The 127,725-nt window shown below is 38.1% G+C and overlaps 2 protein-coding genes and 1 long non-coding RNA gene across 4 annotated transcripts; 2 read left to right on the top strand and 1 right to left on the bottom strand.

The window, feature by feature from the left end:
* The first annotated feature begins 18,218 nt into the window (after window positions 1-18,218).
* On the top strand, window positions 18,219-76,957 carry PDE8B (phosphodiesterase 8B). Its single transcript, XM_088129810.1, has 22 exons — window positions 18,219-18,901; window positions 41,869-41,928; window positions 43,555-43,745; window positions 46,266-46,325; window positions 47,626-47,683; window positions 54,813-54,901; window positions 56,044-56,122; window positions 56,478-56,618; window positions 57,009-57,097; window positions 58,332-58,392; window positions 58,684-58,735; window positions 60,427-60,504; window positions 61,277-61,353; window positions 61,771-61,935; window positions 62,598-62,643; window positions 66,107-66,242; window positions 67,693-67,891; window positions 68,110-68,327; window positions 70,058-70,193; window positions 72,513-72,680; window positions 73,385-73,514; window positions 74,531-76,957. Exons 1-22 carry the CDS (start codon window positions 18,596-18,598, stop codon window positions 74,650-74,652), a joined length of 2,661 nt encoding a protein of 886 aa, XP_087985936.1. The 5' UTR covers window positions 18,219-18,595; the 3' UTR covers window positions 74,653-76,957.
* A 239-nt stretch (window positions 76,958-77,196) lies between these two features.
* Window positions 77,197-105,021, bottom strand: WDR41 (WD repeat domain 41). Of its 2 annotated transcripts, XM_007434008.4 has the most exons (13): window positions 104,716-105,021; window positions 98,325-98,437; window positions 96,094-96,142; window positions 92,933-93,064; window positions 92,333-92,395; window positions 91,114-91,225; window positions 88,876-88,938; window positions 87,003-87,110; window positions 85,423-85,604; window positions 82,726-82,847; window positions 82,090-82,178; window positions 80,096-80,229; window positions 77,197-78,626 (listed from the first exon to the last, which is right to left on the bottom strand). In XM_007434008.4, exons 1-13 carry the CDS (start codon window positions 104,764-104,766, stop codon window positions 78,465-78,467), a joined length of 1,380 nt encoding a protein of 459 aa, XP_007434070.3. In that variant the 5' UTR covers window positions 104,767-105,021; the 3' UTR covers window positions 77,197-78,464. The 2 variants fall into 2 exon arrangements, with proteins under 2 accessions (XP_007434070.3, XP_087985935.1); XM_088129809.1 differs by lacking the exons at window positions 96,094-96,142; window positions 98,325-98,437.
* A 19-nt stretch (window positions 105,022-105,040) lies between these two features.
* Window positions 105,041-113,170, top strand: LOC148213751 (uncharacterized). Its single transcript, XR_015793680.1, has 3 exons — window positions 105,041-105,612; window positions 106,709-106,819; window positions 112,004-113,170. It is a non-coding gene; the product is annotated as an uncharacterized LOC148213751 (long non-coding RNA).
* The last annotated feature ends 14,555 nt before the right edge of the window (window positions 113,171-127,725 follow it).

The following is a 127,725-nucleotide window of genomic DNA, read 5'->3' as shown; positions in this document are numbered from 1 at the left end:
AGTTGAAAGGATCATCTGACAGGGTAGAATGGACAGACGGGGACACAGAGAAGTGGGGAGAATTACGAAGGAGCCTGGTGACGGCCCCGGCTCTGGCTCTACCGAACTTGGCCCCCCTTTCACCTATACGTTACAGCCCATGGGGGAACTGCCATTGGAGTGCTGACTCAGAGACGGGCTGGGAAATATCAACCAGTGGCCTTCCTGAGCAAAGCCCTAGAACCAGTGGTGAGGGGATGGCCGACTTGTGTGCAGGCAGTGGCTGCCGCTGCTGTGCTAGTGACAGAAGGGAAAAACTCACTTTTGGGAGCCCCGTGATTGTCCATTCAACCCATCAGATCTTAAGTGTGCTTAGTCAGCAGGCGGCTGCTTGGATGACAGAAGGAAGGATGTTGAAATATGAGACAGTTCTCCGGATAAGTCCTGATGTGGTGGTAGGAACAGACAGGAATTTGAACCCAGCGGAGTTTCTTGCGGGGAGCGGAAAGAATGGGAGCCGGCGGAGCACGAGTGCTCCACCCTGTTGCAGCTGCAAACAAAGACCCGGGAGGACCTGCAGGAGGTCCCGCTGAGGAGGGTGAGGTCTGGTTTGTGGATGGGTCTAGCAGTAGAGCAGGGACAAAGGAAGTCAGGATATGTGATAGTGACGGCGGAGGGAGAGACAATAGAGAAGGGGGCACTACCAGCGGACTGGTCGGCTCAGCTGTGTGAAGTGCACGCTTTGAAACGGGCACTAGAGTTGGGAAAGGGAGTGTCCCTCACTGTCTACACAGACTCGCGATACGCCTGGGGAGTAGTGCACACTTTCGGGAAAATTTGGCTGGAACGGGGTTTACTCACAGCTGCTGGAAAGGGAAGGTTGCAGGGAGGAAGCAGGTCATTGGGTTACAATTGAGGGGACCCCAGTAGTGAGCCGTGCTGACATGAGGGGGATGGTGGAGAAACTGCACGAAGGGTCTCACTGGGGGGTGCAGGCTTTGATAGACACTGTAAAGCCGTGGTACTGGAGCCTGGGGGTTCGATGGGAACTCCACACCCCTTGGCATCCTGACTCCAGTGGGAAAGTGGGAAGGGCCAACGGGGTGTTGAAGCAACATCTCACCAAACTGGGATTGGAAACAGGGCTACCTTGGACAAAGACACTTCCGGTTGCCCTGCTTCGAATGCGGACAGCCCCTCGCAAGGATGTGGGGGTCTCCCCATTCGAGCTGATGATGGGAAGACCTTTCCTGGCTCCAATGGGAGAGCCTATCCCCGAGCTAAAGGATGCCTTCCTGAGAAAGTATCTCTTGGTACTGTCACAATCTCTCTTGTCTCTAAGAAAACAGGGACTCCTCGCTCAACGGCCCCCTTGCTGAAAGACCAACACCCCCACAAGCCAGAGGATTGGGTCCTGATAAAGACGTGGAAGGATGAGAAGCTGAAGCCGTCTTGGGAGGGACCATACCAAGTTCTCCTGACAACTGAATCAGCGGTTCGGACCTGACAGGGGGGGTTGGACCCACTACCATCGGGTTAAGCGAGCTCCCGACCCCCGACCATGGACTGCCCAACCGGGAGACGGACTCAAAGTAAAACTTAAAAGGAACTGAACTAAGGCAGGGGAGGAGATGACCAACATAAAGGCGTAGAATTGGCACAGACAGCTTTGATCACTGGGGATGATCCCCCGTGGGGGGGGATGTTCTATCATTTTGGGTCTTCTCCCATACCAAGACCCTGGACTAATCAAAGGCAAATGGCTCTAAATCTCTTGGGGATAACCAATGCAACTCAATGTGTATATTTCAACAATACCCAGAACCGTACCCCCCCATTGCCCTCAAAAGGTCCTGCTTTCACTTGTGGAGGGGTCTATAATATCCCTTACGCCTCAACCCCTCTATACCTACCTAAAGGTTTCTTTTTGTTATGTGGACATGAAGCTTACACCTATGTTCCAGCCTATAGTTCAGGGGCCCTTGTGCCGTAGGGCGCCTGACCTCTCTATATGCCCTGCCTCCAATGCAAGCGCACCCATCAAAAGAAAAAAAGAAAAAGGGAGCTGCCATCTGATTGTGAGAGTGATGTGACACTCTTGTCCAAAACAGAAGCCATGGCTCTGGCCCTCTCCTTAGTAGGGGTTCCTGCACTAAGCGGAAGAGCTTACCTGGACCTAAGGAAGGTGGCCTGCCTCCTGGCTAAAAGTGTCAACCTTACATCCTCTCTCATTGCAGCCCTCACTGAAGAAGTCACTGAGATCAGGAGGGCGGTCATTCAAAATCGGATAGCTATAGACTATCTCCTATTAAGGGCAGGACAAGGCTGTGAATCTTTTCAAGGTCTTTGTTGCTTTAACCTAACCAACAATGAGAATTATACTGAAGCAAAACTAGCCAAGTTGAAGACCTTAGCCTCTCGCATATCCGAGGATCCAGAGGGATGGAATTGGTCGTGGCTCACTAGTTGGTTACCTAACTTTACTTGGTTAAAACAACTTTCTGTACTAGCCATTGGCTTCATTGCCTTACTGGTCCTAGTATGTTGCTTAATGCAATGCCTCCCTGCTTGTGGGAATTACCTGTCCCAGTGTGTGAAGCCCCGGGTCCGGGACGAGGGAGCAATCCTGTTAGCCAGGTTTGAGGCCCAACAGGCGTGAAAAGAAAAAGGGGATTGTGAGAAGGCAGGGAGAAGTGAGGGCCTCAAACGAACCATGTTTGCTAGGGGAGAGCGCTGTGCACCATGGGGCAGCCTTGGGGGGACGGCAGGAGGGAGGATGGGCAGAAGGCACACTCGCACCAGAGTGGAGAGGGACGGCAGGAGGGAGGAAAGACTGCAGGCAAGAGGCACGTTCGCTCCAGAGTGAAGAGAAACGGCAGGGGGCGGCTGTCGGGTCAAGTGGGGATTGGAATGTGTATTGCGCTGATTGGATTCGGAAAGTGGAATGTCTGCGGTTTTGCGGTTAATTAGCGGCGCTCCGGGGCGGTAAAAAAGGTGAGATTGTGAGCCAAGCCCTCGTAGGAGGGGGAGGACAGATAGGGGGTATAAAAACCTGTCAGACCTTGCTTCGGGGTTCCTCCATTGCTGCGGGAGGGACCCACCTTTGCAAACGTGCCCAATAAAAACTTCTGTCTACTGGATAACCGAACCCGTGTCTGTCGTTTTCTGACAGTATTGGTTCACCAAGACCAGTGTAAACAAGCCACTAATGTTTTTTTGATATATAGCAGTTATGTATGGCCCAGCAATACTGATGTTTCATTGAAAATGTAACATGTGGAAAACAGACTCAAGTCTCTAAATGGTGTTTCTCAACCTTGGCAACCTGAAGACGTGTGGACTTCAACTCCCAGAATTCCCCAGCCAGCATGAACAGTTGACATGCCAGGAGCTTATACTTAACCAGATCTCTCCAAAAATTGTTAACAAGCTTTGGGAGCCCACAGGCACATTTTGAAACCTGAGAAATAATTGGGTGTACTGTATCTCTGGAATGTTCTTTGCCTGGTAAATGTTATTGAAACCAATTAACTTGAATAGGCCCTGATTTTAATTAATACAGTATTGTAATGCAGAGAGTTTCATTGACATGTCTTTGCCACAAGAGGGAGTCTGTGCTGCAATAGTAGTAAAGTCGCCTTAAGTTGTCTTCATGTATGAGGGGAGGTGACTGTGGTCCTAATTCTGTTTCAGTTGTATTGCCCTTCCATCCTCACTGCGTTCTGCATTTTTTCACTTATATACAACTGCTACACCATGCATATTTATGAACAAAGAAGCCTTGCTGTCCTGTATAAATAATGATTGTCGTGGATTCAGCTAGCGCTGTTGTGCCTTGTTGCATTCTGTATTACTGTATACCTGTCTCTCCCCACCAGTAAAATGAAGAACAATAGGAGTAAGAACAGCAGTGAAAAGACAGTTCTTCATAAAGTACAGTGGCCTTAATTTCAGAGATCTGAAAGCACTCAAAGAAGTGTAAAGGCAAAGCTAAGTAGGTTTGACCTACAATATTTTGCTTTCCAGGATTGTCCTGAGGATGTGATTAAAAAAAAGTCAAGATGGCAGCTGTGACAGTGTGATCAAACTCCACCTGTTTTCCCTTCATTCCATGGACAAAAATTGGCAGGACTGGAAGTTTATACTCCACTGCATTTGAGGATACACCCAGCGGTATCCTCGGAAGCATCACTATTACTTCCTGCAGGTCCTAAGGAACCCATATGCTGATAGGCTGATTTGAGTTGACTCCAACTTTATCTTGCAATATTTGGACAGGAACTTGTGAGCACTCCAGTTGCACTGCTGTGGTTATTTTTTCCCATCAGGCACCAATCTTTTATTATTACAATACTCTGTGTGGGAAAAATATATTTTGAAATGCTCCACAGTTTCAAACTCAGATTATGATTTAATGGTTTGTTATTTGCAAAACCCTTAGCCCCTGTCCTTTGAGCATCTGGAAGCAACTGGGTGGTGCTTGGAACTTGGCTTCTGTTTTTGTTCTCGAAAGTTGCTCATTAATGTTTACATTAACTGTCATGCTATCCTGCCATCAGCTGGCATTTCTCAAATGATCTCATCTAGCTTGCTGAGCACCTGTATTGCTTCAGGGGCCAAGTATTGTTCTTCATCAGCTTCCATTGTTTTATTTTCTGGCTACTCATTCTTGTTTAGCTTTGTGTTCATGGAGATAATTTCAACAGCATTAAAGGTGATATGGCAAAGTTCCCCAATGAAATTTATTTTGAGAATGCCCTGTATATAGTTATATACAGGGGCTGATGGATCACGCATATTTAAGATGGAGAGGGGATTAAGTTTGCTATTCACTTTTGAGATTCAGTGGCTGGATAAAGACAGCCAAATTACAGGAATTCATGCTCTACTCTATTAACCTCCAAGCTGGAGGCCATTTGGGATTTACAACATGGAATAACTGTCCTTGAGAACCCTTTGAAAGCCCCAACTATTACATAGCTTGGCTGCTAAAATTCTGGGTGGTATGTCATAGCCACATCTGTAGGTCACTTTACAGATTCAATTTCCTCAGCTGAAATTTGGCAGCAAACCTTCAGAATTTGGCAGCACAATTTTCCTTTTAAATAGTGCAAGTAAAGTAAGTGTGTTAAATCTTCATCAAGTTTTGCTTTATTTAGCTCGTTTTAAAAAAAGATATCTACAACTCATAAAAGGAAAAAAGAAATGGAGCTGGAAATGTTGACCCTATCTCAAAGAAGTCAGTATCATGCCTCTAAAAGACTCAAAGAAGAAGAAAAAAAGGGAAAGTATGTCTCCAGATGAAAAACAATTGCCTACTTGTATGCTAGGGCTATATTGGCTGTTAATCTCCTCCAAAACCTAATACAAGTATTAAACAATTTAGACCAAGTTAAACCTGATTAAAATCCCAATTCCAAAGTCAAGGACAAAGTATATGAAACGTCTAGCTTGCTGACTATCCAGAGGATCCCATGGAAGGTTACAACACAAAACAAAGCAAGCATAGTTAATACTTCCTTCAAACCAAGCTTGAATTTTTCTTGGCAAAAATATACCAGTAGTTTGCCTTTGCCTTTTTCCAGGTTTAAGCTATAGCCCTGGGACTTCCAAGTGGTCTCCCATTAAAATATTCACTAGGACCACCCCTGCTTAGCTGTTTTGAAATAAGCCATGGTTGGCTAAGTACTGTTTTACTCAATGTCACCAATTCAGTATCCTTATCCAACCTGGTACCCTCTAGATGCTGGCTGGAAATTTTAAAGAGTACCAGGCTTGAGAAGGTGATATTGCCTGGTGCCACAAAATAATGCTCCCAGAGGGTTTTAAAAACCAACCTGTACTCCAGAAAGGCACACATTGAAATATTAAACTAATATTTTTTAAATACTTTGGAATATCAAAAGGTCTTTGCCTGACCAAGAACTTCAAAGTTGAACTATTTCCAACATACAATGAGGGACTTGAGTATTGGTCTCATAAAATTACAATAGTACCTAGATGTGAAGTGCCATCATTTAATGCATAGTTTTGATTTATTGACTTTTTTTTACCAGCATATAATATTTTGGTCGCTGACTTGGTTGACAGTAGTCCTTTTCAGGCTCAGGGTGTTCCCTTCCTTTCCCCTCCCCTGGGATCATTAAGTTTTATTCTGATACAGCTGTTATAGATGATTGCTGCCCTTTAATGACCCAGGAACAGGGTTTTTTAAATGCATGGCTACAAGGGAGCAAGATACTAATCTCATTTAACGGCATCAAAGGCAGATCAATAGTTTACACTTGAACTATCAGGGAAACTTTTCATGTGCCAGTGAAAGCTTCTCCCTCTGTGTGTATTTTTGTTTGTTTTGACACAGCACAAACTGGAAATCCAATTAAGTAAAAAAAAGAAAAGACCTGTGCTAGGTATAATTTGGCCAAGTAGTCCTCCAGAAAGTTTTTACGGATTGAAAGATCCGTTATCTGAAACAGCAGCTAGAATAGTAAATATGAGTGTTGCCCAACAAAATTAGGAGAGTGTCTAATTATCTCTTAAATGATAATAGGTTTATTATGGCATAAACTTCCTATGAACTAGAGTGGGATGGAAACTGTGTGGGCTTCCAGTTGTTGCTAAACTACATCTCTCAGGTTTCTTCATCATTGTCCATGCTAGTTGGAGCTGGAAGATTTTAGGTTTTCCATACTGATCATCAAACATATCTGATGAATTAAGCTTTAGTACACAAATACTTAGGCTACAGTAAATCTCCTCTTTCACAAAAATATTCCCATATAACAAAATATTATATGCGCAGTTCACAGAGTTAAAATTTTAAGAAATCAATAACACTATAATAAAATAAATCACAGGATTAACAGCAAAGAGTAATATCAAAGAATATGTTGAAGCAAAGAAAAAAGATCAACAAGCCTGTTAAAGACCACAGCATTGTATGAAAGACTTGGGAAAATGAAAAAGTCTTTGCTGCTTCAGGGTTAAATTGTCTATGATTTGATTTTGGATTGTTAATATTGAATTTTCTTTTTCTGACCAGGACTGTAAGATGATCATTTATACCTATAAAAGTGATTTATTTGGTTTAATTTAAAATGCATACGTTATTATTATTGGCCTTTTGTATGCTTAAGGGGAGAGATCTTTTAGGTTTTACTTTTTAGAAAAAATTTAGAAGTTAAAATGCAAAATAGACCTATTTGTTTAAGCTTAAAATATATAGTTTATTATCACTGGCACGCTTAATGTTTTTGCTGATTAGATTGATTGTTGAATATTTTTCATAATTTGATTATTGTTTAGGGATGAGAAAGAGGATGAAGAGGGCTTTTTTTTAGTAATATTAGAGAAGGTGTTAGGTTACTGTTAATGCATATACTTGTTTGGAGGGAGGGGGAAGTCACCTTTTATATTTCTTTCTTTTTCTTTCTCTCTTTTTTTCTTTTTGTTTGCAGGTCTTTTAGTTTTGTATTAGTTTTTATATATATAAAATTTAATAAAAATATTATTTAAAAAAAGGTCTTTGCTGCTGAAAAGACACATATGTAGGTTGCAGGGAAGTCCATTCTGCTAAGAATATTCTATAACCATCAAAAGTACTTCTTCACCTGTATTGACCAGCCATTCCTTAGCTGAGGACACTTAAAGAAGGATCTCTGTTAAAGATCTTGAGGTGGCACATATTAAAAGGAGGGTTTCCCCAAATATCAAAGTATCAATTGTGGAGGGCTCTCAGAGTCAAAGTGGGATGTGTATTTTATCTCACAGTGTGCTCAGTAGATCTACAAGACACACACATGTACAATGTGATAGGTCTATTGATAATAATTAGCTATCACATTAAATAAAATCTCTAGTATGGCCTGTTAGTTCCTGGGAGTAAACAACAAGATTGGTTATCTTCTGCTCTTCTTTGCTAGAAGCATTCAAATCACTGATCCTGGCCTAGAAGAACCGACCAGACTTTCACTGGGGATCTTATATTAATGCAAGAATGTCTGCAGAATACAACTGATTTCAGATGTGAAATAAATACCCAAAGAAGACTTGGTTAAAAAAAAAAATCAGAATATTGTCAGCAGGCAGTGTCTTTTCTTTTTATTAGATTTTGCAACCAGGGATCTGGGGTATTGAATCAGGTGCTTTTATTTCAATGATCTTCAGTTTTAAGAATAATGATCCAGGTGGTGATTATTGGATAGGTCAAATTACAAACCAATAATTGTTTTGCATTATCTGCTCTTCCCCTGCTATCTCATGGGTGCTTTGCGAAAAGGATTTTTATAGAAGCAACCTCATTCATTCATTTAACTGTGGAGGAATTGATGCTGGCTTCTCTTGTAAGCCTTCCATGTTTTGCCACCACTTTTTCCCCCACAGAAAATCCATTATAGAGGCTAAACCAAAAAGTGCATAATGCCTTTTCACGATTCTAGGTAGGGAGTTCTCCTTATGAAAGCACCCCACATTGGTAGTATGACATGGGATGCACTCAACCATGCCTTGATTGAACCTGCCTCAGTTATAATGCATATTCTTGTAAGTTTCTTATTTGGAGAGGTTGACTTGTGAGTCATAACATGATCCAGGATGGATTGCTTTTGCTGCTCCATTTTTAACTGATGCAGATAATAATCTGGAACTGCCCTGTACTATTGTGCGATAAGAGGTTGCTGGGTGCTGTTGGAGCGCTAGGAAACAGCAATTATACAAAAGGCAGCGGCTCTTCTTACAACAGCATAAGCAGGAGTCTTTAAGAATCAGAAATGCCAGGAAAGTGGGGGGAGAGAGATGGGGAAACTGATAAGAGGAACTGTAGCCATAACTGATCCTAGCTGGAAGCATATATAACCAACATTCATGTTGCACCATCTGAGATTTCAACCAAGCAGCCCAGTGAGATGCAACTGTGTTGCTGAAGCCAACCTGAAAATAAATGGATACTGAAAGAAAACCTAGAACCACCTTGGCTTGAACAGCCCTATTTCCAGCCTAAGAATGACTGCTTTAAAAATGAATGGAAGTAGCCACAAGAGGTTGAATGTACCACACAGGAAGGTAAAGAGTGAATGACAGAGAACATTAGAGATCTGTTAAGCAGGAAGGAAAACGGAAGGGACAGGGAATATTGGCAATTATTACAGTATTTTCTCATGATAAATATATTTTAATTCTGTTGCACTGTGTTCAGTGTTATATGATCAGTTTTCTCCCTAATCTCCCGCTAAATGGTACCCAATCTGTTACACAGGGTTTCTCTCCACCCATCTGGAAGAGATTTTGGGTGAGATATGGGCTACAGAAGGAAGAAGAAAATCCATTCCTCCTACAGCTTCTGTTCCACCAGGGGTCCATCAGCATCAAATACAATTTGATGCTTTTAATTTTGCTAAATAATATAGTAGAATGATTAAATTATGAATGGAATCAATGTGCTCTAAGTGCTGGAATCAGGATTGATTTTATGCTTTATATCCTGGAAATGACCAAACTGCTATTTGTGTATCTGTTCAGAATGTTAGAAATTGTCATCTGTCGGGAAATTTTGATTGCAGTTTCCTCATTCCCAATAAATTTATCATTATATTTATCATTTTGCTATGCAGTGATGATTTTGTGCTAGTAGCTAGAAAACAACTTCTATTTATGCAAAGGAGAGCACTCAATTTTAACCAATGTTTGTCTTGCTATACTTTTATCACGCCCTTAAATAACTATCGATGAGGGACAAAGAGCCCTTTTATAAGAGTATAGAATGACATTATAGTATTTTGTTTCTGTTTTTTAATATTTTCTGTGTTACACTTACAGCTTCTGGCTGTAAAAACAGCCATTCATGGAAGGGCTCGAAAACAACAAATATTCTGCTTAATGCTTATGTAGCAGTGTGCTTTGTTTATTGTGCAATCTCGGGCTATAGTCCATGATCCTTTAATTTATTGTCTCAGTTCAGGCCCATTTTTTAACTTTATACGGGAAATCTTCCAAAAATCAATTGTTATATGTTGTTCTTAGTAGTGGAAAGTTCTGTGAATATTGCTAACACGTTCTGTTTCCTAATAATAAAAGAGAAAAGGACACTTAAAGAATCTTTGAATTTTTTTGCTTTGTTTGAAAATATGAGGACATTTCCTAAGGTAGCAATGAGTTCCCCTTAACAGATCTAGAGAAAACAAGACAAAGAGATAGAAATATTATTTTCTAAGTGTTTTGCTTTCCATCAACAGTTCTCTTCGTGCTTTTCTTTTGTCTTTTCTTTTTGTCCTTCAAACTAAAAAAAAAAATAAATCTTCCTAAACCAACCATTCCCAGCTTGGTGTCCTCAACATGTGTTGGGATTATAGCTCTCAGAATTCACAAACATTATGGTCTTCAGGGAGTTATTCTTCCAATAGTGCTGGAGGAAATCAGCTTCTACAAAGCTGGCTAAAACTTTATTTCTCAGTTATGTGCCCCAGGATATATTACTATAAATAGATTTTTTCAATGTTGATTTTCCAGATGTTTTTAGACTAAGTTCCCATCATTCCAGCCAATAGCCAGGGATTATATGAGTTGTATACTATACAGAGAGACATAATATTAAAAACTCTGCTTACCCATGATAGTTAACGCCTACATTTCAAGAAGCACTTTACAAGGAGACTACCTTGTATTCTTCTTTGGTTATGCTCCCCCCCTTCCGTATTTTGTACATGTCACTTTGTCTCTTCAGCCTTTTAGATAGCAGTGAGCTTTCAGTATCTCACTGTGTAGAATTTCTCATCCTTCCTGGACATTTGAAGCCACTGGAACCAAGCTACCTTCCTTTGGAATTCATTAGAAGAGTATCTTCTAAAGTCCAGGATGCAGATTTGACTTTTTTCAGTTCATCCTCTTCTAGACATCACAAATTCAAGGATAACATGATCACTTTCCCCCAAGGTGCCAGGCATCTTCTCTTCTTCAACTAATTCCTTCTTGTTAGTGAAGATTAGGTCCAAGATAATAAACCCCCTTTCTTTCTTCTACCTTCTGACATATGAAGTTATCAGCAAGAGGGGACAAGAATGTGCTGGATTTCTAACTCTTGGCAGATTTAGTTACCCAGCAGATGTCAGGATGAGTGAAATCACCCTATTGCATACCTTTTTGAAAGACAGGTCATATCATACAGAAAGAAAACCGAAATAAAGGCTTGTCTAAGAGCACTTTAGCAGCGGCATCCTCTTCTGGTATCTCACAACATGTAAGATTAAAACACAGTCTTTAGTGAAATCTGATTTCAAGCCTCACAGACAATCTTCTGAAACTGCATGTATATGTAAAATAATTAAATGATTGCTTCTTGCAGTAGATTAGCTTTTAAACTCCCTTTCTATCAGTCAAATTTATTTCCTGCCTCAGATTCATCCTCAAAGCCCATTTCATATTAAAGATGTTCCAGGAGCACCTTGGCAACTTCTTGTTCATTCTTTCATTATTTCACAGTTAACCCCTTATCATGGCGAAGGGGCTTGCGTAACTCAATGAAGCCATGAGCTATGCAGCGCAGGGCCACCCAAGATGGACAGGTCATGGCGGAGAGTTCTGACAAAACGTGGTCCACCGGAGAAGGAAATGGCAACCCACTCCAGTATCCTTGCCAAGAAAACCCCATGGACAATATCAAAAGGCTAAAAGATATGACGCTGGAAGATGAGCCCCTTGGGTCAGAAGGTTTCCAATATGCTACTGGGGAAGAGTGGAGGGCAATCCCAAGTAGCTCCAGAAAGAGTGAAGTGGCTGAGCCAAAGTCGAAAAGACACTCAGTTGTGGATGTATCTGGAAGTGGAAAGAAGGTCTGATGCTGTAAAGAACAATATTACATAGGAACCTGGAATGTAAGTTCTATGAATCAAGGCAAGCTGGATGTGGTCAAACATGAGATGACAAGATTGAACATCAACATCTTGGGAATCAGAGAATTAAAATGGACAAGAATGGGTGAATTTAATTCAGGTGACCATTATATCGACTACTGTGAGCAAGAAACCCTTAGAAGAAACAGAGTAGCCCTCATAGTCAGTAAGAGAGTGGGAAAGGCAGTAATGGGGTACAACCTCAAAAACGACAGAATGATCTCAGTGCGAATCCAAGGCAAACCATTCAACATCACAGTAATCCAAGTCTATGCTCCAACCACTGATACCGAAGAAGCTGAAATTGACCGGTTCTATGAAGACCTACAACACCCTCTAGAACTAGCACCAAAAAAATATGTCCTTTCCATCATATGGGATTGGGATGCTAAAGTAGGAAGTCAAGGAATAATCGGAATAACAGCCATGTTTGACCTTCATTTTGGTACAAAATGAAGCAGGGCAAAGGCTAATAGAGTTTTGTCAAGAGAACAAGCTGGTCATAGCAAACATTCTTTTCCAACAACACAAGAGACAACTCTACACATGGACATCACCAGATGGTCAATACCGAAACCAGATTGATTATGTACTTTTCAGCCAAAGATGGAGAAGCTCTATACACTTAGTAAAAACAAGACCAGGAGCTGACTGTGGCTCAGATCATGAGTTTCTTATTGCAAAGTTTAGGCTTAAATTGAAGAACATAGGGAAAACCACTAGACCACTCAGGTATGACTTAGATCATATTCCTTGTGAGTACACGGTGAGGGTGATGAATAGATTTAGGGGATTAGATTTGGTAGACAGAGTGCCTGAAGAACTATGGACGGAGGTTCATAACATTGTACAGGAGGCAGCAACTAAAACCATCCCAAAGAAAAAGAAATGCAAGAAAGCAAAATGGCTGTCTGATGAGGCTTTACAAATAGCTGTGGAAAGAAAGAATGCGAAAAGCAAGGGTGAAAGGGAAAGATATAAGCAACTGAATGCAGATTTCCAGAGAATAGCAAGGAGAGATAAGAAGGCCTTCTTAAATGAACAATGCAAAGAAATCAAGGAAAACAATAGAATGGGGAAGACTAGAGATCTCTTCAAGAAAATTGGAGATATCAAGGGAACGTTTTGTGCAAGGATGGGCATGAAAAAGGACAAAAAAAGCAGGGTCCTAACAGAAGCAGAAGAGATTAACGAGAGGTGGCAAGAATACATAGAAGAACTATACAAGAAAGAGCTTAATGTCTCTGATGTCCACACTGGTGTGGTCACTGACCTTGAGCCGGACATCCTAGAGAGTGAAGTCAAGTGGGCCTTAGGAAGTATTACTAACAACAAAGCTAGCAGAAATGACATTATTCCAGCTGAGCTATTTAAAATACTAAAAGATGATGCTGTTAAAGGGCTGCACTCAATATGCCAAGTTTGGAAAAGTCAACAGTGGCCACAGGATTGGAAAAGGTCAGTTTATGTTCCAATTCCAAAGAAGGGCAATGCCAAAGAATGCTCAAACTACTGCACAATTACACTCATTTCACATGCTAGCAAGGTTATGCTCAAAATCCTACAAGCTAGGCTTCAGTAGTACGTGAACCATGAACTACCGGATGTACAAGCGGGGTTTCAAAGAGGCAGAGGAATTAGAGATCAAACTGCTAACATTCGCTGGATTATGGAGAAAGCACGAGAGTTCCAGAAAAACATCTACTTCTGCTTCATTGACTATGGAAAAGCCTTTGATTGTGTGGATCACAACAAACTGTGGCAAATTCTTAAAGAGATGGGGGTACCAGACCACCTTACCTGTCTCCTGAGAAATCTGTATGTGGGCCAAGAAGCAACAATTAGAACAGGTCATGGAACAACCGATTGGTTCAAAATAGGGAAAGGAGTTTAACAAGGTTGTATATTGTCACCCTGCTTATTTAACTTATATGCAGAGTACATCATAAGAAATGCCGGGCTGGAAGAATCACAAGCTGGAATTAAGATTGGAGAGAGAAATGTCAACAACCTCAGATATGCAGACGATACCACCCTAATGGCAGAAAGTGAAGAAGAACTAAAGAGCCTCTTGTGAGGGTGAAAGAGGAGAGTGCAAAAGCTGGCTTGAAACTCAACATTAAAAAAACTAGGATTATGACATCTGGACCCATCAGTTCCTGGCAAATAGAAGTGGTAGAAATGGAAACAGTAACAGACTTTATTTATTTGGGCTCTAAGATCACCGCAGACAGAGACTGCCGCCATGAAATTAAAAGACACTTGCTCCTTGGGAGGAAATCTATGGCAAACCTAGACAGCATATTAAAAAGCAGAGACATCACCTTGCCGACAAAGATCCACATAATCAAAGCTAAAGTTTTTCCAGTAGCGATGTATGACTGTGAGAGCTGGACCATAAAGAAGGCTGAGCACCGAAGAACTGAAGCCTTTGAACTGTGGTGCTGGAGAAGACTCTTAAGAGTCCCTTGGACTGTTAGGAGGTCAAACCAGTCAATCCTAAAGGAAATCAGCCCTGACTGCTCATTGAAAGGATTGATACTGAAGCTCAAGCTCAGATACTTTGGCCACCTAATGCAAAGACAGGACTCTTTGGAAAAGACCCTGATGCTGGGAAAGATGGAAGGCAAAAGGAGAAGGGGATGGCAGAGGATGAGATGGTTAGATAGCATCACTGAAGCAATGAACATGAAATTGAGCAAACTCCAGGAGGCAGTGAAGGACAGGAAGGCGTGGCGCAATATGGTTCATGGGGGTCAAGAAGACACAACTTAATGACTGAACAACAACAAGTTATACCACTGCGTGGCATATTTACCAAAGCTCCAAATAGTATAGGATTTAGATTTGTTTGGAAAAGACAGCACTAATTATTATTTTCCATTTCTGTATACACAAATTCAGCTTTGCTTCATATACATATACAAAAGCGGCACAAAAATGCAGAGAAAGAGATATTTACCCATAGAGAAAGATCCTGTACCCTTATCCAAATCCTATTTTCCAAACCATCAAACTGCTTCAATCTTTATTGTGGTATGTGTACCCAAATTCTCTGAGTGGTAATAATTTTCAAAAATGCAGTGCTTACCAGATCTGGTTTCCTTTGGAATCAGAGCTTTACCTGTAATTTTTGTAAATATAAACATTAAGCTTGGATGAAAAGGTGCACATCTTCAAAGTTTTACTGCTCTTGCATCAGATTATCCAAAACAGCTCATATGCTGTAGTGTTCCAGTTTAGTTCTTAATCCCTCTCTGATTCAAAACTGAAACCTTGTCCTTTTCTTTTGAAGTCTAGCTTCCCATACCCAGATAATGGGAGAAAGAGGATGAATTCCAATCTAGTATAAGAAACCAATCTTCTCCAAACTGGTGCCCTCTTGGATTATTGGATTACAACTCACATTATTCCTAGCCAGTTTAGGATGATAGGTGTTGCAATCTACCATTAGGAAAAGCTAGTCTGAGCCTTCCTGAGCTATTTTAGAACATCATCTGAATATTACTGGCTATTTCAGCTGCCTTCCAGATATATAGGGATGTCAGTTCCCATGATGGGTGGGAGTTCTGGGAGTTGCACAATTCTGGAGGGTATCAAGTTGAGAAAGGCTGCTTTTTAATAAAGATTTCCTGAACCCAAATGACACAGTTCACAAACTCTGCTCTGCTTGCCTTCGGCTTAGTATATTGCATGAATCCTGCCATTGTGGCTAGGGTGTGATTTTAGCTAGTTATGGTTTACTCAACAAATCAGACTGGACTAAGTTGTAGTTTAGTGTAAAATATGAACCCAAACAAAGATTCCTACTGGGTGCCTCCCTAATTTCTTATTTATTCATTTTTCTGTTATTGAATTTAAACTCTGCCTTTCTGTTTATTCTAGTACTCTTGAAAGGCAACTCAAAACCATGCTAGAAGTCAGGGCTGTTCACAGGATATAGTCAAAAAAGTCAATGTGGGAGCTGTGATAGTGCAGTTGAAGTTCCCCCTGTTTTTTATATGTATCACTAGATGTTATTATTCTTACATTTGTTTAATCAAAATTGACCTTCCTCTTATTTAATCTCTCAGTGGATAGGGTGAATGTGGATAATTACTTCCTTTCTTTAGAAAAAAAATGAAGCAATCTACATATGCTTTTCTTTTCTCGATTTTAAATTTGGTCAGTTATCTCAGCAGGTCTTGTTATGATTTATCTTTGTAGATGTATTACTATTCTTAAAGCTTCTATCTACATTATTTTCATCTTGTCCAAATACATATTAAACTGATGACAGTACTCCAAATTTGTTTTTCTTCCCTGAATTATTATCTTTTGAATTGTGGAAAACAATTGTATTAATCCTGTAAATGTAATCTAAAGTGGAGTCGGTTGCTTTTTATTTATTTGTTGCTCACTGTTGCATCTATATCTTTTTTTGAATGAGTGTTGACATGCTGTCATTATAGATGTATGTCAGGATTAGCTTCATTCATACATTTATTAGGATGTATACCTAAGTGCCTTTAAATTGTGCGTACAAAGCTAAGAGTAATTAATAATTAAAGAAGGTACTTGGAAGTTATGTTGCCAAATAGGCCTTGTCTGAATATAAAAGATGAGTTCAGGGACAGGATGCATAACTTTTTTTGGTCTGAGAACTGCATTTGGCCTTCGAGAGATATTCCAGAGGCCAAAGTAAAATTTTAATAAATTAAATGAAATTGATAAAAGCTCAAATATTGCTCCATGTATATGTAATTATTTCTCCTTTCATTTTTATAATTACAATTTAATGGCAACTTTTAGAGGGGCTCTGAAGGGCCCCACACAAAGCCATGGGGCTTTGAGGTCATAGCTGTACCCCTTTGGTTTAGTGAAGTGGTAGGGAATGGCAGCCTGCAATGCTATTGGAAGCAAATTGTTGTTGCTTCCATGACAGTGAGGCTTAATGCAATCTTCTTTACATGGTGCTACCCTTGAAGATAGTTCAGCATCTTCATCTGGTCTAAAATGTGACTGCAAAGGTTCTGGTGGGAATCTGTCCATTCAGATTATACTGTATAAGATCAGCTCTCTGTATTCTTACTAGTTACCAGTCTGAACTCAGTGCTGGCTTTAATTTTTAGAGCCCTAAAAAATAGGGGATCATAATATCTTACTAATTTTCCCTCTCTACTCCCACCCCCTATGACTCTGCCCAGGAGTTTTATTTCATAGTTAAACACACCTTTGCATTTTCCTGTCTTTTGAGCTTGCACAGGTTCAATTATTGCAGTGTTTCTCAACCTCAGCAACTTTTAAGATGTGTGGATTTCAGCTCCCAGAATTCCCTAGCCAGCATGCTCGCTGGGGAATTCTGGGAGTTGAAGTCCACACATCTTAAAGTTGCTGAGGTTGAGAAACTGAGTTATTGCACCCAAGACTTGGAAAGGCCTTGTACATAAATGCTACTCTTGTGCTCAACAAAGGTTTAGGTCACCTGGTTTAACATATTACATTTTATTTCTGAAGCCAGTTTTTGTAATAAGAAAACCCCATTATTTATCTGCCTATCTACTCAAACAAAGATGTTCCTGGATTTGAGGAAGTTCATAACCCAGAAACAATAGGATGGCTGGTATGCTTGAAGAGAAGGGGTCCCACTGCAGAGGCCCACTCAGTGCCCCAAGGCGCCCATTAAGGCCATTTGGAGAAAGCAAACCAGTTGCAGATTTGGAAGAGCACTCAAAGGAGAACACACTGGATTTGTCAGAGAGAAAGGGGGCAAATTTTGTCCAAGGGGAGTGAGAAGGCTCTTTTTCACATCTCCATATTGCAAGTGTGTGTTTTCCCCAGTGGGGTGAAGCCGGGACTGGGCAGCCAGCTGCTGTTCCAGTCCAATATTTTTGGCCCCCCACCATAACTTTGAGCGAAAATTCTTCCTCCCCCAGCAGCGGAGGCTAAGATAAGGCAATGCAGCTGAGCTGACCGTACCGGTTCTGGGCTGGGGGGTAGGAGTGTGGCCCGTTCTCCTTCCACAAACCCTCAGTTTGCCCGCCGTTTCCTTTGCTTTATTCCCAGCCGAAGCGGGCGGTGGCGGTGCCCTGGCGCGCTGCAATCCGTGGCTGAAGGCGACCCGTATAGGAGGGCGCGCGGCTGGGCGCCCGGGATTTGGGGGAAGGGGGTCGTGGAAGAGAGGAGGGGAAGCCGAAGCGGCAGCTCGAGAGTCCGCAGTCCGATTCCGGCAGGCAAGATGAGGGCAACGGTGAGCGGCGGCGGCGGCTGCCGGCTGGGCTGCGCAGCCCCGGGCGCCTGGCCGTCGTGCCTCAAGTTTCCCTCAGGAGGGCGGCCTTGCGGGCGCCGCCCCCGCCTCCTCCCTGACGCGGGCTGCGAAGGGATGCCCTGATGATGGAGCGCAGCGGAGTCGCGCTGCCCGTCTCGGCTTGGCGGCAGGGGAGGACAGGGCGCCCTCGCCGCAGGAAGACAGCACTGCGGGGACCGATGGGGCTCCCTGGAGAGCTGCTGCCTGCGCCCTAAGTTGGGCAGCGCGCGTAGCGTTTGCCAACGGAGAGGAGATGGCGAGTCGCCGCCGCCGCCGCCGCTGCCGCTGCCCAAGGCCGACGGCCGATGCTCCCGCCCTGGGCTGAGCTGCCCGCTCCGGTCCGGCTCGGCTCGGCGCCCCGCAGAGCTCGAGAGCTGCGTGGGCGGCTTCGCGTGGCCCCGCCGGCTTGTTCGGTGCGAGGGCGGCGAAGGGGCAGCGCGGCAGAGGGATGGGCTGCGCTCCCAGCATCCACGTCTCGCAGAGCGGCGTGATCTACTGCCGGGACTCGGACGAGTCCAATTCGCCGCATCAGACCACCACCATCTCGCAGGGAACGGCCGCCACCTTGCACGGGCTCTTCATCAAGACTGACGCGGCCGACTCCATCCCTTCGGTGCTCGCCTACCAGAGCCGCCAGCCGCCGCCGCCGCCGCCGAACTGCCCGGCCTATCCGCGCAGGGAGGTCGGCAGGAGCGGGGGGCACCACTGCTGTGGCGTCGAGGCAGAGACCCAGACCAGCCAGAGTAGCGTTAAGGTAAGGACTGAGCTGCAGGTCTCTTCCAGTGGCTGGAAGACTGGAGCAGCCTTCCTCAACCTGGTTCCTTCCAGATGTGTAGGACCAGACTCCCTACAACTATCATCATCCTTCCCTGATATAACTGGGTGTAGGTCTGTGACTATCATGGGGATAATGGAAGTTGTAGTCTCACACGTTAGGAGGCCACCAGGAGGGGAAGGTCAGAAGGTCATGAGATTGGGTTGAAGAGGAAGAACCTCATGATGAAGAAAAGGAAGAGCTTTTCTGGCCTTCCACCACCAAAGACCACCTTTTCAGGCAACAGTGACCCTTTGAAGAAGTTATGGCAATGGAGATTTCTAACTAAGACCTGGCCCTGTGGTCCAAATAGTAGTTATCTTAATGGGACTGTTATTCCACAGAAGAAAAACTGGTTGGGCAAACCTTTTCCCCACATTTCCTCTCCAGTACCCATTAGCTCCTAGTCAGGAGTTATCCATTTGGGATAACCAGCCAAGCCAGATGGTTTCACTAGAGGCTCACTCTGTGGGTACCTTTGCCAAGTTCACCACCATTCTCCCTTTCATAACTAAGACTAGTTTTCCCCCATCAAAGACTCTCCAGTTGTGTTCATCTGCAGCTTTTGTTTTCAACATGGACTCAAGATCCAACACATCTGGCTTCAGGTGGGGAAAGGCTGGTGTAAAAGCCACTTCAGTCCTAAAAAGGAACATGTTTTATAGGAAGTGAGGTTCAAATGAAGTGTGTTGAGCTGGTTGACTTGAAATTCTCTTTAGGCTGATTAGTGCAGCCTCTTCATCTGTTTCCCAGGAGATGCGCACTGAGAGCCACAAAGAGACAAGAGAACTAAAGAAAAGGTAGAGTCAGTAGCAGCTCTGTGTTTTGTCTCCTACATGATGCTGCTTTGACTATCAGGTGCAAAGCCTCCCATGCTCCATAGGAGGTGATAGGGAAGGAGCATGAAGTTGAAGAGCAGAAATGCTGCTGCAGATGCACATGGGATGCAGCAGTTGCCATGGCATCCAATGACTTACTTCTCCAGGTTTTTCCTCTCTGCTCAGGTACAAGCACATTGGCCAATGCACTCTTCTGTACACTGGCAGGTGGCAGTAATGTTGAAATTCAGAGTTAAAGTTCTGTGCATTCCGGGAACTTCACTGTATTTACCTTTATCAATCCATGTGCTTTATACACAAGAACGTATCCTAAATGTGTCTTTATCTTAACGTACATACGCTACTGTGGAATATGAGTTAAAACAGAACTGCCTTATGAAAGCACAAAGTAAATAAAATCTCCCTTGAGTCTCCCTCAACTCAGGGTGATCACATGGACAAGTCTATGTTATTTTCTTAACAACAATAGAGAATACATGAACTCATTTAAGTTTGTGCGGGGATAAAGGATGTGTGTCTAACTCCTCCCACCAATTAAATATTCTAGATAATCAACAGGCAGAGCATTCAGCATTCCTGAAAAACTGACAGGTGTGAGTAGTCAGTGCTCAGAGAATGCTTACAACACTGGGAATCCATGGGATTTGGCAGGATTGTTGCAGTGATTATAAAAGAAGTGGGGAATCTTGTGCCCTTAGCCATGCTGGCTGGCACCAATTGGAATTGCAGTTCAAAATATTTGGATTTTGTTGCCTTTCTCTTGGTTAGAGTATAGAACTTGCACACAGGGCCCCTGCCTGTTCATGAAGTTTTACTGCATAAACCTGGAGTGGTTATTGCCTCTAAGCCCATCTTTCTTCTATTCTGATGTTTAAATGGGGATAACCACTTGTTCATTTCTTAGAACTCTTTGGTGGAATGGTAAGATAGAATTTTAAGAAATAAGGGCAGAAGTCAGTCATTTATATGTCTCTTTGGAATTTCTAGCTATTGCATCTTCATGAAATGAAGGGTAATAGCATATTTTAAAATAGGTATTGGAATAGAACTGAAAGAAAGGGAAAAAAAGATGCCTAACAAAAGCCAGCATGGCAGATCACCATTCACTAGATGATCCTTAAAAGGTATACTGAGGACTGAAATAAGCTACCTGACCCACAGGCATACATACAGTATGGACCAAATACAAAATGAATATGGGGATAGAAATTTGGAGGTGCTCAGAACTACTTTTCTATAATATTTTGGTACTTTTTCTGAGTAGAATTACAGTGGTACCTCGGGTCACGAACGCTTCTGTTCACGACCAATTCGGTTCATGAACAGCACCGTTCGCAAACTTTTGCTTCCGTTCGCGAACTCCGCATTGGGTGATGAACACGACCCGTGGCCATTTTCTCTGCTGACACACGTGGTTGTGGCTTCCTGTAGGGAGGGGGACTCTCCCTCCAAACAATAACCGCCTCCCCACCCACCTTCCTGTCCTCCACGCCAGAAGTCGCCTCAAGCAAGGTTAGCGTTCTCTCTCTTCGTACTGTACTGTACTGTACTTTGTTTCATATTTTTGTGGTTTAAAAAGACAACAACATATGGTTCAGAACGGATTAACCGTATTTACACTGAACCTTATGGGAAAATTTGATTTGGGTTGCAACCAAAATAGGTCGGCGACCAAATTCGGAGGGGTCAGAACGGATTAACTGTATTTACATTGAACCTTATGGGAAAATTTGATTCAGGTCGCGACCAATTCGGGTCACGACCAGAGTCACGGAACGAATTAAGTTCGTGACCTGAGGTACCACTGTACTATATATTCTTAAACACTAATCCCAGTGTGCAGGAGTCGAGATTATATGCAACAAATCTAATTTCTATGGGGACAGTCCAAGACTATCATTAGTAAAGAGCGGGTTATGGCTGGGCTAGGGCAGCTTCTGATTGGGAGAGACAGCCTGTGAGCTCATAGTTTACATGTGATCTCCAGACCTTTCGCGGCCCTAAAATCCACTGGCTATGCAGCACTAAAATTTGGCAGTAAATGGTCAAATAATGGCAGCATGGATAAAGAGCTGGCTGATAGGTTTTGGATAAGCAGAAACATTAGATTCCCTTCTTCCTAGAAAAGAATACGCAAAAATAATTTTGACCACATAAAATAACAGCCTGCACTTAGCTACCCGGGGGGGGGGGGGGGGAATAAAGTGTGGTTCTCAGATACCATACCAAAAAGTTGCCTATTGGTATTGTAGACTTATGGGATTTCTTTGCACTGATTCCCTATAGAATTCTCTCCCAAGCAACAGAAGGTTGGTCCCATCTGTTCCTATTTTTTTTTTACAAGAGCTTAAAATATATATATATTTCTTTTAGCTATTAGCTGGCAGTTCTTGTTGCTATTAATATACAGTACATGCTATGTTATAATAGGCAGGTTCATTTATGTTCTGGATTTGGCTTATTTCAGCTAGTTTACTCTTAGGTTTGTTTGAACATTGATTTGCAGTTTGTATGGATATGTTGTTGATTTGTTTGGTAACAATTTCTTTTCTGTTTGGTAAGTTAAATAAGTTCTTTCAGAAGAAAGAATGGCCTATGTATGAATAAATAAATAAATACTGTAAATAAATGCCTTGGCAAGAATGGAGTTTCAATAGATGGCTAAGAAATACAATCAGTACGTAAATACATAGATGGAAACCATCTAAATCTAGTTAATAATGTTGCAACCTGATGCACGGAACTGTATCTGCGTATTTTCCCACTGTGCAAGTGAGTGGATAAAAGCATATGGCCCACCATTGGCAAGAACCCCTTGTATTCTACTACAAAGAAGTATGAGAGCGTATATTTCAGTACAGTACAACTAAGCATAAAAGTACTGATTACTGTAAGTGGATACAAACTCAGATGCATTGCAAAGTAGAAATTTGGGGGGAGATGGGCAGGGGACAAATTTAATAAATAAATAAAGTAGAAATGTCAAGTTGCAACTTTCTTTATTCTTCTGACATAATTTGTTAAGGTTTTTTTCCTCAACTACCACATTCTGCAGAAGTTCAAAGGAAAAGTGTTGCACCTCTTTTAAAAAGAATAACAAAATGCAAACACCCCCCTTCATATTCTGTTTTTCTCAACTCTGTCCATACTTAGAGATCGGTCACTTTGTAAAGAAACAGTAATTTCGTGGCTTATATTTGCAAGTTCAGTGCCATCTGTCTTCTGTGAGGTTCCTGCAAGTCAATCCATAATTATGTTAAAATGTGGTACTATCTGGGTACAGCCCTGTCAATCACGGAGGTATGCCAGTAGCCTTAGCCAGCACAGGCTCATTATAGTGTTTTATTATTCCTGTTTGATATACACCCATCTTTTACAGACAGGACAAATTAATGTTATGCTAAATGGGTGCATAACCCTCAAAAGTGAATGGGATTCTACTAGCCAGTTCCACAAACAGTATTAATATTTCTCCCGATTGTATCCACTGGATTAGTGAGTAATCTTTTGATGGCCAAGAGTACCACAGAATAAGAGGGCTGCGGTAGACAGGGCAATGAAGCCAATCCATACTGTGTATAAATGCACTTGTTGTGTTCTCTTCCTGGGATTTTGGAGAATCGTTTGTGGGGAGGTCATACTCCTGATTTCAAGCCATAGTTCTCAGAGGGAACTATGGAGGCCTCAAAAAAAAAGAAAGAGAGAGAGAGAGAGAGAAAGAGAGAGAGAGAGAGATTTGGGATACTGAAGATTACCAACCACTACTTTAGACGGTGCATTTTGCTTTCAAGATAATGCAGAAGACTTTCTGTGAAATTTCCATAAATAAGGCTTCTAGCAGAATTTAAGAGCTGTCAGTTATTTTCATTGTGAATATACCCAGCCATCAGTTATGTAACTTAAATTAGGAATGTACTCTTCTTGAGCGGAAAGGGGGACAGTTTTTTCCCTTCTGTTCTTATATTAAAGTCATTTATATAGCAATACAATTGGGTAAAGAGCAATCTGAAAATTGGCCCTGCTTTATTGTAATCTAAGATGAGCCAAGAAGAACATGCCATTTTATGCTAATGCATCCTCTTCTATAATAGCATCACAACTCAAATGAGATAATTTGATACAGCAAAAGATATTTCTTAAAGGATTTGTAAGTCTGGTTAATACTTCTTACTTGCAGAGTGAAGGGTTTTTTTTTGTTTTTGTTTTTCTTTTTAATATTGAAGAGGACTCAAAATGATACTTTGGAAATGACAGCTGAAAGGGAAAGAAAAATAAGTGAAACATGCAGCAGTCTGAATATGCTGGCTCAGTGCATTACAGCCATCTAAAAGCAGTGCGTGCAAGGCAGTATTTGATATCCAGGACTAAGATTTTTACAAAATTAAACTTACACATTGCATTCATGTTCAGAATGATGTGAAAAAATTTTAAGCCACTTCCAGAAGAACAGGCAAATAAGCCATCTTCCTCGCAAATTTAGGCTGGATTACTTAATACTGGCTACCAGGCACCCTCTCCCCATAATTATAATTAAGGTTTATGGAAGAACTAAGACTTTCTGTGCAATAGTGCTGCTCCTAGGATTGCACTGCTCTTTCACTGCAGCCACGTTTTTAAGTAGAAAGTTATTGTATGTTGGACAATGTCACCGTTCTCTAAAAGAGGGAAGGAATTATTGAGATTCTGTAGCCTTGAACTATGCAATACTTCCATTGACAATTGGAGACTCGCTTATGTGTCCTTGACTAACAGTTTTGTTGCTGCTACCATAATAATCTAATTGCAACCAATAATGTATTATGACTTTAGCTTGCTTTTTTATAGTGTTTATTTCATTGTACCATAGTATTGTATTGTGCTTACCTTTTTTGATAAACTAATTTTGTATTGTATATATGTGTGTTTATGTCTCTGTGTATGTGTGTATATCAGAAATGCCCAATGAGACTTTATAATAATACGGTTATAAAACTGTAGATGTATTGAATATTGTGGCATAATTTTTCAAGACCCAGAAGTATCCCCATTGGCAGCAAAAAATGGCATTCTGGATTATAATTTGGGGATTTTACTAGATATATAACTGGATGCAGAATATAATCCTGTGTAGTTACCTGGAACAAAGTTCTATTAAATGATTGATTGATTATGTACCATCAAGTTGGTGTCAACTCTTAGTGACCACATAGATAGACTTTCTCCAGGTTTCTTTGTTCCCAGCTTGACCCTTCAGGTCTCCCAATGGTACATTAATCACCGCTGTAATCAAATCCATCCATCTTGCTGCTGGTTATCCTCTTCTCTTTCCTTCCCCCTTTCCCAGCATTACAGATTTCTCTTGAGAGCTAAATCTTAGCATAATGTGTCCAAAATACAATAATCTGAACCTAGTGATTTGTGCCTCCAGTGAGAACTCTGGATTGATTTGTTCTATGATCCATTTATTTCTTGGCTATCCATGTATTCACAGGAATCTTCTCCAACCCAAAAGTTCAAAAGGGTCAATACTCTAACCCAACGTTTGCTTCCATAGAATGTCACAGGGAAAACCATTGCCTGCACAATTCTGCTCTTTGCAGGCATAGACACACCATGATATCCAAATACCTTTTCCAAGGCCTTCTTTAATACCACACCAAGTGCTAGTCTGTGGCATATTTCTGATGGTTCCTTTACTATTAATAGTCAATCCTAAAAGGCAAAAACTATCTACTACTTCCATATCTTCATTGTCAGTTCTAAGGTTGGTTGCTATGCCTGTTGTCATTACTGTAGTTTGGTTTTCTTTACATTTAATCTGAGTCCCATTTTTTCATAGCGCCCATTGATTTTCATTACTAGAACTTGCAGATCATTTACATTTTCAGCTATCAAAGTAGCATCATCAGCATAGTGCAGATATTATTGATATTTCATCCTCCAATTTTAAATCCACATGCATCATCTCCCAATCCAGTCTCCTTCAGTATATATTCAGCACGTAGATTGAATAAATAAGTAGTGAGTACTGTATACAACTTTGTCTTACTCCTTTGCTGACTGGAGCCTGTCCATTTCTCCATGTTCCATAAGGACTGTGGCTTCCTGTCCTGTGTTTAGGTTTTTCATGATCTGTTGAGCAAACTGAATTTTATTTCTAAGTAAATGTGCTAGCTTTAAAAAAAACCATATCCCGAAAAATTATGTTTGTTTTTAAGAGCTATGTGCATTTTTTGTTGGAATTATTCTTTAATGAATCAGTAGAGTGAAAAAAGATAGAGAAAAGCACTGAGATAATAGAGATCTAGTGCATCTGCTTTATGGTTTTCCTGATTTTAAAGAAAGAAAATCAATATTCCTTGTTCTGTTACAGAGAATATGTGGAAGAAAATCAAACATTTGACTGTTTGTAAAAATCAGAGGCTCATCTGCTTTCATGTCAGTTCTGTTCATGGTATGAAATAACTTAAAGCATCCATCACAAGTTGTTGCCCCTTCCACGGGTTGGATTACAGTTCCATTGGTGATGCTGATTTGGGGTAATGGGAGTAGTAATCCAGCAAATCTAAAATATACCAATTTGGGGTTGGGGATGGGCTCTAATGGAGAAAGTTTCTAGGTTTTCTTTCTCTAGAAACAGAATAATTATTTGGTCACCTGGTCCTCTGAGGAGACAAACACATAATTACTGCTTCATGTTGTGAAATAAACATATATGTTAAGACTTAAATAGCCATCCTTAAAGAGGTAGGAGGAGAAAATCTATCATCAAATCCAAAGACTTCTAATTTGCTACAGGCAGGTGTGTGTGTGTGGTGTGTGTGTTTGTGGGGGGACTTTTCTCTATACTCTGTTCCCCATCTTTTTTTCCTTTCTCCTACCATTATGATTAACGGAAGGGATTTAATTCTGCCAACTGCAGGGCTAAAATGGTTGAGGGCACCTGTTAGAGGTATGTCTGAGAATGAGAGGGATTCAGGATGCTTGATCAAAGGTTTTTTAGTATAATTCAGAAAAAGTAGGCTAGGATACCAGTCTTAATCATACCCATGTCACATGCAGCCTTCCCAATACTGTACTGTTTTTACTGGCACAAGTGCAGCCAAAGCCCATTTTCACTCCAGACACGCTTGGGCTATTTCATGTCAGCTAGGATCTCTAACTGGTATAAGCCAACATACTGTTGCCTGCATCCCACCAAGTAGGAGGTACATGCATTTACTGACACTCATGTTTAAATGTTAAAAAGGTAGAACAAAATGTCACATTGTTTTCATAGACAGTTTCCTGATACTCACCAACAGTTAATTTTACAACTTGTCCAGGAATAGATACAGGAGTTGTCCATATACAAAAATGGAAAAATCTAGTGTAGCCCCATATGTCATCTATCCCCCAGATGAAGCACTTTTTCCACTCATAAAAAAGCAAGGGAGGGAGAGAGTGGAGTCAGTAAGCAGAAACACTTAATTGAAGCTCTCTGCATTACAACATTTAGTTTAAGGGCCACTTTGTCTCCTATGTATCCACAATTTAGCAGTGAATATGGTTCATCATGAGGTACAAACCAGAAGCATCTACAGAGGCAGTTAAAAGGGGCAAATAATGACAGCAGCCCCTTCATGGGTCACTGCCTTGTCATGGCGAAAGGGCTTGTGTAACTCAGTTAAGCCATGAGCTATACCATGCAGGGCCACCCAAGACGGACAGGTCATGACAGAGAGTTCTGACAAAACATCCACCGGAGAAGGAAATGGCAACCCACTCCAGTATCCTTGCCAAGAAAACCCCATGGACAATGTCAAAAGGCTAAAAGATATGACACCGGAAGATGAGCCCCTCAGGTCAGAAGGTGTCCAGTATGCTACTGGGGAAGAGCGGAGGACAATTCCAAGTAGCTCCAGAAAGAGTGAAGCGGCTGGGCCAAAGCTGAAAGGACGTTCAGCTGTGGATGTATCTGGAAGCGAAAAGAAGGTCCGATGCTGTAAAGAACAATATTGTATAGGTACCTGGAATGTAAGATCTATGAACCAAGGCAAGCTGGATGTGGTCAAACATGAGATAACAAGATTGAACATCGACATCTTGGGAATCAGAGAATTAAAATGGACAAGAATGGGTGAATTTAATTCAGGTGACCATTATATCTACTACTGTGGGCAAGAAACCCTTAGAAGAAATAGAGTAGCACTCATAGTCAATAAGACAGTGGGAAAGGCAGTAATGGGGTACAACCTCAAAAACGACAGAATGATCTCAGTGCGAATCCAAGGCAAACCATTCAACATCACAGTAATCCAAGTCTATGCCCCAACCACTGATGCCGAAGAAGCTGAAGTTGACTGGTTCTACGAAGACCTACAACACCCTCTAGAACTAGCACCAAAAAAAGATGTCCTTTTTTAGCATCTGGAATGCTAAAGTAGGAAGTCAAGGAATAATCGGAATAACAGGCAAGTTTGGCCTTGGAGTACATAATGAAGCAGGGCAAAGGCTAATAGAGTTTTGTCAAGAGAACAAGCTGGTCATTGCAAACACTCTTTTCCAACAACACAAGAGACGACTCTACAGATGGACATCACCAGATGGTCAATACCAAAACCAGATTGATTATATACTTTGCAGCCAAAGATGGAGAAACTCTATACAGACAGCAAAAACAAGACCAGGAGCTGACTGTGGCTCAGATCATGAGCTGCTTACTGCAAAATTTAGGCTTAAATTGAAGAATGTAGGGAAAACCACTAGACCACTCAGGTATGACTTAGATCATTGGTTCTCAACGGGGGCGGTACTGCCCCCTGGGGGGCGGTGGGAGGATGCTGAGGGGCGGTGAACTTGTTTTGGGCAGTAGGGGGGCGGTGGGCATGTTTTGGGTGGTAGAGGGGTGATGAGCATGTTTTGGCATTCAAACTTAATTTTAAAACTCCCAAAAAAATTTATTAAATCGATTATCCAGTTTACACCATTTGTACCAGCAATAAAATGAACTTACATGATGGCTGCCCTCACGCACTTCTAAGAATGGTGAGACGAATTTGTATTCTAGGTAGGCTGACCTCAAAGAACTCGACACTATGATTCTTCTCCGATCCCAACCAGCACAGCGCATGCATCAGCTGTTTTCCTGCGCGATTAATTGCAGCGCGTGCGTCAGCTGTCTTCCCGCGCGATTAATCGCAGTGCGTGCGTTGAGCGTCCTTTCAATATGAATGTTTGATTTGACCCGTGTTTCTTGAGTTGCTTTTCATTCACTTAATTTCTGTTTTTTCCCCTCAGTTTCGATTTACTTTCATTGTTTATTTGGCCAGTCGGCTAGGTAAGTGTGCTTATTAGTTCTTTATTGTGGTCGTGAATTATTAATTTTGAGAAATAGTTATCTTTCCCTCATCATATTTTGCAGCCGCCAACGATGTCGATTAATAAAAAGAAGTGTCGTCAATACAGTCCACGTACTTGAAGTTCGGATTTGTTCGAATTAAATTACTTAAAATTTTTGCCTTTTATAATTCAGTAACTCCCCCCGCCCATACCCTAAATTACAGGATTTTCACAAAGGGTTGCGTTGAAAAATTTTCTGCTCCTTAGGGGGGGCGGCAGCTTCAAAAAGGTTGCGAATCACTGACTTAGATCATATTCCATGTGAGTACACAGTGAAGGTGATGAATAGATTTCAGGGATTAGATTTGGTAGACAGAGTGCCTGAAGAACTATGGACGGAGGTCCATAACATTGTACAGGAGGCAGCAACTAAAACCATCCCAAAGAAAAAGAAATGCAAGAAAGCAAAATGGCTGCCTGATGAGGCTTTACAAATAGCTGTGGAAAGAAGGAATGTGAAAAGCAAGGGTGAAAGGGAAAGATATAGGCAACTGAATGCAGATTTCCAGAGAATAGCAAGGAGAGATAAAAAGGCCTTCTTAAATGAACAATGCAAAGAAATCGAGGAAAACAATAGAATGGGGAAGACTAGAGATCTCCAGAAAAGACTAGAGTTCCAGAAAAAATCTACTTCTGTTTCATTGACTGTACAAAAGCGTTTGATTGTGTGGATCACAACAAACTGTGGCAAATTCTTAAAGAGATGGGGGTACCAGACTACCTTACCTGTCTCCTGAGAAATCTGTATGTGGGCCAAGAAGCAACAGTTAGAACCAGTCACGGAACAACTGATTGGTTCAAAATAGGGAAAGGAGTACGACAAGGCTGTATACTGTCACCCTGCTTATTTAACTTATATGCAGAGTGCATCATGAGAAATGCCGGGCTGGAAGAATCACAAGCCGGAATTAAGATTGCAGGGAGAAACATCAACAACTTCAGATATGCAGACGATACCACCCTAATGGCAGAAAGTGAAGAAGAACTAAAGAGCCTCTTGTGAGGGTAAAAGAGGAGAGTGCAAAAGCTGGTTTGAAACTCAACATTAAAAAAACTAAGATCATGGCATCTGAACCCATCAATTCCTGGCAAATAGAAGGGGTAGAAATGGAAGCAGTAACAGACTTCATTTATTTGGGCTCCAAGATCACTGCAGACAGAGACTGCAGCCATGAAATTAAGAGACGCTTGCTCCTTGGAAGGAAAGCTATGGCAAACCTAGACAGCATATTAAAAAGCAGAGACATCACCTTGCCGACAAAGATCCGCATAATCAAAGCTATGGTTTTCCCAGTAGTAATGTATGGCTGTGAGAGCTGGACCATAAAGAAGGCTGAGCGCCGAAGAATTGATGCCTTTGAACTGTGGTGCTGGAGAAGACTCTTAAAAGTCCCCTGGACTGTTAGGAGGTCAAACCAGTTAATCTTAAAGGAAATCAACCCTGACTGCTCATTGGAAGGATTGATACTGAAGCTCAAGCTCAAATACTTTGGTCACCTAATGTGAAGAGAGGACTCTTTGGAAAAGACCCTGATGCTGGGAAAGATTGGAGGCAAAAGGAGAAGAGGACGGCAGAGGATGAGATGGTTAGATAGCATTACTGAAGCAATAAGCATGAAACTGAGCCAACTCAGGGAGGCAGTGAAGGACAGGAATGCCTGGCGCGATATGGTTCATGGGGTCACGAAGAGTCGGACACGACTTAACGACTGAACAACAATGACAGCAGCATTGTATCATTGCAATGCAAGCTCTGCCCTTTCTTAAGTGCATTGTGACATTGCATGGCTGTATGAAAGGGGCAGAAGTTGCATTGGGAAAGCACAATGCTGTATGATCAAGCAGTGAGTGTGCACTCTGGGACCTGTCCATCAAACAGTGTCATCTTATGGGACCAAGGAGGTGCTCCTTTTCATTTGCAGCATCGCCTTCTGGAATGATATCCCCCCAGAGATTTGTGTGGGTTCCACCCTTTTAACATTCTAAAAATTACTAATAACCTCACTTTTCTCCCAGGCCTTGGAATAGGATAGTTGTGGAGCCCCTTTTAGTTTAGCTTAGTTTAGTACTTTTGATTGACCATGTTCTCTTTTAATGCAGTGTTTCTTTTCTTTTATTTGTAAGCCAGCCAGTTAGTTGGCCTCAGAATTGGAATAAATAAGTGCTGCTTTCATCGTTTTGATGGGAGCCTCACATTCTGTGGTTACCTCTCACCAAAGCAGTATCATTTACACATAAAGAGGGAAGCTTCCAATTTTGCAGAACCAGAAAAGCTTAAAGGGGAGGATCCCAAAATAGCCAGTGAGGGCAGAATGTATTCAGTGGCTGTGGAGGTAGAATTTTGAGCATTGTGAAATGGAAAATTGGATGGGAATCGAGAATGGGATGGAGGGTTATGGAGGAAGGCATGACTAACTGATCAAAACAGTGAAAGGTACAATTCCAACGATAGTGGATTGGGAACTTAAACTTAGAAAATGCACAGCAATGGCAAAATTTTCAGCGAATATTCACAAGAGAAGTTTAACCAAACTCAAGCAAGAATGGTTCCCATATAGACAATAGATTACACAGCACAGCAAATACACTTACCATACAGTATGGCTTCTAAGGGGATCTAAATGCTTATAAACAATGCAAATCGGTAGAAGCACAAAAAGGGGGATGTTGGAAACCAAATAACCTTTTAAAAAACTTTTTATTTTTCTTTTTGTTGTCGTTTATTTGTTTTTGTTTCCTTCTCCTTTTTACTTTTAATATGCAGAAACAGTAATAAGTAACAATTCAATGGAAACCTTAGTATTAAGTATTAAGCTTAAGAGAGAACCCTTTATTATATAACAAATAATTTAAAGTATTTTGCAATTGTCTATTAATGCCACATTTAGCTTTAGAGGTAAAATTTAAACAACCTTAGGCTTATCGATATTAACATTTTAGAAATCATAGTTAATACTTCTGATATACACTTCTTTTTCTTTTTATCCTTAAAGGTTTAAGTTATCTAAACATTAGAGTGCTAATAATCTCCAGTCAACATTGTATGAATGCCACTGTACCCAAATAAAAAACAAAACAAAACAGTGAATAGGAATATTCCATACAGTAACATTTTGCAGTAGGAACTACAGATAGGGGAGACTAGTAAATAAAGAAAATAAATTTGAGCACGTGTTTGCCACTCAGCTCAAGTCAGTTCTGTATGAATTATTCCACTTACGTTTACACCTTAATCACAGCAAACAGGTCTGTGAGATACAGTGCCGTACAGAGTGTGACATCCTTCTCAGCCACAGAACCTTTTCTCACCAGCTACATTGAAATGCCTGCATTTCTTGCTTCTTTCTGCAGGGCAATGACCCTCCACTTGCCTCAGAATTCTTACAGCATGGCCAAAGGGAGTTGTGGTCCCAACTAGAGAACCCATTTCAAGAAGTGGGATTGTTGTTCTCATCAATGTGCTAGTTATATAATGAATAATATGAAAAAAGGAAGAATGTTGGGAATGGGAAGGCCTGGACAAGAAGTTTTAGGAATCATCCATTCTCTTACATCAGGTTGCTGTAAAACAGATCACAAGAAGCCAGAATGCAAGAACTTCAACTGCTGTATCTCCAGTCTAATATATGCAAGTAGAATATGGTTTTTGCTTCTTTGGACCATAACAGGCTTAATGTACTCACAAATCTAAATTCCAGAAGTATTTTAAACAATTACTGTATCACAAAGACAATTGTATCTTAGTTTCTGGCTCCAAAACAGCCATAGGAATTGGTTTTAGAAAAGTATTTTGAGAGAAAGTATGAAAAGTAGAATAGCCTCATTTCTAATGAGAAAAAGATACATTTTAGCTATGGATGACTGATGCAACTGGAAGGTGTTAAAGTGGCTAGATGAAGGAATACAAATATAGTAAAATGTGTGGTTGTGGAATAAAATAATGTTGCATAGAGTTCAAGGTAAACTATCTGATTATCCAGTTAGGAATCCAGCTATACTCAGACCAGACTTACAACATAAGGACTGATGATTATTCTCTCCCCTCTTTCCAAATTATAGAATCATAGAAGTGGAGAGCTGGAAGGGACCAAGAGGTTATCTAAGCCAATGTGCAGAAAAACCAATTAAACCATTCTCAATAGATGGCTGCCTAGGCTCTTCTTAAAACCTCCAGAATGAGGAGCCCGCAATCTGTTTAGGCAGACTGTTCCATTCTTACCATCAGGAAGTTTTTCTTTACATTTTACTGAAATTTAGATAGCTGCAACTTGTACCCTTTATTTCTGGTCTTCGTTTCTCTGGCCATGGAAAATAGTCCTTGACCATCTTCCATGTGGCTTCCCTTTATCTATGTGGACACAGCTATCATTTCTCCCCTTAGTCTTCTTTTCTCCAGACTGAACATCCCAAGTTCCTTAAGTCTGGGTTCACAAGACATGTCAAGTCTCTGTATCATCTTTGTTGCTTTCCTCTGAACCCTCTCTAACTTGGCATACTAAAATCCATTTTGCACTGTAGCCAGGACAGATTTATGCTTCTTTATAGCATGGGAAATCATGGACGTAGATTTCTAAACCGTTTAAAACTATAATTTTACTAAATGGTTTTAGATGCCTTTATTTTTATTTTTATTTTATTTATTTAACTTGTCCCCGCCCATCTCCCCACAATGGGGGACTCTGGGCGGCTTACAACACACTAAAAACATAAATACAATTAAAAGTTATAAAAACCAAGCATTAAAAAATAAAAAAAATAAAAAATCCAAGAGGCCGATGGGGGCCACACCAAGCCACTAAGGGGCCAGCCAACCCCATTTCTGATATCCTCCCTCCCTGCCCCAGCCATATGGCAGAGCCAGGTCTTCAAATCCCTCCGAAAGGCTGGAGTGAGGGGGCCTGTCTCACCTCCGGGGGCAAGATGTTCCAGAGGGCGGGGGCCACAGCAGAGAAGGCCTGCCTTCTGGATCCCGCTAAATGAAGTTCTTTTACCCCGGGGATCCGAAGCATGCCCTCTCTGTGAGATCGGGTGGGACGGGTTGAGATCGTGGGGGCGAGGCGGTCCTTCAGGTAGCCTGGCCCCATGCCATGTAGGGCTTTAAAGGTGATAACCAACACCTTGAATTGGACCCAGAAGCAAACCGGTACCCAATGCAGCTCACGGAGCAAAGGTGTTATATGGGTCCTTCTTCGGGCCCCCAAAAATTGCTCGCGCGGCCGCATTCTGGACCAGCTGGAGCTTCCGGATATTCTTCAAGGGTAGTCCCATGTAGAGCGCATTGCAGTAGTCTATCTGGGAGATAACGAGGGCATGAGTGACTGTTCGTAGGGCCTTTGCTCTAACAAAGGATTACAATCATTGCACAGAATTATAATGCAATAATGAAAAAAATAGCTGAAAGGATACTTTGTTAACATTCTACTACACATATTTAAATGTGTTCCTCATATTACTCTGCTAATTATTACACTTGTACTACACTTGTACTACAGAAAGATAATTTTCCATATTTCTTTCCTAATGCATGTGCTATTGTATGGACTGCTCATTTTATCATATTCTGACATGATGTATAAAATATGAAGATTTTGTTTAGTCGTTGTGTCCGACTCTTCTGACCCCATGAACCATATTGCGCCAGGCCTTCCTGTCCTTCACTGCCTCCCTGAGTTTGCTCAGTTTCATGCTCGATATGAAGATTAGAATTGTAGGAATACAGCCCTGGCATTAATACAAATTAATGGAAAATGCACAACTGCAGCAAACTAGTAGTAACGAACTGATAATTATTAAAGATTAGAGGTCTATGAGTGAAAACAAATTATATCTGTAGGGTATAAATTAAGCAAAGTTAAGCACTTTAAACTCCCTTTTATTTCACTAGGCAAACTCAGCATATAAAAAGACAATTCAGCATATAAAATTCAACATATAATAAGTCACCCTCTGGGGGAGATGGGTGGCATATAAATTTAATAAATAAAATAAATATAGCTGAAGTTTCTGGTTGAAAATAAAAGGAAATTAAACTTACTTAATTTTGATTGCATCTGGCTATTAATATTTGTACTTGATGTGGTTCTATAATATTGTCTCATGGAAAAGAAACTGTTCTTATTTACCAGTTGTATGTGGTAGGATACCTGAATGATAAGGAAATGACTTCTAGATCTTAACATTAACTTATTTTATCATATAAATATTAATTGACTATTAAAATTGCTTAATTCTCATTTTGGACATAGAGAAAATGTTCGGCAGAACTGGAAATGTAATTTACTTTCTTAGGACAATTTTTAATATGGGAATAAGCTAAATGCAAATAAAAGACTAGAAACTATAGCCATGGAAGAATTCCAGAAAAAATTGCTTTCCATAGAAACATCAACAGGAAAAAAAAAAATCTTTGATTTGCAGTCTCTTAACTTGCTCCCATCCAGACAGGATGGATATTTTGCTAGAGCAGTAAGATAATTGTTTCAGCACTTATCCAACCACATCTGGATCTGGAAGATGTAGCAACAGGGCCCAGCTCAGCAGCTTAAAAGAATCTCCATAGAAAACTCTAAGGGGCAGACTCTGGCAGACATAAGGGGAGGTTGATCTGTCCCTACGTTAGAGGAGTTCTGCTATAGAAACAGTCCAAGTTATATAAAAAAAACTGAGCAGGTACACAGGACATAAATACCAGAGACAATAAAGCTTAAAGAGCAACTCAAATAGGTGAAAGATCAAACATAGTACTTAGTTAACATTATTTTTCTAGAGAATAGACTAGTTGGAGTGGAATCTTGACCTTCTTACCTACCTGCCCTTCCCCCACTGTCACTTTCTTGGTCCTTTCCTACCCATTTACTACAGTAGATAAGAAGCGTTGGATTAATTTAGTACTTGGATAGGAGACCATCAGGAGATTTCCTGTACTGTAAACTACAGTAGATTGGGAAATAATTTAAAAAATCTTCCCTTCCAAAAGGAAAAGGCAAACTGCTTCTATAATTTTGCCAGGAAAATCACACAGATGTCTCCCTTTGCCACCAGGAGCTGAACTGAACTCAAGGGTGTTGTTATCTTTACCTTTAGTAAGATAATCAGATAAAGGTTTAGGAGACACAATTAAAAGACCAAATCAGAAATGTCAGATGAAATGAGCAGTAAATTCAGCAATAAGTTTATTTTTTCCAAGTTTATTTATGCCCAATTTGGATTTGTATGCATTTAGATTTGACATATATAAATCAGTAATGATGGATTTTTTTTTCTTTCACAGGAGATGATAGCATGTGTTCATAATGGCCTACTGTTTTACCCAAGGGAAATACACAAATCCTGTTCAGAATACGTTTTTTTAGTCCCTATAGTAAAAAATACAAATTCAGTCATATTAGTAACTTATTTCACCATAATAAGTCTAGGGATTATTATAATAATGCATTTCTAGTAAGTCTTGTTTTAGTTCAATGGTACAGCCCTATCATTATGTTATTTCTTTCTGTCATTTCATTCCACATATCAAAAAAAGCATATTAGTTCCATTAAAACTGTCTTACTGAGAAAGCCTGCTATTTCAGGGTTTGGCTTAAATTGCTAACAATTTTGTTCCAGTGTTCTTTGCCTGATTCTAAGGAGGCTTTGGAAATGCGGACAGAGGCTTTAGCACAAAGAAATGGGGGTAACATATAGTGCTACAAATAATAGAAAGAAAAAGAAAATGAAATGTTCATTAAATGCTGGGACATTATGGGTGGCTTCTTCTCTGTTGTACTCCCTCCTCCCCCGAAAATTAGGGTGGATTAGTAATCAAGCAATGAGCCAAAAGCTCTTTATGTAATTAGCCACATTGTGGTGAAAATACTCCCATGAACTGGTTCCATTTTAGTCATGTGAAGATTAGAATGTGTGGCTGGGAACATTGGAAGCCATCTTATGCTGATTGCCTGTCTAGATTAATGGCACATACTATGGCTATGCAGAGCCTTGGAAAAACATCAACGCAATGTGTAGGAATGGGTATGAAGCACCTCTTTTTGAATAATGAAAGCGCTTATTTCACTGGAAGTTGTAAGCCTGCAGATGTATCTTGGGCTGAATTCTCTGCTTTTCTCTCAGAAGAGGAATCCCCCAAGGAGAGTGTGACATGAGAGGATAGTGCCAAAAATAGAATACTCAACTCAAGGATAATCATTCTGCAGGCATGCAGTACGTGGTCCCAGAAGCTGTCAGCTGAAATGATACCTCAGTACCCCAGAGGTTAACTGAGCCTTTAATCCTTGCTGACGTCATCCAATGTCCTTTTGTTCCTGTCAGGGTAGCCATTAGGGAGAATAAAAGAGCTTCCTCAGGCAGCAAATATCAGAAAAGTGTCTTTAACACCATCATTGCTCTCAGCTTTGGAGGAGAATGGTCTTGTATTGTCAGTGATGAAGTAAAGCTGCTCTTTAACAACATACCTCTTTGACTATTAAAACTGGAATGTCATCTCTTCATTACACAGCATCCACTGTCACATCTAGTTTGGCTCTTAGAAATTTGCACAATGGCATGGCAATGAAGGAGAAATATTGGTGAACCTCATTACGAGTACTGTCACGAATAATATAGGCTATGTACTCCTGACGAGTCATGCAACATTATTCAATACCGCAATCACATTAGAGCAAGATGTCTAGTTTCCCTGGTACTGTAGAAAAGTGGAGTGTTTCCCGTGTCCAGCAGATTGTAGCCTTGAAGAAAAATACATGTTGCTTCCAACAAATCAGTAAGAACTATGCCGCTATTGCTATGAAAATGATTCTGCCAGTCATAAGACAGCTATATTCCATAAGCTAGTCCTGTAATGTTTTAAAGTCCCTGCATAGAAAAGACAAAAACTCTTAACCAGTTAGGAAAATGAAGAAATGCTTTGCTATTCACTGTGTGTCATTAGCTTCTAAATGCTTTCACATTTCTTTGTTCTAAGTTCTTTAAGCAGGAATGGATGAATCAGTAGCATGGATTGGTGCTCACGCACGGGGAAGAAGGGAAGTCATGATACCGTTCAGCTAGGTATTAGGAGCAGATCATTGGATAGCTAAACAGAAACTTTAGAATTGCCTTAGCCTGAGGTCAGATAATTGATCTTCTATTCCACTACTATCAACAGTGATGAGCAGCATCTTTCTAGGATGCCAGGCAGGAGTTTTTCCTCTTTCTGGAAGATGGCAGGGACTTGGGACTTTGTGCTCGGTAACATGTACCCTGCCACAGTTGTTTGCAGGGGTGGGCAGGAGGAGGCAGATGACAAAACAAGTATCATGACATTACAATGCAAGTTCTGCTCTTTTTGTATGTGCGTGGTAGTGTTGCACAAGGGTGTGCAAGGGATGGTGCTTGCACCACAACATTCTGATCCTTGTTTTGTCATTCTGAGATGCGTGAAAGAAACAAAAAAGATTAGAGTACAAATCTAAGAAATAAAGCAAGACTTCTTTAAAGGGTAACTAGATTAGGGCTACCAGATCTGAGTGGTAGAAATCCAGGCAACCACTAAATGGCAGGAAAGAATGAGAGACTTCTGTTTCTTTGCCATCTAGTGTTTGTCCAGATTTTACCACCCAGATCTGCTAGCCTTAAATAAGATAGTAAGGAGCCAGTTTGGTGTAATGGTTAAGGCATTGGACTAGGATCCAGAAGACTATGAACTCTAGTCCTGCCTTAGGCACAAAGCCAGCTGGGTGACCCTCTCTCTCACCCTAGGAAGGAGGCAATGCCAAACCACTTCCAAAAAACCTTGCCAAGAAAACTGCAGGGACTAGTCCAGGCAGCTGCCAGAAGCCAAAAGCTGACTTGAAGGCACCAAAAAAACACAAAAAAACAAAAACCCCATAAGGGAGTAGTTGGAACTAGGTGTTGAAATGTGGGCTTTTTAAAAAGGAAGAAGTATTTAACTGGTGTGCTTACATATGCAGACTTTATTTCTTGTTCATAGGAATCATATTCTGCTGTACAGAGATAGAAAGTATCTCAAGAAGGAGAACTCCTGCTGGGCTACCTTATACAGCACAAATTATTATGAAATAATGTCTGTTTAGCTACAGCCTTTTCCACATTGATATGCTTGGATACCACTCCCGTCACCCCAACCAGCATAAAAACTATAAAGTTGCATTTAAAATAACTACCTTAAAAGGCATGCAACATATTGAGAATAGATGTTTGGAGTACTTTTTCTGAAGCTTTACCTGTTTTTTAAAATCTCAGATAAGTCAGTAAAGTCTGTCTTTAAAGGAAAAGCTGGCACAGGAATCTTCCAATAATACTGATTTAACTGGCTGGGCAAAAATTAGCATGAATTTGGCACCATGACAACTTTATATCACTCCTCTATGCAGTGCAGTCACAGCTTTCGTGAGCTGCAGTTAATGTTAATGCTTAGCTACACATTACTGACAGTGTTAATGAAATGTATGTAAGTTCTGCATTGTGCTTATGGTGTAACTCAGTGTGAGAGCTTGAGTTGGGCTAATTGAGTAGCCTATTAATATTGGAATAAACAAGCAATTTAGTTTATGTTGGATTCCACTAAGGAAGCTGAAATGAGGCAGATCATAGATCAGGAAAACATGGAATTTCATGTTAAGCATTAATTCTTGATGTGTCTTTCTGAGGAGCTGTTTTTGGAAGTGTTCTAAACAATGGAACACTTATCCCGATAAAAAGTGGAAAGGTGTCTGCATAATAAGACCAATTATAATATTCACAAGCATTTTTCAAATTTTCTTCACTAAAATTTCATTTTTTCTTGACAAGCAGAATTTGCTCAGGTGAGCTATGCTGAAGGAGTGGATCGGGTGAATGTGGGCTTTTTAAAAAGGAGGAAATATTTAATCTTGCAACAGGGATTTATGCCCTTATCACAGTGCCGTGACTAATGCAGCATGCTTTACTTGGGGCTGCCTTTGAAGAACGCCTGGAAGCTAAGGTTGGTCCAGTAATGCACCCACTCAGTTTCTGGCCAGTGACAGCTGCTACAGTCATATCATACCTCTTTAGTAGATGTTGCACCAGTTACTAGTAGGTTTCTGATTGCAATTAAAAGTGCTGGTTAACCTATAAAGCCCTACATGGTTTGACTCCTGGATACTTTAGGGACTGTCTTCTTCAGGTAGAATCTACCTATCTGGCGTGATGTATATGGGAGGGCAAGCTTTGGGCTTCTTGCCTAAGAGAGGCAGTGCCTGGTGATGAACCCTCTCAATTGTTCCTTCTTTAGCCGTGGAAGAGTCCCCTGCCCCCAAGGCTAGACAATGTTTTAAGAGGATGTTAAAAACGAATACGTTCTGTCAAATATTTGAGGGTGATGGGCCCATCAGAATTTGGGCTGTGGATTAGCTGCATTGTTTTCTAGAGATTTTATGCTGTTTAATTTTACCATGGCTTTTATTGGTGATGTTTATTCTGTTGTTGGTCATTTTTGTCAACTATCCAGAGTCTAGTAATGGAATAGAAATTTGCAAAATAAATAAATAAATAAGCTAACTAAAATTAGGGCTGTGCAAAATTTTTGAAGGATGCTTTACAAAGCTTGTGAAAGCAACCAAAAACCTCTCCTCAAATAATTAAAGCAACCTCATCTTTCGTTAAGGCTCATATGTCTGTTCCGGACTGGCTGCAAACATGTGCGTGCCCAGTAACCTCACTTCATTAGCAGTCATAGCAATGTCTATCCACATCCACAAATGTGCAAATAACTGGAAGCAGCTTTTGAAGCAGCTATATGAACTTTCCAAAGGATGTGGCTACTTCAACCATCTGAAGAGAGGTGCTTTGTTTTGCACTAAAGCACTTTGTGGAGCACTTGTTTTGAACACTTTGCACAGCCCTAACTAAATTGATAAAATATAAACACAAGAGTAGTCCATGGGAAGGCTACAAAATTAAATGAAGCTTCTGAGGTCCAAAGAAGTCCCAGCTGTGTTGGTCTGGAGTTGATATACAGTCTGACACACACATTCTTTCTTTAATAAGTTCCACTCAGTTCTGTTGGACTTATTCCACATATGATTTCAGCCTGGGGTTATGGAATTTGTCTTTAAACCTTGATTCACTTCAAGGAGCATTTAGAGTCAAAATGAAATATAGTGGGGCTTCATGTCTTATAGAAAAAAATAAGCTCTTTGAACACTGAAAGGTAGTCTTCTATATGGATAAGGGGCATGTTCGGCTACATTTGTCCTGTTGTATCTGACACTGAAACTGTTGGAATGGAACATAAGCAAGACTGTTCTGACAGTGAGAATTATGATTATGGAATCGCAAACCCCAATCATTTCCATAGTCTCCTCCTGCCAGGAGAATAGTTAATCTGATTTGTTACAAGAGCAAAATGTGATTTTGACTAAGTTATTCTAAGAACAACAGGAAGAGTTCCTGCTTCAGAACTCTCAATAAATAAGCCATTGATAAATTTCTCTAGGCTGATAGCTGTGCTCCCTAGCAAGAGAAGCCAGAATTGTGAAGTCTGTACAAATGGAGAAGAATATTCTTCTGGTGTAACACACAAATAATGTATATAACTGTGCTCTGTGGGAACCCAGGCCTAATACTGAAAGTTGTCATATGATAAATTATTTTTTTTCCAAATTAGTTTAATCACTGCAGTGAAATCCCATTAATATAGTCTTACAATGGGACCAAAAAAAAAAAGTCTTACACACTACTTTCATTTAGCAGGCTTCAACTACTGAGACAGAAATTGGACCTATGAGACTGACACAAGATCCTATTCAGGTAGGACTTGTCTTATTTGACCAATAAATTATCTATCTATCTTACTTTACCAGTAAGTATTAGTGGTACAGTTCCAAAAACTCATGTAATCTTTTTGTGCAAGGGAAACGCATAAGTCAGTACAAATCTTGAGTACCTAAAAAAAAAAAAAAAGGAGTAAGACCCTAATTTTAAATGTTTCTTTTTCCTGATAGCTGAATTAATAGAATTGTATCAGTTGATATTTATGTTTACAAAGATTCAAGCAATACTGTAATGTCAAATATTTTGGGAGATTATGCTCTTGTACTGTCTTAGTTTAGAACTATAAAGAACATCGATTTTGTACAGACAAATGTACCTAGTAATTTAACTATATTAGTCATATGCTGACATATGTGATGCTGCAATTGTTTTAATTATCATAACGCTTATTTCAGATAGTTTCTGATAATAAAAAATCATGGTCACCTTGCCAACCTCTCATACTAAATGTGTTGATTTCCACATAGTGACATCATGGCTATGGACAGTGACACAGACATTACCTGACTTAGAACAATTGTTTATTTGCTTTGCTTATCCAGGATGATCTAAGAAAATCAACATGACAATTTATTTTTGTGAAATAAATAGGGTTCAAAACTTATAGGAGAGATGGTTGGGTAGTCTCATCAATTCTTGGCAGATCTTATAAAAGTTGAGTCTGTCCTTCATTTGATTATATCATTAATATTATAATATTATAATTAATATTATATTTACTATAAAGCAAGCTTTCTTTTTTATTCATCTGTGACTGTAACATATAAAGGAATTGCTATGATTAATTTATGTACATTGCAGAACTCATTATTTTGATGACCTCTGTTATGAAATTTGAAAACTGCTCATAAATATCGTAAACTTGACAAATACTCTCCTTTCTTAAAGATCTCTCATTAAAAACTTGAATTAATAGCATCACCTGATAACTTGGTGCATCAGAAAGCACTGCTCAGTTTTTTCATTGCTTTGAGAAAGAGAGAGATTAAAGGAAAAGATAGATGCAGGGAGCTTCTTTAGCTTGAACCAAACAGAATCCTTTAAAGATACTTGGGAGGTATCTCTTGGAAGTAGAAGGTCCACAGACATATAAAATGGCAGTCTAGACATAATATAGTTTCCTTCACTGAACCGAAAGGGGGAAGTGATGGCATCATTATCTTTTGGACCAATAATGACATTAATAGAAGTATAATGGACATTGTAGTTTATGTCCCATAGTGTATTGCCACTAGACTGATTGTTCACTTGTACAAGTTTCATCCCAACTCTGGGAATGTTAAGAATGTACTTTATAAACACATTCACAAGCACACGTATATCCCTTCAACAATATAAAGCTCATGTTCTTAAAAGCAAAAATAACATTCAAATATGTATACATATTTAAAACATTGTTTTTACTTCTTGCTTTTGGAAAGTGAATGTGTTCATGGAGGGTGTGAGGTTATTTTAAAAATATTATTAATACTAAACATTACTGGATCAACTATACAGTGAAAGAAGTTAGTTTAAATTTATTTTTATTTTATTTTATGGTCATAGACCGAAGTTATTGTTTTAAATGTACAATCATCTTAAACTATCTTCTGTATTTTATAGGTATTGTTAATCTTTGCAAAAGAAGACAAACAGAGCGATGGATTCTGGTGGGCTTGTGATAGAGCTGGGTATAGATGTAACATTGCTCAGACGCCAGAATCAGCACTTGAATGCTTTCTTGATAAACATCATGAAATAATTGTCATAGATTATCGAAACTCCAGACACTTTGATGCAGAAGCCATCTGTAGGTAATTACTTGTTCTTGTATTTTATATGACCCTGGCAGTATAGCAAAATACTATTATGCAATTTCTATGTTCACTTCCTAACTACAGTGGCAAAATTTCTCATTTCTAGGCTATTGAGCAGGGCTATCATGTGATGAAATGTTCTTCCACATGGAATCAGTACATGAAATCTCTGGAATATAGAAAGTTAGATTTCAAGGAGAAGGATTCATCAATTCTCTGCATGAGGTGTTTGTGGGAAAGAGGTAAAAAAAAATCAAGATGATAGCTGTGACTACACCATTAAAAGGATGCCCCTTTTTTTACATGTGTCACATGTGAAACACATGAAAAAGGGGCAGGGCTTTGATCATGGAGTCATGGCAATCTCCCTCCCTGTTGAGGCCCTAGGAAGGTGTTTTCATGTGGAAGAACCCTGTGGAACCATGGCATCTCTGCCTGGGAAACACCTGTTCTGTGTTCTAATGACAGGAATAAAGTGGAATAAATTCTCCACAAATTAAAAGTAAGACCAGGGGTATTGCTGGGAATGTAAAGATTATGATGACTAAACTGAGTCGGTCTGGCCATCTTTAGTGATGCTTGGGTCAGATACATCTATATAGCAGTGCATTCAATGATCTGATCCTCCAAAGTCCATCCATTAAGGCATTTATAAAATTAAATTCATGTGTAAGCAGTAGGAGTTCCTTTTATTGATGATCACTGACCAGTCAGACGAAGCATATGCAAATACAACAAAAATAACATATAAAATTAAAAATGAGAGTAAAATCAAAACCAGAAGTAATGGAATCACTTAAGGGGGAAAGAAACATTACAGTAACCTGTTGATATAATATAAAAGGATTCATTTGGGCTGTACAAGTAGTTGTCTCTGGTTCCTAGACCTCAAATCTTGTTATTTATAGCAGTAGCATCATTAGCAATCTGAATAGTTTTAAATATTTGGTACTTACTCTGCTATGCCATGAGAATCTGAGGGTGTATTTTCATGGCTGCTAAACAAAATTTGGCTATGGAACATATAATATTGATCTGACAGTAGGACAGGAGGAGTGAGATCTATATCTCATCTTCTATGCCAGGCAAGTCTTTTAGAAGGAGCATGTTTAAAATGGCTCATAAATCTCTATAAAATTTGCAGCATAGTAAGACATGGACTACATCCTCTGTTGCATGAGAACCACAGTGGCAAAAAAGTTCAGAACAGCGGATCTTATAATATCTAACAGCTGAAGGTAATATGTCAAGCCTGGCTAGGAAAAATGCTCTGGGATGTCTGATTTTTGGAAAAAACTGGCAACAATCAGCTGAACTGGCATATATAAGTATAAATGTAAACTTTTCAAGATTCTGATTTATAAGGCAGGTTCTGAAGAAATCACAAACATGTAATTTGCTGTTCCACTGCAGTTCTTACTGCAAAAGAAACAATAGATGTTTTGCTTTAAAACTGACTTGTGTCTTCAGCATTAAGTACATGTGTAAAAACTCTTGACCCTCAGACTTTTCAGGGTACAGCAGAAGACTGATGAAAATGAGGCTTATATTGCTTTTCTGGGGAAAGGACACTTGGTCCCATATTCAGGATCCATCACAAAAAAGATACTATTTTGCTGTTATAAGCTGAGTGGGATAAATGAATAATCTATCAGGATGGGCTGTGGTAGAACCTTGTTCTCTTCAGCTTTGTTGAGGTCAGAAACTACTACATTAGGCAAGAACCTTTGAGTAATACATATTCCTTCTCTGACTGCTAACCACCATCCATAGGGTCCATGTAATGTTTCAGTTGAAGTTAAAGTTACATTACTTCTGAGACAATATCCTTCTAAAGTTCTCATTGGGGAGAGTTTTAGCCAATAAAATTTATTTAGAGTTCAAAGTGTAAATTCAAAAGTGACTCTGTTCTTATTAGCCTGCCGTAACTGCAGACATACTGTCAGCCTTACCAGGTAGACCAGACAGGAAACTCAACCAGATAAACTAATTCTACTTTATTATGTATAAAACTACATTAACAGAATCTTGCAAGTCTGAAAGTACAATTCTTCCACTGTCACCTTTACAGCCTGAGAACTTAGATAGGGCCCCTTGTGAGCCTCTTACTCCACCCACTATGCAGCTGCAGGCTATGCTGTCTCTTATCTGACTGTTCCCTAGGCAGCATCTTTTTGCCTATCTCTCAAGGTCATTCCCACATACCATTACACATACCTTCAGTATGTTGGTTCTACTTGATGCAGTCTTGCTTGCCAAGAATTGTTTCATCTGGATTTTAGCAGAGAATTTATTGTTTCATCTTGGATTTTAGCAGCCTAGATCTGGCCTTTCAGAAAACATAGAAAAAGAGCAATGAGGCAGGTAAAATAACCACCTGATTTGCTTGCAATTTACATACACAGAGAGAGAAGTACAAAAAATTGTGCAACTCATGTTAATATGTATTGTTTGGATGATAAATTTTTGTTAATAAAATTGTTTTATCAAATATGGCCTGCACTTTCTTAATTCCAGGTCAATTCGTGCTACAAAACCTGCTGAACATACTGTGATACTAGCTGTTATTTCACAAATGTAAGTATTTTGAGGAAGTATGTTTATTTAATAATACTTTTTTCAATAGGTATGGTTATTCAGCGAATAAAGTACCTTAGCATCCAACTTCATGACTACTGTGGAATAAGAGACCATAATGGTATAGCATTTTGTGACTGATTCAAGCTCCAATTTTCACAGTAGACAATTTTAATAGAGCATTATAATAAAAGGTTATATTGAAAGGAATAAATAGCAGTTTCTCGTGAACAACTTAGTCCATGTCAGAGGATAAGTGAGGCCCCACAGCTGCATGTGCCTCTTTAAAGCCTGTGGTATCCATTGAAGACTCCAAATATTACAATTATTAATGTGAAAGAAGGAGAAATATGTACTGTACCTCTCAACTATAACTACATTTGATTTTAATTAAATGTTAATGGAATAAAAACTAGCTTTTGTTCTGGCCAAATGAACTACTTTTTGGACTGCAGCTCCCAAAGTGTCACTTAAAGTCAAATTTTTCTCGGCGTAGAAAATGTTTGCACCACCAGAAGATTCTTTTAACACATAAGTCATTACAAAGTTGAAATTTCACCCAGGAGCAAGTAGGACATAGCATTATTGTTCCCAAAAGGAGACTTGCACATGAACTGAGATCAAGCCAAATGAAGTTCAAGCCCACTCTGCAGCACAGTTTCTGACAGTGGTTACAAGAAACGCGTTCAAACCTTTTACCATTTAACACCATGCAAACGAAAACTTTTTTGAATTTTTCTCTGCCCATCTCAGCAATGCATAAAAAAAGACTAATCTCTAGAAAACTGATAATAGTTGAATACTAGAATACTCATAATAGTTGAAAAGCTGAAAGAACAACAGTAAATATATTCTTCATGACTTATTATTTGTGAATTCAACATGAATAAGCTGCCCACAGGCCACACGCATCTCTCTGCCTCCATTTTATCTGTGGCCTCCAGAGCCTCTCAGAATGATCCTTGCAAAATTTGGCAGCAAATTTATGATTTTTCATGTGACTTTTATTTTTTAAAAAAAACCCAAAGGTCTGACACACCTATTTTGATTAAACAAATTCAAGAAAAGAAAGGTCAAGCATTTCAGCTTTGCTCCCTCTGAAGACGTTGCTACATTTCTGCCATTCCTTCTGTAGTCCATGGAGGCCTTAACCCAAAAAAGAACAGCCACAAAAAGAGAATTTTCAAGTCTCTTGAACGACTGATTCTATACCATCACGTTGGTGTCAACTCTTAGCGACCACATAGATTTTCTCCATAATTAAGTCTATTGAGTGAAAATATATTTTGCATTTCTGTAGATCTGCTGGTCAAGAAGAAGCGTCTGTTCTCCCACTTCTCCATGCAGGATTTAATAGGGTATGTTAAAGTTATTCTAACTTTTTTAGGCTATGAACAATTATCTATCAATCTTCATGTCTTATTTTTTCTGTTTAATTGTTCATGCTGTCATCCATGTTATATATATCACATAATAGTTGTGACTCCTTCAGCTCCTCCACATTTTAATTCATAAATAAACAGCAAGTTATAGACATACTATTGCTGGCTAGGTCTAAGGAATTAAAAGATACTGACAAATGCATTTCTACAAGCCTGGACATGATTTCCTGTGACAGATGCCAAGAAAACTCTTTTCAGTTTGAAAATAGGGTTCTCTAATAGTATCACATAAAACATCTATAACCGCCTGAAGCTTGTACTTGCTGGTGCAGTGTAGCCAATGCTGATTGGAAAAGAACCAAGGAATTGGTTGGCATTTTGCCTTCAGAATCACTATGAAAACAGAAAATAGGGCTGGGTGGAGAAGGCTTAGGGAGGAAGCTCAGTGCCTTTTCTAACAGCTTGCTGGATAAGAGAAGCAGGTTTCAGAAAGATGAAAGAAAGAGAAAGAAAGAATGAGAGAGAGAGAGAGAGAAAGGAGGGAGGGAGGGAAGGAAGGAAATATGTAAAAATATGTGTGCTATAAATGGTTTAAACCTCAGATTTCTTGCCAGATTTCTTTCCTGAAGATGTACTCTTTTAGTTAGTTCTGTGTTTTTGGAACATCTTGATAGGTGAGGTTTGTTCCATTAAGCCTATATTCTGCTGGTTTTTTTTAAAATGTTTTAGATAGTCTTTACTTAATGGATGTTAATTTTTTAAAAATCAGTCTCCCTTCTCATTTTAGTCCCATTTTCTTCTGTTTCTTACATTTTATGATATATTAAATTGTGACCCTGTGATATTTGTTGATTTTTCTTTTTATCATACCCCCTTGCTATATGTGTCTTCTTGTTATTGTAACATAACATATGGTCCTGCAAAAATATTGGATTTATTGGGCTTATTATGATGTAATCTAAAACTATAGTCACTGATACATCTGTTGATCTCTCTCCTCACACACCTATGCATGCAAACTACTCTGATGAGACTTATGTCTCATTATAGACACCTCTGTTTCTGTCTCTAAATTGTTTTTTCTGGAATACTTCAGCAGGAAGCATTTTCTCCAGCTACCAGCCATATTTGTTCACCAGAGATATTTATATAACATAACAGTAGATGTTATAAAGGCCTATAGGACAACCCAAGAGAGAGAGAGAAGAAAAACAATTGTGATGGTAGCATGTATATATATTGAGGGGCTTTGATCGTGAATGGGAGCATTATAAATACTAAAACTCTGTAACCACAATGCTGTGTTATAGATCTAGGCTCATATGAAGCAGGGCTAGACAACACGGTGCCTACCAGAACCTCAATTGACTTTAAAAATATTATTTTGTTAAATAAAAAAGGAAGTTGGCCTGCTGTAAAAGAAAACCCCCAATCTCTAGCATCAATGTTTTTGGATCATAGATATCCCATAGGCAGGGGTAAAAGGGGTCAGACAACTAAGATGAAGAAACAATTGCATGTAGCAAAGTGATATTTTGTGGCTGGCCATCCCACCTAAACATTTTGTGAAAATGTGTATATGCTCCCAACATCCCAAGTGTGTCCACTGAACCCAAAAGGTTGCCTACCACTGCTAGGAACCATCTCTAATTTATATCTTCATCCTCCACTGGCATGAGTCATATAACCTGTCCAACTCAGATTTTTTTCTTATCTTTCTTACATATTTGCACACTTGCCATCTGAGCCTGAACGACAATAACTAACTTGTTCAGACAAAGTCCCCTGCCATCATTAGCCTGTGCATTATATTTCATAAGCTACAGAAAAAAGATGAGCATAACAAAGAATAGACTTTAACATAATTATTAAGTAGGTAGCAGAGGCACTTTCTATGCTTCAGTGGTTAACCTGAACTGTTGTTTGTTCAAGGGGGGAAAAACTGAGAGACTGAGCTTTTGATCCCGCTCCCTCCTTCCCTCTCTATCTGATAAATATCCTTCTTTCCTTCCAAACATAATTCTTTATAGTAATGTTCATAACTACATAATAAATAGAAAAGTAAATTAAAAGTATCACATTTAGTGACTAATGAAAATACATATGTAAATATTATCCTTTCAAAACAGTATTTTTGTTATCTAATCCTACAATGTGCATCAATATGGATACTTCTGATGTCCTTTTTTACATGTGCACAATAAATTAATATTGCTTTGGTAAGACAACTTGCAACTTGCAAACAGATAAAACTGTAAAGTAATACCAAGCTGGCCTAAAGAAAACATCCATAGGGGACCTTTACTAGGTCAGCTGATGTTGTACTAATTTCTACAGGCTTTCAAATTTCAAGAACTTTGATCAGGCAAGAAAGCTAGAAGAAAATATGGGAGAAGGACAGAAAATGTGCCTGAATGTGGAGGTGTGTCTGTACTGGCTTCCATGGTTAGATCAAGGAATAGAAAGTCTTCAAACATGCAAATTATCAGGGCCAGAGTTGTATTAAGATGCAAACCTAGACTTTCAGTGTTTCTACCCAAGAAGATATTTGAAAAGGGCAGATGGAGAAGGTACATAATGGTATGTTTCCAGCCTGATAAGGATTCAAGAGATAGTTGGGAAAGACATTCTTCAGCTGTCTGAGAAACAGGAAAGTAGCTTCTCACTCCTACCCCTGGTTCAGAGAAGGGGCAATAGAAAGAAATTGAAGTGTCTACCCTAATGAACTGAAAGATAAATTTGGTTCTAAAATGAAAGCAATCCAGTTTTGAACTTTCTGTAAACATCATCTCTCACATTTTCAATAAACCTTGTTAAAAAAGGACTCACTGGACATCTTGCTTTCAGCTACCAAGAGCCTATCAAGGTACATATTTTTTCTTAACAATCAAGAAACCCAGCATTATATGGTCACTTTTCCTCTATGTATCTAGTACTTCCATTTTCTTAACTAAGTCTTCCCTATTGGTTGGTATAAAATAAGTATTGCTGATTCTTTTGTACCTTCCTCTTCTCTCTGAAGGAGAAAGATGTCCACAAGATAAGTCAGAAACTTCCTTGGAAGGACCATGTTTGGCAAAGTTGCTCTCCCAAGATATATCAGTATGATTCATGTCCACCATCATTAAAACTTCATCCATTTTCCCTGGGTGCTTGGGTCAGAATAAGCAGAGTTCCCAATTATAGTATATTTTAGTTCTGATTACCATTTTATTGTCTTAGTTGATTTTTAACACTATGGGGGGTGTTTTGTTTTGTTTTTTGTATTTTTAGTTTGTTGATTTCTTCTGTACATATTAGAGTCATGTTGCCTGAGTTGGGCAATCATATAAATGCTTTAAATAAATAAATAAATATTGAAAATGCAGTTTGCTTTTGGAAAATATCTACATCTTTCCTTGGATGAGTGAGGTATAGTAGACACTAAAGACCGTATTGTTTTTATTTGTTCCTCCACTTATATTAACCCGGCTGATCTCTACAACATTGCCAAGTTCATTCATTTGGATTTCTAAGCAGGCATAGATATTTTTAACATACAATACAACTTCATGTTTTCTAATTATTTTACTTTTGAACATACTGTATCCTTTGGTTGCTGTATTTCAACAATGGTAATCATCCCACTAGATCTCCATTACACCTAATAAATCATATTGTGTTTCTGTATGGAGAATTCAAGCTCATCTTGTTTATTTCCCATACTCTGAATTTCAGTTTAGTTTAGTATGGGAAATAAACAAAATGAGCTCAAGCTCATAAAAGCTATGTACTGTATGGGCCAATGAACTTTATAGGTCAACATCCTTTTTATTTTTTTCCACCAAATGGTTTTAAAAGCTCAATTTCACAAACACTCCCACGTTCTACAGTATACAAATATTTATCAGAAGTCCTTATTTCAAGGTTTTGTTTCAATCCTAATCAAGCTTACCTTGTTTTGGCAAACACAATTTTATTTGTTCTTATGAAGTACAACCCATTTCATGCCAGCAGCAGATCACCTAGCTAACTCCAACCATAGTCCCAGAAATGAAATCTCTTCCATTGATACACTTTGCATACCCAAACTTTCACTTGCCGTATTTTTATTTCTATTTCCTGTCCTCTTCCAGAGAGCAGAAGAATGGATGAGAATCTCGCCTGACCTACGGGGTCTTGAGATTCCTTCTGATTATCATTTATCTCCTTATATTTTAATAGGAAGGGAAATTGCCAGTGGACTTGTTAAACGGTTACACTGTATATAGACGGCATTCTGCTCTGTGTTTTTGTTGCTGTATTTTTTAAATGTAGCTTTTAATTGTTTTTAATTAATTTTAATGGTGGAAGGTTATGATTGTTAGTTGTGTTTTAAGTTTGTCTGCCACCCAAAGTTGCATGCAAGTGAGATGGGCAGCCATATAAATTTAACGAATAAATAAATAAGTCTTATAAGTTCTGTGATCCTTGTTCTTGGGAGACAATACATTTCATGAGCCATGGGTTGGGTCAGCTTGGAGCCATTTGTTTTGATTACTCGTAGTACATGAGTCACCAACTACCACAGCCCTTCTCTTTTTATTCTTAGAGAGCACACTTGCATTCTCTGCATTTTAGGGATCCACCATCCTGCTCCCATTTGGCATTATCTCTTTTTCTTCCTCTAAACGCTCATAGGCTGTTTCATTTGCACAGGCCTGAAAACTGTTTCTGAGTTCCAAAGGTGGTTACCTTCCATGCCTCTTACTTCAGGTTGTTGGGCTTCCTTTTCTTTTTGATTATTTTTCTTGTGGAAAGTTGTTTCCAGTTCCAGTTTCTGCTGCAATGTCTCCTTTCTTTGACCTAATAAAACCTTGCCCGTTCTCATCAGCTGAAGTATAACCTTTCAAGTGTACTTGACAATTAGGCCACTGAAAGCATTACCTTATTTTAAAATGCACCTCCTGAAGATTTTAGCATCCAGGCTATGAGAAATAGTCCTTCAGATAATTACATTGCGAGCTGTACTGGACATTCAAGGTTAACACAAATCCTGAAATTGTGCTTGGAAAACAACTTGCAGCCAGTGCAGAGTTTTCATCATGGGCATGGCCCAGAATTAGACATAGTTAGTAGCCTAACTGCCATATTTTTCAGCTGCCAACCTTCCAGACATATTTTAAGAGTGTCTTTACCAAGAGCACATTACAGTAGTCCAGTTGTGATGTTTTGGTGTTTTTGTTTTGTTTTAGATTATTTATCCTGCCTTTATTATATTCATAAATAACTCACGGTGGCGAACATACCTAATACTCCTTCCTCCTCCTATTTTCCCCACAACAACTCTGTGAGGTGAACTGGGCTGAGAGAGAGGGACTGGCCCAAAGTCACCCAGCTGGCTTTCATGCCTAAGGTGGGACTAGGACTCACAGTCTCCTGGTTTCTAGCCTGGAGCCTTAACCACTAGACCAAACTGTGATGTAACAAAGGCATGAGTACTTGTTGCCAGTCCAACAGGTTCAAAGCATATCCACATAAAAGTGATTTCTATTAATGATGATGTTGCTTACTTTCAAACAATACTGTTCCTGAGGTGCAACTGTCATTTGTACGTGCGTATTATATAGAGTAGTTTGGAGGAGGCTACAGTTATGACATGAACATTGATATTTTTCCAAGACAAAAAAGAAAGAAGAACATGTGGCATGCTTTTAATGTTATATTTCTTTCACAGTATGCCTTTGAAATTTCTTCAAAGGTTTGTAGGTTGACCTCGGGACTGTTTGTTCTTATTTAGGGTAAGTAACATCAAAAAGAGGCATCCATTGAGATTGCCATCAAAGTCGCGTGTCCTCTTAAAAGAGGCCTTCTTTTTTCAGTTGTATATTACTACAACTAGCAGTTCCACTGGCAAAAATCCATTATCATCAATGGGCACAAAATGGAATCTTGGAAACCATAATTATTTTGGCTATGATTTATTTATTTATTTGTTTTGTCTTTATTCCCTGTTGCTACTCAGGAATGTCAATGATGTTTGAAGTCTCTTAAAACTGTAGTTTTCATGCATTACTCTACGCCTGAGATTTGCAACACAGCTTTTTTTATTATTTCATGTGTTAATCAAAAGAGTGCTTATTTGAAGTTTCCTATCAATTGAGTTGTTGGACAGATATTCTGTATTAGTAAACATCCTTGTTATGTGCAAATTACTAATTTCTGTTAGGAAATGCCTCACTGGGTTTTTCCTAATTAAACTGTTATACACTTACTGTACCTTACAACCAGGTTGGTGTAGTGGTTAAGGCACCAGGCTAGAAGCCAGGAGAGCATGAGTTCTAGTCCTGCCTTAGGCACAAAGCCAGTTGGGTGACTTTGGGCCAGTCACTCTCTCTCAGCCCTAGGAAGCAAGCAATGGCAAACCACTTCCAAAATCTTGCCAAGAAAACTGCAGGGACTAGCCCAGGAAGTCACCAGGAATCAGCACTGACTTGGAGGCACACATACATACACATATACATACACCTTACACTGGCAGCTTATTATTTTATAAATAAAGAAGATGGGTACATGCAATAACTTATAGTTATTCAAGTTTCTAATATAGCAAAGACAGTTTGTTCTCCCTTGGTAATTATTATTTCCTTGAAGATGTTTATTAGTATTTTGTACTATACTGAGAGAAGTCTAGCTTTCCCAATCTGGTAACCATCTTACCTAAATGGAAACATTACTTCCAGAATTGCAAGCCAGTGTGACAGATTGTAATTCTAAGAGTTGTAAAATCAATAAAATTAGATAGTATCAGGTTCCTGGCCTCCCTTATTAGAGCACAGGATAGACAACATGATGCTTCCACACTTCTTGCTCCACCGTTTTAAAAAATACTTTAAATTAAAAGATTAAAAATGCTGGCTGGGGAATTCTGGGAGCTGAAGTCCACACATCTTCAAGCTGCCAAGGTTGAGAAACACTGCTCTACACGCTTTCTCTATCTTGTTTGTATTCCAGAGTTGTATTCCCTCCAATTTGGGGTTTTGCAAGCTAAAAGTATTCATTGGTTAACCCATCAGTAGATTAATTATTGTAGAAGTAAATTAATATAACCAGTAACATCTACTTTCTGGGTTTTTTCCCCTGCCAGAGATTTTTGGAGAATAGCAGCATCATTGCTTGTTACAATGAACTGATTCAAATAGAACATGGGGAGGTGCGATCACAGTTCAAACTACGGTATGTAAGCATATCTGTTACCATTTATCTCCTGGGTTAGTGCAAGGAGCAGACTCCTAGTATTATACTGAGATAACTCTGTTCAGGTGTTTGTATCACTGATGCTGGCTATTTATGTATCAAAAATAGCTTTTCTGATCTTGAATTATAGGTTTCTCATCACCCAAGTAAACATAGTTGAAAAAATTTTAAGCTCACGTATCTAATTCATTGTCTTTCAGGAATAACATATGAGATAGATTTTGCATTAAGAATTTTCTCTGCATCCAAGAGTCTCTCAGACTCATCTATATTATGGTACTTCCATGCCAATGCACTCTTTATCTCCAGATCAGCCAATTCCTTAATGGCCAGAACTACCTTTTAAAAATGACCAACAACTCCAAAGACACTACATTAATGTTGCAGAGAATGGTTGGGAAAGCTTTTTTTATGCCCTTAGATGGCTTGAGTTTTGTTATGGCTTTATCTTTTTGTTTTTGGTGTGTTAAGCCTATCCAGAAGTTTGCATATCTTTTTAAATCTGTTTTGTTTGGAAAGTAATAGAAAGATTTGCCTCTGTGATCAACACCAAATGTTGGTAGAACAACTTCAGGAGGACACATAAAGAGGCTTAGGTTACCTGCAACTTGTGGGTTGTGGGCTGCTTCCTCCTGCTTTACTATGTGGAACCCTAAACTTTCCTAGTCAGAACATTTTCCCCACAAAGTGCTACTTTGTGTTGAGTTGCATCTGTTGGGGAAGGTAGACTGGATCTCCATCCTCATGCAAGATGCAAACAGTGACATAAATAAATAGATCCATGCATATTTAACATGTCTGAGGAAACATCCTGAAAAATTGTGTTGAGTCCATGTCCTTCAGATTTCTTTCCTCCCCTCAAATACGTAGCAGTTGTAATTTTATTTTGGAAGTAGGATCTCTCTATATTACTACAATAGTAATGTATAGTATATCATTCATACGTTGACATTAATGTTGCATAGTTTAATAATAAACTAATATCTTCTAAAAAGAAGTATATTTTTACAGGAAGGTGACATACAGTATTTCCATGAATCTGCCTAGGAACCAAGCAGTTATAGCATTCTGAATTGTTCAGTCATAGATTATAACAGTCTCTACTTATTGATTACTTACAGGGCTTGTAATTCAGTATTCACTGCACTAGAACACTGTCATGAAGCTATAGAAATAACTAGTGAAGATCATGTCATTCAGGTATGGAAAAAAAGCAGAACTTTCCTTGGAAAATGTATTTATCAATGTCCCTTTAAACTATTAAAGGAAAGAATCACCACTTGTGCCTGTAGTATATACATATAGGTATGTATTCGGTGTATTTATTATTTGTATGGGGAGGTAGCATATGGAGCTTTTGTATCTTATTTTTGAACCATTTTCTATTGGTGCATTTGCACCGAACGAATACATAGAGTAGGTAGCCTTCCTACTTAAGTAGTTGCTGGGAATGTGCAAACAGGATATGAAATTTATCAAAATTTGCTTTGTAAGTTTTACAAAAGTTGCTTTGTAACTACAGTACTTGCTCATTTTTATTTTTATTTTTTTACAGTATGTTAACCCAGCCTTTGAACAGATGATGGGCTATCAGAAAGGAGAGTTAATAGGGAAGGAGCTTACAGAGCTTCCAAAAAGTGACAAAAACCATGCAGACCTGTTGGATACAATCAACACATGCATCAAAAGGGGAAAAGTAGGTGATAAGTACTCTTTGCTTTTTGCATTCTTTAATGGGATTAATTGATTACAATAGGAATAGGAAAAATCACTGTGATATGGATTCGTCTTTACTGGAGAGGGTTAGGCAGAGCTTGGACAGTGATTTGCCATGGATGCTTTAACTTGGATTCCTACTCAGATCACAAGGTTGGACTCAGTGTGGTCAATGGCCCCTTATATCTCTATGGTTCTCTGTACGGTACAATATGTGAGTATGGCATGCTGCATGAAAGCATCAGAAAGCTACCTGACTGGATGGCAACTTGGAGGATCCCACATAGGGAAAGACTGCAGCAGTCTTTATTATTTTTAATAAGGCAGATTGGGTATGTCCTTGACTGTTGGTTTCACCTGAATTGTTTAGGAATGGCAAGGAGTTTATTACGCAAGAAGGAAATCAGGTGATAGTATCCAACAGCATGTGAAGATAACACCTGTGACAGGCCAAGGAGGGTAAGTGTGTTAATGAAAAAGTGCATTAACAAGTGACGTGTACCAGGTTTATTTCTTTATCACATTTATAGGTGATAAGGTTGCCCCTAGAATCTGGCTCAGTTGACACGCTTTCTCATTTTTTAAACCCAGCTCAGGGATAGGTAACACATGTCCTGTAAGTTGTATTTGGAACCCCAGGATGTCCTTTCTGCCTCCTAGCATTCTTAAGTTGACAAAAATAACTAAATCTGGGTAATATTCATTCATTCATTCATTCATTCATTCATTCATTCATTCATTCACTCACTCACTCATTCACTCACTCATTTAAAGTGGAAATCAGAACAGTTTACTTATAGGGGGCTCCTACCACCCTCTCCACCCTTATAACCCATCTCCCAAAGGGGCTGAAACTATTTAACCCTGCTCCTTCTGCTTCACCTCTTGCTAGGTGGCCTCCTGTGGCTCTTCAAAAGGCTGACAGACTAAGTTGCAAGAGAACCCAGCTAACAAATATTGCCATCCATGATGTAGCTTGTTAATTTTGTCTTCTTATTTCCTGTAGAAAACAATTAAATGTTGCTCTTTCTTTACCTCAAAATCCATTAACTGCAAAATTAAATCTCAAGCCTCACTCATTTCCATCCAGTTTTGGCAAATAGCATTGAATATATAGGAGGATGTAGTTAGTATATAAGAACAAAAATTTCTGAGAAAAAAAAGCAAAAAGAATGACAAGAATACTGGCCTGAAAATACTTAAAATTCCCAGTACTATGGTGAAATGTGATCACTGTGAATTCTAGTCTCTGCTCATCTGTGAATTTACAAAAGATTAAACTTGACAATGCAAAGGAATTCCATGACTGGAATGTCCAATGCCTTTTGTTAAAATAGCAGTTGGGTGGAAGTTAAGGATTTGATTATCTCAGGCATGTTACAAACTTTACACAAATTAAATATCATTTATCTCATACACTGAGATGTTGGAAGTCTCAGTTGCACAGAGTTACACAGTTGCACAGAGTTACACAGAGTTTTGTTAAAATCATTTATCCCACACCAATATTAACCTGTGCCAATTATAATTTATGAGTATTTTATAGGATGACCTCAATAACTGCCATTAGTAATAGATATAGCATTGAAATAAACTAATTGGATCTAGATTTTTTTGCTTTATAAAAGAAGGCAACTAATTAATCACCAATAAATATTGCATTTAATAATAGTGGATTTTTTTATATTCATAGAAAAATTCGACATTTTGTGTCTATCAAAAAACTGTGTTGCAGCAATGATAGCAACAAACAGGTATGATTTTTGCTTTGTACAATTGTTTGCCATCTTCTTATTAACAACTAGCTGTTTCCAAAGTCTTAAATTACATCAATTGGCTGAGTTCATACAGTACATTTAAACTGGTTACTAAATTAACCTTATGATACACTGTGGGCAAGGATGGAGATGTCTTGCTAAGCCATTAAAAAAAACTAAACAAAGTTAATACTAACCAAGCTTGGTATGTTATGGCAGGTCTTTATCTGGCCATTAGGTCAGAAGTTTTTATGTCTCTTTTGTGTTTCTTTTTTCATATAACACAAGACCTACAGGACACATCATGATGAAAAGTGTGCAGGAAACCAGTTTCAGTCAGGTTAGAAAATGATCTTTCTATTATTTGAAGAATCAGAACTAGTCTTACTATCAGGCTGAAGGATGCTTCATATATTATGGCACTCACGCGGATGCAGTTGATCCTGGAGTGGAAATTCTGTCTGTGAAATCTGGAAGCAGTTTAAACTCTTCACATAGCAAATTATGAGCTATTACTCTTGATGTATGAAAAGACCCTCAAGCTAATCAGTCTTTTCAGTCCATCCATGTTTGAAAAATTGAAAAATATAATTATCATAATATGCAATAAAGTGGAAGAATATGGTGTTAAAAATAATTTGGGATATACCGTATTTTTCCAACAATAAGATGCCCCCATGTACAAGACGACCCCCACTTTTCCAACCCAAAATTAAGAAATCGATATTTTAAAGATAGTGCAGAACACATTTTTATTTAGTAATTAGTTAACATTTACCTGATGCACTCGGTGGGAGGAGGTCCAAACCATCTCTCTGCAGCTCTATTTCCATGCTCTTTCTTTTGCATAACTGATTACATTCAAGCACGAGTGAAACTGCAGATAGCTTGTCCCTGCAAACAGACTTCCTCTAATTGGTTTGTTCAGCATTAGCTGACGTCAGTTACATCAGGCTCATGATTGGAGGAAGTCTGTTTGGGAGACAAGCTATTTCACTCATGATTGGAGGCTAGCAATAGGAGGAAGCCTCTCTGCAGAAACAAAGTATGGGCAGTTTTGCAACCGCGCGATTCTCGGCTGACTTCCTTGAATAAGACACCCTTCAATTTTTAGGGTAAGGATTTTAGAAAAAAGTATCGTCTTATAGTCGGAAAAATACAGTAATATTGAAAGAAGATTGAAGAATATGGCATTAAGAGATTGACATTAAGAGAAGGGCATAGATTATGGTTGTATGGCATAGGGCCAGACTACTTGCAGGACCGCCTTTCCCCTATTGTTTCTGCCTGCCCCACCAGTTCTAGTACAGAGGGCATGCTCTGGGTCCCTCCTATTAAACAATGTCATCTCATTGGACCCTGGAGTCATGCCTTCTCAGTGGCTGCACCTGCTCTGTGGAACACCATCCCTCGGAGATTTGGATGGCCCGAATCTTTTAGCCTTTCGCAAGACATTGAAACCTGGCTGATCCCCCAGGCATTTGGGCCAGGGTAGAGATGAGCTCTGCTCGTGTGGATGTTTAATAATTAATTGTTTATTGGAGTCAAGGAGGTTATGTTTGGGGGGGGGTTGTTTTTAATCCTGTAAGATGCTCAGTCACTTGTGTGAAATGGGGTGGCTATATAAATGGTATGAATAAATACATACATACATGCATATTGTGGCTAAATGCCATTCCTTTGGAGAAGATACTTATAAAATAATACATGTACAAACTCATGGGCTTAATGCATTCCCAGTTACTCCTCTTGTAGTTTTTTTTAGTTTTAGCAGCACATGATCTTTAAATCAAATCAAGTTTAGCATATAGTAAGGCAATAGTAAAAATTGGCTTTGAAACTGGGAAATTAAAGAAGTTGGTTTCTTTGTTTTGTGTTATCCTTTCTCATCTAGTTGTGGAAGTGTTCATTTTTAATTTCTGTTCTGTATTTGAGAGACAAGTTAAAAGTCAGTCTTTTAATACGGGAGCAAAATTTGGCTGTGAAAATAAATTCTACCCCTTTTGAAATACCTTCCTTTAATATTTATAGACTCTCACTCCTTCAGATGCAAGAACAGAAGGAAAGAATCCATTGATGTTAAATCAATAACTTCTCGAAGCAGTGATGGTAAGAAATGAAATATGCAGAAGACATTATTCACAGCTCTGTGTTAAAAGGAATAGCAACTGATGATTTAAGTAAATGGCATTTGATCTAATATTTTATTATAACCTGTTTCCAACCCTCTGGGCTATTGAATAGCAAGAAGAGACAGGATGAGTTTGAACAAATGGAAAAATAGGTAATTTCTTACTCTTTAATCATATAGGTAGTTCTCATTTACTGACTGCAATTGGGACCGGCAACTCTGTTGCTAAGCAACACAGTTATAAAATGAAATGTCATGTGACTGTGCCCAACGTATGATGTCAGTTTGTCAGTTCTGGCTGTGGTTGTTAAGTGAATCACCCCTGGTCATTGACTGAGACATCACATGACCATGACTTGTGACTTCCTGCCAGCTTCCCCATTGACTCTGCTTGTTGGAAGCTGGCAGTGAAGGTCGCAAATGGTGATCACATGACCATGGGACGCTGTGACCGTCGTAAATGTGTGCCAGTTGCCAAGCAACCAAATTGTGATCACATGACCACAGGAATGCTGCAACAGCCACAACTTCAAGGACTGGTCCTAAATCTCCTTTTTCAGCACTGTCGTAACTTTGAATGGTTACTGAACGAGCAGTCAGTAAGTGAGGACTACCTGTATATGTAATATAAACATTAGAACATATCTTAGTATTTGGACCCACCTAATTTAAAATAATGTAATGTATAAGAAAGTAGCTTTTTTAAAATTATCTTTTTTAAAGAGCCCAATTTTTTTCTGTTTAATACAGCACCAAGTTTACAGAATCATCGATATTCATCTATAGCAAGAATCCATTCCATGACAATAGAAGCTCCAATTACAAAGGTATGAGACAAAGACTTTCTGATGTCATTTTATACATCAACAATCCTTTTCAAAAAATGAGCACATCTATTCTTATACATGCCTATTGAAATATCAGTTTATGTCACATACAGATGGTGTATCCGAATAGCAAGGATGGTATTTACTATAAATAAGAGTTTCTATTGTATGTATTGTTGGTTGTTTTGCACTTTTTTCAAATATCTCCCAAAGTCAGTTACAGTGAATTTTCATAATATGCAATTATATTTTAATTTAATTGATTGAATAATTAGTTAACCATTTTAAAAGCCAACTCCTTTATTCAGTTGACAACTGTTTTACATGATCACTCAATATTTCATACAGATTTTAAAAATACAATGGATGGAAAGCAACAATGGCTTTGCTATTTCTTTTTTATTTATAATCTTACAGGTTATTAATATAATCAATTCAGCTCAAGAGAATAGCCCTGTGACTGTAGCAGAGGCCTTGGATAGAGTGTTGGAAATCTTACGAACAACAGAACTTTATTCTCCACAATTAGGAACCAAAGATGATGACCCTCATACTAGTGATCTTGTTGGAGGTCTGATGACTGTGAGTAAAGAGACATAAATTACATCATTAGTTTCACTAGTACAATTGGTGGCTGGAATCCAGGGTCACATGAACAGGTCACACAAAGGGTCCTTTTGCTGTTCTCCTCCACTGAAGACATAATAAGAAGTAGTTACAAGTGGCCATAGTAATTGCAGGAGGAAACAGTGTTAGATTATCAGCCCTAAGGAGAATAGAATGTCATGAGAGATGTCTTCTGATTACTCATAAGAATAGCCTTTCATGAAATCCATGAGCTGAGATTTGTGATGAAAATTTGGTAAACCCACATCTTACTTTTATGAATGCTGGAAAGTGTGCTAGAAGAAATTAGTTGTTACTTTGTCATTTTTTAATTGAAAAATCAGTACCTTCTGTGCCAGCTCTTGAAGAAATAAAATAATGCTCACTAAATATTGGATAGGATTCAGGTTGCACTGCATTTTCAGTTACCACTTTTTGCAGGTTATGTTGAAAATTTATATAGACATATAGACAGTTTTCTGATCATTTTAAAAATAACATTTATATTGCATAGAGTATCTATTAGCAATATCCTTATCTTGCTGTTTAACTATAATATTTATTGGACTGTAATTTCCTCTTTTTTCCCTTGGTATGTGGAATGCTGTGTTGTAGCTTTTCTTTTTTCCTTATTTCAGGATGGCTTGAAAAAACTGTCAGGAAATGAGTATGTATTTTCTAAAAGTAAGTTTCCATGTTAAACTCTTTTTGTCTGTTCATTCACTGCCAATATTACAGAAAAGTTGCTTTTACTGAAAAATCAGGAATACAAAACCCTTCCTATCTAACTATCTATTGAATTTGGTGTGTGAAGAGTTTAGATGTAATAGGTTTTCACACAGCATTTGGAAAGATATGTTTATCCCTTCCTATCTCCCAAAACGTCTTGTAGTACAGTAGACAGAAAATATTCATTAAGCTTTTATGAAAACATAAAGAATGTTTTTGCTGTAATACAAGAAATAATCCTTGGACCATTTAATCAGAAGCCATAGACAAGACAATTCAAACTTCTGGATTTATTTGTAAGGCTCGTCAAATCAGTATAAATTCATCTAGTTTTACTGTCTGTTTTAGCAGTGCAAGAACTTTTCTTATAGAAGAATTCATTAAAAAGATGGCAGTATTATTAGCAATGTGAAGAGCATGTGCAGGTAGGGGTGAAAAAAATCAAATTGATGGTTGTGACTGTGCATTCAGACCTCTGCCACTTTTTTACATGTGTTGGGTGTTTTACATAATGCACATAAAAAAGGAGTGGGTCTTTTTTTAAAAAGAAAAACTATTAAAATTTTAACAAAAATAAAAGGTAATACAAAATAAGATTAAGAGAAAAAAGAAAAATAAAGAGAAGAAAAATAGAAAGAAAAAATAGAAAGTGCAGAAAGTAGAAAAAAGAAAAAAGAAAAAGAAAAAAAAAGAAAGAAAAAGATATTTAAAGAAGTGACTTCCAATCTTTTTTACAGCAGTTACAGACTTAATATCACCCCTCCCCCTTTGAAACTACATTACATACATCACTTCTTTCCATATCCAACCCGTTTCAATCAGTAAATCCAAAAATCATTAACTCAGTTCTATCCATTTTCAGCAAAAAGTTCATAAAGTTTTTCCAGCATTTTGCAAATAGACTTACTGTCTTATCCTTGATCAGACAAGTCAATTTTGTATTCCTTTCTCTAATGTAGTATTCTGGCATTATTAATCCTTAACTTGACATTAATAGGTTGTTGTAGAACCTGATCTCCATCCATAACTTCTTCCTCCCATCTTAAAAAAATGTTTAAGGCTTCAACAGCCCTCTCATTATTTTCACCAAGTTGTTCTTTAAGTACTCTTGATCTCAAACAGGATTCTTTCTCTTGTAAATCCAGTAGTAATCCATTATCTGCATCAGTTTTCATCTCTTGACTTAATATTTGTACTTCCTCTCTGTTTATTGTTTCTATTTTATTTTCAAAAATTTCCACCTTGACTTTAATTTGTTTCGCCTCTCCACTCAGTTGTCCTGAAGATTCTTCTTTCATCTTTTCTTTTATCTCTTCTTTCAGATCTCTTTTAAATGATGCATTCACATAGGCAGTTATTGATGCCATAATTGTAGCTATAACATTCTTTCCCAATTCCTCAAAGATCCTTTGGAATGTCTCAAGTGATTATAATACCTTTTCCTGTCATTTCTGTAAGTTTCACTACTTTTCTAATAACAGCCATTTCAATCCAGAAAGGGGAAATAAAAATAAAAGAGGGACTTCCCCCCCCTTTCTCTAAATCATTCTTTAGTCCCATTCAGAACACTGTAGCTCTGTAGTCAGATGGTCTTTAGCAACTTTGCCTTATCTTTTGTTTTGCAAAGCTGTCCAATCGTTGTCCACAATTAGTCCAAATAAAACTCAGATAGATAGATAGATAGATAGATAGATAGATAGATAGATAGATAGATATTGTTTACTTGTTTTAAAAATACTTTAAAATCAGTAAATCCAAATTCAACTGTCCCCTTAGTCCATTTTAAACTTTCATAATTTAAACTTTAAGCAAGCTTTTTGCCTTTAATTAATTTTAAATCCTTTAAATTGTTAAAGATTATCTTTAATCTGGGATGAAGGAGCACTCACTGGGGTGGCCTGATTGCTCTGCTACATCAAAGATCTCTCTTTAACTTTGAAATAATTGTCTTCCAAATGTGTTTAAGAAAGTGGGGGCTTTTGCAAACCCAATGTCCTTTTGCAGGCTCCACTGCAGCTGTGAACTTGCTGTCTTTTCCGCAGCCTCTGATGCTCAGACTCATGAGAAGCCTGCAGAACCTCTTCAGATCTTGTGAGTCTCCTCATGAGGAGCAGCCTTTCTGAGCAGAAGTGGGAAATCTCCCAGCCTCTCCTTATCTGGAGAGGTGCTGTTGACTGGGGCTTAAAGCCCAGCCGCCGGTCTTTGCCACAGTGTTGTCTTCACTGTTTACAGAGGCGCGTCAGTCTGCCATTTTTCCCCCACCCGCCAAAAAAAAGAAAAAGGAGTGGGGCTTTGATTGTGTGTGTGTGGCTGCTATCTTGACTTTTTTGCCCTCCCACTCCTGACACTCCTGTTAACATGCATAGAAAGCAGGAAAAAATGATGGGCAGGAATAAAGACTGAAATGCAGATTGCGTAGAGAGGAGAAACCAAATTCCTGGTACATGCATTAAAGATCAAAATTATCCACTGAGAAAGGACAGAGAATAATGCTCTTGCTTGGGGGCAGGAAGGAGCAGAAAGGCAGAAGAGAAAGAGAACTGGGGAGGGCATATAAAACTAGGAAGGGGAAGAATAAAACATCCAGGAATGTAGAAGACACTGAAGGCACCTGTCTCAGAGCCCTGAACCTTAGCAGCAGATTCTCTATTACATATATTTCCATGAAGTAGAATCTACTGCCGGCTTCAATCCAGTAAGGGAGCAGTGTATATACTGAAGTCACTACCTGTGTGTACAAAGCTGACTGAATATTCCTCTAGATACTATATCTGTTTGCATCGTGAGGTGCACATGGGCTTCATTAAACAGACTCTTTGCATCTTCTGATGGCCTTAGACCCCCTCTTCCAGAATTATGAGTTACCTGCACCTTGTCGACCTTTGCTAAAGTAGCACTGGGACCAGAATCATCAGCACTGAAAATGCATCAGACAGGGCACGGATTTTATATACCCACATGTTGAAAAGTTCTCAGGCATCCAAGTTCACAATCTAACTTTTGAGATTACCTCTAGATGTGATAGCATTAATGTGTTCAACACAGATGGGCCTCAACCACTTTGTAAGTAGGAGTAGAAAGGAGGGCAAACAGGGTTAGGTAAGGTCAGTGCAGAAGTCTCTCCAAGCCTAGAACATATGTCGCCTCAGCCTCTTTTTCAGAGTACCTTCCTTTCAGCTGATCAAACATCAGCAAGTGGCTCAGACAATACAACATTGAGCATACAAAATATAAGAAGGTAAGGCACTCCTTTCCAGCAGCCCCATTTTATATCTATGTCTTGCATGTCTTTCCACAGGAGCGGGGCTGCTCCATGCTGGCATCTCTCTTTCAGCCTTGAGACTCTCTTTTTATTAAGGGTTCTTCAAGTGAATCCATGTTTACAGAATCATAGCCTGTCTGTTCCCCATTTGTACAGATATGAACCAGAGCCACAATCACCTTTCAGTGCCAATTACCATCAGTGATGCTCCACCCTGCATTGCACACTTACTGGATAATGAAGAGAGCTGGGACTTCAACATTTTTGAATTGGAAGCTGTTACAAATAAAAGGCAAGCCTTATGTCTGTGTTCATTAGATGGATAAAAATAAAAGTTGCACGCAATCGATGAACAAGCTTTGCCATAAATGAAGTTTGTATGGCTTATTTATGATTGGCTTGGCGGTGTTACCTAGCACTGGCAGGATTATGAATATCCACAGAGTAAGACCTGTCAAAGATGTTTCTTCTTTCTGTGCTTCTGGGTGAAGATGCAAGTGGTTTGTAAATTCTAAATATGCTAAAATATCCTTTTTAATTCCATCTGATCATTTTGTTGTTGTTTTCTGGAAATGTATGTATCAGTCTTAATCAAATATGTTTTACTGTCTGGCTAACAGCATGGTATTCGGGGCTGACAGTACTTTATGGTGGTACAGAATAGTATTTATTGTCATTCACAGCTTTCCTAAATACAGAGGGTTTTTTTAAATGAAACTTTCCCTAAAATACTGTGCTGATATTGTATATTTCCACATAAATAATTTGCTTAAAAGTAAATTTCATTAATGCTGTCTTTGTTAGTTTCCCAGATCCAGACTTTTTAATATAAATTTTTATAGTGTAAAGTTTTTTTTAATATGACTACTCCATTTCATATGTAAGTTTCAAGAAGATTCATAATAAACATTTCATATTCGTCATAAACACTTTTAAAGGGATTTTTGATAAAAAAAGGATAGACTAACTGCTAAGCAGACTGTTAAATGTTGCTGTGATGAATTTGTTTTGGTGGATTCTTTAAATCTATTCCCATAAAAATTCACGGTTTCTTTGAAATCTATAGATTAAACCTAGATATGATATCACATTTCTATCACTTGTGACTTTTGTGGATGGAACTTCCTACAAGGACTTCTATACAGAATTACATCTTTTTTTTCTGCTAGATTTTACCTCAAAATCTTCTCATTCCATGAAGATGTTGTTGTATTTCCTCACTCCCAACTGAGACTAAGCTACAGAGTATTTAAGAGTTTCATTATTACCCTTCCCTCTTTAAGCCACATTTAATTAAACATGAATTTTGGGTACCCTCAGTTGCAATAATGTATGTTGCTAATATGGCACCTGTTTTTCTAATCCTTTCATCTGACATTGCAAAGACTCCTTTCCTGCCAGATGTTAACTAACAGAATGAAAACTGTTACTGGTGCCTGCAGCTGGGGTGATAACTTCTGTGCATGTGAAAAAGAATTGGACAACATCAAAGATACATTTCAGATAATGTGTAGTTTGGACCTTCATTTCCTTCCTTTAGTCCCCCTTTTCTAATTTCTTTCAGCTAACATTTAATTGGTAATCTTTGGGGAGATGGGACTTGTACCTTTGCTTATGATAAAGCAAGAGCAGTGATATAATTTATCTAATAAAGTTAAACTATGAGTAACCAAAGCCTATAAACATAGGAAGTTCGATAGTGCATCATCTTGTTTCTTGGTTCCTCTCTTGTTATGTTCCAGGCCATTGGTTTACTTGGGTTTGAAAATTTTTTCCCGTTTTGGCATCTGTGAATTCTTAAACTGTTCAGAAGCCACACTGCGAGCATGGTTCCAAGTGATTGAAGCCAACTACCACTCTTCCAATTCCTACCATAACTCCACTCACGCAGCAGATGTCTTGCACGCTACAGCATTTTTTCTGGTGAAAGAAAGAGTTAAGGTATGGCCTGTGCTGATAATTATGTATCCACGTTCAAGTGTTATTTACACAATCATTTTACAAGAAAGAAGGAAGATCAGTCAAGAAGCAGTGATTTCAAAACTACAGGAAGCTAGGTTTAGGTTAAATGTATATTGCCTAAATTCATCCAAATATGGATGCAGATCTATTGATGACTGACAGGTGTTAACTGATAAAGACTTAATTTTTCCTTCTAGGGAAGCCTTGATCATTTAGACCAAGTGGCTGCATTAATAGCGGCAACAGTTCATGATGTAGATCACCCAGGACGGACCAACTCTTTTTTGTGCAATGCAAGCAGCGAACTGGCTGTTCTCTACAATGACACTGCTGTCTTAGAAAGCCATCACACAGCTCTGGCCTTCCAGCTGACAGCAAAAGACAACAAGTGCAACATTTTTAAAAATCTCAACAGGTTAGGTTCTTCTAACTTCTCTTTGATCCGAGCCTGGGAATAGTTATCTATCTGGGTGTAGTGTGTGAAATTAGTCTTCTCTAATGTTTTGGTATATATAATATAGCAAAGTGCTGAAATTCATGAATATCAATTCACAAGAATATCGAAATCTGAAATATTTGATTGCACGTGATTCCAAAAGAAATTCACGTTTATATCTCATGTGAATGTCAGAATTCTTTTCATTTTGGAGATATGTGTTTGCAGATGCACTAAATATGTTGCAAATTGATCTGTTAGTATGAAAATATATTTCTTTCTACTGTGGAAAGATATATAATTTATTATTTTAACATAGGGAACATAATAGTGTGGGTTCCAGAAAACTAATGTGGGGAATTTATTTTTGCTTCGTTAAGCAACTTAAATAAGACCAAATACCAACATCATAATAGCCAAAGAAATACAAATACTGAATCCAGTATTGTATAAATTAACAATATGTAATGTAAATTAACAGAATAGTGATGTAAACAACATTTATAATCCAATGGGATATAAACTTTATTAAAAATAAAATTATGAAGTACACAGAACATAAATAAATGGGCAACTGGTATTTTACAAGACAGATTTAGGATAAAATCAAATAGTGACCGCAACTAAGTACTAAGTACCACAACTAAGAAAGGAGCCTACTTGCCCATAAAAGGAAGACAAAGATAAACTGGGAAAAGGAATGGAATGAAACAGCCATACCTCTATACCTTTTAATAATTACAGTATTTATCGGCCTATAACACGCACAGGTGTATAACACGCACCTTAATTTTAAGAAGGAAGTTTGAGTAAAAAAACTTTAAAATAAATGACTTGGAAGCAAAATAAAGGGAGCTCTGAACTTTTTGTTTATTAATATTTATACCACTTATAAGGTAAATATGTAATATGAAAGAAAAAGCACCTCTTTGAAGGAAGAAAACTGGTGCTCCCCATCGCTCGCGCGAGCCCCTGACCTCCACAGGAGGTGAACGGTGGGTGAGCAAGCAAAAACTGGCGCTCCCCAGTGCTTGCCCACGCAACAGAAAACCGGTGCTCCCCAGCGCTTGCAGGAGTGAAAACTGGCGCTCCCCATCTCGCACGAGCGAAAACCACGCTCCCGTGAGCACTGGAGAGCGCCGGTTTTTGCTCACTCGCCCGCCGCTCACCTCCAGAGCTGCCCCAGTTACAGCCCTGGCTCAAATGAAGGCTCCACTCTCCCAGCCCCGCTGCTTGAGTATCGGCGTATAACACGCAGCTAGGATTTCAGCCCCAAATTTTGAGGAAAAAAGTGCATGTCATACACCGATAAATATGGTAGATGTTTTGTGATTGGTCACATTCACCAAAGTAGTAATTTTGTCACTGAACAGGCTTTACTCTTACAGCAGCAGCCATTTTATGAGCGCACGCCAAAATATGCTCTCAGAATTAACTCCCAGCCCAAAGGATGACTACTCTTGAGTCTCTGACCACTTCAAATGCCTGCTGACTTTGGCCACACCTGCTTGCATGGGCCTCAAAAGCTAAAGCCCAGTTGTGGTGCAGTCAAAATGGGTGGATGTATTAGTAACACATAATTTGCTGCACTGCAAGGAAGTACCTGTGTAGTCAAAAATGCATTCGCCAATGTTGTCCGCAGTAAATGGGAAATCAGGAAAGAAATCAATCCTGCCAATATATATTCAGATTGCTCTTTCCCTTTCCAGAAATCATTATCGAACTCTTCGCCAAGCAATCATTGACATGGTCTTGGCAACAGAAATGACAAAGCACTTTGAGCACGTGAACAAGTTTGTGAACAGCATCATCAAGCCGATGTCCTCAGATGAAAGCAACTCCAACGTAAGCAGCAGGGCTTGTGGATAAGCCAAAGCGTTTCAGTCAGATGGCTTTTCTCAGCTTTGGCTATCTTTCATTCGTATGATAGCAGTATTCTAATGGGAACAAGGGAGATTTGCATTTCATTTTAAACTATAAGTGCCCATAATTTTGTCAGGGTATATCCTTCTTTATTTTTATGCTGTTTTAATGTTTGTATTTTGAATTATTAATGTAATACATTCTTCTTCGTAATTTGAAGATTTTATCAAAATGGAAAGACTGGGTAATTTGGAAATTATTAGCAATAGTGTTTCAAGGCTTTTTGAATGCTACATGAGATCATACAAAATGGCCTTAATCAGTGTAAATCAGGATAAATCAGAAGATTGGTTTACCCAACTAGTTCTTATCTCTTTCTGACTGGCCATGGGTCTTACAGTTTTCAGTGAGGTCTTGCTGCATAAGGAGTTTACATTTTGGTCTAGCAAATGAGCTGTTGCAAGAAAATGTTGCAATGTGCAGTGGTTCTAAATTGGTCTACAACCATTTCACCCCATTCCATTCCCCCCCCCAAAGAAAAATCCAGACAAAACCTGAGCCTTTGGTTTTTTATTTTAAATTCAGTCAGGTAGCATTCATTGAATACTGAAAATGCTCACTCTAACGTTTGTTAGTTTTGGAAACCTTAGTGTTCTCTGATTCTGCTGATCCTCTTTCTCTTCTATGAATGGTGCCATCACTGAATATGTAAATATAAGCACCCTAAATTGAAGATTGGTACTTGTTTGTATTTAGCAGTGAGTATATGTCTTATGTTGCATTTAGAATAACCCAAACACTGTATTCTTTCAAATATGCACCCTTTCTCACATAGTAACAAAGGCATAAATAGACCTTAGATTTCCAGGTAAAACAATAGTTTTATATCCCTACAGACTTAGGAGACTTACTTACTTAACTGTATTGATATAAATATCCTATGTGGAAAGATTCCTAGAAATATATGAAGAGTCAGAGAAACCTTTGCAATAAATACTTTTTACAATAAGTATATTTTTCATATTGGGGTCACTTATAGCTACACTAATGGTTAGAAACAACTAGCAGGATTCTTATTTTTGCCTGTGGACAGTACGAGTGGAACCTCTTTTTTGCATGCAAAACATCTGATTGCACTAAAACCTCTTAATATAAATTTAACATAACTTTACACTGCCCTTTTCTCTACACAATTTATTCTTCTTCATTAAGAATGCCTGAACAAAGTCAGTCTAACTGGCACAAAGTGATCCTTGTACCAAAGCTCAACTGATATTTAGTTCAACACTTTGCCTCCTAATACCTTATGTGTTATACCATAGACTCATAAATGACTTGGCAACCATATTAAAGGGCAATCTAACATACTGGTTTCTTTTGAAAAAGAGAATAGCTTTCAATCCTAGAAAAAATACTTTGCATTTTATATAATTGAAGCCTTGGTCACCAGTTTCAACAGTGGAAGAATTTTTTTCAGCATATAGGAACTGCCAGTCCAAGCCTTAAAAGTAAGGTGAAGCGAAGCTACTTGCACTCTTTACTTCACAGTTACTAGTATGGGGGCCACATTGTCTCACAGTGAAGCTCTGAAGGGATGCTGTGCTCAGGTATCACCAAAGCAAAGTGCAGTATATTTTGAAGCTTTGCACAGCCTAGTTTCAAGTGGGATTTCTATTTTTCTAGAGTTGCTCGGGTATTTGACACTTGTGAGCCAATGCATGCATAAAATCAATTGGTTCACTCAGATAATAAACGTAGTGTCTGCAGCTAATATTCTATTATTAAAAGTACTTTAAGATGTGGGGAGCAACACACACTGGACCCAAATGTGTTTGTATAGTGGACTTAAATAAATCATTGACCAAAGATAGACACATCTAAAAAGGAACCCCTCATCAACCCTGTTTTGGTTGATTCATTGTCACTATTACTAAAAATTGAGGTTTACAATATTTTTCTAACAACCTTGAATTCATCAGAATGAATTCTTAGGCCACCCAATAATCAGTTTTCTGAGGACTGTACAATAACAAACCAACCACCAACCTACACCCCAAAGCAATGAAAAACCATAGATGTAGCACATTATTTCAGTTAAAAAATTATTGTACCTTCTGATAAGTCTAAGTAAGGAAGTAACTTCTTCACTCGCTCAAATCTAACTCCTGAATTCCCACCAAAACCACCAAGCACTGCGTAGTTTTTCTTAATTATAATGCATATTTACAGAGTGTTATGATAACGTTATGTACTAACTATGAGCAGTAATGCCAACCCACACTATGAATATCCATTTTCCAGAATGAGAGTGGTGATTGTGAATATACAAACAGTCTCAAGAACTTTCCAGATAACCAGACACTGATCAAGCGCATGATGATAAAATGTGCAGATGTTGCAAATCCATGTCGTCCCCTAGAATTGTGTATTGAATGGGCTGGGAGAATTTCTGAAGAATATTTTGCCCAGGTATGAATTTACTGTTGTTAGACAATGGATAGAGAAACATTTCAGTTTATCATTCTAAAAGCTAATGTTTCTGAAGTAATCAAATTAACATGAAAAGTTTAATGTAATCATTTTTACTTTGGTGAACAACTATTTCCCATTCCCCAATTTAAAAAAAAATTATTCCATTTGTGTAGTTGCCCTACTTACATATTTGACTCTGTGTGATTAACATCATATTAAAATGGACAATCTGCTTCTCAATCATCTTGTAAGAGACAGTGTCTAATGCCAGAGCCATAACATCAGCTTCCCACCATATTAAATGGCTGAGAAGAGGAATTCTGGTCTTATTCCTGAGATCTAAATTGTGTATGAGAAAAGCAGCAGCAAAATAATCCTAAATAAGAAGTGAAATGCTACTTCTCTTGCACATGATCTGTAAAACTTCTGTTTATCTTAGGATACTTTGGTTAAAGCAGAAAATTATTTACCAATCCCAAATTATTTCCCCTTATAAAAAGTGGGGTAGCAGATAATTCCTTCTGATCCACTTTCATTTAGGATCACATTTTCAATTGCCAGCAAAAGTTTCTGTTTTTTCACTGATACATTTAAGCTTTCTTTGCTAGATCAGCTTTAACCCAATAATTGATTATACAATGGACTTAATTTACTTTTGTAATTTTCATCCTGGTTGTAAAGTTGAAAAATTCCCCCTGCAGACTGATGAAGAAAAGAAACAGGGCCTACCGGTTGTGATGCCCGTATTTGATCGAAACACCTGCAGCATCCCTAAGTCTCAGATATCCTTCATTGATTACTTTATAATGGACATGTTTGATGCTTGGGATGGTAAGAATTTCCATTTTTCCTTTTCACTTTTGAAGAATGCATTTTTTACTATTTTGAGAAATAGCCCCACAGGGATTATGCATTTAAGAATATCCTTGATCCTTGCATTATTGTACACTCTGCGGGATGTTTCCTAGCCAGGCACCATCATTTTGGCAAGAGGATACTGGGGAAAGGGGGGGGGGTACCTGTTCCCACTGATTATGTGGCCTTCCTAATTGAAAGTACTAGTGCTAAAGTATTTTTAACACTATTTTAAAAGGCTAGCCTGGAGGGAGAGAGATTATTTTTAAATGACAGCTGTATGGGATTTAACCAAAACCCTAATTTTACAGCTGTTTGTTTTTAAATCTGGCAGAAACACTGATTTATTTATTGTATAGGCAAAATGAAATCATCCACCTACAAAAGGAAGAGATATCAGTAGGAAAAATTGCATGGTATCCCAGACAATATAGGGGTATGATGAAAACCAGTTCCATGAGGACTGGCCATGCTCAGTGCCCACAGAATGACTATGATTGTTAGTGGGGAAAATGTTAAAAGCTGGGATGTACAGCAAGGTTTCATTACTGGAGGACTCTGAAATTAACTCAGTGGATTTGCACCTTCCGTAAATAAATTGGAATGTAATTATATGAATCAGAATGTAATTACCTACTTATCCAAATTTCACAAATATTTAAATATACATTTTCATGTACTTTTAAAAATGACTAAGTCAGATGCATGATGGAGCAAATCTGTTAATGAACATGTGCAAAACGTTATTCAGTTTTAAACTGGAAATGACATCCCACATTCTGTTGCAGGCTGTACTTGGGGAAAAAAAATTTGAATAAGAGGGTAAGTTACATAGTTGTGCTGCTGGCTAAGCATATTAAACGATTCTTTGCATAAAGTGAACAGTTGGTCATTCTAATACAAAGGCTGAAAGACTGCAGAAATTGTTCATGCTTTTTTAAAATAAGTATGGCATTGCTTCCCCCCAATCCCCCCTCCCCGTTATCTCTCAGCATTTGCACATCTACCTGATCTGATGCAACATCTAGCAAATAACTACAAACACTGGAAAAAATTAGATGAATCAAAGTGTCGGAGCCTTCGTCTTCCTTCAGAGAATAATCTTGGAAGCTGAAGAGAACAAGAGAAAGATCATAGCCTACCACTTACACTGTGAACCATATACTGGTATGGACCCAAGAAGGGTAGAATTTCCTTCACAATGAAGTAACCAACTGGGAAATGAGGAGAAAAGTATTGTTTCTCAATTTTAAATAGTTCAAAATTCTATAAAACTATGGGCTTTTTTTTTTTTTTTATAAAGGAGATAATTTAGAGACAAATGCTTTATAAAAGCTATCCTGTTTTTTGTGGAACAACAGATCCTTTTAAGGGTAGTTTTCTAAAATTGTTGTAATTTGTCAAATGATATATAGTTTATTAAGTGAGCCAAAATCACTTATACACATAAAAGAATATCAAGCAATGAAAAAGTAGCTTCTTTGAAAAAAAATTATGTACGATATTTAATTTAAAGTTTATTTTAGAAAAGCTTTGTTCGTAGCAAGTATCTTTTACATTATACACAGGTCACTTTTTTTGACCCCAAGAACAACTCAAGTTGTTGTGCACACTTGAATCCTTCACCCACAGACACCCTAGTGTCTCACCCAAACACTCATTTCCCATTGTATCTAATCCCAGGATCCACCACAGATCTCTGGTTTCCTCCTGCAATAGCAGTGGGAGCCAGAGATCTAACCCCTTTAGACAGCTGGTCAGTCTTATAAGAACCCATCTGCTTGCTTTCTTTCAATTAGTACAGCAAAAAACTCATGTCTTGACTCATTGAATGGCAAATATTTTCTTAATATAATTGCTGATCTGTCAGACTTTTCTCATTTATACACTTATGACTACTATGATCCAAGCCTGTCTGTGCATAGAGCTCTCCTCCCTATGCAGGCTTCCGAGCAGATTTCATTATCAGGGGCAAGTTTGTATGCACAGAGATAGCTCCATCACTGGCCCTTTGTTACAGTGAGGACTTGCTGCACACTGTGATTTCTATACACAAAAAATCCTTATATGTGTCTTGCTTGTTAAACTAATCTTTTAGAAAATTATAGTTAATGATACGAATTAAACAAATCCATACTTTTCTCTGCCTTTTTATAGGTAACATCAGCCATATATGAAAATCTAGACAAGTAGTCAAATGAACAACTAGCACCCCATCCTAAAACATTCCTTTGCATCTGCAACAGTATGTCATGCTCTATGATGTTGTACAGTTCCAGATTACATCTACATGCTTAGAATAGGGATGGCTGGTACAGATCTTATGAGCAGAAAGTGACAGATGCTTTATACACATAAGCCGTAAATAAAAGAAATCCTGTTTATATATTATGTAATATATGAGCCATATTAATAGAAAATCTCCAGAACCTACACCCATACAAAGGCCTCCAACCCTCTTTCTTGGAGAAGGGAAATGGATGCTCATCCCTCTATGAGGGGTAAGAAACCCCAGTGCCTTGATGTCCTGGATTGCAGCCATAGCAATTACGCTGAAGATCTTACTGTTAAGAACATAAACCACATATATGCTGAATAGAAAAACCTCTAACGTTAAAAAGATGTACTTAAAAAAAAAACTAAAACAAAATAAATAATATAGCCCTAATGAAATTGTGTTTCATATACTGAATGTAATTTTCTCATTCAAGTATGAAGTTTTTACCTTAGACGCCAAAGCACAAATATTTTTACGTTTACTTTAATCATAAGGGAAGACTGTGAGGGGGCTTGCACTGGACAATGAATGAAAACTGTGCTTTTAAACAACTGCCATTGATTTAAATTGAGATCACATAGGAGCTATTCCTAACAAACTGAAGTTGTTGTTTTTCAATACCATGACTTCTGGTTTTCATTAAAATAGAAGTATTCTTTAAATAAGCTAATGAGCTTAGACAATCTTCAACTTACTTGGCTATTACTCAAACATTATTCTACTTAACTAATATTTTATATTGTGCTTTATAAGAGGCTCTTGAAAAATTGACATATAATGTAAAGTAGTATATTGCCCATCAAAAAGGACTCTGGTTCTCTTTTGTACAGAGTCAGAGAAAATAAAACAGGTGAAGTAACTGAAAAATGACAATGATTGTAGCTTACAGAACGTGCCAACATTTTTCAATGTTTTGTATCAAGTTACGTAAAATAGTATTATACCCTCATAATTCCCATGCTGAGAAATGTACAAAAGCTATATTTTTGTTAAAATTGTAATAGGACCTAACTTTGGTTGCTGTGTATTAAAGTGCTACATTGTGTTTAAAAATGTTGTGTTCACTGCAGAATTCATCATTGCCATTACAGTATGTTTCTATCAAAGCCTATATCTGATTAAATTTTAATTAACTTTTATTCATATAGCCTTAGCTGCCATTTTATTTAGATCAGATTTGATCCAGCAGGAGAATCCTCCTTCCCTTCTCCAACTGCTTCAAAAAAATTTGGCAGGGATATTGTCCAAAACAATGGAAGTGATAAGGCCCTGTGTATCCAAAAGGGAAAAAGAAACATTCTGCTTTCACTGGAAGTGTTCTGCATTAACTCTGCTCAAGAGCTGTTTTCACTTGTGAAATAAAACGTGAATTCAAATCTTTATATATATGCCCATATTTTATTTTTCTGCATTCATGCTATTCAGCTTATCAGGCACAAAATAATAAACAATGAAGACTAGAATAATGCAAATATGCCACAGGAGCCCTGAGTTTCAGGAATCCTGCAGTCCTGTGTTTTACTTGTAGTGCTTTGTTAGCAAAGAATTTTGGCCTGCAGAATTCCTCATCAAAGCCAGCTTTGCACTGATAAGTTTCAGCTTACTTCTACTGACTTGCACAATAACGTTTTTTGTTCAAACCGTCCTATGTAACAGAGACTTTGAAAAACAAATATAGACTACACTACTTTGTCAAAATACTGCAGCTGGCAAATTATTCAGTGAGATCCTTTACCTCAAAAGTTTATTTTGTACAATGTCTAATAGGGCTGTACAGTGATTTGGATTCAAAGTCAAAAAGGCGCTTTGGAGCATGTGAGTACTCATGCAGTATCTGTCTGCCATTCCTTGAACCCAATTCAGCTTTTCCTGGGATCTGGCAAAGGGCAGCCATGCAGTCCTGGGAATTCAATCAGCCGCTCTAAGTAACTGTCGGCAGATGTTATGTGAGTGCCTCCACAGTCTCTGAAATACCTATGCCTTTCAATCCAAAGTGCTACACAGCCCTAGTATCTAATGTCATTATGTCATAGAATTGGCAAAAACATTCTTCTGCTAACACGTGCTACTCTGATTTCAAAAGCTTTCTTGCTTCAGTAGTACAGGAAGGAAAAAGATTTAGCCCAAGGGAGAGGGCCAAATGACAGCAGCCAGGAATTAAGTCCTAGCCACAGGCATCACCCGACTCTCAAAGAGGAGCAGCCAGAACTTTTAAACTCATTTTGGAAAAAAGGAAGAGGTGAGCAAAAATCCGGAGAGCTAGTGACTGAATTCAAATTCTTTGTACACTGGATCCTTGGTTTCATTTGCCCTTCATCTTTTCCGTTAGTGAAAGATAAGGAATAAACAAAGCGCTGCTCTCAGGCACCATCAGAACCTTGGTATATTTATCTGGTGAAGAATCCAAAATTTGGAAATGTCCTTGATAAAGGCATTGCGGGCTAAATAGGAAGGCCAGTGGACCAAATTTGGTTTCTACGTGGAAACTAACAGCACTGGTTCCTCATTCATCTAAATTCATGACAAATTCAGTAAGAAAAAAACCCTCAATTACATATTTTAAAACATTCAAGCACAAAATTGTATCCACAGTTGTTTTAAATATTTAATATAAACAGCTTATTTAAAATTATTTAATATATTATACATTACTTCATCTCAGACCTTAAGTGAAAGTCTTCAGTCTGTTCTAACTTATGAAATAATATTAAGCTGCGCAGTCTAGACTCTCGTTCTCCATCTTTCCACAAAATAATAAGGTGATCAGCAGAGCATGTTGCTAGGCCATGCTCACCAAAGTAAAGGAACATCTGCAATAAAAAAAAATAATCAAAATAATGTACTCAACTATCAGATGTCAGAAACATTCCTAATAAATAAAACTAGTCAAATAAGTACTTTCCCAAAATTGTAAATGTTCATTATAACATTAATGGAAAACTTTCAAGATTCATCTTCAGGACATCAAAGCAAACTAACAATGGTAAAAAAAAGTTTAGAACAGCAATAAATAATGAAATAATTGATTCCAAAAGGGATCATAAAGGTCAAGATCTAAGAAGTGTTTTGAGATACATTAAAAGTCTTGATTACACTGAATGAGGTTTTTGGCCTCTTTGTACAAGAAAATATCCCCATATCACAATACACATTTTTTAAGGAAATGAATCCAAAATGTCATATGGAACAAGCTACAAAGTTACCAAAATGCAACCAAATTAGAATGGTATGCCTACATGTTTAGGTGAAAAAGACAATGATATATACTTATTCTATCTGTAGTATATAAATGCTATGTAAATAATATTGTGTGAAATTATTAATCTATTTTAATTTTGATTAAATCTGTATTTAATTTTTAGTTTAAACATACTACCAAGTCTACATGATAAAAGCTTCATTTAACAATAAACACTAGCTAATAAATGCAATGAAGGGTAATAGTTTAGTATCTGAGAATTCTGTGCAAGCAGCATATCAAATGAATAAACATATAGCAAAATTCTGTACAACTCTAGATATAGACAGATGGCTGAAGACAGATTGGTATCAATTGCACAAAGTGAAACTGTGGGGATAAATAGGTGGTTTTTGTTAGAATGATATATTAACAGTAAATAAAAGAAATTCTTGAGAGTCCATTTCTAAAAAGTCACTTTATAAATAAATCTCTATAGACAGAGATGACTGTGCAAAACATATTGTATGTTGCATCATGTGTGATAACCACAGTTTTTAGAGAACCTTTTAAACATGATCATGGCAAAACAAATATGTGATTTCATATATAGCTGATCAAACATTTACTACATTTTTGTCCTACACCAATGCAGGTATAGGGTCACATATAAAATGGTCCTAGGAAGACAAAAAAAAAAACAAGGATGAGGGGTCAAGGTAAAGCCAAGGTAACAGTTGTCTTAAAAGATAGCCACCACAGTTACAAAAGCAACTTGGAAGTATTATAAAGCAGGATTCCTCAACCTTGGCAGCTTTTAGACGGGTGGACTTCAACTCCCAGGCTGGCTGGGGAATTCTGGGAGTTGAAATCCACCCGTCTTAAAGTTGCCAAGGTTGAGGAACCCTGTTATAAAGGAAGTTTGTTTTTAGCATATTTTAATTAATTAATATTTACCTATTTTAATTAATGTTTATTCTATTTTTACTGTAACCTGCCCAGAGTCACTCCGCAGTGAGAGGGGCGGTGACAAATTTGAAATATAAATAAATTAAAATAAATTAAAAACTTCTGTTATGTGCCATTCTAGATCCAACAAACCTGCACAGCTGCAGAGTGTCCTATCAGATCCCCAGTAAGGTCAAGGGAAAAAATAGTAGTGCTCTCTGGTGCCTTTTTAGCTGTGTGATTTCCTTGTTTGCTTGTCCTACCAAATCCCCAGATACTGAAAAAGCCTGGAATATAAACAAAGGTAAAATTTTTGAAAAAGGAGCTGTATGTCTAGCCACAAAACTCTGGAAACATTGTTCTGTTCTCACCCTAAATGTGATAATCAGAAACTCTGCTGAATGCCTTAGCATTTATTTTATTCGCATCCATTCTTGCTATCACCTATGCATGCAGAGTAAGTTGTCAGGCACAGTGACTAAAGACTAAATTTCACTTCAAAATATTATGCTATTTTGTAATCATGTTATATGTAAGAACAAAAATGTCTATCAGGTCACATGGTCTGGAATAAGCTAAATAATTAAATACTAAAATTTATCATGGACAATAGACCCAACATTGAATAAGGTAAGTTATAAATGATACCACCTAATTACATTAAGCGATATACATGTTTTAGCCATAAAATATTCAGCCACAATAAATGGATAAAAATGTAGCGAAGATATTTCAGCCATTCTACTTTAATTTACTGACTGTGTCCTTAGTTCAACAGCTACTCCCAGAACTTTCCAAAGAGTCATGTTGCAAATTCCAGGCAAGAGCCTGGGGTAATCATAATTAGATCTGCCTGACCTGGCTTTTGGTAAAGGCCACATGAATTTTTACTAGCTCCACCTCTTTGCTGTTACACTGGCAAAGTCCTCGAGCAAAAGGTATCCCCCTCAAATCTACGTTCAGCAGGTGAGGGAAAAGCATGTAATCTAGCTTCAGTGGAAGCAATCTAGTATTTGCTATTTCTGAGTTTATTTAAATAAGGGGCCAAATGAAAGGCATAGTTAATGCACAAGTTCCATGGCAAGCAAGATAATTTAGCTATAAGCTCCTGCACAGATGTCCTATAATCTATGTGTAGTTGGAAGTGAGGCAGATTTATGGTCCCTCTGGAACTAATAATCCAGTGCCACACTAATGTGGGAGATTTTTGAAACTAAAGCTTTAATCAAAGAGCTAGTGAAGCCATTGCTTGAAAGTTCCAGTAGTAACCTAACTGGCACTTTAAACACATTTATTTTGACTACTTTTACTGTGGCTAACCCAGCTTTTGTTTCAGAGGAGGCTCTCAAGCAAAATAGCAGCATTTGCAATGCAGCTTGGGCCATTTAACAGGGTCCTTAATATTCTACCTGAAAATGATTTAAATATTTGAAAGATGTCTTTGCATTAATAACGTCCAGGATAGACTTCCCCCTATGTATAAAGATAAGCTTTCTACCATGCAGGACTATCAAGCAGTAGAACAAAACTCCTAAGTAAGTAAGCTTCTTATATGTTCCACAGGCTGCTTATAAACAGGACTGCATCTTCTCCATATAGTGACACACAAATGTTCCTTCTCCCCAAAATTGGTAAATGCCCTTTTGGCTGAAAGGCTAAATCATTTAGCTACTCATTAAACAGAATGGAGATGAGAATGCATTCTTGCCATTCCAAGATTATTTGTGAGGAAACCCACACCACCACATCTGACCTGTAACCTATTTTTATACAAGGCTATAATAAGGGCAATAAATATCCTATTCAGAAGGAATATTTCTAGTTTTACCCACAAATTGGCTCTAGGAATATAATTGAATGCAGTTCTTAAACTGAGAAATGCTGCTCCCTTTAGAGAGCCTGTGTACTTTTCTGCTAAAGGGGAATATATTTATGTTTTACTTATTCCCTAATATGAAAACAAAATATTGGCTAGATTCAAATTAAAAAGGATCTCCTTTGCTTCTTGAATTTTCACATATGCTAGTAATAATAAAAAAAGGACTGAAGAATATTTTTACTATTATGCATAGGAATCTGAATGATGTAATCTATGGCTAATCACACTCAATTTTGTATGCAATTAACCTTATTTTTTGTACACAGACCTGATGGAACAGGTTCAGCTGTAAGATGTTGTTTTTCATGTAATTCCCACATACGAACACTACCATCTTCTGAACAGGATATTAATTTCCTATAAGAATAAATCAAATAGTTGTGAAGAAGCATATTTGCACAATGGTACAAAATCAGTTGCTATCAATTTTTAAGAATTAGCATTATCACTAGAATTGATTTTCTAACACAATTTGCTGCTTCATCAACAACTCTAGGCAGCTTATATCCATAAAAATAAAACACATACAATTAAAGCCACAAGTGATTTCATCACAAATGGGATAATCCAACTTAAACCAGAATGGAGGGGAAAAAAAAAAACATGCCCGTGGAAGACTCTGTCAGGTTGTGCTTGTCCTTTGTGGAGCTATGCTGTCACAAAGGATAAAATCTAGGGATTCTCATGGATCCGAGGGTTTTGTATTTTTCTTAATACTTAAAAAACAATTATCTCAATTTTAAAAAGAGGTAGTTTGGGCTAAAGATTAGGTTGCCTGCACGCAAACTATGACAGAATATGATGTAAGGAAAGTTTTAGAGAGAAAATGCATAAAAATTAAGCATGTCCTTCATCAACTTTCTGAATGTTAAAGAATGTATGAAATATGTAATGTAAACTGCACCTGTTTGGAACTTTTGTAATGTGCAGGACAGTGGAATCATGAGCAGTCTTCTGGAAGGCAATCACACGTTTCATCTGAAGGTTATATACATATATGCCCTTGCCAACAGCAGCAAACACACACTAGAAAAAATAATCAGTAAAACATCTTAACAAAAGATACATATTTTATGTAAGAGGTTTCCAATTATTTCTAATTAAATCAAATACATAAGAAGGGAAGAACTATGCACCACCCTGATTTATGATTATCACTATATTTATTAAAATATGTTTATATCAGCCTTCAGTTTATATCAGTTGTATAAGCTAACTATTAATGACATCTAATATGAAACATGGATGTTATTTGCATTCTTTCAGATTTTACTATTATTATTATTATTATTATTATTATTATTATTAAAATTTATTGGCTGCCCAACTCCAGTGGATTCAAAATAACAAAACCTGTTTTATTAGGCTTTGCCGGCAACTTAGTTATTTTTCTTCTTGATTATTGTTAATCAAGACTCTGTTTTAATAGATGTATTACTTACTGTGATTTGATGAGTTTTCTCTCACACACACAAATCTACATAATTTTATGGCTAAGCATCTTTGAGGGTTCTTGTGGCAGAAATACATCTACAAATAAAAATATCTCTAAAAATGCTAGACCATTATGAGGAGCTGAAGCATGCATGGAAATCATTGCAGAGTTTTTCAGGTTTTCAACTACACAAGTGGGATCTGCAAGAAAATGTTACTATTTCAGCTATCTCTTGCACAAGGCGGTATGCTGGTATTAGAGGCTCTACTGACCTGGAGAAGAGGCCGAACCCTTTCGCTCAAGACATCACAGAAGAGGGGAAAGAGTCTGTGAGTGAACGAAGGGCATTTTGTTTACTTTCCACCCACCAAGGCTTTTTATATGCTAAAAAGGTCAAGCAGAGGCTACAGAACCATGCCAGATATAAGTCAACTATACTGGGCTGGAAGGTTAAATTGTATGTTTTAATATAGGGTCATTTCCTATATTATATGGCTTTATCAGTAAACCCTAACCCTAACCCTTTTGACAACAGGAGCCATTTCTAAAACAAGCCCAATAACCCTTTGCCCACACAATTTGATTGAGGCTCCTTCTTCCTATGTTCTCGCTTTCATGGTGACACTATGTAATATACTAACACCCACAAACTTATCAGCAGAGCCAAAATGAGACTGGGACTGGTGGTGGAAAAGAGGTGCTTACAAGGCAAAAGACAAGAAGAAAATATTGCATATGCAAAATATTGACAAAAATAGAAGTTAATAATAAGTAACTACTATTTGAATATGAATGATTTGCAAGACTAAATGAATAACAGACGAGGACTAAACAAATTAGAATTGAACAATTATTCTTTAAACAATATTTTTGGAATCTGTTCCAGTGGGAAGTAATGAGAGGAGAAAAGAGGGATTGGAAAGTTAGATTAAATATTAACTGGAGGAGAATCACACAAGAATGTGAAAATGATGATAAAAAATAGATTCAGTTGTTTGTAAGAGAGAGCTCCATTCATATACACCTCATGAAAAGAAAGCTTAATTGAAAATAAGGTTTTACTGCAGCATCCCTGAATATACAACCATGTCTCTTCACCCTCTATGATCTCCTGATCTATCCAACTGGCTGCACTTTGACAATCAGCTGCAAATGTCACTCTGATTTAAGAACAGAATTGACCGTCTCTGAATCCAACTTTCTTCCTCCCTACTAAGAGCCAAACGGAACTATTTCTTTTTAAAAAGCTCCTTTTGGCATGTGGGCAAAACTCCTGGCATCTCCAGCATACTATGTTCTATATATTAGAAGCAGACCTCCATAAACATGTAAATTGGAGATGGGGCAAATTTAACTACCTCAAATTCCATATTCAGCATCAGATTCAGGGTTTGTACCAAGTCACAATATAGTTGATTTCCTGAGTGTTATGGCACTTGAGGCTTTTAAGTTTTTTAAAAAAAGTAATTTACCAATATCTTTCTTACATCTGTACCTCAATTATACAAAAACTAACTTAATTGGGAGGGACGCTGTCACTATTTTATGTCTTTGGTACATGTACATTTCTCCTTCTTTCCTGGAATTTAAAATGACATACATAGGATTCTGAGATGTATCATATAAACTCTGACTCATATACCAGGATCAACTTGAAGTACTCAGCCTGCTAAGTACACTGCAGTAAATTATGGTAAGTCATTACAGTAAGCCTGAATTTAAGATTACTACTAAATATAGGAAAAATAGGAAAACAAGAGGAATATTACAGAAGTTATCTAACTTTTCCTGAATGAGAACAGATTTCAGTAATGAGGAAATTCAGTAATTTGTCATATTCCTATCTACCTCCTACTACTATTGTACCAAATACCCTTTTCATTAGGCATTAAAGTATATTCTATTTCAGTTTTGAAATGAATTCTGCAACCTGTGTTTAATGGCCTTATATATGAATGATTTCCATCTGCAATGGCTTACTGAAATTTTCAAGCTTAAGACTACTTTAGCCATAGGCCCTTTGCTCAGGACTCATTAACAGTATTTCTAGTTGGGTTGGAAATAATACAAAACTGCAAAATAATCTAATTATGTAATAACTAATCATTTACTAACACGAAAGAAAACAATATAATTTACATAACTTTTATACTATTTTGTTTTTACCTCCTCATCAGAAGTTAAATCCTGAATTGACGTTTCACTTTGATTTTGTGATAATTTTATTTCTTGCTGTGGGTTCACATGAAGGGATGCATCCCAACTGCATTCATATGCTTGCATTGTCCAGTCCAATGAATCCCAGACAATCATTTCACCCACATGGGAGCCAGTTGCAAAAACAAAATCTAGATACCAAAATAGTAAAGATCTTGATAAATAACAATCTATTGTTTATTCAAACACTTGGAGAAAATAAAAAACATTGGGCAATATAGTATGTTTGATAAAGAGAAGTAAATGTTTGTAAAGGATATAATCCTTTCAAAAGAGGGATATTTAGTAAAGTCACAAAGAACATAGTAAAATATTCTACTAATGCAGGTTAGTGACCGGCAACTGATGACATTTGAACTAACCATGGCTTGCTGAAACTAACCATGGCTTGCTGAGAGTAACCATGGCTTCCTGAAACCAACCATTAAACATTTCTCAGAAGCACAATTTTACTTTGGTGTTGTCTTCTTCTCATCTCTCTAAAATAGGACTTTCCACTAGACAATGGATCTATGTTGTCTCTTAGTGTACCACAAAGGCCACATCTTTATAAGACATAAAGATCTTATATCTTTCCCAAATCAGCCTACAAGAATGTGCCATCATATTTCTCCCTGCCCCTCTCCCCATATTTCTAGAATAGTCATTTGGAATATTTTTTAAAAACCTCTAACTTTATTAGGGAAGGGTTTATAGAGGAATCTAAACTCCAGTTGGCAAAGGTTGAAGACAGTTATGAAAATAGAGACTATAGTAAAAATCAGGCAAAAATCAAAACAAATAAGATGTAACAAAAAATTGATTCAGATTTTTAAAATGAAGATTCAAAGCTCTAAGTGGCCATGAAAGTTCATTCTCAGCCCAACTTATCTCACACAGTTACTGTGAAAATAAAATGGTTAGGGCAGAACCATGTAACATCCACCCACTTGAAGGAATGGAAAGATAAAATGTAAAATATATAAGAAGTCCTATAAAAACAAAGAGTCTGCAAGTTACATTTAAAAATGTCACTATACTATACTATACTATGCTAGCTATGCTATACGTTGTACAATCTAATGAGAGTTTTAATGATGGCTATTATGGTAAATTTATCACATGCAAATAATTTCACATTAAAATATTTTCATGCAGGGATATTCAATGCTGCCTATCTAGATTGGAGCACCTAGCTATCTGGCTTGATCTCAAAAAGCCTAACAAGGTTGTGCCTAGTTAGTACTTGTATGGTAGTTTCCCCCAAAATATGATTGTCAGCTATTACATATAAAGGGCAAACTACTTCTTTATTGCTTCCAAGAGAACTACATGGATATGTTCATAAGGCCACCATGACTAAGCTTAACTCAAAGGAGACTTTACCTGATATCTGATTTGAGGTTATGGCAGAAATTTTTAATACAAATCAATTCCATATTTTTCCTTTAAAACAAAATCAAAACCAAAAATTGCAAGATTCATTTGGAGGCAATGTGTAATAAGCAATGTACCAATTATTACAAAAATAAAACTGGAAACAGTCTTACCACTGACACTGACCAATGACACAATATTATCTTGATGATCAATAAGCCGTTTTATTTCAGAGACATCCCATTCAGTTCCATCTCTGGAAGCTTTCAATCTTAGAATTACTTAGAAGACAAAGTTGAAGATAATGTTAAAAAAGCTTTAATTTATTAAAGTATAGCAAACTATATTATCTAAAATATTGTTTCCTTACATCCTATCAGCGACATGCCTGCTGAGGTTTCAGCCCGCAGTGCTCTTTCCAGGATATACCATTCCATTCCCACTCCTTCTTTTTCTTCCAATTGATGCACACATTCTGTGCCTATTCAAATTGATTGTTGGGAAGTATTTTGAGATGATAATGGGGTGAAAACTCCCTTTTAATGTTTGAAGTTACAATATTTTCTGTTATCATATATGATAGAGATGCTAGAAAATGATCTATCTACCAGGACAGTAAGCTGTAGATCTGATTCAAAGGTCCTTGGGGATGAATATAAACGCACTACATACATACGAACTATAATAAAAAATACAAAACAGGCAGCCAGTTATCTGAAAGGCCAAACTGATGTAGATAGCCATTCAAAACTGTTACTGTAATTACTATCAAAGAACGTATCTCCAGAATTTGCTTAAATTTGCCTAAAACTGAAAATAAAGAGAAAATGTTTTGAAATCTCAAATCTAAGCTATTGGCACATTGCAGAGATAGTTTCTTAATAAAATATTTATCCTTATAATTACCACAATGTGCTATACTTGTGGGGAATGCAACTCACTACTCATAAAAAACCAAAAATCACCTTGGCTCTTTTCCTTGGTTTCAGTGAAAGAATTAGGTATCCAAACTTTTGTATTACAATCCATAACTATAGTTAGATACAAGGAAAGATTAACATCATTCTAATATTGATAGAACACACTTCAACATATAAAATGTTGAATAAGATTTTCGCTATCATAGAGAGTAAAGAAGATAACCTTGATGAAGATATACAAGCTCCATTGCTAAGATGACAAGGGTAAAACACTGTCTAAGTCGAGAACATCCAGATAACATTTGGAAGTGGCTTGCAAGGTTGATGTAACTCCAACTAATTAGACTAGACTAGGAAAACAACTCCACAGGAAGGCTAAACTACTTTTATTGAGATTGGCTATAATAACAGAATCTTGCAAGTCTGACTGTGTTGTACTTCCTACTGTGATAGAAGGCATGAGCGAGGAGGATTCTGGAATGGAGCTTCAAGGTTACAGGGAGGGGGGAGAGACATTCCAAGGAGAGCATCTCCTCAACCCCCAGCTGGACTGTGTGAAGGTCAAGAGAAAGAGACTGGCCCCTCCCTAAGGGCATGATGGTTATAGTTGCTGTCGTTGGGGGATTAGAGTTAGTCTGGCAAGATTCTGTCTACTAGGTGCAAGCTAATAAAAAAGCTGAGCTGATTTCTGGACTGTCTCGTGTGATTCTTGGGTCAAACCTGACACCTACTCCTCTTATAGGGAGGTGTCTGTCTGAGCTGCTTCTAAATATTATCTGGACATTCTGGACTTAGACAATGTTCTACCCCTCGTTGCCTTGGCAATGGATCTTGCACATCTCCATCAAGGTCATCTTCCTTACTACACCTATTTATAGCAGGAGTGCACAACCACCTGTACATTTTAATGGGACAGAAGAAAAAAATTATTCAATTCCCAGTGAATAATCAATGTACCTATATTTAACTAAGTTTAATTATATTAAACTTTAATTAAGTTAAACTCCATTTCTTATCCTAGCTCTATCAACTTTTTGAAATGTGGATTCCAGCTCACCATTCAAAGACCAAGTGCAGCTCTCAGCCCACAAGAGTTTGCACTCCTCTAATTTACAGTAATACTTACTCAGTTCTTTGCCAACAGCTGCTGCCACACAATTTTTTGGCAATTCAATCATAGCAGTGATATCTTTATTAAGAAGAAAAAAGTAGAACAAATAAGTAATTAATATCTAGCTTACATATTATTATTTCAAAAAAGTATGCAGTACTCTCCGACTATTCTCAGAGGGCTACTTAAATCATCTGATATGATTTCCAGGTATTTTGCTCTTCTTAAGAACACTTACAAAGCCATGAAAAAAATGTTATACAAAACACTTTTTGTTTGCGTAGGAGATAAAACACAAACACAGCCCATGAAAGATGTCCCAATTCTTTTATCAACAGATTTTGAGGCAATGGCTACTGTTGGAAGGGCTTACTGGATACAACTAGAGGTGAAGCAGAAAATGCATTCAAACCTGAAACAAATACTGTGTTCAGAAGTTCTGCCAAATTGTGCTGGATGTACTGTGGTTCAGCAGAACCAAAATTCCCCAAAACTGGTAGTTCTGGATTTCAGTTGAAAGAAAATCCAGTGTGATCTCACAAGGATAGTAGGACACGACTGGTGCACCTTGTCCAACTCTCCTATCTTCCCCTGCATGGCCTGTGTGCTGGCCCTTCTACTAATCATCCAAGAGCCTTCCATTCCCTATTTTCTCTTATACTGCACTTGAAGCCAAGGACACCAGCATAAAGGGAGATACAGAAAGGCAAAACATACATGTCTCAATCCAGACACATATGTCAGGCTTCACCCAGCTGAAGCCTCTAGGAATCTTTTGCATGTTTGGATCTGGCATGGTCAAAATGTCTAGTTTCCCAATTCAAACTGTGTTTGAACTTGTCAGCGTATTGTGAAATTAAGGAGTTTTCATCATGTCTTCTGACTGTCAATTGATTTTTATGGATGCATCCTGCCAATCTTTTACCTGCTTCTTCTACATAGTGACAATTTTAGATCAAGCCAGATCCAAACACGCAAAAGAATTCCTAGAGGCTTGGCACTTCAACAAATCAGTCATTAGCAGATGCACTGAGATAACCTCCATCTACAAACTATTGAAAAAAGAAAGCAACCAAAGGTCATGGAAAGAGGCCAACTGCTCTAAACACATCAGTTCCCATCATATACCTATTAACCAATCAGATAAGTAGGAATCAGTGTCGGATAAACAGGAACAATAAAGGAACAAACAATAGGCCATTCAAAGAGTAATCAAAGAAGAAATAATGTCCCAATCAAGGATGTTAGACAAAATAGAGTAGGATATGAAAACAAACAAACAAAAAAGATGAAGGGAAATGCTAATAAGATTTTGTTGTTGTTGTTGTTTTATTTGAAAGTCCTAAATATGTTCAGTAAAAAAAAAAATCACAGGTACTGACACGCTGTATTCCCTTTTTACCTCCATTTTAAAAACAGAAGTCAATACTTTTGAAACCAATAAATTTAATATGGGCATGTCCACTTGTAGTTCCTTATTATTATTATATATTATTACACTGGTAAACCAGTTCTTTGGAGGACAGCTAGGGGTCAAATATGTAAATTGTTTGTCAAATGTGTAAACTGTTGGTCAATCTCCAAAATCTGGAATTTCTCAATTTATGAAAAACTTTGGATATATTGAATATAAACTGTCAATTAAAACCTTTCGAATTAACTTGTACTGAAGGAGAAGCAAGACCAGACAATATGATCCATGTTTAATTCATTAAAAATTGAATCATAATGAGGAAATTCAAAAATATAACTTCAAAACTTGAATAGCCCAACATTTTAATTACGTTTTTTTCCTCTCTCTCTCTCTCTCTCTCTTTTCTTAGTTTCCTTTGCTTAGTGGTTCAGTTTTGTACTTATATTTTTATTCAATGTTTTTTCATCTCTATCTCTCCCCCCTTCTTTTTTTAATATTTTATTTTAAATAAAATACTAAAGCTTAATATTTATTTTAGTAAAGTGTAAATTCTTTTTTGTATTTTTAAGCATACAGTATATTATTTAATTAGGGTTTTTTTCTTCTAAAATATGTTTTTATACAGTAGTATACTTAATATAGTTTATATATAATATTACATATCAACAAGTAATGCCTTTTCAGAAATGTTAATAGTAACCGTTTTATACTTCATTAATTAAAAAATAGAAGTCAGCTTTAATATATGTTACCTTTAGAATCAGAGACTTTGCCAAATTAATTTCATATCATTATATAGGTTCATTCTACTTTTTAATAAGCTATTTAAATTTGTTTACCTGCATCAATTAGATGACTTGTCTTACACAAGAGATCTAATTTTTGATTCCAAACACACAAATCACTTCCTCCAGAAAGCCATACATCCAGCCTTTGAAGAACAGTCAAACACTACAGAAGCAAATTACATAATCAGATACATAATACATAACATTCTTGAAGGATGTTCTCAAATACAATTATCAGCTTTATTTATTAAGACTTTAAATACTATGACATTCAATTTCCTAGCAACATTTATAATCAATAGAGTGCTTTATGTATCTTATGAAGCAGAAAGGAAAAAAGATGACTAGAGACGCTATTACTTCAAGATCATGTTGAATTAAAAATGCAGTTGAATATCTGTCTTCTCAAAGGTAAGTCCAACTATATTCAATAACACTTACTCCCAACTTAAATAGGATTGCAATCTATACTTTTCAAAACTTTGAAATAATTATTTTTGTCAAGACAATATCACATTAAAAATGTTTTCATACCCTACCTCTGATTTTGTTTAAAAGAAAGCAAATCAAGGATGAGATTATAAATACCACAAAAAGCATTATTTCTTGAAATTCTCCAGTTTTTTCAAATATGTCAACATTAAATATACAACACTGAAATTACGATTTTACATTACAGAGAAATAAGTTATCACACAGTGATCATGATACTTCAGTACTGCCCTCTGGAGCTTAAAACTATTGCACTCAACTGTGCAACAAATGGTAAGGTAGAAACACATTTGTGCATGCAAAGGACTTCATACTGGCCTCTTCCATCATAATCTCAGAGATACAATTTCAGAAGTAATCAAAGATACGTTGGTTAAGATTTGTAAGCTTCCAAGATCACACACAGTTATTTATGTTAGCGATTAATATTCTTATAAATGGACAAAGTGATGGAATACATTCTATTGTAATGTACAATACCTCTAACTAAGATGATTGAAAATGTATGGTTGACTGATCTTTCAAGGTGCCTAGGCTAGGCTGTTTGAGTCTACCTAGGCTGTCTGAGCCTAAAAATTTACCAAAAGTACCTCAGGTTAAACAACACAAACACCAAAAACCTGCAAATCCGTTAGTTGCAACTGGGTTCTACAGTATGTAACTATTATGTAGCTGATATAACTGCAAACGTAAGACTGACAGTGTAGGATTTAAATCTTCATAAATAAACTTCATAAATCTTCATAAACAAACACAAAACCACATTCATTTTACTTACCTTTACGGTCGAATGAAAACAGGATACTTTGTGAATTTGCCTGCCATTGTCACAATCCCAAACCTGGTTTCAATCATTAAGGATTTTAAGCAGCTAAAATATCTTATCTATAACAAAAGTCTGAACCATAAAACAGAGGTGTGATTTCTACTTCCCACAGACCCTTCCTGAGCAAAAGTGTTTCTCTGAGTCTTTTACTACCACACAAATGATGGGAGAAGACATTTGCAGAACTTATTTCTTTACCAGCAGAGAAGAAAGAGCACACAATGCACCAGGAATGCAAATACAACATCTTTTCCTGAGAGTTTCCACTGTTCAACCTGAAAGAGATTATTAATTATCAACTACAGCCATTTTTTTTGGTCCATGCAATGAAGATTTGTGCAGACAAAATCATATTTCCACAACTATATTTTATCACTGTCATCTTTAGTCACACATCAATTTGACGTGGAAATGATAAAAGTCTATCTGCTTTTATAACAGTTTGCTCATTGAAGCCCCAAACTTGGGTGTGATACAGTATGATCAGTAAGCACCATTTATTGTGCAACACAGACCAATTCTGCATTTCTCTAATCAAGTAGTAAAGGATACAACTACAGTTCTATCAGCGCTTGCTGTCAAAATCATACGGCATTTTGCTTCACAACTATCTGACAAAGGAAAAGCTGCAAGAGCTGTAATTTTTTGTGTATGTCCATGTAGCTCAAATAACTTTTCTCCGGTCTGCAAAACAAAAACAAATCTGGTGTCATAATAAAAGTGCTAAATGAAAACAAAAACTTGTGCTATGAAGGAACAACACAAGCAATCAGAATCAATCAATTAAAATATTATTTAAGTTATTAAAAACATAGGAACTCACCATATACCATGCAAATAACTGGTTCATCTAGCTTAGCCTTCCCTCACCTGCTGCTGTTATTTCCCAGAAAATCCAGCCAATTCCTATAAAAGTGTTCACCATGCTAACTAAAGGTTACAGAAACTGATGTAAAACATGTCTGGACAGCAATAGGGTGAGGAAGGCTAGTCAGTGCTGTGTGATAAAGGCTCAGAGTTTCAGATAGGGTCTTTTTCAGCAATACCATAGATGCTGTATGGAGTCACAAATGTGAACTGAGTGGCTATATAAATTGAATAAATAAATAAACAAATAAACAAATAAAAATCTACCCCAGAACAACAACCCTCAATTCCTTTGTAACTATTTTTTTTACAGCAGAATCTCAAAATACTGTATTTGAGCTACATGTTTCAATGCCAAATCTGGAGTGCATACCTTTTCTAAAAATATATCAGAGTTCTTATATGAGAAAGTTGAATTCTGTGAGTAATACAAAATAGGTAAATTAGGGAAAAATTGATTATTGCTTTATTTATTGTGTTTATGCTAGGTATGGGAAGGAATGAAGAGTTACGCAGAAGCCTGGGGCCAACTAAAATTTTTGCTTGTCTTCTTAAATTTAGTCAGTATTGTGTACACAGTTCAACATTTTTTGTCATTTTAGACTCCAAATGCTTTAAAAGAAAAAGAAAAGAAAGAAAGCCTACATTCTTAAGAAGCTTGATTCTGTGGTCAAATATCTTTCACTTCCCCCCCTACAACCCAGATTATGCCATCTATGAACTTTAAAAATGCTTACATTTTTGAAAGACCTGGCAGCATATTTCTGTGTACAATAAAAGTAGAAAGAAAACTCCACATTCATTACATCCTAGGACCAATAGCCACTGAAAGGCAGCACTTCCAGCCTTCCAAAATGAACAGCAAGGCAAGGTGAAAACTGACATCAGCCACAAAAGGAAGAGCTGCAGGAACTGCTTCAACCTACTCTGCCATCTACAGGTAGGCCTCACTTACTGACTGCCTCATGCAGCAACTGTTTGAAGTTACCACAGTGCTGACAAAATAACTTTGTGACCAAGGCCAAGGCATTAGGACCTTCGCAGCATCTCTCTCTCAGTCACATGTTTGCCATTATGGTCAGTTAGTATGCACTGTCCTGTGCCTGACCCTTTCCTTTTTTTTCCCCCTCCCCTTGCAGTGGAGAGATTACTTAAACAAATGCTCTCTTTAGGCAATCTCTGCTGTGCCTGACCTGTTTTTTTTAATTCCCCCCCACACACACACAAACACAGAGCAGAGAGATTGGAGAGGAAGAAATTACAAAGAGTAAGCAGGCACACAATGGGGAATACACCAGCACATTCCTTTCTATGTATATTCCCTACTGTGTGCTTGCTTACTCTCTTGTTATCCCTTCCTCTCAATGAATGTAAATACAAACGTTGATTCCCTTCTTACAAATTATCCCAGCACCAAGAGCATTCCAAAAGGCAGGGTAGTGGGGAAAAAGGAAAGCTGAAGTAAAATCATAAGCACAGTTGCAGTCACATGATTTTCCACTTACGACTGAGTTGCCAATCCCAATTGTGGTCGCTAAATGAGGACTACCTGTATTAAGAATTTTGCAAGTGCCCGAACTGCTTTTCTCTTTCTCCCAATCTCTTTTCCTTTTGTATCATGAATTTTAGATAGCCTAAAAATCAACTGAATATCAGGGCAAAAATACCATAAATAAATTAAGTAAGTAAGTAAGTAAATGCAATTCAGGAAGTGAAGACTATTAATTTATTTGAAAAACCACTGTGCCAGACCCATATGGTATAGAGCTATAGAAAGGACTTTGCATATCATATTAACTATAATCAAATTTAGCATTCTGCCTAAATATTTTCTGTGTTAATGAACAGTACTGCAGTCAGTAAACAGTGTGTAAGCACTGTATGCTTTTAAAAGTTTTGGAACATATAATAATTTTACTTACTTTTTTCACACAGTTACAGATCAAGATAGGAAACTGATGAGGTAGCAAATAAATTATGCTATTCCTCAGACAGACTGGCATCTGTTAACAATCCATGACATGCCCCAAATCTGTTACAAAGAGTTATGGCATTCTCAAATTTGGGGTATCAGGGGAATAAAGAGATGAGGAGAATGAAAGTGGGTCTACTGCATGAGTGTCCGATCATATAAAATTAGTAAATAATCTGATAATTTATTGATTGATTGATCATATTTATATAGCTGCCCATGTCCCAAAAAATTGACTCTGGGCGGCATATAACACTCAGTTAAAAAACCCATAAATACATATAAAACAATAATTAAAACTATAAAAACGCCACCTAGAGTCACTTGTACACTGAGATGGGCAGCATGTATAAATTTGGAAAAAAATAAATACATTTAAAAAAACACAGCAGGAGAAGATGATATTAACTGTAGTAAGGGAGCCATCATAAAATCTCCCCCGCCCCCTGGGAGCCCCAGGCCTGATCACATAGCCAGGTCTTGAGGGACTTGTGGAATGTTAAGAGGGATGGGGCTAATCTCACTTTGTAACACTTTAGCACAGTATTATAAAACATGTAATTAAACCATTTTTGCACAAACATTATTTCTAGTATTGCAGATATGCAAAGATGTTGATAATCTTCATGCATGTTTTGTCTTCACCTTTTCAACTGTAAATTACATTCACACACCCATGGTTCTTTATTATGATCTACAGAATGCATTTTTAAATTTATATTTCTGCTTCTGTAATAATGTTTGTTATAAATCTTCAAAATAGGGATTATAAATAATAGCTAATTTTATATTCCAGCAGCTCATGAATTTAAACATCACCCAATCTGCATCTGTAGCTATTTTTTAAAACAAATTTTCAATTTCTTAAACAAACCTGAACATTCCAGAGACATACAATTCCATCATCACCAGCAGATGCAAACCTAACAAACAATGAAAAAGATAAACGTACTGTATTGAAGAGACTATCACATCTGTTACTATATGATGAAAAAGCAAAAAAAGAAAAAGAAAAAGCTCATTGATAATCAAACTTTAAATTAGGCCATTGATATATACAAAGAGAGATGAAACTTTAACTGATCCTTAGAAAGGATGTTTAAATTTCAAAATGAGATCACATTTTTATTATTGCATAAATAAAAATATGTATTACATTCTCATATGATCAGCCTCCCACCTCTACCACTCCTGCATTCATGTGCTATCACAAGGTCAGAATAGTCACTTAAAACATCTTTGGCATTCATTATTTAGAAAGGTAATGGCTGAATCCAGGTAAGAAACACTAGTCCTCTACAAGCTGAATTTAATGCTGGAACTGTACAGCATTAGTAAGATCACATTATGTAGCACAGATATACCTTTTTAAATCTTCTAGGAAGAATTAATGTCTCAATAAATACAATGTTCTAGATTTTCTTTAAAATAATTAAAATATGAAATCCAGGCTTTCATGTGACACTCTCCTGGTAGATCAATCCCATATTGCAAATGGATTTCTTTTCACCAAGTTAGTGTTTCATGGGTCATCTGATTCTTTTCCAGTCATGATCACCATCCTCTGTAATCTTGTCTGTTTCCTGGAGAAGCATCAAATGGTCAAACAAGCTATTCTTAAAGTGTGTTACGAATTCAGTCCAGTTTAATGTGTCAAATGCTAGAGTATTACTTGCAATTTTATTTCATTCCATTTTTTGAAAGATGCTTGCTGAGGCTTAGCCTTCTTTAGTGATCTTGCAATCAATATGACCTTCTCTTCATGTTCAAAAACATAAAAGAAAAGAAGTGAAAAGCAGCTGTCTGTTAGGTTGATACAGGATTTATTTAGTATCTTCAGAAACCAATCTGAGAAAATTTTCCACTCACTGGTTTTAGCTGAGCCACGGAGAAAACAAGAAAATCCCTCTGCAAAATTCTCAATAAGATGAAATTATCTAGAGAGCTGAAGCATGAAACCTGGCTTACAACAGTTGACAAAAATGCAATCAAAGAACTATGAAAACTAAATAAAATCATTTCAGAAACCAACTAACAATGCTAATGTTATTGGAAAGAATCAAATAAGATCATCATGTTTTAGTTAACAACCCTCTAATGACTGAATAAGAAACAATGAAAATGAAATATGTATTATAATTAAAGGAAGATGTAATATTTTACTGCTTCTGCCTAAATAATTCTTATTCTTGTTTATAAATGTATTCCTGTTTAAATATATATTTATTATCTAAAACACTACTTTAGTTGAGCATGTCGAATATGCTTTAAAACTTTCTACTACATTTCACTGTGTATGGTTAACTATTCAGTTAAAGAAAGCTGAATTATTATCAAGGGGCTTAACATTCATACAAATTAACAGAATCTGCTCTTTAAAAATGTGAATCAAGTGCGAGTGACTCACTTGTCTGACAAAATAAAATTGGTAACATGTAGATAATTTACACAGTTTATTCTATCTGTTCTGTGATTCCCCAAAATCACAGTAAGGTATATTTTGTTTCGTGTAAAATGCTTTCTTTCCAATGTTTGCCAATAAGATAACAACTTAGAAAAATGTATATAGTTGTTGCGAAATAATGCATTCTGAGATATCTGTTTGCAGTCAAGTGGGGAAAGCTAATGGCAATTAAAATCATACAACTTGCTCTGTCAAAATCTGTAACAGATGTCTTTTAATTAGATTTTAGTTGCAGACTTGTGGGGACTTGTCAATTTATATACGAGAATTAAGCTGTCCATCATACATTTTTCAATTTGGGAGAGAAAAACGTAAGGTTCACATAAAAAAAAAAATTAAAGTCATCCTTATAGTGCAAATGAGGAATATGAAAGTAAAGTAATATCTTTTGGAAGATATTACTTGTATATGTGTTTGGTTTTATTCTATTTTTACTGTATTTTATATTGTGTTATTGTATTTTAATATTTATTGCTGTTTTATTGTGAACCATCCAGAGTCAATTTTTGTGAGATGGACAGTATCTAAATTTGAAATATATATATATATATATATATATATATATATATATATATATATGAATGAATGAATGAATGAATGAATGAATGAATGAATGAATGAATGAATGAATGATGTCTCACCTGTAGTCATCAATTGCCACTAGAAATCGCACTATATCATGGTGACCTTTCAGCACAAGAAGCTCGGTGTAAGGATTCTGAGCTTGTTCTTCGCCAATGGTCTGTACAGATTTCTAGAAAAATAAAACTGAGTATCACACAATTTATTGTCTTAATGTTTCTACAATCAATAGATTTTGTCTACTTTCTATTACTCTTGGTCCTATCCTAACTACTGAATTATTTTAATATACAATTTATTTATGAACCGATTATTTAAAACAGGAATAGGCTATTTTTAAGACAAAAATGTCATTTCAAAGGAACCTTGGAAAATGGAAACTTCCTATGAAAAGGAACCTTGGAAAATGGAGCTGGACATGCTAACAAATTAACAGGTTTTTTTTACAACTCTGGAATAGCCCTTGTTATGAACACTTCACAGCAACCCTGCTAAGCATGGGGCTATCTTAATACATGGATAAGCCTCATACTTAGCAGGGTTGCTAAGTATCCATGCATCCATACATGTATCTATGTATCCATACATACATGGATAAGTACATTGGAGGCTACATTCAATGAAACTGGACCACTGAAATAAGAAATATTCTGGATTCCAAACACGATCATCCTCAGAATTCTTAAAAAATAAAAAAGAAATCATCACCATATTCTAAGTTGTTGAGTTGATGAAATGATAGGGTTAAATATTAATATGCAAAGTTCTGTGGTTTTCTGTGAGTATAATCAAATACAGATAGGGACTTGTTTTCATTCTTATTTAATGGTAATCAATGGCAGTAAAGAAATCCCATTTCTTCACCATGATAGCAACTGTACAATATCACCAATAGTATTTTTCTTTTTTCTTATATTGTTATAAATCTTGATACATTGTATTGAAATGTGTGTACGTGTATACGTCAATTGTATTGAAATGAACTGCATTTCAGTACAGTGATATTTATATGATATGATTAGTGATTATTAACATTTTATTATTTAGGCAGCTTAAAGTATTGAAAATAGAGAAAAGAAAGAAAAATTATATCAATATTAATTACAATTTAGGATGTCAATATCACAAGCATAAAATTATTTGGCTTTTTCATCCAAAATTAAATATCTCTAAAAAAAGAACCGCAGCAACTCACATAAAAGTATGGGTTATATACAGTAATAATTTTTACCTTAAGCTAATTACTTAATATTAAAATCTCCATTGTATTGTTACTTCATATATGTGTGTGTGTTTGTGTGTGTGTATAAAAGGGGGGGAATGGTGAAGCAATTTAACAAAAGTTAAAATACCTAAAAAGAAGGAAGGGAGGGAAGGAGGGAGGGAGGGAGGGGAAAATAATAATAAAAAATAACTATTGGTTTCTGACTCCCCCTTTTTATACATTTGCTACTTTGCAATATTTGTGGATATTCAGGCCACCTTAAAAGCCAGATGGTAAGTGGTTATATTTATCATGTTGAGTGATGTATTGAATGTATGGGAACCATTCTTGCTTAAATTTAGTTAAATTTCTATCGTGTAAATATAGTGTTAGTTTCGCCATTGCTGCGTATTCTCCAAGTTTAAGTTCCCAGTCAGATATTGTCAGGATTTTGTCTTTCTTCCAATGTAGAGCATATTTTATTCTTGCTGCTGTAAGCATATATCTAATTTAATTATGAGATTTCTTGTTGATTTTTTTCTGAGATTATACCTAGTAGGAAAAGTTGTGGTTTCATTTCAAATTTAAATCCCAAGATTTTCTGCATTACACTATGTCTTTTGAGTACTTCTGAGTTCTTCTACCTGTCTACCACATGTGGAAAAAATGTTCCTTCTGTTTCATGACATTTCCAGCATGTATTACGGTATGATTTGTCTATTTTAGGTATTATTGATGGAGTTGTATACCATCTATAAAACATTTTAAAACATCTATGGCATAGAGCCTGGATATCTGAGAGGCCGCTTGTCTCCAAATGTTTCTGCCCGCCCATTATGTTCCAGCAGAGTGGGTGTGCTCTAGGTCCCTTCCATTAAACACGGTAATCTTGTGGGACCCAGGAAGTGTGCCTTCTCTGTTGCGGCCCCCATCCTTTGGAACAGCATCTCCCCAGAGATAAGGATGGTGCCCTCTCTCCTAGGGTTCTGGAAAGCTTTGAAAACCTGGCTTTGGTCCCAGGCCGGTGGTTGTTGTTTATGATTTGTTTAAAGGCTCCTGTCTTGTTTTGTTGATTTTGTTGTTTATCAGATTATTTCAGTCTGGGCTGTCTGTCTGATTTTGTTTTTAGCTGTTTTTTTTTTTCTGGCTTTGCCACCCAGAGCCCACTGGACTTGGGCGGCCAAGAAATTTAAATAAATAAATAAATAAATAAAGTACCAATTTTCCTTTAAGTTATAATTTGGTATTTTTAAAGTAGTGAAAAGACTTTTGTATAAAATCCAGTGAATCTTTAATGAAATTCTCAAAAGCTCTCTGCAATCAATCTTCAATTATTTGTGCTAGTAAAATACATTTACAATAACTGAGATACTATAGGCTCTTCCTCATGGCCATGTTAATGTAATTCTATTGGATGGATGGATGGATGGATGGATGGATGGATGGATGGATGGATGGATGTCTAATTCTTGAGCTGGACAAAAAATATGTTGCATTATTTGCACTGCCCTGACTGCTAAGTTCTTATCTGCCTCAGTAATGAGCCTTGACCTTACAGCTTTACTGCAAGAGAATTTAAGGGCAATAATTAGTGGATTCCCCTTCCCTTCCTACCCAGCATCATCAACTGGTGGGAGAAAACATAATCATTCTCCTTAAAGTGCATCAGGGCAGGCTTAAGTGAGAATAGATGAGTGCTGGGGATAGAGGCTTTAGCAACCTCACAAGTTGCCAGAGTGAGAAGTTACTCAGAAGACTAATGACCCTTTGTTCAAAAATAACCCAGTTGGCAAAGGAGGTGCGCAGGATGAAACAGGAGGACCTTGTCCCACACATGATCTCCCACCCACTTCACCCTCATCTGCCCTCCACCCACTGTTCTGTTAGCTGGGCTATTTTTGGACAGAAGTTTAACAGCCACCCAGAAGACTGGTAGACTGGTTCACTAGTTTTTCTGTGCTTAGACTACAGTAGAAGAAGAAATTGGCAAACATCTTGTCAATTTCACCCTAGTTCCCACATATCCCAAATTGTTGATTGTCTAACAGTACTGGCAGTGATTGGCTACAGTCTGTAGCATCTGGAAGTATCCCACGCAGTATATAAAATGGCCGTAAAACAGGTAGAATGGTACTGCCTCCCTCCCAATGTAATAAGATCAGCGGAGTCATGCAAAATCCACTGTTGACAGAAACAACATAAACATTTAATGATTCATTTGAAATAGAACCCACAATCTCTCTCTCCCAAGTTAAATCAAATGCCCCCCCCCTTTTTTACAGGCAGCAATGTATAGAAAGAGCCTACATAATGTCTGAATAGTATGAGTCAGACATTACATGCATAGAGGCCTCTGTGGAAATCAGGTGTCATTCTTTCTGCAACCCAAGCAAAAACAGCCATGGAAATAGGGTCCCAGTGACCAGAGAAAAAGGAGCAATCAGCCTCAACAAGTCAATAGGAGCTGATGCCGGTACCTGCCTACAATATCACCAAGACCTTAAATGAGATGTCACAAAGCTTTCATATGCCAAAACTTGTGTCAGTAGATGAAAAAACACTACTTAAACTGAGACAGCTAAGAACAAACTTAATTTGCCTCTATGATAGGCTGGAGATGAGGCAAAGACTACATCATGATGACATGTCCTCTAAAAATGATTAACCCAATGTCTTTGTGCTGCATTTAGTGGGACAGGAGGATGAACTATTCAGGTAGTCCTCATTTAGTAACCACAATTGGCAACTCTTCATATTATATGATACCATGAGCCATGGCCTGGTACCTTGACAGTTTTAGAGGGCAGTATAGGGCAATTTGTATTTTATGGTTTGGCTTTTGACTTATCCTAGAGTTACACTCTAATACCAATACCAATACCAATACTTTAATGGCCAAGTATAAAACATACACAAGGAATTTATCTTCGGTGATAACAGCAAAATCAACGGTGCGTTTGGATAAGAGCAAAAAAAAGATCACATGGTATTCAGCAAAGCAATGGCACGAGGGAAAAAACTATTCTGATGTCTGGATGTTTTAACATAAGGAGCTCTATGGCACCATCCTGAAGGAAGAAGTTGGAACAGATTGTACCCAGGATGAGAAGAGTCTGCAGATATCCTCTCTGCCCTCCTTTTGACCCTCACAGTATATAGTTCTTCTACAGAAGGCAGATGGATTGCAATGATCCTTTCTGCAGACTTAACTATTCGTTGGAGTCTGAGTCTGTCCTGTTTGGTTGCAGAACCAAACCAGACAGTTATAGAGGAGCAGATAACAGACTCAATGATTCCCCTGTAAAACTGCACCAAGAGCTCCTGGGATAATTTAAACTTCCTAAGTTGCCGCAGGAAAAACATCCTTTGCTGTGCCTTTTTAATAATAGCTGTAATGTTATACGTCCATTTCAGGTCTTGGGAAAGTATAGAGCCCAGGAACCTGAAGGACTCTACCACTGATACTAGACTGTTAAGTATAGTAAGGGGAGGAATAGGAGAAGGATTCTTCCTAAAGTCCACAATCATCTCCACGGTCTTAAGTGTATTCAGTTTCAGGTTATTACTACCACACCACAAGACCAGCTGTTGAACCTCCCGTCTATATGCTGACTCATTTCCATTTTGAATTAAACCAATGACAGTTGTATCATCTGCATATTTCAAAATTTTAACAGAAGAGTCCTTTGAAATGCAGTCATTGGTATAAAGGGAAAAAAGCAATGGAGAAAGCACACATCCCTGAGGGGCACCAGTACTGATTAACCGAGTACTGGAAATAATTTTGCAGATTATTGTATATGGCCTTGTACAAACAAATCATTCAACACATACAGCAGCTAGTAGCACTTGCACAAACCTCCAGACAAAACAACTGTAATATGCTTCATGTAAGGTTATTTTTGAGGATAATGCAAAAAAAAAAAAAAAAGGTACAAAATACAATAACCTAGACATGGACGAGAGCCAGAAAGCAAAAAGACTTAACACATGATTCAGCTTTAATTCATTTGCACTGACTACTAGTTTGGAACCAGGTGATCTCAGGAACCAACTTGATTCTTATAAATTTGTTGGAATGACAAGATTAACCTCAAGGATTGTTCTTGAAGTTCGAGGTCAGAGGATTGGCCTGCACTAAAGACAGGCTCTTATCAGTGATGGTGATGAGTTTTTGCAACACTTGTTTATTAAGACTGCTCCTTTTATTGTAGAAATTAGGTGGGCCTTAAATAATATCTTCACAGTTCATTTTACATAGTAATTTTGTAAATCTGTTCTAATGTGGTCATCTTTAAATTGGTCTTTGTCAGCCATTTATTTTTGTTCAATATTGTAGAAGAGCACAGCTTTAATAACAGTTGAAAAACCTGCAACAGTTGAACAGTTGTTCAATTTGGATGTATCAGTAGTCTATATGTATAATAATGGTACATATTCATGTTTGTGAGCAGCTTAATTATATGTTCTATGAAGTAACGATGTATATAAGAGTGAAAAGACAGGAACTGAAATATGCTGCAAGTCACATCTGCAAACATACACAAATCTCCACTTGCACACAAATCCTTTAACAACTCATATCAGTCCAACTGAAGAACTGCATTTTAGTCTATGAAGCTGGATCTCATCCCCTTCCCATTTTAAATCCACATTTCTTCCCACCTCTCCCTCACTTTCTACACTTTCTACCATTGCTCTCTGTGATTCCTCAGTCTTTTACCTCTGTCTCCTTTATTTATTCATCTAACAGAGGAAGAAAGAGTGGCTGTGCAGTTGTTTCACATTCACTCAGACAGACAAAAGCAGGAACTCAGTATGAAAAACAAGAGGTGATTCTCCTGCTTGAGCAAACCAGCTGAAATGATAAATGCTTTTTCTGTTGTTACCAAGAGGCCGGTCTTTTGCAACGTGGGGGCCTCTGAAAGACCAGCTTCCTAATTCCCAGCAGTGTGGCAGCTACGGGAATTGGAAGGGCAACATCTTTGGAGGCTCAGAGAAGACTACCATTTGCCAAGGCTCCTGTGTGCTCTAATCTTACAGTATTACTACTGGCTTATGCATAAGAAATAAGCCCTCGACTCTGCTCTGATTTCCTCATGAGAGAAACAGCATTGCGTCCACCAGACATAAATGAAATAAACGAAATACGCCTCCTCCCTTTGTCAGGACAGGAAAACGAAGGACTCCGGAGCCTCGCCGGACCTCTACTATCAATTTCCTCATAACCCACCCCTGGCTTTTACCTCGGCCAACCCTTGCGGCTCGCGCCCCCCTCCTATCAGCCACCGCAGCATTGCGAGAGGCGGAGTCCGGGCGCCGGGGATGACGGTCTTCGCGTCTCAGGTTCAAATGGCGGTAGATGTCAGGCGCAGCTTGCGTCTGTCCACTAACGCGGAAGACTTGTCCCTCGCCGCTCGTCGTACTCGCGAGGGGCGGAGTGGGGCGGGGGAGTCGGCGACGGAGCCTCCGGTAGTAGAATTAGGCTTGAAAGTACGACTAGCCGCGCGAGGAAATTCAGGAAATGCCTCCGCGACTAATCAATCCCCGAATCTTCCATGAGGTAGAAACTCTGCGTTTCCCTAAGCCCCTTCAGGACTCCTGGCTGCTAAACTAGACCCAAGTTTGGGAATACCGAGTGATCGATCGCTCCCCTGTTTCTTTAAACGTGCCAATGGGCATCCTGGCAATCTTAATATATGAGCCTGGTGCCCTCCAGGGATATGGGTTTTCAATTCCTGGAACTGGCCAGGAATTGAGGGAGCTGAAGTTGAAATATTCCCAGGTGAGCAAACTCAGGGAGGCAGTGAAGGACAGGAAGGCCTGGCGCAATATGGTTCATGGGGTCACGAAGAGTCGGACACGACTTAACGACTAAACAACAACAACAACAAGAGGAGGTTGGGTGCTTTTATAGTGGCAGTCTCAATTTTCAGCAGTTGCATGACAGGCAGAAAATCAACAGGAGCAGCTTTTATCCTCAGCTGTAAGTGGGAAAATGGCCACCCAGCAAAAGCGTTTGTTTCCTAATTATCATGGTGTTTTTAACATGGAAAAGAGTCAACAACTATTGGAGTTGCAGTTCAGCACAAAATCCGGAGGACCACCTATTGCCATCTCTGTCTTAAACCAGTCTTAAACAGGTGGTTATTCTAAGTTCAGTCTTCAGCTTTTTAAAATAAAGAAAATAAAAGTTATATAATATTAAAATTAAGTACTATTATATTGGTTATTGGAGAAGTGGAAACATATTGAATGGAGAATAGTCCTACATTATTCCAAAAAGTCTGATAAGATCATGGGTTGTCGAGTTCAAGAATTAATATATCCCCACCCTGTGCCATTAATCATAAGAACCCCAACACCTTAAGGTTGGCCTTAGACAGGGTAACCAGATGTCCCAGGGTGGAATGTGGTGTCCTGAAGGGTTTTTTCCTACAATGACTGCAGAAACTGATTCACTGATAAGTAGGTTATTTCCAGGCACAGTCCAAATGTCAGAATCTGTCAGAAGTCACCTTTCCTTCTTGCATTCAAGTAGGTTGTGAAAACCTTTATTTTACAATTACCTTTCTGCTCCAGATAATTAGTCCATGAGGCTTCCTCCAAGCATATATATTTTTGTTTAATCTTTAATTAAATATTATTGTATTATAATATTCTGTTTTTACAACAGTTTTAAAACTGTTTTTACAGTTGTTGTACACTGCCAAGAGTCATAAGATTGGACTGTTAACAAATACAGGAAATAAAGAAATAAAATAAATCTACTGAAACTGCTCCGGCTCCCTATCTTAGATAGATACCTAACTATCTTGGGTAGTTGTTAGGTAGTTGTCATGGACAAAGATCATCCTGTAGTGATGACTGAAATGCAGAATTTCCTCTCCAGACATTGCACTAAATATTTTATGTTACTTGCATGACAAATAAACCCTGTGAGGTTTACTGATTATGATCAAATTGTTCAGTGCTACTTACAATTTTCAAGTCTAAACCAGGAAAAGTGTATAGTATTGCACCAAAACCTGTAGTAAGCCTGCCCAGCAGAAAGCCTACAGAATCAATAGTGATTCTGTCCATTTTTATGGCTGCAAGAGAGTTCCATAAGTCTGCTATTTTAGGCTCTTGCTCACTTCGAGCAGTCACTAAACAAATGGTTATTAAGTGAGGACTACCTGTAGGTAATTTCTGAAAGTGATTAGAAAGTGAGTTAGTGAACCCAGTGTCTTTTCAAAGGGGCTGCTGTGGTTCAGAGTCCAATGGCTTCCCTTTGTCTCCTGGAGCTCAAACCCACGGGAAACTACTATCCTGCAGTCTCCTCACAAGGAGCAGCTGTCTGAAGTACAAGTGAGTGATCTCCTGTCCTCTCCTTATCCAGAGATGCTCTGCTGGACCAATCTACTCACCAATCCTTCGGTCGTAGCTGTGGCATTGACTCAGTTCATTTGCAGATATTTCTCACCGGAAGTCCCGGTTTTACTATAACGTTTGAAGGGGAGATTCATTCACATCAGTGGGCATTGTAAAAATCTCTTTTGAATGCTTTGCACAGCCCTAACACTTACTGTACATCCCAGCTGAGCTACTGTAACACACTCTATATGAAACTGCCTTTGAAAAAACGGAAACTCGCCAAGATGTCAAAATGGAAAAGTAGCAAAGACAAGCATTGACCAATACCTATTATTCCTAAACTCTCTGTTGTCATTAGGATTGTCTCTCTCATCTATGGTAGTATCTGCAGGAAGTGATTGCTACTTCATTATGCAGGCAAGGTGATGACAAAATATCAGATTCCTACAAGTGATTTAAGGTGCATTTCCTTCACAAAAGAAAGGAAACCTGTAAATGTTCTTAGGTGTTATTTTAAAAGATTGTTTTAAAAATATACCTTCTATAAAAGGGAACATACCTTTTGTTTCAGAGATAGGATTATTCCCAAAGTTACTCTATCTATTGTTAGCCCCTTCTTGCAATAATCCAACTTCTCCCAATCCAATGTTCTTCCCCTTCTCCAAGTTCTATTAATGTATTCTGCAATAGCCCTAATTTTTGAAGGAAGGGTCAGATGCTAGTCAACTGAATATTAATGATTCTGCTTTTTGTAAAAATCTTGTAGAATTTATCCATATCATAGATCTGCTTATATTATTCTCAGAACAAATTTAGCAATGTTTTTTTATCCGCACTAGAGGGTGGAATGGAAATGGGCTGTTGACATTTTGAACTGATGTGCTACATTTCTCTGCATGTGCTCTAAAGTCATGCTGCACTTGCCCACCCCCACCCCACTACTGGAGATTTATTTTGGAAATTGTCATACAATCAGAGGTATTCTGTCTTGATTTTTTAAATTTTTAATATTTTTTAAATTTTAATATATTAAGTAGGCATCCCTTAGCAAAGTATCAATTGGCTAAGGCACAATCAAGTGCATTGTACAAAGCAGCAGAAGGAACTGAAACATCCCCTGTGTTTAAAGAAAATTACTACTGATAGGAGAGCTCTTAATGCAAATTAGCTATAAGGAGCTTTTACTAGTACAAGTCTTGGTGAGTTAATTGAACCTTTCTTTTTGGTCACCATGTTTGTATTCTAAGAAGCGGTTGTAGATTGCTTAATGAGAGCCAAGAGACATGCTGTAGCTTTTCATTCATCGTTACAGAATTTCTGATGAGTGTTTTGGTGATGACACAAATGTTTTGCATATTATCCGCAGTGCCTCATTCCAAGACAGGCTTTTTAGTAAATGGTTTATTGGTGTAACTGCACATAGTCAACGATGAGAAATAAAACAGATTTACCATCTATCCTGTATAAACATTGCATTTTATTTTCTCATCATGCTCCTTGTAAAACAATGATTAATAATAGGAGACCATTTGCATATTCATATGCAGTGTGAATAAATGGAGTCCACAGCAAATTACTTCAGTTGTCAGGGATGCTGTTGGATCAGGACCTCCTGCGTCACATGCCAGAACAGAGCTGCTGTGATATGACTATGAACCCCCAGGTGGCATTATAGCCTTGTTTTTTCATGTGTTCGTTTTTGTACTGGAGGACTCTTCTACTTTGATTTAGGCATATTTTTTTCCTTTCCAATTCCTCATGATACGTTTGAACAAATGAACTAGTCACACTTTCTTCTGTTTACTTTTAAAGAGTCCAGTTTGTAGGCATCCTGGTGCTCCTGTGCAATGGTTGTGAACTCATCCATGAGAGCAGAAATCATGTCCTTAATGGCATTCAGCAAATTAACGTCTACAGCATAATGAGATCTTGCAGCCACTCTTCAGTAGAAAGCTCCACTCAGATTTTAAAGATCATAACTGTGGTCAGATTAGTTACATTTCAACAGCTTTATGTGAAAAGTGTGAATTCAATTATAACTAAAGTTTTATTATGCACAAATATTAAAGTGATGCTGTGGTATGACAGAATTTGGGATGGGATTACTGTCATATTGGTCAACTGGATGTTGAAGGCTCAGGTTAACTAGCAGTTTTATTATGGCAATTCATATTGTCATGGGAAATGCAGGTTCTTTTAAAAGGAAAACTTGTCTCTTTATTATTCTCTGCTAACTTCTTCCAGGCTGATGGGAGACTCACTGATTTTCATCTAGAAGTTCTTAATTTCAATATCTGTTACTTCCAGTCAAAGAAGATTTTTGCTAATAGTACTAGGAAAAAAACCCTCTACCAAGAGCATAGAAATTTGGTGCTGCTGGGGGACTTTTGGGGAAGAAATGGCAGATTGAAGACAGCTCTGTGGAAAGTGGAGCCGACAACCACAGTGGAATGAAGAGCCAGCAAGTAGACCAGCTTTTCGATAATTCCTCTCTGGACAAGGAGAGGACTTGAGATTGCCCATAAGTGCTCCAGATAGTTGCTCCTCATGAGGAGACCACAAGACAGCAGTCTCTGGTGGGTTTAGAGCTCTAGGAGATAAGGGAATGGCCATGTTGCTCAAACTGCGGTCAGCGCCTTTGAAAGGACACTGGGTTCACATACTTCCTTTTCTAATCACTTTGGGAAACTACCTGTTAACTGCTTTTCAGGTATTAGGAACCCTAACCTTTTTCTATCTTTCCGTGTTAGTAAAGGAGGTGATAAGTACTAAAATTGTTTATACTTTTTGTGATGAAGGGGGAAGTCATTTCTTTATATTTTTTTCTTTTTCTGTACTATATTCTTATTTTTTTTTCTATTTTTCTTTCTTTTTCTTTTCTTTTCTGCATCTTCTTTTTCTTTTTATTCTTTTTTTAGTTTGTATTAGTTTTATTCTTGTAATTGTAATTTTTAATACAAGTACTATAAAAAGAAATTTGGTGCTGCTAGTCGGAACAGGGAATGCTGCTAATCTATATGGATCAGTGAGTTGATTCAGTTACGGGTTTGCACATTGCACTAAGCTATAATGCATCTTATTTTAGTTTTAGCTTAGCATGTTGAGTGAACTCAGCCAATTCTTTCATTATTTAATATACACTTGATTAAGCAAATCATGATTTACAATCACGTGTCAAATCAGCCAATGAAATACTTGAATTCAGTGCTATAAGGCTGCCACACAATAACTATGATCCTGCAATATTTTTAATTGGATCAATGGGGAGAGCAATGTATTGTGGGAATAACAAAAAAGTGGTCAGCTCACTAAGTCAATTAACTTAGCCTAAAGTTGTTAAATTTAACATAAAGCAGGCCCAGTTTCATATACAGTTAAACTAATTCCATCTAGTCAGTCATGTTATAGGACTATTGTGCCTGTCTAGTCCTCCAAGAAAAAGGATTGGAGGTACAGAATGGCTGGGGGAAAAAAACCCTAATTTCTTCATTACAGAACTCACTGCCAAGGCATGGCAGCATAGAACTATACATCCCAAGCTCAGAAGCATGTTAGAGTTGCCATCTTGTGGGATCTTTTTTTCAACTTCACAATCTAGTCTTCAGCCTCCAATTCTCAGTCTCCCATCCAAATACCAAGTAGGGCTGACTGTGCTTTAACTTTTCAAGATCAACCAAGATTGGCTGGGTGCTTCTATATTTGGGTGGAAGATGCTCAGATGCTCAATCAGCATCTTAAGGGGAGGATACTTCCTTAGAACTTAGTACAGGTAGTCCTTGTTTAGCAACCAAAATTGAGACTTGCAACTTGGTCGTTAAGCAAAGTGGTCTCCAAGTAAAACCATGATTCTGCTTATGATCTTACTTCAGCTTTCCTTTGCTTTATAGACCTGCAAAGGTTGTAAATGTTAGGATTGGTCGCAAAGTTACTTTTTCATCACTGTTGTAACTGTGAATAGTCACTGTACAAGGCAGTTGCTAAAAGAGGACTACGTGTAAAAGGAGATTTTCCCAGCATGTCCTATTCAGTAGATGAAAAGCTTTTGTCATATAAAAAAATCCAAGAGAGAAGCAGTACACCAGGGCTAGAGAAAGAAATCAAGGTATGCTGTTCTGGAGCCTCTGATTAAAAATTAGAATCTATTAGACCCTGAAAACATTCAGGAAAGTAAGCAGGAAATTTTGCTGCAGTGATCTGTTTAAGAAATGGATAACAAATATGAACTAGAAACATTACTTAAGGTTATTTTTATTTTGGGAATGTGCATAATTATTCAACCTTTATGACCTCCAATGTGTATTTTCTCTATGCAAGCTCAGAGATTGGATATTTTAAGTGGCAGACTGATACAAGCTTATGTTCTGTTCAGAGTTTATCTTTCTTGAATTTTCCATCATTGAGATTCTCTTAAGATGCTGCCTATGTTTTTCACACCTTTCTATTTTTATCTTTTCCGCTGCTGATTGCATTGCAATGCTTTTTTTTCTTTTTTAAAGAAAAAGGTTAATTTTGTTTATACCTTGTGAGATTGATGTAGCTCCCAAGGGAAACTAATTTTCCTAAACATATGCCTCAACAGCATAAGAAAATCATGCTATAAAATTTATTTCATTTTTGTAAGAATTAACAGGTTCATTTCTGAGCTAGCATCAAAGAGACAACAGGCAGTTGCATGAAATTAAGTTCTTTATTCTTCACCCAAAAGCAAAAGCAATGACAGCAAGCTATTAGGTGGGTGACCACAGTTCTACCCCCTCCCCTCAGCATAATATAACCATTCCATTCAGCCCCTCCTTTAGAATATCACCCCTTACTCGGTCTCCCATTTCCTACCTCAGTATCATTCCATATTAGGAATATCCTTCCTTTCTAGGGCCCCTTGATGGCTAACTAAACACCTTTTCCCTAGGAAGAAACCATCCTTGGAATGTATACCTTATCTTGTTTCTATGGGTAGAACTTCTTATCTATCAAGTTTAGAGAAAAAGGCCTCCAAGCTTACAAACTTGAAGAAAAGAATAAAATAGGATTCAGAAATCCTTAATGAAAGTCTAAATGGTTCAGTACTAAATATAAGAGTGCATTGTGTGTGTGTGTGTGTGTAAGTACTAAATATAAAATATATGTGTATGTAATTATATAAAATCTTCTATCATTTTCATCATTTTTTTTTACAAGGTGCACAGGCAGTGGGTTCCTTATTGTCTCACATGGTTCTGTTCGAAGGAAGGATGCATCCATGAGGAAGACAGGTGGTGGCAACAGTAATGACCAGAGCGTCACACCAAAGAAGGCAGCAGATCTGGGATGTACAGACCAGAAGACTTTTGGGAAAGGAGGTTTGAGACCTCCATCTTTTCAGCCTATGGGCTCAGTCCTACCTTTACAAATATACTTTAGCTAGAGAAAACAAAACCTACAAACCAGCAGGTATCTGCTAGGTAATTATAAATATGCCTTCTATACATTTAAAAATAAGTGGCTCCCTCCAATTAAATAAATGCAGCAGAATTACATATTTCTTGTTCTGATGGGGAAGAGAAAAAATCCTTTTATGTCTCTGAGGAAATAGAGTGATTATTTCTAAGGGAAAAAAATCAAAACATGTGAATTGTATTTTTTTATTTAGAAGAACTGCAGTTTGTCTATCCCAAACATTTGAAAAGTGAATGAGACAGATATATGCAATGAGTAAAATCAGGAAAAATATTTAAGTTATTGAAAATATATCCCCTATCTGCTGAAAGTCAGATTTAATTTACCTTTTAACCAAAACAACATCATAGCATGCAGTGCTGAAGAGAAGTATATACAAAGGCCCAGTTCAAATCCTTTTTTTAACAGGAAATAGCAGCCTTCCCCCAGTAAACTTGTCCACAGACTCCCAAATGGCCATGTTGATGGAATGGATCACTCTTGGGACTTGGGACTTATTTAAACAGACTGAGAGAAGCAAGTGGGATGATGTATCCAAACTAACTGGAGGCAAGGACGAGCTTGGAGCAGTTTTTTTTTATTTTAACGATGTAACCGCAAATAGATGAATCCATGAACTTAAAGACCAAAATGTGCATGAGTAATAGACTAATAAATAGTAACTAACACACCCCATTTAAATAATGAGCTAATTATAATGAACATGAGATGTATGTAATAGGAGGAGCCAGGAAACTTCAAGGAGGCGGTTGCAAAGAATGTAACCTCCGAGTACCTCAGCCAATGGGGAAACGAGGAGAGAATGACGGGTGTGTTAGCTGGATATAAAAGCGGGGGGGGGGGGACCTGGCTCCTCGGAGATCAAATCTGATTGTGCAGATTCTCCCCACTTATTGCAATAAACGAGTTTAAAAACCCTCACCTTGCGTCCAGAAGGTTTGTCTCAGGAGAAGTTTCTGCCCTGGCACGAAGGAAAGTGTCTAGGGGAGCATATAACAAGACCAACTCTCTCCACCACACACACCACAAGGCAACAGCTGGATTGTATAGCAGTTTCCTTACTCTCCCATATACTGCTGGGTTAGATCTCCTCCAGCCACTGATCCAGGCTGTCTTTCTCTCTCACTGCTCCTCTGGGCTCTTGCAAGTCTCAGGCCTTCCCTGATCAGTTCACTGGTGAGCTCCTTACTGGTGAAGCCTGCCAGTCTCTCTTGCCTCCATTGGCCAAGCCCTGGCAACCATGCCACCTTAGCTCACTGCACCTTTCCCTTTCCCTGTCCGCTGCAGGAAGGAGAAGGCATGCTTCGTCCCTTTCATCTCTTGCTTATTCTCTCAGTGGTGAGAGGGAAAGGATTTCCACTTCTCAACAGTCTCAGTTGCATAGTGATCCTCCCTTCTCAGTGGTCGTGAGCATTCATCCAGGGATGAAACTCACAACTAACTTTCTTCCCTCTCACACATGCCATTGCAATTAAGGAATTACATGGAATTTGGTTCTGCTGCCCTGGTGCTAACCCTGCTTACTTGGGAATAAGCATCATATTGTTGTAGAAAAGGATCATATCATTCAGCAATAAAGTGAACATTTATAATCACATACATGCTCAGCCTGCTGCCAGACTCTTAAAAAAAAAAAAAGATACTATCTTTTCTGTATTTTAGGGCTTTTGTTAAATAAGGGGGGGAAAGGATCATCAAAACAATACATGTTGAAGCAAGACCTATTTGCTGCTGCTTCTCTGCCACATGCTGCTCACCAAGTCATCACTTGGATTTCTGGGCCTCTGGACCTCAGTTGTGCAGTTATGTAACTTCAGATTCAAAGCTAAGTCTTAGGGCCTTTCCTCACTTGCATCCAACTGTGACGCAAACATGCTCCAGCAAACCCTTTTCTTTGCCATGTCCTGCTGCTGCCTTCATCTGATCTCCAGCCCATATCTGAAGCAGCCTTAAGTTATCCTTAGAATTAATAAGAGCCTCTCCCCACAGCCACCATCCTGGCACAGGTATTGCCATGGACATCTTCTGATGCTCTTCACTAACATTCTGTTAGCAGTGCCAGGAGGGGATCAGTGCTAAGTGGGATCAGCCTGGTTTCTCTTGGCTATTTTAGGCCAGTGCAGGCATGCCCTTGCCCTAGGGCCCCTTAGGCACCCCTATTCCACCCTATTCTTTCAAACTGGGCTCTTTCCCTGTACTCCTCAGATCTCCAAGATGGTCTTTGGCTTGGAGGCCTGGATTAGGCTGAACAGAAGTTCACCAGGAATTGTGGAAGGATGGAGTGCATGCTAAAGCAGGAGAAAGCAAGACATCTTTTTCTACTGCATCATGATGCAATTCTCCCTGCAACAGTCAGCTGCTGTTCAGGCTGCTTTTAAGCACAGGTTTAATGCTCCTCTGGAAAAGCATGATTGTAGAATATTACTAGTTTTACTAAAAATATTTCTCCAAAGAGCCCAGCTGAATGCACCCGTGCAAAACAATTCCCATATCCCCTCACCCAGATCCAAGACATGTTAAGAAGAATGAAAGGTGGACATTTTCCTGCCAACTGGTGATCTTTGGTAAGTGGGACAGAGGAAAAATGGGGAATCCACAAATCCCTGTCCTTAGTACGCCCTGTACATCTTTAATAAAGGTAGTACTTAACCTGTGGCAGGATAGGAATCAGTAGTGGGGACAGTAAGTTTTATGGCAGTATAGCTTTCTGCTGGTACAAGGACAGGTGGATAGTACCTCAACTTGACAATGAAGAAGTGTTCTTAGTGTTCTTCCTCTTTAGATGGCAAATTGCATTACTTTCAATAGAAGAGAATACTTTATCTGTAGCTCCGGATTGAACTATGGAATTCTTGGTGTTCTCTGAGCTTGGTTGTTTGCTTGCAGCTATTTCATTACCTGACTAGGTAACATCATCAGTACAAGTGAGTATGGGGTTTGCTGTCTGTTAATATGCAGTAACTTGCCCTGCCAGTGATGGTGGGGGTGTAGTTTCCTCCTTAGTGGTTCCTTGATTAGAGTATTGTTTTCTGCTTGATCGTTTGTCTGGTGCTAATCCCTGCTTATCTGAATGTGGGCTGCTAGAGGGGATGTGTTGTAGTCTTTTTGTTTCATTCCTAGGTTTTTATTGTCTCTTTTGAATGGTGTGTAAATGTGGTTTATCTCTATGTGTCTATATTATTTTACTTAGGGCCTTTCCTCACTCACATGTAACCACAGCATAAACATGTCCTGCCAATATCCTTTTTCTGCCACATCCCCATGACTTTGCCTTAATCATGAGTTTCAGTTGTCCTTAGCTGTACCAGTGTTAAAGTAGTGCTTTCCCCCTAATTCCAACACCGCATAAAGGGCAGTTTCAAGATGTGCCAAATCTCTTAGGCGTTCCCCTCAAGATAGTGTAAAAGTCTTTTGTATTATCTTTAGGGGAACTAGGTTACCAGCAGTGCCTGGAAACCAAGGCAAGACTGGGATCAGCAATGGGGACAGCAGACTTTATACGCACATTGCTTTCTGCTGATTCAAGGATCGGTGGATAACAATTCAAGTCAGCTGTGGGAGAAGGCAGTAAATCTGGTAAGTTGGGCAGCTAGTGTGTTTCAGGGCCATCCTGCTTATTCTGTGGAGTGGAGCCCTAGAGATCTGCCCCTCTACCCTTATTCCTACAGTCCTGCTTGCCTGAAAGAATGTCTTGATCCTGCCCTTGATAGGGAATGAGCTCAGGCCTTATATTCTTTGCTGCAGCTTACAACTTTCACTCTGGTTCATCAGCTCCAGGAGTACATCCTGATGTTGAAATGAGCACCCATAATAAGCAAATAACATTTAAAAGATAGACGAAGAATAATTTAAATATAAAAGAGATGCCTCCAAAACTGTGCTCCTACCCTGTTAGCACTTAGCCCATAAGATGTTAACAACATCTGATATGCAATAGTTTTACATATCCCCTTGTGGGGAAAAGATCAACTCGGAAACCGCTTTATAAATCTGCCACAGTGTTAGAGTTAGGCTACTGTAGCTAAATGCCTTTTAGATATGCTTCTTCTTTTGAGCTCCCATATTTACAAATGAAAGCTTTTTCAAACCACGTCTTTTAATATAATTTGCATATTTAGTAATACATTGATTAACATTAAACACGGATTATTGCAATTTATTTCAGAAACAGATGGGATGCATTAAGTGAAAAAAAAAAGCCTGTGTATTTAAATAGAACAGACTCGCTGGCTGACGACTGATGAGTGATGAACAGAAAAAGTTTGTTAATTGACGGGGGAGGCAGGGAGAGGCTTTGGGCGCGCGCCTTTCTTTTGCAAAAGCTTTCACTGCTAATGGTTCCATGAAGCTGGTAATACAGTTAATTTTAAATGAATAATGTAGCTCAAAGGTGTGCTTCACTTTAATGAAAGCTGTAGCATGGATAAGTGACAAAATTCTGACAGCAGAAGCAGAACGTAGTAGAAGAATCAGGAAAATGGGGGAGGAGGAGCGGGGACAGAAGAAAAATTCTGACAAACTTCTTGTCACGTTTTTTCCTCTAAGCTTTCTCCTATATGGGGATTGGCCACTAGATGGCACTATATTACAAGCTACTCGATTCTCTCCTGTCCTCCTTTTGTCTCAAAATAAATCTGTAGAAATCCAAATAAAAGCCCTCGCTGCTGCTGCTTCACCATCAGAAGTTGTCAGTGTGGTATCCTTCTGGACCATTCCTGTAACAGTTAAACACAATATCATTAATTGATGTTTCAAACATGCATGAGCAAATTTGAAGCTTCTGGCTACATCTTTATTTTTCACTGATAACCCTGAGGTGGATTAGGTGAGCAGACGTAAAGTCTGGGTTTACACAACATGCCGGAAACTAAAAAGGCCAAGTAATGAATGCACACCACCACCTTATGCCATCGACATACATCTCTTACCCAAAGTCTTGGGCTGACTGTGTTGTCTAAGCTCAGAGCAGTCTGCATTTTATTTATTTATTTAAAAAATTTATATGCCACCCATCTCCCCCAGAGGGTGACTCTGGGCGGTTCACAATCAAAATAAAACCCCCAAACAGTTAAAAATATAAATATCCACATTAATTTAGCTAAAAAGTCAAACTATATAACTCTTCTGAGTTTCTGGAAACCAGACTGATACATTTAACATAGCGGCTACTCCGCCATTTAGCCTTCAGGTGAAGTTTGAAGTGAGAGTGCACATACTGGTGTGTTATTGGGATCTTTTGGCTGAAGGAGTTGTGTGAACACAGTCCCAACTGCTTCTGAGCGTGTTTCAGCTCAGACGTTTGTGACCAGAACAAGAATCAATCTCACAAAACTTTCCACAGAAAAATCCACCCCAGTTTCCCTCAAGCCTTCTTTTTTTTCAGCAGCCCAATTTAAGAGAAAAAAGCTTTGACTGATGCAATTGGAAGACAGCTGGTAATGAGGAATCCTTCCTGTCTTCTACTGCTGCAGCTGGATGTCAAGGAGCTACCAAGCAAGATACATCGCAAATCCCTAGACAACAGGTCACCTTCTCTGCTGAAGGCTAAATGGCCGCTAAGCCCATCAGAAGATGCCATTCTGCTTGTGCCATAACCTTTAGTTACACCTTGCCTCCCTTCAGTGATACCTACCTTTAGGTCTTTATGCCCCATGGAAGATCTTCTCTTCACCTAAGATGTTCCCTGTTGATTGATTGATTGATTGATTGACGGATTATATGCCATCAAGCTGGCATCGACTTTTAGTAATTGCATAGATAGACTTCCAGAATTCATGGGATTTATTCCCAGGTAAGTATGCAAAGTTTGCAGACATAACTAAATATTATTTCCCTTGCCTCTATTCCTATCCCTTCCCTGGCCTCTTTTTCTTTGGTTTGCTATAAGCTCCTTCTAGGACATCAGTTCTTGGAGATGGAAGAACTCATCATTTTATTCTTTGAAAAGCATCCTGTATATATGTGGTGCTATGTAAAAATACATAATTATTAATACACTTTCATGTTATATTTACCCACGTTGGATCGATTTCCTATGATCCACAAATGTACCTATATACATAAATTGCCGATGGCTCTGGATTAGTATTTTATTTTATTTTAAGTTTGGATCTACATCCTATGGTTTCTTCTAGAGCACCAGTGAGTTCAGTAGGCCTTGTTTCTGAAGGGCATACAAGATTTCAATGCTATAACACCATGTATCCAAAATTACTTCTGCTGTGGAGTCCTTGGGGTTCTCTGAGCTTGGTTGTTTTCTTGCAAACATTTCATTACCCAGTTAGGTAACATCTTCAGTGCTAGAATGGAATGGGGTTTGCTCTCTGTGTGGCATGCCCTGCCAGTGTTGGTGTGGGTTTTGTTTTGTTCTAGTTTTTCTCTCTGGTAGTTCCTTGATTAAGGTATTGTTTATTGCTTGTATGTCTGGCGGTAATCTTGGTGTTAATTTCTGCTTATCTGGGTGATGATTGCTAGTGAGGAGATGTTCTGGTCTTTTGTTTTCCTTTCAATTGACTCTTTTGAATAGCGTGTAGATGTTGTTTATCTCTGTGTGCCTGTTGATGGCTGCCTTGTCTGAATACCAAGCTTCCAAGAATTCCCTTGCATTTTTGGATTTAACTTGGTCTAAGATGCTGACAGTTTCCCAGTTGAAACTATGGTTAAGTCCGTCCATGTGTTGTGAGATTAAGGAGATCTCATCATGTCTTCTGACTGCTAGTTGGTGTTCATGGATGCGCTCTGCAAGCCTTCTGCCTGTCTGTCCTACATGGTGGTTGTTACAGTCCTTACACTGTATGTTGTAGATGACTCCTGTTTTTTCTTCTTGGGCTACTGGGTCTTTTGGTTTGCTTAAGATGTTTTGGAGGGCTTTAGTTGGTTTGTGTGCTACAGAGATGCCATGTGGTTGTAATAGTCTGTTGGTAGCTTCTGAGATGTTTCTGATGTATGGCAGTGTGATCCTTTTGATAGCTTGTGTTGGTTGTGTTGTAGTAGATTGAGTGGTCAGGCACTTTTTGATAAAGTTGTGTGGATATCCATTTTGTTGGAAGAAGTTGTATAGGTGGTCTGTTTCCTTTTTCTGCTGTTCTGGGTTGCTGCAATGCATTTGTGCTCGCTTGAATAATGTTCTTACACAGCTCCTCTTGTGGGAGGTTGGGTTGTTACTTTGGTAATGGAGTACTTGATTAGTGTAGGTTGTCTTCCAATAGACTTGGGTTTCTAATTTCCTGTTGTTTCCTCTGCTGATGAGGATATCCAGGAAGGGTAGCGTGTTGTTGTTTTCTTCCTCTCTGGTGATTTTTATTCCATTGAAGATGTTGTTGATGGTTTCATGTGTCTGCCACCAACACTGGCAGGACATGCCACAATATATAAACAGAGAGCAAACCCCACTCCATTCTAGCACTGAAGGGGTTACCTAGCCGGGTGATGAAACATTTGCAAGAAAACAACCAAGCTCAGAGAACCCCAAGGACTCCATGGCTCACCCCTGAGCTACACATATTCGCTTCTATTGGTACTTCTGCTGTGGAGAGAAATGTCAAAGTTGGTGCACACACACATTAATACAACCTATTTCCTACTCCAAAACAGAAAACATAAACCTATTTCTCACTTGGTATGCTGTATTGAAAACTGACTTAGGGCATATGATGATTCTGCATCAGCTTGGAAGTACACAGTGCCTGCTATGTTTGAGAATTAAGTCACTCTGTTTCTGGCTCAAATGTGGTATATTTGACCTTGAAATAGCACAAAAAAGCTGGGGCTCTGTTAGGCTTGGGTGAGGTGCATTTCACTGTGCTTGCCATACCCATCCTACCCCCTGGCTACTCAGCTTCAGCAACCAAGTAGGTCTTTCAAGGAGAAGGGTAGAGGAACTTGCTCAGTTCTTCTGGCATGCAATCAGGCAAATGCACACAAAATAAGGTAAGGATAGAAATAAGGATGTGTGTAAGTACAGGCAATTTATTTTATTCCACTTTTGCTTGGAATGAGGATAAGTTTTGTTTTTTGTTTTAATTTCTCCACAGCAAGTGGCATAGGGCAGTGAATATTTGCTCTTTTTCTCAGTGTTGGGAGTGGGGGAATGGGGAGTGAAAACTGTGACAGTGTGGATTCTCTATAATAAATGAATGATCAAAACTGCATTAGGGACTGCGTCAAAGCACAGAAATCTTGTAGGCATATGTAGTTGTGTTTTAAGTAAATATTTATGCTAGGAGCTCTAATGTGGATCCTGATTTCTATTTATAGGATCCCATATCAATCCACAGTATTTTCAGTTAGGAAATTAAGGTAGCAAGTCTGAACTTTACATTAAGACTTTGATAGGAGTTGATTATATAATCCTCAATCTCTCCCCTTGATTAGCATTTTTATCTGAGACCATGAAGATAACCCAATTATTTACATCAGGAAGGGAAATAAGGCTGTGAGCTACATTCTAAGAGCCATCTAAACCCCAAGATTTGAGTTCTTCCTTCAGTGCCCCCAAAAGCAGGTTCTTCCATTACTAGCTGTTTTGCACAACAAACTGAAGCACAAATTAGCTGACCTAGCCTAGCGTATTGTAAATTCCAGCATGAATAGTTATTTAATCATTCTCTGTGTTCTATAAATCCAGAAAATTGGGTTAATTGAGTAAACCATGGATAAGTTAACCATGGGTGAATATTTCATGCCAACATAGCTGTTGTCTCTCAAGCTATATCACTTTTACTTTTTACCACAGGGATAAAACAACTTCTTGTACTTATAGACAGTCTAGAAATATCCAGTGATGTGATAATCACTGCTTTCCATGTTCTTTCTTCCAAGGAATTAACAACATAGCTAAGAACTGCGGACTGTTGAAGAGTGTTTTCTTTTCTTTGCTTGAGCTAAAGCTCAAATTCTGAAGATGCACTGTTGGTCATGTTCACAAAGCACACCAGAACCAAACACACCATATTACAGATTAGCATGGCATGTGAACCTAGACAGAATGGTGCAGGAGAAATGAGGGCAAATGTAGGAGACGTTTAGCCAAAGCAGCATCAGTTTGTGGCAGATTTACTGCAGGCTGCTAAATCAACAGAAAATTTTCTTTTGCTCCCTCTGGTCCTACACTTATTTGTTTACTCAGAAGTCCCAAGACCAGAGAACAAGCCTTTGAATGAGCATCTAATAAAACTCTCCTTCAAAAGGCCAGCCCTACCATTAGGTAGAGGAAGAGAGGTTATTGCTTCAATCTGGGATCAGGAAGAACAGGCTCAGCTATTTTCCTCTGTTGGAGGATAGAACAATGTTATACTGCACAACTATTCTGTGCCCTATAGATCAGTCCTGTGTAGGAAGCTATCTCCAAGATAGTTTGAAATGAAATTCAACTGTCAATCTAGCTGGTCTCCAGCAGTATCATGGAGGAGGGGCAAGGGGGGGCAGAAAAATGAAAGCAGCATTGCACCATCATGATGCATTGTGATATCACATGCACATACAAAAGGGGTGGAGTTGGCAGCCCAGTGCCACTTTTATCATTTTGACAAAAGCAGCCATAGTCCGTAGACACCCGTGCCGGTATGTATATGTTGAATGGGGTGGAGATGCCACCAATTGCCAGAGGAGAATATTGAGTTATAAATTGGAAAAATAAATTATTGCCAATCACAGGTAACAGTGTCTTTGGTCAGCCCTGCCCAAGATCTGGTAGATCACTCTAACCACTAAATATTGATGTATTCTTCCAGAATACTAAATATACAAGAGCAGAGAGTGATGTATGTCATCTTCATCTTCCTCCTCCTTACCAAACCCCAACAATCATGCGATATTTGTAAAAAATTTAAAGCTGCTACATTTATCTCTTGCTATCTCATATGAAATTTTAGCTTAACAAATGCTGTTATGAACGCCTTTATCACACAATGTGCCTTTACAGCTTAAGTTCACAGCTATATCCTGGTATGAGAAACAGCTATTTATCACAATGATAGTTGCTTATAGCAAACAGGATACAGTAGGGTGATGTTTTGCATAACAGCTGAACTACACTAAGGGCCTGTCCCCACTAATGAGATGACATGCTATCCACCCATCCCTGAGCCTTCAGAAAACCATCTGGTATGTAAGATGCCACATTACCACGTTGCCAGTCCGAGGCAATCCAGCCTCTGGTGCATCTCTTCCCTCTGGAGGACTCAGTTCATTATCTTTAGGTGCCTTCCTATGCCCATCCTCCTATGCCCCATTCTCTTATAACTTGCACTGAACAAAGTTGAAAAACAGGTTGGATTCACAAAGAGGAGTCACCAGCAGCCCTTTTATCTTAAATCTTTTCTCCTCTTCCTTTTTTATTTATATAAGCCACAAATGCCAACTTCCAGGTTGTCCTGGTTTTTGTTGTTTTAATGTGTTTTTAGCCACCCAGTGGTGGGCAGCCATATAAATGTATTAATTAAATAAACAAATCTTCAGGGTATCTTCAAAGCACTGGTGGACCACTTCCTTCTGAGGGCAGACCAGCTCTGCCTGAGAAGAATGCAGTGAGGAATGGGGATGGGGTTGGTTCTCTCATTCCACTGTTTCCTTGTTTCAGCCTTGAGCTAAGCTGCTAAGGACCATAGAATTAAACAAGAGAAGAATGGCAGCAGATGAGGCTATCCAAGGACTGGGAAGTGGGGCATGACCTCATCAGCCTGGAACAGCTACTTCGATCCCACCCACCGCTAGTCACCCAACTTTGCTGCTGATGGAGTGGATGGTAAAGAGCAACAGAGTTGACACAGCTCTTGGCTATTGAGACCATGGGGGAAAACACTGCTTTAACCCCAGTTCAGTTCAGGATGGCTTGAGGCTGTCTTGCTCATGGGCTGGGGAGAAGAGGAAGATATTGTCACAGAGAGTCAGCAGAAAAAAGGTGTTGCCAGGACATGTTTGTACCATGCTTGGCCACAAATGGGGAAATGCCCTAAGGCTCACATTATTTCATCCAAATTGCTCAGTCTGGATAGGGCTAATTAACCATACCAGCATAACAACTTAGCTTGTGGTATACCATTATAATGCCATTATAATCAGCCATTTCACTACGGCAGCATGGTGGATCACTGATATTTCTACAATACTGAGCAAACCTGTATCATGTAGTATAAAGAGAGGGGAGGAGTTTAGAGTGGCTGGCCAAGGTCTTTTGTGCACCATCCACAAGCTTGTCAGTTGATGTATATGCAGATAAGTTCTGGATGGGAATACAGGAAGTTGAGATTTAGCACACCTGGAGGAGATGCTGAGATAGATTGATGACAACTTTTGTGTCTAATATGCTGCTAATATGGAACAGCAGTTCACCAAGAAAGGACTTATCCTCTTTCTTCACGCCTGTGGGCGCATTCATACAACATGATTACTGTAAATTCAGGTAAGTGGCATCTACCACCTATTTGCATGTCACATCTCATCATAACGGAGCTGCTTACAGAGATACACACATGTTCATATTATACACATGTTCAACTTGAGCAGTTGAACAAATGTGCCCATTTTAGCTCTGCATTCTCCAAGGGAGCTGGCATTAAGATCCTCTACACAGGTGCTGCAACCTGCTTGGCCAGTCAAGGAGAAGGACCGTACCATATTTTAAGTTCAGTAGATGGATGCCTGACGCATATCAGAGATTATACCTCACAGCTAAATCCTCTTGAAACGTGTATGGATAGGTATTCTTCATAAAGCATGTAGTTCAACTCACAAAGTCACAGGATCAGAATTTGCCCAATATAATGTGACCATCTAAGATTATAATGTGTAGAAAAATATATAAGAGATGGAATTGAACCAAGAAGTGAAATAATGAAATAAAAAATACAAAACCAACACAGTTAATAACATTTAATATCTTTTAAAGGAGGTTAGACAAAGGGTATATTTAGAGAACACACTATACTACATTGCAGTTGGGCTTATTATGACATCCTGTCATATATGTGGGCTCTTAATGGTTGACAGGGAGGCAGTTAACCTCAATAATTCTAATGTTATTTAATTATATATTTACATCGTATATACCTTGTCTTCCTGCCTGTAGGAGACTTGAGGCCACTAACCACAAAAAGTAAAACACAGATATTTAAAATCTTACAAGGGCATTTATAATCATTGTTAAATGAGATCAAACTCAAAAGCCTTGAAGAGGAAGGTCATGACTAACTTTCCCAAAGTGGAAGGAGTGGCAGCTGAGCAGGAAGTGCATTTCGTTCTCCGGTGAGCAGCTCCAGCTTTTGTGTAAATGTGCCTAAAATCATGGAGTCATCAGGAACTTGCAACTCTCAGTCCCGATAAATATTTAGGGGCGATATGCCAGTTGCTGTGAATTCACATTCAGAGTGAATCTTCTTCATTTATACTAAAAACCAACCAGCTTAAACTTAGCCACCAAGAGCTGCCTGTCACCAGTCCAGTGGCATGGTGGCTTAAAAGTGATATTCCCTTGTCTTTGAGATGCACCACAAAGTCAGCACTGCCTAGGTCAGAATCATTGGGCGTTGAACCATTAAGCTGTCACTTTTAGTCTTTAAGGCAGCTTCAGTGAGTTCTTGGTTCTTTGACTACATTTCCCACAGCATCAGATTGTGGAGAATTGCTTTAAGATGTCACAACACTCTTGAAGTTTCTGAAAGACAAGGTACTGGCATACAGGATTTTTCTTCTTCTTTTCACGTGATATCCTGCTTATTCTGCTTTGCTACTTGGAATGCTTTACAAAATAATGGATCATTCACAAGCATATAAAAAATGTAACCTACATGATAGTAAATATGTATTTTCTCACAATACATGACTTTTAAATGTATTTTATCCCAATGTGGGACATTACAAATACAGTGAAACCTCAATTTAGCAGACCTTGGGGCAATGAATTTTGGATTCAACAGATGAATTCTTGCGGTATTTACATCATTTAGGTCATTTGCATAATTACATCATTTGCATCTATTTGTGTCATTATGCAATTGACATGAAATGACACAAATCATATAATTTGCATAATAACATTGCCATTGATGACATACTTTCCGATTTAATGGACAACCAGGAATAATGGACACCCCCTCACTTCTGTAGGTCCATTAAATAGAGGTTTTACTTTTTATTTGTTGCTAAAAGTTAAATTTTAAATGCTTTTTAATACATGTTTTAGAGCCTGAAAATTGCATTGTGAAATTTACAGAAGTGCAAAATCTAAATAGGACAATCCTGTTTAATCTATACATTAGGCCAGAAAGTACAGATAGTCCTCATTTAGTGACGACAATTGGGACCAGCAACTTTGTTGTTAAGTGAAACAGTCACTAAGTGAAGCTGCGACTATGCTTATGATCTTACTTCAGCTTTTTTTTGCTTTCCAGACCTGCGAAGGTCATAAATGTGAGGATTGGTCAAAAAGGCACTTTTTCATCACCATTGTAACTGCAAATGGTCACTAAATGAGGCAGTCACTAAACAAGGACTACCTTTACAGATCAAGACATTCAATGAAATTCACAAAGAATGAAATATTTAAGCATCCTTAACTATGCAAGTGTAACTATCCACTTCCATTCTTTGCTGTGAAAGTTATGAATGATATAGGATCCTGGGCCACAGGGGCATCTGCATGGGGGATGTGTCAAAACAGTCAAGATGGAGGCTACAACCACATAGCTGAAGCCCTGTCCCTTCTTTATGGGCATTACACACAGTAAAAAAGAAACAAGTCTTTGATCATGCTTCATGCTATCCATTCTGGTTCCACTCCTTCCAGGGTATGGTCCAATCCAAATTTAGAGGGTACAGTCAGAACCACCAGAAGACAAATTATATGCTGGGCCTGCCTTGGTCATGGTGACTTGGAATTCTGAGAGTTTTAGTTCTAGCACATCTGGAGAGAACCATGTTCAGGGAGGCTGCTTTGAATTATAAGTACAGTTTTTGAATAGACCCCTTGTCCAATAATAAGCTGGCTGTTAAAAACCAATTCCACAAGCACAGTATCAGAAGAAGTGGAGGATCCTAGAGGTCTCTGAAGGATGTGGATATATTCCTAGGAAAAATGTTTTATAACTACACAAAACATTAACAAAATAAAAATTGTCAGTTAACAGGATGGTTAGCATCATTACTCAATGAACATCACACATGAGCACCACTTGTTATAATGTACCTGTTTTTTTAAAAAAAAAGAATAAATGATAACATTAGATCACCGTCTTATAAAAAATATAACTTCTTTGTTCCAAAGGTGGCTTAAGAGCCGAGAGCCAGAGCTTCAACTGCAGCATAAAAAAAAATTACCCCAAATTACTACCGCTCTCTTTCAAAGTTTGATTAAAGATGCCAAAGTGCTTATATAAAAAAGGTCAGTTTACCCTTTTCGCTACTAGAGGGGATTATTCTAACATGACATGTTTGCCTCCTATTGTGAGTTGCGAAAATCCCTCTGTATCCAATGTGTTTTGTTTGGATTGAGATGGCATGCGGTTGATGTCTGTGACCTTCATGGTGGCTTAGATCCCTGGCTGGCACTGATTTTTGATTTAGTGCCGATCTGCTGCGCTTGTCACAGACTGCAAGGTGCTTTCCATGCACTAATGGAACAGCTCAAGGGCAGAGGGGCCCTGTAAATGTCTATCTCTCACCAGCAATGTGTTAAATAGAGAGCTGAGTTCTCTACATGTGAATGACAGACACTGAAATTGCAAAGGAGAAGGAACATGGAGCTCTTGTATCCAGACCAGCCCTGGGAAATAAGGAAAAGCCGCCATTGTAAAAGTGCAAAGCTACTCTTATTCCAGGTGCTAATGAATATATATGCAGCTTGTTAAAACAGAATGCTTAAGACAAATACTGATAATATATCTTCATTTAATAGGAGAGGGATAACAGTTATGCATTCAAGATGCCATATTAAGCACCATTCAAGTGAAGGGAATCTCCCTGGGATAGGTTTGTGCTTATGGGTCCAGCCATGCATCTAAAGTTGCTAATAAAATTTGTTCCTTAATGATATATTTGGGGGGGGGGAGAGGAGGATGAATCCAACCAGAAATTTTGCCTTGTAAGAAATCATCAAATTATTTTGAATGCTGCCCAAAGCCAAAATTAGGAAGGCTAATATATTTATTATCCTACTTTTGTTGTGACATTTTTATATAAAATACAGCCAAGTCTCTGATATTTACTAGGATTAAACTGCCATAATAGTTAGTAGAGATATCTTTGAAGTATTAATTTTTTAAAAAAAAATTAAGTATAGTATGCAAATGGAGAAAGTGACAATAATGCACAAAAAGAATCCTAAAATTATTTTTAAAAAAGGTTTCTTATTATTTTAAGCAAATACTTTTGTATCATTTCAAATATCTGAACATGACCTATGTAATTTTATAATTTTCAAATGATTGATGCTGGCTGGGAAGAAAATTATTCAGTGGGCCTTAATGATC

The sequence above is a fragment of the Python bivittatus genome, unplaced genomic scaffold (genome assembly GCF_059951505.1).
Source record: "Python bivittatus isolate LINGU-HERP-01145 unplaced genomic scaffold, Pbiv_v1 ctg000850_np1212, whole genome shotgun sequence".
In the NCBI taxonomy this organism is placed as follows: Eukaryota; Metazoa; Chordata; class Lepidosauria; order Squamata; family Pythonidae; genus Python; species Python bivittatus.
This window is presented reverse-complemented; position numbering and strand designations above follow the sequence as displayed.

What these genes read in the sequence shown, in the direction of transcription:
- PDE8B (XM_088129810.1), top strand. Translation starts at nt 18,596, where the DNA reads ATGGGCTGCGCTCCCAGCATCCACGTCTCGCAGAGCGGCGTGATCTAC. An exon ending in CATGCATCAAAAGGGGAAAA is followed by an intron (nt 56,619 to 57,008) that starts GTAGGTGATAAG and finishes TGAATTGTTTAG; the next exon opens with GAATGGCAAGGAGTTTATTA. An exon ending in CATGTTTGATGCTTGGGATG is followed by an intron (nt 73,515 to 74,530) that starts GTAAGAATTTCC and finishes GTTATCTCTCAG; the next exon opens with CATTTGCACATCTACCTGAT.
- WDR41 (XM_007434008.4), bottom strand. Translation starts at nt 104,766, where the DNA reads ATGCTGCGGTGGCTGATAGGAGGGGGGCGCGAGCCGCAAGGGTTGGCC. An exon ending in AAGTCATCTAATTGATGCAG is followed by an intron (nt 88,939 to 91,113) that starts GTAAACAAATTT and finishes TTCTTAATAAAG; the next exon opens with ATATCACTGCTATGATTGAA. An exon ending in GACACTCTGCAGCTGTGCAG is followed by an intron (nt 78,627 to 80,095) that starts GTTTGTTGGATC and finishes TTTTTATTGCAG; the next exon opens with ATGTTCCTTTACTTTGGTGA.